This window comes from Diadema antillarum, unplaced genomic scaffold (genome assembly GCF_040938485.1).
Source record: "Diadema antillarum isolate AM-2024a unplaced genomic scaffold, OU_Dant_1.0 scf00000147, whole genome shotgun sequence".
NCBI lineage: Eukaryota > Metazoa > Echinodermata > Echinoidea > Diadematoida > Diadematidae > Diadema > Diadema antillarum.
This window is the reverse complement of record NW_027271036.1, coordinates 129370-243841: the sequence shown is the minus strand read 5'-3', so window position 1 is coordinate 243841 and position 114472 is coordinate 129370. Positions and strand designations below refer to the sequence as shown.

Below are 114472 nucleotides of genomic sequence, written 5' to 3'. Positions count from 1 at the left end.
CGTTTAATGGCTTGGGTAGTCTTTGTATGCTGCTGTGATGATTATCAATGTGTATTGAATTAAGAAATGGTTGAAAATAAGGACAGAGGAGAAAAGGATTACAATATGGAAGTGCAACATCCGTATTGCCCAATTCCCAAAGAGGAATATCTTTGGTCAGACAGTGAGCCTTCCCCCTCTGTGCCCCGCCCATTGAATGGGGAGTGTAATGTGTTTGGTTGATCAAGAGCAGACAGCCTATAAAGCCATGAATGCCATCTCCTACTTTGCTGTCTGTTCAAAATTGCATGAAATGCCACGAGTGTTTTTCCCCGCACACACTCTATTGTTGGTCTTGGGTCAGAACATCTCAACCTAGAAATAGATGCTTTTCTGCTTTAAATTTTAGTCTCTGAGGCAATTTGTGTTACTAAGATGAAAAGGATTGGATGGGGGGGGGGGGGGGGGGGGGGGTCGGTCAACACATGGTGTAGCGAATTCTTGTTTTATACAAAAAGGAGAATTTACCTGAATGTGCAGTGACCTGTGTGTATGATGAATTTATCGTTAAATTGGTTTAGCTACCGGTACTCATTTCCAGTAGGGAATATTTACATTCTGTTTTGTACAAATTATTGTGCATGCACTGTATTTTGAGTGAAACTTTGACATTGTGACGCATTATTTGCCATTAACATTTCGATAAGAGGCAACAGTAACAAGGACTCTTGGTTGCTAAATTTGTGATGTGATATTCTCCTTTAAAAAAAAAAAGCTGAAATACCAAAGAAAGTGAGTTGCAAAAAAATAATAAAACAAACAAAAACTTGTGATTTTGGGTATTGTTGATGTGAACTTATGCAACCTTTTGAAGGTTTCCAAACTAGTTTGAGATGGCTTATATTGTTTCAATTAGTGCGAAAATTTAGCTGAACATTAGGCTGCTGGTGTAGGTAAGACAAATGCATGTACATTCAATCAAAGCAATTTTAAAGGCGTATTATCTGAAATTGATGACATCCTTTTGCAGATAGATTTGTATAATTTGTGTATACTGTGATGACCATGACATGGGCTGGTACTCTTGTTTCATGCCGAAGATGAAAAGTGCGTCTGTAATCTGAAATTTTATGCATAGGGAAAGAAAAAATGAACAGAAAGAGAGATTTGAAGAAACTGAAAATGTTATTTTTTAAATATGTGATCATTGTCGTACAATTGGATGAAATCAGTGAAAGTCTTCTTGGCCTCAAAGCCAGTTCAAACCAGCTGTAATTAAGAATGAGTCCAGTGTAGAATGATGGCGGTGGTCTATAGGGTATGTAAGAAAAATGCAGAAATAAAGTTGTAATTCTCATCAGTGAATCATATGAATTTTACAAATTTTATCATGCCGCATTTTATTTGAATGTGTACAATTCTGTTTCATTCTTTCCTGAATGATTGAGTGTACTATTGATGATTGAAAAAAAAAATCACAGGATATGATGCTTACAATTACAATTGATTGTATATTATTGAAATATGTATTCCTTTGTATCGCAACCACCGACGACTGTTCAGAGTGTGTACTGGGATGAGAAGTTACAAGAGTTGTTTTGTTCTAGTGATGAATATATCAGATAGAGGTATATATCATTTATTTTTATTCATAGTACTGATCTGTTGATGGATAGGTGTATATCAATGACATATGCAAGCTTTGGCATGGGAAGGTGAAATGATCGGAGGCGTACAACATGTGGATTGATTGGAAAAAGTCTTATGTTTTACAGACTTTCTGTGTCTTTTTGGTTTTTTGTTTTGTTTTGTTTTGTTTTGTTTTGTTTGCTTTGTTTCAAACAGGTGAAACCCTGTAAAAAGTACTGAAGGTTCCAGAAACAGAGAAATGAGATACCAGGAGTTAAGATGGAGGCGATTTGTCACTTTCTCTCTCACTCTCTCTCTCTCTCTCTTCTCCCTCTATCTCTCTCTCTTTCTATATGCGGTGTATTCTTCTTCTCTTTTTTTGCGTAAACCTACGCTATATGAACTGTCACAATTCTTGTCCATTTTCGTGAATGTGTTCTGTGGAAATATTTTTTTACGATACGCGATGCAGAGAGGTTGGAATGCCAATCGTGGGGCTGTCGTCGCACCTGAAGCATTCGGGAGTCACCGTATTCAAGACCGAGTTGGGAAAGAGTAAATTAAAATGTAGAGAGTTTGTGCTAGAGATGTACATTGTTTATCTTTTACAATGCGTAGAAATAGCTTTCTTTGTAAAGCGTGGTGCAATTTATATCCCAAAGGGTGGTGGCTTGTCCTGTGTAATCCTCTGCTTTTAATTGGATGAATTTTGTCTTACTTTTGATGAAATTGTATATGTAGTCCCAAGATTTTTATTTTTACAAAGTAACACTGCCCTATAAATATCTCACCCTGTTTTAGATTTGTGATTTTGTCGATTGGAGGCAAGTATATGCATTTTTGCTTCTTTTTTTTTTTAGTTGTGAATTGTGGTTAAACCGATTACCAAGTAGTCATTTGGTCACATGTTGTATGTACTTTACTGAAATGACGGAGTTTCTGTCTACGAGATGTATTTATTGTAAAATTCTTGATCTGAATGAATTGTAATTATTGTCAACTGACAACGAATATTTGAAAATGAAGATTAAGTTTCAATGAAATTTTTGAATGTAAAATCTTGGTGCAGTCACTAAAAGTGTTTGCGTACAAAAGTCCTTGAACCTAAATGAAAACATTTGCAGCTGGATTCTTCTTTTTTTTCTTCTTCTTCTTTTTTTTTTTTAATTGACCCAAACTGTACTCATTTGAGATTTAATGTAATACAAGAATAAGAATGAAATGAGTCAAATCCAGGTACTACTATTCATGTAAATGTACAGAAATGATGACTGAATATCCATTGTTTCCATCTTGTCAAAAGCCATTCTGGAGTTCAGCACAATGTGCTATTAAAATTAATTCCAAATAGGCCACTTTCGAAGCGGCCTGGGTCATACTGTACAGAGTTTGCCAGATTTGGAGTCTACTTTTCTCCCCCTTGTCACTTTAAGATATATTTTGGGGTTCCTTTGAATGAAATGGTAGTTTAATGTAAATATTCTGTGTGAGAACTGAAATTCAACTTGTCCAGATTTGTTTTATGTTTTTTTGTTGTTGATGTTGTTGCTTATCATATATATCATGTAAGAGTAAAAAGAAAAAAAAAGAGAGATAGCATTGACAAGACCAAGAGATTATTCTATTAATCTGTTTGTGTACAAATAAAAACACTGACACAGATCAGAATGCAGGTGTCTTCGCTTTTTGGTCTTTCTTCAAAGTTTTGTCATGAAAAATGCGAGTTGTGATTAATTTGTGACCGTGCATCACATAAACAACAAAAAGTTGCACGCCCCGAATTTAAGGGAGGACTCAAAGGTAAAATAGGTGAAATGGGTCAACACAGTCAATCTTGCATTTCTCATATTTTGTGTTTCTACATTACTCTATAAGTTTGGGATCATAAAACGAATGGAAAATTGCCTTTTCAGCAGTTCTTCTTGAACACTTTTTTTTTCAGTAGTATGATTAGGTAGGTCTTAAACGCCCTTTTTTTATTCTTAAAAATCCTTTACACACTCTTCACTTTCAATTCTAATAACTTTGGAAAAGACGATGCTATTGCTTTATACGTTAGTATTAGTAATGTATAGATTGTTCTACTATAGCATGCCCAATTTAAGCTTGTTCTGATAATCCTGATATTGTTATGGTGTTTTACATCTTGTTTTTCGTCCTATTCATTGCACAGCTAGCACAGACCCTGTATTTCGGAGCCTCTTTTCTCAGGACACACTTTTCCAGAGTGTGCGTTTTCTTTCCCGTATTTAGATAGGTTAAGAGAGTCCATTTCAAGTGAGTTTTGCATCATTTTAAATCTTAAAGACTGCTGTTTTGAGATCTGCTAAAAATCCATGTCTGGCAACTTTTTGTTGGTTTTGTGAAGCAGGGTCACATTGGTGTTCCCTACTTTTATTCCAAGTGGTTCTTGACAGGAATGTGAGAGAAAATGATGACTAGTCCATCCAGTTTCCAGATTCAAAAGGGGAGGGGTGGAGGGATTTCCGTCAGTTGTGGTATGTTTGACTACAGTCAAAAGATTCATGTGTTTGTTAGGTGCTATAATTGGTAATATAGCAACTGCTGCTATAAATTTGTCGCTGATTAGAAATGAAATGTATGTAATGTATATAATTATCATTGTCAGTAGTAGTATAGGTAGTGGTACTAATAATATGCGTTTCAAGCTTTTCCAAGTTAGTCTGATTAGAAGGTATAAAATCTTAAGTGTATAACAGAAATCAGATAGAGATTTATAGGGAAGTTATGAAATTGTGCAGTTTTGCTATTTTCTGCAGAACAGTTCTTGTACAGTTGATATGAATATGTAAATGAGTGAGCAGATGATGTCATTACCTCACCTCAATTTTCCCTTGATTGTGTTTTTTAAAAAAAGGACAAAAATTCTGTGTTTTATGTTATTAAAGTGTAAAACGATGTTATTTTTGGTAGAATAACTTCAGAATAATGGTCAATTAGATATAGCACGATTTGAGACAGGGATGTGATTATGTTTGAATGAAAAGCTGGAAATGAAAACATTTTATGCACAAACTATTTGGCAAGTTGTAAGGGGATGATGTCATCACTTCACTATTTGCATATTCATATGACTGTTCAAGAACTGTTTCTTGAAAAATTAGCAAAATTTTAAAATGTCATAACTTCCTTATTTTTTCATCTGATTTTGATCAAATCTTTATTATATAATTGTGCTAAGAAAATTTAATTCCTTTTCAGACCAACTTTCAACTGCACTGGAATTTCCTTTTAATATCTTGTACGCTTTTAAGGTTTGGTGAAGCCACCTTTTGAAGCATGCAATTTAGACACAATAGACTCCCAACTCCAAAGACCAGACCGTGTTAGTTTTGATGTCAGATTTGCCCACTGGGGCTGGGAGCCTTTGATATTGACTTTGATATCTTTCCCTTTCACCCACTACTGTAAAAGTGGAAATTTTCACACATTTGTTGCAACAAGAAACCGGTCCAAATTTTTTTTTTGCTTTTTACATTTTACGCTACTTTAGGTTTTGATTCTGTGGAATTAAAAACACCCAAAATTCACCTCACTCACACAAAAATTTCCACTTTTACAATACTTTTGGCTGCATGTACATCGTATCCTGACATGGGGTGTCTTGTATTCTAGTCACACGCATCGATACCATCTCAAGGTACGATGTGTTCAACTCATGGCAAAATAATACACAAGAAATGTCCTCCACTGACCGGTCCTTCTAATACCACAGACCCAGTAGCGTGGGGGATTCATACAGTGGGAAGGCTGGCCTGGTTTGGATATATTTGAGAATCTCCGTATAGAATTGTGTACAGCTTTGTCAATGATAACTATGTATTAGAGCACAGACACTGCTGCAAAATCTCGAATGGAGTCAACTGCTACTGATACTATGCTCAATGCATGTATTCGCTGACCGGTTGCTATCCATGTTTTTTAAATGTACCCCGGTGGGCAGCGAATGAATTGGGCCACCCATGAATCCCGACGCTACTAGGTCTTTTAAGGCCATTGCACACTATATGACTTTCGGTCGCACGACTGACCGACTTTGGATCTGAAATAAAACAAGTGTGATTATTCGGAGGCTATTGTGATTTACTTCGGATCCAAAGTCGGTCAGTCGTGTGATCAGAAGTCGTATAGTTTGCAGTGGCTTTAAGACATTCTCAGGTTATCCTTTCACTGAATGGCATCAAGAAAAGTGGACTTTCACAAGGATGGGTATCAAAGAGACATGGTTGTTGTAATGTTTTCATTTTTGTCTAGTTTATTTGCAACACCCATGGAATAGTGATCTTGACACATACTTTGTGTGTGGTGCACAGATAATATATGCAATACTCATTTTTTTTTTCCATCTAAAAACTTTTTCAAAGTTGGTTTGGTTTCGTAGAAACAACTTCACAAGCCACTTTTTCGTTCACAATAACAAAATAGTTCATCTCTTGGAGACTTAAAGCATTTATAATTTACACTTCTTGTTTAACACTTTGTGTTTTTTCTATTTTTTCTTCTGCTGTGTATCCACATATACACTTTGTACTGAATATACATTTTTTTAACAACGAAATACACATCCTCAACATCTGCATAAATACTTTGGCTCAACAGGGAAAAAAATAGATGAGATATCAAATCATAATCCACAATTAATTCATAAGGCAAAATAAATAAATTCAAACACCTCCATCTTTGCCAGGTATTCATAACCTCCATCTGATACTACATGAAGTGGACAAATTAAACTCCACAAAGCAAGAATGAAGAAAGCAAATGCTCCATATCAACATCAAATGCAAAGCATCTATCTATGGAAGCAGCCTGTTAAACATATTTTGATACTCTCCCAACACTGGTTATATAATGACTCCACAATTTGTTCGCCACATTCACATTTGCTCTGTCTTTACCACATGATGGCATGCCCTTGCCAATTTGGCTGCCACTACCGTAAAAAACAAAAACAAACAAACAAACAAACAAACAAACAAATGATAGAAAAAGAAGACTACTGGTCTATGAAGAAGGAAAAAAGGCAGACACTGTTACACCCCCTCCCCCTCCCCCCCAAAAAAAAAAAATGTATGTTGAATACGATGCACAAAGTTGTGCCTCAAAATTAACATTGAAAATATTTGTTCGCTCATTTATGCTAATTTACCCTTCCTGTTTGAACTGTCAATTTGTTTGTTGTAGTCTTTTATTTACTCTCATTTTCTGCACAAGTTACGGCAATATTAAGCACTTAGGTTGGCATATGGACGGGATATGACACTAGTATTATATGCCATCATCACGCAGCAGCTTTACACTGTGACACTCCTATCACACTTCCCAGGTATCTGGTACACGTTTTCCCTCCTTTTCTGTCAACAAATCATATCAATAATTGATACCAATACAACAAAGAACCAAAGTAAACTCTTGATTGAAAAGAAAATAATGTAGGAAGGATTTCAATAATATAGATGTAATCAAGTTATTGATCTGACTGCTATTAACTCTTTCTGTGCCAGGTATTTCACACAGTGTGTGCAATGCTGTGGGGTCTTCTGCACCAAATGGTACTCAAAGCACCCCAAAGGGTTTGTTCAAAGGGAACCAGACATTCCAGCATAAGACTGCATGAAATTGTGTAACAAAATTAAAACATCATTTGTTCATGAAAAGTCATAGAATAGTTGTAAATAGTAGTCGTCAGATAAAGACAGCCTCTTTGGGGCCCTGTGGTATCGAACTTGGAAAGCTGGTTGCTACCTGAGAGCAGAGAACCAAACTGAAAGTATTAGGTCACCAGACTCCCTTGTAGGGTTCTTCTGCATAAAGCCATGTAATCATATTCAAAGAATTTTCAAGATGCTGAAATGTCAATCTTGCAATGTTGAAGGAAAATATCAGAAATCTTTACGGCAGTATCATGCAGTGAACCAAACCAAAGCTACAATCAAAAAACTGATGATGGGATATAATGCAGACATTCCTAACTCTCGCAAAAAAAGGGGGGAGGGTCGCAGGGCAATGCACCTTCTGGCCACTCACAACACCTGTGCACAGAGCACATCCCCTAACACCTCTTTTGTTGAACGAAAAGTGTATAAAACTTGTAAATGTAAATGATATAGATTTCAGACCAGTTCAAACAATTTGAAGCAGAGTGCAAGTTCCTTCATTGCCAGAGCAGTGTGCAGGCAGTACCACAGTTTTGAGTGTCAGCGTTGGCGCAAAGTTAGAGGCGCGTATGTACAGTAGCAGGTTCCTCATCGAGCGAGACTTTGCAGATAGAAGAAGCCTGCCTAGTCTACCACTGCATTGGAAAATATTTACATCAGGAAAAGTCTGCCCAAAGTCATGCATTGCATTGCCCTAAATCACCGAGTCCATGCCAACAAGATGAATATTTGATTAGCCTAAAAACCTCCAAATTTGCAAGGTCATCCATACTGCACCAGTAACACAAAGGCACGTTCACACATACATTGCGAGGAAAAAAAACAAACAAAGATATCCATTTCTCCTCCAGTAAAAAGGAATTTAAAAAAAAAAATATGGTACACCTCACATGTCAGTATATCTCACAGGTTAAATGAGAAATATGATTTGGAAGAGCTGACCACATTCTTAGAGAGCTAACAATGAGTTGTTTGGTTTCAGTACACTCTTGCGTCCAATTCATACCGTCTGCTTTTCAGACTTCTGCATCGGCAGGAATACATAATATATGTACGTAGCCATGAGTAATAGCTTGACGATCGATTCTTTCCCACAAATTAGAGCAAAAACAAATATCATCTGTTTTGAAGAGAAAAACTCCATAGTCTTTGCTAGAACACTGACATAACTTCAGTCCAAAAAAAAAAGTCAAAAGAAATCAAATTGATATCAACGGGACATCCAGATTGAAACATATACTGTAAAATGAGACATATTCACTTTAACATCGTTTTTGTACTCATACTTGCTCATCATGCATACGCCTGGAATAGGATCATACTTCCTAGTATGTCTCTGCACAGATCTTGTGCACAAAGAACCGAGTTCTTTTATGGTGTCTGCAAGTCCTCGATCATGACAATGCATCGTACACAGAAAAAGCTTGTTTCATGTTTCAAGTACAGCTTCAGAACCATCATCCCAGCCACTCTAAGCTGTGGGACTGCATTGCATTTTAAACTCTGTACAAATGTGAGGGGAGCATTTTTTTTTTTTTTTTTTTGTATATTAAGGAAGTGCCATATGAAACATACAAAATCTATAAATTATTTTGACATACATAATAAGACCAGTTTCACCTCACATAGGGCTTTAGTATCTTATCGCTTGTTCAGTACTCACACACATGTCCAATATAAATTTTATAAACCTTTAAACCTCTCATAGATATAATTTCTCACACAATGCACCAATGAAAAACACATATAGGAATATTAACGTGACCAAATCATCCCAGTAGAAATTAAAGCATGTTTTTAAACATTTTTGCATGGGTTCTCATCAGGTCAACCCTAAATGTAAATTTTAAAAATAAAACAAAACATTGAGACACATGAATGTGGATATGTCATTACTTAAGAAATCTATTACATGTAAAATCAATGTCACTCATAAACTTCAAAAAGCCAGGTGCTACACATTCTGCTTCAAATAAACCAAAGATTTCAGCAATTGTAAAAAAAACAAAAACAAAGAACACAGAGAAATCACTTCTTTCCCCATATATCTTATTGAAAGATCTGAGCACATATTATCAGATATGAGATAATCACAAACAGGACAGTGTCTCGTGTTTGGGAGATGATAGCCATTCTTTCAAATTATCAAAAGGGCGACTTCATGTAATTTAATTACCTGTATGCTGTTGATCCCCCATCGATTTGTGGTAGATAGATTTAACCCTATCAGTCCTTTTGAGAGAATTGATTGTGAGAGAGTAAACTCCCTCCTTCTAAAAGTGAAAAAAAGAATTCAGAGTATTACTATTGCAGAGAGAGAAAAAAACAAAAACAACGGCAGGAGGCAGAGGGGACACTGGCCTTAATTCAAGACTGACATGACTTTGAATGTTTTCACACAGGTCAAGAAATGTGATTGCAATGCTGAATTACACTCACCATTCCAATTACAATTAGAATTATTATCTGTACACACGACCGACGAAGGCTCGCCCATTCTGCAGTTTTGTTTTGTTTTATTTTAGAGCAAGGAGAGGAGGTGCGGCTTCTTTCAGAGTTCCCATCATAATCACTCTTGGGTGGTAAGGAGCACGGTTTTTCTGCAGAAGTGGTTGAAAGGTCACTGTAAGCTCTGCCCCCCAAGAATATGATTTTAAGGTCAATTCGTACACACGACTGTTCCACATTTCTGGAGAATTGTCTCTGGAAAACACCTCTGGACCGTCATTTACGTAGCGATTTGAATTATGTTTCAAATCACCTTCCACGATTCCAGTTTGCATACACATGGCCAAAATGCGTCGTTTGAATTATGATTCGAGTAATGCATCACTAGAATCATGATTCAAATTACGCACTCTCGGTATGTGCGAAAACAACCTTAATCACACAAATGTGAACACAAACAAAAACCAACACTTTGGACATCTCCCTGACAGCAGTTAGAGAATTGTCAAGTACCACAGTATACTAGCTTAGAGCATTGTATGGAGTTTATTCCACAGCAGTTTTCTTGACCTCTTCACAAACATCCACACAAATGACTTTTCTTGCCTTCCACAATGAACAAGCTACCACTGTACTGCTATCAACAGCTTGCTATTCGTTACACACAGAACACCCATTTGCTTTTTCCGGACGCATAAAAATGCCTACAACTGTTTTCTCCACGCCTAATATGAACCATTGAACTATTCAAGTTTAGTGTTCTGTATACTTTCGGCACAATGACTTCCTGTAAAGATCTACTGCAGTGACATAGAAGCGATAGTGCATGAGAAATTTTGAGGAAAAAAACAGGAAAGTATGGACAAATGTATGACCATTCAATTTTTGTTTTGGCATTTTTTTTTTTGCACAATTATCAAAAATGTAAATTTCTTCACAACAAATAGATGTCCAAAATGTTTCATAGGCCACAATTTCATAACACAGACAAAATTATCACTCATGAAATTGCAATCATCTCAGAGATACTAAATGAACATGTAGAACATGCGTCTGCTTGACTTTTGAATCTAAACTACCAGTATGTATTCAACAAATTTTGATCACAGCTTCACCGAGCCGCACATTTTTCACTGTATTTCATTTGATTTTTCTGTCGGAGATTTCTATTTCTGGTGGTCATACCATCCAGGAGGAACTTGGTCCAGCTTTCTACCTCAAGAAGTCGCCAAGCTGTGTGTTACACAATTCAAATTCCACACTTGACACAATCATTTGCAAAAGCCTATTGGTGATTGGTGGACTATGAAGACCTCTCTGAAGGAAAGGGCCACAGGGCAAGGCCTGAATGCAACACCCCAAATCAATCATCAGATCTTGACCTCCCTTTCAAAGACAAGCATTCCCTCTATGGTACTGTCGTCGTTCTGTTTTTTCATGAGACCTACAAAGCATTCAGGGAGACAACAAGGCACATTGTATCCACACAAGGTAGAGATACTGAAGATCGAGACAACTATATTCCTTTCACAATCCAGTACGAACAGCTCCAACTAGTGGAATGGAATCCCACGATGCCACGCACTCGAGACACCATGGACAAACTCCCACAAGACTAACATTCAGAGAAACAACATTTGAATGCAGAATCAATTCTGCACACGGCGAGATGTAACAAACAACAGCTGCACATCAAACTATATCCGCAGTCTTTGCTGGAATATGTCATTCATCCATATCTACAGTGCCGCTAATACCATCCTTTAAGAAGTGAACATTTCATCATTGAGGGTTCCATTCTTCACACAATCATTTACTGAAAGACTAAAAAGAATCTTTGTCTTCTTCTTTCATTAACCTTGTCGTCACTTTTGGTGTTTGCAAATCCATGTTACTTTGAGGGACAGAATTATATAACTGGAAAATCACAGTTTCCACAGGATTGCCTCCATGAAATTACTGAGCTCTGTGTAAAGAATTTCCATTTTCATCAATTTTGTTTTAATACGCACTGTTGCTTTCTTCTTTGGGCATACTTGTAAAAGTCTTTCATAGCAATAGTCCATTTCTAAGACACCACACATGGTGGTTTGGTATTGCATTCTTTTTAGCACAATTTGCACTTACTTCATATCGGCAACACAAATAATGGGGCCCTTACTGCTATGTTTCCCTCTCAAATTGGTGAATTTTGGTACCAGCATTTATTTAATAATATCATATTGATATCCTTGCCTCCATAACAAACAAACAAATGACCAAACAAAACACACAAGCATACTCTTAAAAATAAATAGACGTATGAATGCATGTACACTTTTTACTTTAGTAACAAAGTAAATACAGTGAATGTGACGGGCCGAGTAGTGAAGCAAAGATGAAATGTACACTCGTGTAGAACTCATTCTAACTTGAAGAAAGGGGACACTCTGCCGCCAGTCACAGTCTTCCTTGTGTTACCACGGGCTTGCCACTGTCAGTGAGCATTTCATCTGAGCAGAGGACATCTTACATATCATGCTAACACCTACTGGTTGCTCATTGGTGTCTTTACGTTGCTCCGGATGAGGACCAACACGTCGTGATGCCCCCCTGGCTGCGCCCCCGTGCCCCAGGAAAAAACAGTCACGTTGGAAGGGATGGAGTGGAGGGTGGGGTGGGGCTCTTCAAAGAGATGGGGAGGTCCATCTTCACAGGATGTAGTGGGAGTAGGAGGCTCTGGAGCTGGGACTTGATGTGGTTCTGCCCGCAGCCCGGCATCGCCATGACGACATGGATGCTCTCGTGTTCCTGTTTCCATCTCTTCCACACCACACAGTGGTATCGTAGCGACATCTGGGAAAGAAGCAAAAGATAAAAATAAGACAAAGTTCTTCTTTATTATCCGACAAATGATTATCAATATTGGGAAGGTTGATAATAACATGTTAACTCCAGGAAGGATGCTGTTTGTAGAAAAGCTTTACTCATCTGGCTTCAGGGATCTAAATGATATGAAAATATAAATACATCACACATTTTAATCTTAAAAACTTGGATATTTGAAAAAAAAAAGTTATAAAACAAAGTTGGAAGTAAAAAGAAAATGATGAGCCACTTTTCTTACATTTCTTGCAAAACAATTAAGAAAATGTTTGGAACTGAGCATTATGATTTCGCATAACACATAAAATGTACAAATCTAACTCTTGACTACTTCCACATGCAGTTATTGGTGTTATTAGAACTTCATCAGTCTTGATATGCTGATGCTCACTAGGCATTTTCACATCAGCCCGATAAAACTCCATGCTCGAGATATTTTTGCGATTGCGAATTAGCGCACTATTTCATTTCTTATTCACATCAGCCCAAAGAGAATTAGCCCGAATTTTTTTCGAGCTAATTCGACAGCTGAGTATGTGCAAACAGCATCAGTAATGTGTGTGCCCTCTCAAAAATTCCTCATGATTTGTGTGCAGTTTGCCTCGATCGATTGGGTCACACACGCTAGGCATGATGGGATGCATCGCGCTGATTTCTTGAGTCGTTTTCACATTATCAAATAGCGCGCTACTATCCCGCTATTTCAGAAATTTCCCGAGTTGGACTCGAGAAATTTTCTCGATCAGAGCGATACAATTAGCGCGCTAATTTGTGTTCACATTATCAAATAGCGCGCTATTTCGTAATCGGGTTAATTTCCCAAGTCAGAAAATAGCGCGCTATTTCGAAACATCGGGCTGATGTGAAAACGCCTACTGTCTACTTCATTCTTAGAAACTGAGAGCATACCATAAATGTCAGACATGCTTAAGTTTAATATATTACTCATTAAAAACAGATGTCTGCACCCATGTAATGTTGTGAAGTCTTGTCGTCTGGCTATCACGAGACTATCTAAGAGTTCTGACCATATGAGATTGGGTCCACTGATTGATGGAGTTCTTGCCATTCTCTGGCAGTGATGCTAAAATTTGCCCATCAAACCCACACACGGTTTTGGCTTCACTGTAATGCTCAAGACTATAGATGGCGCTTTAGCACATTATGTCTTTTTTTGCAAGCTCAAGTCTTGAGATTTTGTATTGCAGTACAAAAATCACCACTGTGCAGTCCACAATGACAAACTGCTGTATGTGTGTTATGTGTGTGTGTCGGGGGGGGGGGGGGGGGGGGGGAGACACAGTCAGGATTTTTGAAAAACAATGAACAACACTATTTTCTACTATCATGAACAACACTATTTTCTACTATCATTCAAAAGGCATTTCATACGGAAAAAAATATTTCAAGTAATATTTGTAAATGATTTCATACAACAATACAATGCTTTAAATAATGCCTCCGGCGCGACACTTCGTGACGGGCATAAAAAGAGGGAAAATAAAATCTACATAAGATAAGGTGCAAATGTTCATTGCAAAAACTGATGTTAATATAGAAAACTTGACATGAGGAACAAAGTTTTATATCTATTTCATGCTTTGTCCGGTATCATCACCAAACTATTAACATTAAGTCACACTGATAATCTTAATGAAACATTTCCTGAGACGCCAATCAAATTGATTTGCTGCTCATCAAGAATACAACTCACCTTTCCTAGACTACTAAGAAATGCCCTACTACAGGTTATCAAATTACATTTCGGGACAGAAACTTGCGCCTAATTTCCATAGACCATGTGAAACAAACCAAGACATCTGTGTATATCCTGTTGGAACGGGCAGAACTGCTTGTCTGCTAGACGTACAAAAAAAAATAAATGCTTGTTGTTCCTGATTCTCGCTTTCTTTGCAAATAACGGATGCGACAATCTCCTAGATGCTGCAAATCATATTTCGCAAGCAGTAATCCCTTGATTATGGTGAATGCATGGAAGATAGGGGAAAATGACATACTTATTCCAGAATCGAGATCAATTCATTCGGGTGACCACTGAATGAAATCATATTCTTCAGTTCTAATTTATTGACGGCTGAATGCATGCGCGTTGACTCATTTGCTGAGGAAGTGGGGCAGCAAATCAAATGTCTTTTGTTAAAACATCTGTCCAATTGAAATGGAAAGAGGCATCTACAAACCGCAGCCCCTTGGTTAGTGTGCTGGTGTCGGTAACACAGATGCGATTTTCCCATCCCCCACCCCTTCCCGATCTCCACCGACCTCCTTCCCCGGCTCTGCCCGTCTTCCATTATTAGATTCTCTCCCTCCTTTCTCCCCGGCGCAGGCAATTACCATACAATGGGCCGAATGTGACGCACAGACGACTTTTCATGAGATATGGAAATATGTCTCGATCCCTCTCTCCACGTTTATGAGCTGCCTCATTTCGTGGCCTAGATCCTGGCAAGTGATGTTGTTCTACCCACGCATTAAGTCTGATTCCCCTCGCTGTATTCACATTGGCAGCTCTCCGCCAGGTTTAGATGCTTGTCTTGACAAAGAGAGCATCGATAGCTGAGATTTTGTGCCTCTTTAGAGACGAGACACTACAACTGTCCATCCCAATATGAAATAAATCTCCCCAGGTTTAAGGTAGAAATGGCCTTCTGTTTCTTTACAGTAACAAAAACTTCATGATGATTAGACAAACAAACAAAAATTATGGCGCTGCTGCAGGTGCAGTCATGCTCCATTCCTTAAAAATAAAACATATACCGTTATGTGAAAAAAGAATTAAAAGGAAAATGCTCAGATGCTATAGGTGGGACTTATGATCACGACCAGTTTGCACACTGCATCCTGACAAATAAAATGATGACAATGATTAAAAAATGCATATTCTTACCAAAATTGAACCTACATAGACAAAACTTTGATGCAATACACTCATTAAAATCTACAAATTAGAAGAATTCTGTGCAAACCAAGTGCAGTTAGCTACTCTTTGTGCAGTTAAAACTACTCTCCTGTTTCTATAAAGTCTCAACGGAGTGAGACAGCCAAGCCTGTGCTCGCTTTTATCCGTATGCTAAACCCTCAGCTGCAGGGCCGATGATACATTGTCAGTGTGAACACGCCCCGCCAAGACATGGAGTGAATAACCTGGAAGAGTAGAGCAGCCAGTGCAGAGAGGGCACATGTCATGTATCTATCAGAGTAATGCTATGCCTCTTTCTATCTATATCCACGCATAGAAAATGAGGCATGCAAGAACCCAGCTATCTATCTAGCCACGGTACAACAAAGACGAGGTATGGCTCTATACTGTATACTGCACAGATAGGAAGTAACCTTTTCAGAGTGACAATCTTTAGCCCTTCATCGATTAAGAAATAAAACAAAAGAGAAGAATGCTTGTGAGATAAATATAATTGACTTCCAAGAAGCCCTGTTGTCTGCAGGAGGGAAAACGAGATCTCTTGATATTACTGCACTCGGTCAATGTCAAAAAAAAGACAAACTTGAACATAGAATGACCACACCTTTATCAAGACAACAGTTGCATGCAAAGTAGAGGACTGAGAGATACACACTTCTCCAGGAAAGACAGATATGTTGTAGATGGACAGATAGATAGATAGGCAGACAGATAAACAGATTTAACAAATGAAAAATGCACACCCACACATGAACTTTATAGTAACTCCTATGCATTTTTAAATGCAGTCATAGGAAGTGGCATTTACAAAGTTGAATACAGCCATAAATATGTACATACATAGGACATGATTATTATTATACAGTCACATATTTATGGGTGAAAAGTAAGAGACAAAAAAAAAAAAAAAAAAAAACAATTACACACTGAACAACACCTGGCCTGGTTTTAGATGTTGAACTATTGGAAAGAACACAACAGGTGTGTAATTGGTAAAGGGAAGAAGAGAGCATGGACGTATCAAATGTCAAACAGTGGAGTGTACACACACACCGGCACTTGAAAATGAGGCCAGCTTTGCTTCCTATTGTCTGCCACACGAACGCGATGCAGAATACGACATCGGCGCTCATCTTCTTCTTTTTTTTCCCCCATCGCAGGAAAGAAACAAAATTTGTCCAGGAAAACTAAACAGTTGCACCTTCTTGCACAGGAGAATCTGCTTCATAAATCAAAAAAGGACAGCCCAGAATACTTTAACCTTAAAAAGAAATAAAAAAAAAAAAAAACTAGCACAAAACCTAATGATAACTAAACTGAGAGGCCAACCACAACAGCAAAACACTCTGCTTCTTAAATCTCATCTGTAGCTGTTAATGTAAATGTTAGACTGAAAAGAAAGAGTAGAATTTTACAAGCACAACAGTGAAAATTTGATCAAAATTGGATTAAAAAGAGAAAAATTAAAAATAGTGAAGTTTCACACATTTTCTAAAAACAGTTCTTGAACAGTCAATATGAATAACGTCACAGGAGCGACAAGACCTCCTATTGCTACAAAATGTCAAATGTTCAGGAGAGCAAAAAACAAAAACAAAAACAAAAACAAAAACATGGCAGCCAAAGCACTATATCAAATGGGATAGACTTTCTTTTGACATGCCGTGGTCGCTTCTTTTTTGGGGTAAGACAACTAGGATTTGGACAGGACATAAATTAACTGATCATCTGACCATTAATTTAAAAAAGTCAGTTTTACCAAAATCTGAGATACAAGGCCTTGTCACCCCAGCAATGATATGTAAATGAGTGAGCTGCTGACACCATCACCTCACAATTTTCTATTAATTGTTACACTGACAAAATTCAATTCTTCTGCGACAAAAATGTAAAACATAATGTTACTCCTGGCTGAATAAAGTTCTACAAAATACTGATCAGTCAGATATGATAGGATTAGAGACTGGAGTATAATTGAGTTTGAACAAAAAGGCTAGAAATGTCAAGATTTCATATACAAACTATGTGTATATGGCAAGTTGTGAGGCAACGACATCAACTCACTTATTTCCATATTCATAATGACTGTTCAAGAACTGATTTGTAAAAATTGGCAATTTCACACCTTCCCTAATTTTCATTTAATCTGGAAAAAATTTTCACTGTTGTGCATGAAAAATTTTACTCTTTCTTTTCAGACTAACTTTTAACTTGTTCAGAATTCCCATTACAATGACATGCTTAGTTCTGAACATGCACAAAACTTAAATGATATGTGCAACAGGTATGCTAAGGTAAACTTATTGCAATAAATTTTGGGATGTTGGTGCTCTGGTCTTGCAAAAGCCAGTGCAAGAGCCTAATTTGCTAAAATTTTGTCCAATATGATATTAACAGAGTAATTCCAGTGTTTTGAACTTTTGCTGAACCCTATGGACAGAGAGGAAAGATCATGGTGGATATGGGTTTGTGAATAATGTTAAAATACTTGGTATCAAAACAAAAGTGCAGTCTACTCTTTACTTCAACAGGTATCACCTGATTTCCTTTTTGACAAAATTGTGGCATAGCAGGAATGTACAGTCATTTTCATTTCAGTAGCTGAACAAAAACGATATAAAAACTGATCCAGTTCAATCTATTTTCCTTTCCACACATCTTCCACATCATGTGCTACCTTTTTCTGGAAAATTAAAGGGCAAAGGAGGCATGATGCAAAATTCTTTCCAGTATTTAAACAAAAAAAAATCCATTTTATAACTTCACTCAGGTATGCACAAAGGAAATTGAAACACTGTGAAGACATTAAGTGTTCCTTTATGAATGTGTTTGTTTTGTTTGTAATACTGTAAAACGAGGAATATTTGCGTGCATTTTAATTTTGTGAATTTCGCGAGCGCCAAAATTTGCGAAATTAAAATGCACGCGAAAGTTCTTTGCCTACACAATATGCACTGGATGCCAGTGGCAATTCGCGAAAAATTCATGCTGCAAAAAAGGCCGTCAGCTCCAATTCGCGAAATTTTCATGCCGCGAATATATCATGTTTTACAGTATTACTTCTGATGAGTCACTCTCTTTCCCAATATACACGTCATACACTGAAAGAAGAAAGAAATAGGAATTCTTTCCAGGTATTAGAGGCATGGAAGAAATCCACATGGGCAAAACTGACTATACGACCACTTCCATTCTCCTGTAAGACTGAACAAACTTGTAGATATAATGCTACACACTGAACTACCCTTTGGGGAGAAGCAAAGCAGCTCTCAGCTAACTGATATGAAATTCTTCTCACATGACTATATAGTCACATGACTAGTCACATGAATAGTGACACATACAGACATTTCCTAGAATTGCTCTTTAATAAAAGTATGTTGCTGGCAGTATCAGTGCGAATCACCCAAATTATGTGTCATACTTGTCCTATAAGTGGTCACCGTGTCCTGTCCCCTACACGTATCTGCCCTGATGATGACGTACTCCTGTCTGGATTAGCAGTGCCCACGGGTACACTGCATCACCAATCATTGGCAAAGATTATCAGCTGAAGGCTCCAGCTCAATGTGGTCTGACCCCAGAATGATGGGGAATAAGCTACCAGCGTTAAAGAGAACTTTAGGAAAGTGGAGAGCATTGTGAAAATGGATTTGTTGTCATGGAGATGGACGACGACGACAACGACAGTGATGATGATGATGATGATGACGACGATGATGATGATGATGATGATGATGATGATGATAATCAGGTCTGTGATAATGATGAAGGTAAGGTGGCTAAGAATAAACCGAGTAAAAGTTAACTCTTCAAAAAATACCCTTTGTTTGTTTGTTTGGGGTTTTTTTTTAACTCTTTTAAATCTTCTTTAGAAATTGGTCATTCATACGGTATTAAACAAAAGGTGCATGATTAAACTTTTACATAAACTGAATCTCACAGCATATTAATTTGATGATGTGGTTTGCAGAGAAAAAGAGAAAGACATATCTCTTCCATGAAATATACAAGAGCTTCTACAAAGTTGTTTGTACACACACAAACACATGAATGTATAGCTATATGCTTAGGAGAGATCCCTTTATGCAACTTGAAATGATGAAATCCTGGCAGTTTGTACAATACATATCAACATGCAATATAAACCATCACATGTCCTTGGAAATGTATAGGTAAACACTATTACTTTATAGTTTGATTTTCTTCAACTGAACTCCAACTTATTTATCATTTCATGTCCTTGATCTACATGTAATTGACTTGTCATTCTTATGAAACATTTATAAACCTAAACACAAGTTTCTTTTTATATTTGCGCACGACACGTTCATGCACATGTTCGCTAAAATTCCAGCAATTAACCGATGTACTACTGTACCTAGTATTCAAATTCTATTCTGTTTCAAAGCTGTCTATGGAGACTCCTTGGAGCTCACCAAAGGTTTACCTCAGGCTTGCCTGACCTTCTGATGACTGATAGTTTTGGGAGACCTACTTCAACGACAGACGTGGTCTGGAAGGGACCATGTGAAATCGACACCCTGCTTTGCATTCAGACATTTGGGTAAAAAAAACAAGACAGTTTCGATTAACGATGAAATTGTCTTTGTCTAACCTTTTGCACATATCTCCATCTTCCTGTATGTCCACTCACCATTTAAGGAAATAGTCATTCATCAAGAACTCTTATGTTCACACTTGTGTCCCTGCTGTGTTATCACACATGCAAAAAATGGGTGGTATCGCAATACTGGGTAAAGATTACACAGTGTGTCTAAAATATGAAGAGATGCACGCATATCCCCCCCCCCCCAACACACACACACACACACAAACACTATAACGATAATCAATCAGCACCTCTCTTTCTCTTTTTTTTGCCATTTGTGTAGTGAGAGGAATTTTTATGCTGAATAATACAAAAAAGTATGTTTTTATGATTTTCTGTTAGTTTACCATGTAGCTGTATATTTGAAATTACTAGGAGCAATTAGTGTTTTTTCTTTTGTAAACTACATGTTTATCTTACCATTTTTTTATACAATAAACTGTCTGTACGATTTGTCAAAATGTGAGGCTTGCTGCAAATCATAATGGTTAAATGATCCATTAATCCATTCATGGCAAATGTTCACTACTGGTGCATCAATGCTGAAATCAACTTGTTAAATGCTGACTTCTGCTTATCGCGATCACTCTGTTGGTTTCATCATTTAACCATTTCAGCGCCAATGAGTAAAATGTGCAGACATTTCACACACATACGTATGGACAGGAAATCAATATAATGGCATGCCGAGTAGTGAAGGAGAAGGAAACCAAATGTGGACTAAGTAATGCAGGATTCTTTAATAGTAGAGCACATCAATGAGGTGAGAGGAAAATCACAGTCTGATCTACAGTTATAAGTTTTTGGAAGATTCAGTGCTGCCATCACTAGATGATAACACTACAACAGTTTGTGATGTCACCACAGGACATCCAGATAATTTAGAAAATATAAAGAGAACTTTATTTTTCATGAAAAGTACACATTCCCTGGACTGTTTATTGTCATACATTACCCCATGCTTTCTAAAAGAGGTACAATGTATTACTAAAATCAAGTGCTCTTTCATTATGCCTGCAGAGTGAAAATATGTTGAGTTCTCTTTATAGTTTCCTCACATTGTTGTCCAGTAGTGGTATGAGGTCAGTAACAATTGTAGTCTTTTCATCCAGCAATGGCAGCATTGAAATTTTAAAAAATTGAAGCTTTTAACTCTCCTATTGTACAATCTCCCCAACTGATGAGCTTTCTGCAGCTTTTAAATGGATAGTCTAATTTTCCTCAAATTCCACTGGTGTGTTCTACTAATACTGTATTGCTGCATTCACTCAAGCCACAAATTACACTTGGGTCAAGGAGGTTTTATACATGCGAGTTCCAACTGGCTGTAATTATTCAAACAGTTGTCAGATTTCTATTGATGTACAAAAGAATTCCACAGGTGCACTTGTGCCTTTGATGATCGATGTTCCAAGCCGCCGTCTTGCTGAGCAATCTGAAGATTCATTTTGAACGTAATTATCATAACGTTGGCCATATTTTGCTTATTTATTAAATGAAATAAAATTTAACTTAATAATAAAGCATGTAAAACATAAGTCAATTCCATTCAGAAATTTGCGCAAAAGTGTAAATCAGAGCTGTATTATGTGAAAATGTTTAAAACTGTACCATCCTGGAAAGCTGGTTTTATCACTTTTCGACTTAATTTCCATAGTGAAACTAACATGTAATAATCTTCAAGTATAATTCTTTATTGATAGATATATCAGATTAGTGCCCGCGTATGCCCAGTCGAGTAATTTTCATCTTCATTTCAGCATTTTTTCCTCAATTTCTGTTAACGCATCCTCGTGTCTGTTCCACCTAGCTTTTATAAGAAGGGATAGCGAAAAGTAATTACCATCACAAAGACATCACTTCCTTTGAAAGTGGCTGGTGATTATGCAATGAGACATGAGTCAATTGTCTTCGTATTGGCGCGGCAGATCCTGTTTGGCACATGCTTCGAATATTTTTGAGCGGCGGCTTCGAACATAGATCAAAGGGAATAACTCTGTTGTTTATACTCCATCTCTTCAACCTCCTTGCTTGGGTTTGGGCTGACAGTAGCCTTGTGAACGACATTTTAGATCAGCATTTTGGATCACCATTTCAAAATGCTAATTCTGCCTTATTCGTAAATTGAGCATAAATGCACCCGGCAACACTTGCTTCTGGAAAAAAGAAAAAAAGGGTGATCTATTGAGAATGCATGCATCATGTCATTCCATCATTGGAACATGCAACAGCTGTTGCGTTTGCGGTGCACACTAAAGGCTGTTTGCACACACAGTGCAAATAACAAGATTGAGAAATCCAGGCATCAGCAGGGTGTGAAAGAAATATTACCACTTGACACAAGGGCTCAATGAACAAGTGTCCAATACATTTGAGCAAGAAACAGCCTACAATTTTGTGTTCCTGAAAGAAAGATTTACTTGGCTTGTAATACGGAGGTTTATGGCTTAACGGTATCTGCATCAAGAATGTATTTATGTATTTTTTTTTTTTTTTTGTAGAAAAAACAGGCATGACTTTAAAGACGAGAATGTGGATCTATTTTGGGAAGTGGGCATTGTCACACATGATGTTTACTGTCCCTGCAACGGAAAACAAAAGTTTCTACTGTGTGGTATCAACCATGGCGCTTTCCTATGACTGTCGGATTAGCTGTTTACCTTGTCAGTTGTGCTGAAGTATTATGTATACACATACAGATATTCATATATACAAACAAGCACATTATATTCATTTGATTCAGGCCATCTTGTCAAATACAGTTTGATGAAGAAAGCATGGAGGCCTATATATTGATCCTTAACAAATCAAATGGAGAAGAACCGTTTTTAGGGATATAAATTCAAAGCTAGGATTCTATTAAGAAGTTTGGCCAATTTCCAGACAAGTCAAAACAAATATAAGATGGACATTCAGTTACAATCCACTTATGAATACATGTAGGTCTACCAGTGACTCTCGGCCACTCTCTCTTTATCAGCTCAACATTTGTATTACGTTCATCTGTTTGGTTGGGGTTTTTTTTATTTACTTTAAAGAAAATATAAATGCTACATATTGAACAGTCATATCTCTAAATGAAACCAAAGCTACACATGGTCACACATAAAACGGGTTTCCCTATGAATGCCATCAGTGCACTATCACCATTACTCATGGACAGTTAACCATAGTCTAGGAGACTTTCACAATTACTGTATGTGTCAACACCTTTCAGACATAAGATTCATTTCACAATGTTATCACTTAAAATTGGACTGACCAAGAATATATTGCACATGGATCTATCATGCACCAGACGAGAATGACAGGTCTACAATATTTAAAAACAAGAAGGTACTGCACTGTGTTGAAAAGAGCGAGGTGCTTTACTCATGACGTTGAATGTCTGATTCCCTTTTCGTTCTTCTGATAGCAATGCAAATGTGATCACTTCATCCTCCATGAATTCCATCACTCATGCCTGTCTGTTACCATGGTTACACATCATCGTCTGCTGCCGATCCAGGCCCCTCTCAAAACTATTGTTCACGGTGTGCTGATGGGAGTGTAGACACCGCACGCGATAGATAAAAAGGGGGGTAATTGACACCATAGCTTTAAGCCTTCACCCACACGCCAGGGTCCGACCACGCTCTCGCAGACACAATCAGCCAGCATGCAGGCGCCAGGCTGCGACATGTATAGCGTTGTGAAACTGGTTTTTAAAGTGTTACCTTGTCTGCACATAATTGCCAACTTGTTTCCAGACATTAAGAGTGCCTCCACCAGTTCTCATTATGCCTGACAAGACACTAAGACCCCCTGAAGGAACTAGACGTATACATTTCAGCGTCATGAAAGTATACCTTTCTGTCAAAACAGTAGCACCACCAACAGGAGACCCCCCTAGAACACCTACACCAGTGTGGGGAAAAACAGAGCCGTCACAACAAACGTCCATCTTACACACAGTAGGACCGGAAATGAGATACAACAGACAGGCAGGGGAGAGAGAGAATAAGAAAGTGTGTGCATATTTTAATGATAGCAATGACTGCATCATTCTGGAGTGATTCTACACCCCAAAATAATTCTCTGCCGTAGGGTCAAAACTTTATAATCGACTAACAGGTAGCAGCCATTCTGGGAGGTACTCTATCCTCTTAAACTCACTAATTTCGCATGATGCAACGATCAGACACAAAAACAGAAGTTTCTCTTCAGTAATCGAACTTATTCACACAAGCCTCACACGTGAGCCAACTTTCAACATCAGAGTTGTGCAGCATAAAGATTGGCTTATATACCCTTAATTGCATTTTCCAATCTACTGCCATCTCTCCAGCATATTTGCCTAATCAAGTTTCAATTTGTGCTGATCTGTAGTTGCAGAAAAGAAAATTTCTTCCCACTTTCCCTTTCAAAAGTAAGCATTACAAGATCAAATTCAATTTTTATAAGCCTGGAGGACAGCTATTGAACATTTACCACAGGAGCAATCATTTTATTTACAACTGATTCTAGAAAGTACCACGATCACAGTAGCCATCCTCACCACTGCTTACAGAGATAAATGCATAATACTTCATTGATCTTGCAACAACTTAAAAACAAAAATGGGAAAATTATGGAAAAGAAAGAATGCTTTGCCAATGAAGATAAAACCCACAGTTGGGGGATACGAAGTGCTGGAAGGAAAAATGTATTACTGGTATATGTAAATTCTGGCTTATATATTTATATATAAAATATGAAAGAGTCAAAGATATTGTTACATCGTTGTGAAAAAGCAATTCTGCTTTGTGTCTCCTGTTCATCCAGGGTCTGCTTGATCTGTTTCAACTGAACCATCCCCCCTCCCCCCCCCCCCCCCGACCCAAATACACATTATTCATGCGGTCTATTAGAGACGTTACCGTGGGAACCAGACAATCAGGGCTCATAATCATCATTGCTATCCAATTCCATAAATATGTTTCCCCCATGAGCGCCACGCATTCCACATTATGTGTGTGTGTGTGTGTGTGTGTGTATGTGTGAGTATGGCTCTTGTGCATGCAGAGAACATGTACTGTGCACATAACATTAAAAGGGCTCACGACGCGGCAGACGAACAGACAGGCGGGCCAAGGCAGGTAGACAACACCGACAAGACACATGGAACATGACATACAGACAGGGGATAGACAGTGACGCAGTCAACAGATGGATGACAGAGGCTGATAGAACAAACTGACAGACAGAGAGACACGCGCACAGACAAGACGAACCAACATACCATGCAAACCGGGTAAAAAGGAGAAGGCAGAGACAGACAGGCACCACAGACAGACAATACACACAGTGGACAGACAGATATAAACATTTCCAGATGAGCCTCTCAGAAATATAGATTACCCATCAACTATTGAAAGCACTATCACCCCTCAATGCATGGGGGAGCACGCAATGCCAGGGATTGTAAAGCAGCCAGCATCATTAACGTCATCAACTGTTATCGCCTCCAATATCATCGAGGCGATATCTAGCTGCCTAATAAGGCAGGTAATTATTTTGTGGATCCATTAATCACACAGTCTGATGAGCATATGATCAGGTCGAGAGGTTTCCTGACACAGCGTCTGCTGAGGGCGTCTCAAAAGTGATAGAGGTGACCTTGATTGCCGGCGCGTGTTTTATCATTCAAAGGGCCCATTGTCACGACTACTCTGAAACTTTCGGTTTGATTTTGGGTGGATGTGCGACATTAAGACGCATTCAGTACACAACATTGAACAGCAAACAAAGAGAACAATATAGCAATAAAGTGTTTCTCAGTCAAAGGACACATGCCATAAATCTGTCTGTAACGTCTGACCTAATGTTCTGTAATTAATGCCACCCCACCATGTGACACCAGGAGGGACAACTGCAACAACATGGTGATGGGTTATCTCGATACGTAATGTTTGCTTTTTCAGAAATATTTTAAAAACTTTTTGTTGAGAGAGCATGCACTGACACTTTCCAAAATGTATGCATCATTGCTCAGAGACATTACGTGCCACACCCCTTCCTGAACGTTGTGATTTGAAGCGACTAAATTTCAAAACAATATGCTGAATCTCCATTTAGGGACGTGTTGCACAGCAAAGTGGATTAATTGGTGCAGGTAAATCATTTGCTGCTTCCAACAATCTGATCTGTAAAGCATTTCCACTTTCTGCATGTCATTATTATGGCACCATTAACCCGTTGAGGATGAACTGATTTTGCTACAGCACGCATTTCCCGTAGACACGTGCCCATGTATACTTGGGACTTATAGTATGATGCCCTAAGAGAAGCTATGCTCTGACAGAGTATGCTGCGATGACAACGATGAGTGATAGTAAATTGGGATTTATACCTAATTGAGTAAAAGAAAAAAAAAATCACTTAAAGCAGGGGGGAAAAAAAATCTCTGACACCAAACAGATCAAAATGACACTTTTTCAAAGGTATCCTGGTCCCTTCATTATTCAAACTCACTTCACTTCCATGAGCGTTTTCAGTATTCTACTTTAGCATTGCAGACACTACATTTCAGGTTCAGCTATCGTAAAGTTTGACAGGACTAACATATTTTTCACTTTCTACTTCAATGTGCGTAGAACTCTGCTTCGAGCCACCTGCAAGAAGTTCATCGCCAAGGCAGCACGTCAGACTTTCTTGGGAAGATGTCCTGCAGTCGTAACCATGCCATACTGTTCATCGATCCCAAAAGAAATCCTGATGACGTACCTTACTACCACGCTAAACCCCCAGGATCACGGATGACAATGGCAGGACCACTGTGGCATAGCAACAAGTGACGCCACGCACCCATTCTGAATATGAGAGGGTACTGTAAAACCAGAAACACTCGTGGCACGAAACTTTTGCGAATGAGAGCCGATGGCCTTTGTCATGATGGCATGAAACTTTTGCAAACTGCCACTGGCATTCAATGCTTTGTGCAGACAAACATTGTTCACATGTATTTTACTTTCGCGAATCTCGGCTCCTTGTGAAAGTTTCATGCATGCTAAGATTTCTGGTTTTACAGTAGTTGGACGTGATACTGCACCTGACACATACTCATTTGGAATCCACAGTCAGTGGCTACCGATCAAGTCTTATGAACACATCACATGTCTACTTTCTTTTCACGTGGATGATTCTCCAGTCTCTTACCAGGCTCCAGAAGAGATAGATGAGGATGAGGATGGTTGCCAGGACAACCAGGCCCAGGCCCTCCAGGCCACGCCCTTGGTAGACGTTCAAGTAGTGGTAGGCTCCATTCAAACACAGCCAGGCGGAGATGCACACCAGTGGAGTGAGGAGAGCGAAGCATCCACAATCTGTCAGGATGTTCCTCCGGTCTCTGGTCCTCTCGGGCTGGGTTATCCACTGCAGGACAAGAGATGAGGATAAACAGTGTGAGAGAGAGAGAGATAAAGTGAAATTGAAGGTGAAAGAGACGGATGGAAGAGATTATATAACCAAAAAAAAAACAAACCAAACAAATCAACAAACCCAGAAACAAAGACCAAAAGCGAAGTCAGTTATACAGTCAGGAAGAGAAAGAGGGATAGAGTTGAAAGTGAAAGATAGAGGCAAGCAGACTCTTAAAGACAGACTGACATGCAGGTAAACATTTATATTGATACTTCAGATAAACAGGAAAAGAGAAGCAACAAAAACAAAAATGAAAGCGAAAGAGAGATAGGAGTGAGGAAAAAGATATTGAAAAAGAGAGACAAAGACCCCAAAATGGAAACAGATGGACAGACACATGCATAAAGAGAGTACCAATAAAACATAAAAAACTAGAAAAGCACTCAGAGAGCGCAGACCTCTGCCAAGCAGCTCATTTCCACCCATGCACCCATGTGGAAATCACCAAATTTTCCAATGATAAAAAAAAAGTTAAGAGGTGTTTACCTCATCAGCTTCCTGCTGCGCGGTTCCTCGAGCAGAGTGTGCGCTTTAGTATGCGTATGCAAACCTCAAATATGCGCAGCTTAAACTCCGAAGTTCATCGATGACCCTATTTGCCAAAAGCAGCGCTGCACAGTTACTGGCTCTGGTCCAATGGTCCCTGACCAGCAAAAATCACTGTCGGACCAGTAACTTTTTCAGGAATGTTGAACAGTAAAAAAAGGAAAAATTGGGTACCTACTGGTCCGACAGGCAGGTCAGATCAGTAGAAAATATGGGTTAGTGTGCACCCTGCCAAAATATACAAAATCCTTCAAAATTTCACCCAAAAAAAAATTCCTGGATCACCACCAACACTTCATCATCTGTTTGTGTCATTATTAACTTTTCCTGCAAGTTTCATCTCAATGCGTTCACATCTTTTTGAGTTATTTCGCACACAGACAAACTAACCAACACCACGAAAAACATACCCTCCTTGATGGAGGTAAAAAGGTACAATAAAACATGGACAGACAAAAGAGGGAAAGAGAGAGACACACACACACATCTATGATGAGTAAAAGAAAAAAAAAACAGTTCTTCAGACTTTAAGGGTGTTACAGTATTACAAGAGTCTGACAAGATTTCAAGTAATGACTAGTTGAACCTTAACAATCACACATTACTATCACATGATAAACTGTGCATGACACCAATTGCGCAAGATAAAGATGAAACATGTACCAGCAAGAATCTACAAATTGATTCCTTCCTATGTCATCGACTGAATGTTCATGTGACTGTACTGGAAAAGTGAACATTTCATGAGCATGGTTTCCCACTAAAGTTTCATTGCAGAAGTAAGTGACTTCACACAGGATCTTGCTTCAGGTCTTTTACACAAGTCTGTAGCATTCTTCTTTGTCTGTTGACACTAAACTTTAATAAATGTTAAAAGGAAAGCCCAAAAAAACTAGAAATGTCGCTACAGCGACTGGTTATACCCCCGCCAAACAACATTTCATAAGCTTTGGTCAAAACAACATTTCATAAGCTTTGGTCAAAAAACTGAGGAAGTAGTTAAATCCGCAAGATCTTTCCTTGATCTTCTGCCATTAATATGCCGTTACCATGGCAACGTACTTTCGGGTACTGTCGAAGAATGCGTCTTGCACATCTACAACCAAAGGCACACATCTGTACCAAGTTTCATGGAAATTGGGCAAAAACTGAGGAAGTAGTTTGCAACACAAAATTTTCCATCATTTTGGTTCATAATATGTGAGCTGTTACCATGGCAACATACTTTTTGTCACTGTCAAGAAATGTGTCATGCTGACCTATATCCTAAGACCAACATTCAATATGAATTCCATGAGAATTGGAAGAACACTGATGAAGCAGTTTTGCCATGAAGCATTTTGCCCTATATTTTACCAATAACATGCCGTTACCATGGCAACGCACTTTTTGCCACTGCGGAAATATGTGTCTTGCACATTAACATATTCAGATGAACATCTGTACCTAATTTCATAAAAATTGATCAAAAACTGTGGGAGGAGTTCGCGACGCAAGATTTGTACCCATTTTTGCCCATAATATGCCGTTACCATGGCAACGTACTTTTGGGTACTGTCAAAAAATACGTCTTGCACATCTACAACCCAAGGCACACATCTGTGCCAAGTTTTATGGGAATCGGTTGAAAACTGAGGAAGTAGTTCGCGACGCAAGATTTGCAACGGACCGACCGCCCGACCGACCGCCCGACCGCCCGACCGCCCGACCGCCCGACGATTCCTATATACCCCCTTCAAACTTCGTTTGGCGGGGGTATAAAAAGGAAACATAATCTGTTTTATCTAGCTCAATTCCTCATGCTCAAATGCACTAACTTGATTATGCATTCAATGTTAAAGCTGACTTTATTAAACAGAGTTTTAACACGCATAAAACAGACAGACAGAAGTTTCAATGAAATTGGACCCTAGGAAAGCAATGTGATTTTAAAGTTTTTGTGTTTTCATAAACAGTCACATCACTCATAACACCATAAATGCAACCAAGGCACTGCAGCACTGTCATCCTCCAAAAGACTACCTGGCTGATTGGTTCCCATTCCACCCTCTCCCCTCCAAAAAAAAAAAAAGAGCAAAAAATAAAAAAAATAAAAGAGAAGGTGACTGGTGGTTTTGGTCATTGTCTTTGCAATTACTACCTCTTCCCTATTAGAAGTCATCATTGCAAAATTTACTACATTTCCACAATAGCATAATATAAGGGATGCGATTATTTCTTTCTCATTACATTTCACAAGGATATCTATCATAAATGCAGGCATACATAAGAGAAGAAACATAATAATCTGTGATGTGCATTTCAATGCTGCCACCCACCATGATGTGGTAAAGACTGCTTTAAAATAAAACTCCCACTTTGCCAATGATTTTGAAGGTTTCAGAATGAAACAAGAATAAAAAATCCCTTTTCAAGGTAAAAATCCCTTTTCACGGTCACAAATCCCCTTTCTGACTTGTCAGAAGGTATTAACAGAGGTGGACCAGCAAGTCATGAAATCTGCAGTGGTCAAGAAGTGGTCAGCCCAGATACCATACCTCCGAGAAGGCCTGCCCTTTGCGCTCGGTGGCGAATTGGAAGTGGCACAGCTCACAAGCACTTCTGCCCGTAGTCTGCAACCATTGCTCCAGACACTTGCGGTGTTGGTAGCTGAGGCTCCCTGCACACCGGCATGGCGCTATGAGGTCATTGCCTGGGAGGGGGCCCTCATGACATATCCTGCACATGGGAGCGTCGTTGACCATGGAGTTAAAACTGAGGAGAAAATGTACAATGTATGAAACATGGGCAGTGAAAAAAAAAAAATCCTAAAATGATAACATTATTGAATAGATGATCTGCTTTTTGTTCTAATTACAATCTAAGCAGTTTTTCTGTACTTCCAATTGTATTTTCACAATTTTCGATCTTTAAGCACGTCAAATATCTTAACAATAATCCTGATGACCATCTGTATGAGGTCTGACGTTTCAGCTTTACACTATCAACTCACTCTCTACAGCATGTCCTCCTACATGGATATGTGCACAATTTGTTTGACCCTCTGGGAAGGAGATGCTTGGGTCAGAAGAAAGACCAGGAAGTAATTGCTTTAGTTTTCTATTAATGTTAATCTGAATTCCAGTAGAGAGCAAAATAAAGATGCATTCTTGCCCTCTTTTATCCACTTCATTCACTGATTTTCCCATCTGCAAATGTCTGATAACCACCAATACGCTGATACACCACAAGGTGGCCTGTACTTTATTGAAAGAAGAAGAAGAAGTCCTCTGAAGGTTAGATTCAATGATTTCTTTTTTTTAATGGAATCCATACTACTACATGTAAGTCCCCATTTAACAGCTATCATAAAGGCAAGATATCATAAAGGCAAGATGCTCTCTTTATCCCATTAGTAACTGAATTGCCCAAAACCACCGGTCCACTCTTTTTTTAATAGTTCTATGCTTTACCATTTTGATTGTTTTCATATAGAATATATCATGTAATTTGAAAGAGGTCAAAGGTCAAGAAAAGCATGCTAGAATTACTTAAACTATAACACACCTGTCTCTTTGTAAAGTCTTACTAGGCTTTCAAATAAACATAACTTATAATAGACAAGCAGTGAGATATTTTGCATAATTTAGAAAGTTGTCGAAATGAGAGTAATATTGCTTTACCCTCAAGGGAACAACGGGCCATTATGTACAGAATCTTCATTTGCTAAAAGGGTTAAAACGTATACCCCATCTGAGCTTCCCAATCAAGGCTCACACAATACAATCTTTATGAATGTAATTTTTCTGTCTCCACATCGAGCAACTGGTAGAGGGGGAAGTGTGTGTCCTTGAATGTCTGTCCCTCAAGGTCACAGCAAAAAAGATGGGCCTGATGGAAGCCTCCCATCGCAGAGCAGTAACTGCAACTGTGCTCTCTCAAATTTCAAATTGGCCATGATAGTGTATTACGCAAAGTGAGATAATGCCATTATGACATCAGAAAGTCAACCTTTCAAAACGGAAATCATCTATTATGAGTGTTCAATGAGGGCACAATAATGGACGAGAAATCAATCAGGTTATAATGATGTTTGATTATCTGAATCTGGATCAGATGTGAGTCTATTTTCATGATGTGACCTTGTACAAATACTACCCAGCCAGGAGTGTATCAAACCAACGTACAAAGGTGTTATCTTTATTATATTGTGTGCATTGTGATTTGGTAGCCATGCCTGCTCCACAAGTCAGCAATTTTTGAAAATGCACATAATTATTCCTTGTCTTGACTATGTCTTGGTCATGCCTACATTCATTTTTTTTTTTCATCACAATTGCGATGCACTCCCCGGTACAAGTGTATGTTTAAAAAAAGAAATGATGGAAGAATCGTTTCATCCACCTGGAATACAATAGTATTTATCCATATCATGATCAGCTGCATGTGCACCTTGGCTTACTGCTATAAAGAATTCAGTCGACTCATTTTGCAAGTTGTTCAACATCCACCTCTGAGGGAGGGGATTGTCCCCTAGACAACTTTAATCAAACATTTGTAATAACAGTTTAGCCAGACCCCTTGGTCCTGATGGAGATGTATAATATGGATAAGCTTGGCACAAAATTCATTTCTTTGGTCCTATTTGTTTCAAAGCATTCTGGCAGTAATTATGAAATAGGCTGAGAATATAAGAGTTTGATCTAAAGAGGGGATACATGCCATTTCCAAACTTTTTAAAGTTAGTCCATCAGATAGAGCAAAATATTAAAACCTTTCCAATGATACTTACTTGATGACAAGGAGTATTCTGGAAGTTATGTTAAAAAATGTTCAATATGTCTTATTTTCTTTGTTTTTAGCAGGTTCAATAGCAATTATCTAAATCAGACAAGAGTGGAGTTAGCTCATTTTGCACTCAAACTCTTCACATCTGGTTGCTAGGCTGCGTTTATCTAACTTGAGAGAGAGAATCACGTTTCAAAACGCGTTTGGTACGGTGTTTGCAAACGTGGTTTGAAATGCGATTCTCAGGGTGCTGCGTTTATTTAGCCATCATACAATTCGAGTGGTGTCACTACGCAGCTGCTTTGCGCCGTTTGACCCGGGAAGTAAAGGTCAACTGCATACCACCGCACATGCCTCATCAGTCACACACATATAACGGGTAGAGAGCACAACCGGAAACAGCTGGGTTTGACCTTGAGATATAAACACGTTTCAAAACGGCAATGCGTTCATCTACTCATAGAATGGCGATCGTGGTCTCAAACGTGTTTCAAAATGCCCTTTGAAAGGTGTTTCAAAATGCCCTTTGAAAGGCGTTTCAAAACGGCATTTCTAAACGCGTTTGAAAACACGGTTGCGTTTATCTAACCCCTGAAAATGCCTCAAATGCGTTTAGGATCGTGATTCTGCCTCAGAATTTTTTTAGATAAACGCAGCCTTAGTTTCTGAGGAAGGTTTTCTATGTAGAGAGGGGCACATCACTGCACAGTCTGAAGAACACACTAATACCTAAATTAGGAGATTAATGTATGACAAAATTATCAGGGTTTCATGGTCAGACAAATATAGTCTACAGTTTAACGAGGGAGAAGATAAGCATGAAGAGGAAGGGAAAGAAAACAGTATGGAAACTGCACACTGGTTGCATATAAGTGCCATTACAAAATGGCAAACGGCCGATTACAGCTCGCTATGCATAAGCATCGACCTTTAATGTGAGACAGACCAGGTTGAAACATCCAAGTTGTGGCTGTAACAACTTCCACTGACTACACTGTAAACTATTGCAATTTGGGAGGGGGGCAGTAAAAGCAAAAGAGCATGATAGTAGGGGCGCTTACATTGCCAACGAAAAGCCATAATGTTTTACACACTTTTTTTGTGTGTTTTCTACACATTTTCTTTTCAGTGGAAGTTGCTGGGCAACTACCTGTAGGCCTATGTGAGTGAAAACTGGAATTCAAAAACCTTCCTCAAAAGTGATTTTTTTTTTTTTTTAACTCTGCAGTTTAATCCCCCCCCCCCTTTTTTTTTGCCAGTATACATGCTCATTCCTTGCATCACCTGTCTAATTCCATTTTTTGGTCAAGTTAATACATCACCACCCCCCCCCCCCCTTCATGGAAAACTCCAGCCCACCTGTTTACATTCAAAGACAGTGAACGGCAAGTTGCGCATCAAAGTGCGCTATTTCCCCAAAATCTGAATATTCCTCTTTTTCTTGCACGTGTGCATTTCCTGCCAAAACACGGTTAATTTTCTGGTTTTTCTAGCAGTGTGAATGGTACGTACATTGAAACATTCAGGTTTTCTACCATTCCATTTTCCCATATTTTTTTTTTTTTTTTTTGCAATGTAAATGCCCAGAAGTGTGAGCCTGCTAACAGAATTCTGAAAAAGGAAACAAAAACAAAATCACAAACAGAAGATTTAAAAATCATGTCTACATTTTTTTTTGGTGTCTGTCTTATTTGTCCACATAATAATGTCATAGTTTGATATATATATTCTATCATAGTTTGATAGTTATTCTACTCCTGTGATGATTTCATCAGAGTCACCAATCATGGCACATGTTTGAGCACATGAACATGCGGGCATCTCCACGTGATACTTGTCAGACCATGTAAAACATTTTTTTTTAATTTCAGTAAAGCGTATTGGTCTGAATGGAGACTATACAGCTGACACCTTGGGCTACAACCTGCCAGACAAGACAATACACTAAAGCCAGGCGAAGCCCTCCCCATTTGGAGGGCAGGAGCTTAATCCACCAGGCTCTTGCGCCAATCAATGGAGATGGCCTCCTTAGTCAGACACAATAGCACCTGACCTCAGACAACCGCCCAATCAACGTGGACTCGCTCTGTCCAAACATCCTGCTGGACTGCATGTGTGTATTTATGCACAAGTTGTAGGCATATAGGCAAGTGGGAATTGTCTGCAAGCTGCTGTAATTACACTCACCGAGATAGACATAATTAAAAACTGTATGCCTTCTTTTCTATCAGACAAGCATAGTATACTATCTTAATTTCCTGACACACAAATCATACTGGATTGGACCATATTTGTACATAACATATTCATATTTAAAATACAAATGTTGCACTTGATCTACACTGATCCTTCCTTTGCTGATGACATTGGACACAATGAGAATCAGAGAATCACAGCCTCTTGTGTTCAAAGATGGTTTGGGCACTGCACAGTGTCAACAAACTTTTCATCGACTATTTTGTCTGCAGTTGAGTGAAGGTAAACCCGTAACAACAGGCACACCCAGGATTTGTAAAGAGCTTGTACAAGACAAGTAGGGCTTCTGGTATATGGTGTATCCCGTCTGTTGCCTCACACTATCTTCTTGTCTGGATACTACATCATCATCTTCTATAGATTTCAAGACAGGAGACGGGATGTGTTTGAAGATTGGTTCCACAATACAAAAAGCAGGTGATACACTTTCTCTTGAAACTACCTCTGCCACATATTATACACCGCCAAGATGTATTAGAACATCGGCATGTGTTGATGAAAATATTGTTGAGAAAGTTACACACCTTTACTTGACACAAAATTCAAATCACTCTAAAGCTTTGTGAAAGCATTCGGTGTAGAACTAATTTCCTTCCATAAGTTTTGAAGTTAAGATATATAGACATTGATGTACAAATGTGGCAAAAGAAGCAAAGATATACATGTATACTACAAGGATGATTTATCGATAACATTTTCATTACAGAAAAATTCATTAGATCTATTTATGATTATGAATATTTCAGTCAAAAGCAATTTTTTAAAGCAATTCTTACGTTTGTAAGAATCATTAAAGACATCAAATATAATATGAGTTTGACAAACTTCCTTTTTGGGGGCATTTCTTAGGAATGCCATGTGACAGACTTATTAACTGACATATCTTTTGTTCTATATTTATATGCATCATGTCTTAACATATATATTTTTGAAACCTGCTTGTTTTATTGCATATTTATCCTAAAATGCTCTCTTCATCAAAATGATGCTTTCGCTGTTATGCACTCTTTAATTACAATGCAGCTCACTCCAAGTTAAAAACACTGCTCACACAACAGTGTAGATTATTAGTGGGGAGAATGAGCTGGACTGAAAAAGGCATCTGTAATTGATTCTACAACACTTGCAATGAATGAATGACCTACGAGGTATTGATCCACCCCCCCCCCCCCATCCCTACCAGACAGACCCTGGACAAACAAGGCCTGTATCTTATCACGTGTGGACGAGATCTATTTTTATTTTTTTTGTGTGAGCTTTGGATTTTCATGTCCAATTAAGCTCTGATGAATGGCTGTGGCGTGACAGATTCAGACTCCTTGCAGCGGTGCCGCACAGAATCGGTTTCTGAACACAGAGTAATTTGTTTGTTTAGGCCTCTTTCAAGTATTTTCCCCCCATCCAAGTCACACTTTCACTCTCGAGCCAAAAATTTTGTCATTAAGTTTGCATTAGATCATATTGTTTTACTTGGGCTTCCTGCTATTGTGCCACATGTTGTGTAATCATCCTGTTTAAATGCAATTAGAACAATTCATAAATTGCTACAGAGCCCTAGCATAAGAGACTACCATGACACAAAATAGCACTATATGGGTATACTGTACGAGCGGCCATTTTTGCATACAGATGTTTCAGTGAATTGCTACTTGTCAGACATTTTTGAGTGTCTGTTATTTCATTGCCGCGACGGTCTAGTAATCATTCCTTCAACTTTCACGAAATAAACAAGAGTGAGTAAGAAGCAACAATACTAGCACTAAATGTTTTTGTTTTTTTCGTGGTGATTCTCTGTACATAAACAAGTAGGTCTAGTGTGTTCTGCATTCAAAGCACGTACTAGCAGCATGTCCTTATGCCCCAGACATCATGGCCCATGCAGAATGCTAGACCTACAGCACCGGTAATTATTAGTTGCGCATAATCCAGAGCTGGCATGGCTTGATTATTTTTTTTTATATCTATTTATTTGTTGTTGTTGTTTTTTTTTGGAAGGGGGGAGAAATTACATTTGCATGTACTGTCTTTGTGTGTTTGGTTCAAAGTCGATTCCTAAAATTAAAAAAAAAAACTAGAAATATCACTGAAGGTGATTAATACCCCCGCCCCGTGACGACAGTCTTACCCAAGGAATGATCTTTCCTTGATCTTCTGCCATTTAAATGCCGTTACCATGGCAACGCAGCTTCCGACACGTCCGAAAAATATGTCTTGCACATCTTCCCACCAAGACTATTGTGTGTGCCACATTTCATAAGCTTTTGTCAAAAACTGAGGAAGTAGTTCAATCCACAAGATCTTTCCTTGATCTTCCGCCATTAATATGCCGTTACCATGGCAACGCAGCTTCCGACACGTCCAAAAAATATGTCTTGCACATCTTCCCACCAAGACCAATGTGTGTGCCACATTTCATGAGCTTCAGTCGAATACAGAGGAAGTAGTTCAATCCGCAAGATCTTTCCTTGAGCTTCTGCCATTTATATGCCGTTACCATGGCAACGCAGCTTCCGACACGTCCGAAAAATATGTCTTGCACATCTTCCCACCAAGATCAAGGTGTGCGCTACATTTCATAAGCTTTGGTCAAAAGACTGAGGAAGTAGTTAAATCCGCAAGATCTTTCCTTGATCTTCTGCTATTAATATGCCGTTACCATGGCAACGTACTTTCGGGTACTGTCAAAAAATGCGTCTTGCACATCTACAACCAAAGGCACACATCTGTACCAAGTTTCAAGGAAATTGGGCAAAAACTGAGGAAGTAGTTTGCAACACAAAATTTTTCATCATTTTGGCTCATAATATGTGAGCTGTTACCATGGCAACATACTTTTTGTCACTGTCAAGAAATGTGTCATGCTGACCTATATCCTAAGACAAACATTCAATATGAATTCCATGAGAATTGGAAGAACACTGATGTAGCAGTTTTGCCATGAAGCATTTTGCCCTACATTTTACCAATAACATGCCGTTACCATGGCAACGCACTTTTTGCCACTGCGGAAATATGTGTCTTGCACATAAACATATTCAGATGAACATCTGTACCTAATTTCATAAAAATTGATCAAAAACTGTGGGAGGAGTTCGCGACGCAAGATTTGTACCCATTTTTGCCCATAATATGCCGTTACCATGGTAACGTACTTTTGGGTACTGTCAAAAAATACGTCTTGCACATCTACAACCCAAGGCACACATCTGTGCCAAGTTTTATGGGAATCGGTTGAAAACTGAGGAAGTAGTTCGCGACGCAAGATTTGCAACGGACCGACCGCCCGACCGCCCGACCGACCGCCCGACCGACCGCCCGACCGCCCGACCGTCCGCTGATTCCTATATACCCCCTTCAAACTTCGTTTGGCGGGGGTATAACAAATCTGTTGCGAACAAATTTCGGCTCGTACAGTACTTTAATCTCTTTTATAAAACAAGGGTTGAAATACAGTATCCAGTCAATTACCCCCCCCCCCCCCCCCCCCCCGGCTAAATACTGGCTAGTGGTAAGATTAGAGTTAGGGTTAAGTTAAGGGGTTAGGAGTTTGGGTGTTAGGATTAGGATTAGAGCCAGGGGAAGGGCCCGGGGGTAATTGCCCTAGACCCCTGAAATACCAATATGAACATAGAGGTAAAAAACAAATATGATCCATCACTTGAATGTTAGCAATTGATCACTATCAGTTGCATGTCTGGTTATGGCATCACATTGGAAATGTAATTTCCTTTGAACATTCATATTCCTGTAATTACAGTTCTAGACCATTACACAGTGGCTGGTCATAAACTGCAGGTTTTTTTTTTTTTGTAAAATGTTGATCTTTCTCTCCAAAAATTTACCAACCACATTCATTCTCTTTATCTCATCTAGAATAGGAACACTTGGTTAAAGATGTACCTATAGGCAAAAAAAAGTTTTTGCATGCAAAAATGTTTTGATTTTTGATGGCCATTTGCACAGTATGTTCATACAGTTGCAGTAAAGATAGCTGTAGCAGGGTGAACATTTCAAGACTTTCTACAAAGTATTCACAACAGAATGGGCACTGATGCATGAATGCTATCAAAGATTTGGCCAAAAAGCCCTTTGTAATAAAACTAGACAGAGAGAAAGAGAGATCATGCATGAATTGATACTGGCAAAAAGAAAGAAGGAATAAAGAAATGCAACACAACAAAAGAACAAACAAGCTTCTCCTACGCATTCGCATCCGGAGCTATCTTTTCTTGCAAAACATCTTGTCCTTGAGACAGATTCGTGCATGAAGCTAGCGAATGAGATCATGCTTCTATCAACATGATTCTCACTGAAGATCTAGATCACCACATGCAGATTACAGCAGCAGTAATTAACAACAGTCTATTTCTTTCTTAATTTTTTTTCTTCTTCTTTTTCAAATATTGAATAAAACCTGAGACACTGACTTGGAATGAAGAGTGTCATAAGACTGCACTTATACTAAACAATGAGTTTAGAGGGGCACACATTGTCACAACAGGAAAATTGATAACTAATTTCTGCCGACTTTCATGGAGCAAAATTTCACGAATGCAATTAAAAAGAAAATCCTTTATTGTAACCAAATTTTAGCTTTCTCTTGACATAGAATATACGTGAGAGTTCAGAACCTAATTTTGATATGATTGTTCATACTTTGAGCAATTGAGGCAGAGTATACTTTACTAGCATGCTTTATTTGCCTTCGTGCTTTGCTGATATGTATGTATGTGTGAATGTGAATGTGCATGCACATTGATGTTTTGGGTTTTTTCTGTTTTCTTTTTTCCAACCTAGCAAACATTGGTCATGCCAGTGTCAAGACACAGTCTAGGCTATTCTGTTATTGCAGTGGCAAAGGTCAATGTGGCTACCTACGTGCATATGAAGTAGACTAATTAATAATAGATAACTAAACTCCACTCAACGATTGCAAAGTTTAATGGCTAGCAAAATTGTTGGGGATTCCCGATTCAACTTTCTAAATCAGACTCACTAAATATAAGGTGTATACAGTATTTCATGGTGAAAAAAAAAAATATCACTGACAAATAATGAATTTAGCTTTCATAAAAAAGAAAAAAAAATCAAGAACAAAAAAGAAACAAAAACAATTGCACACATGGGCAACTGTTGTTAAGAAATTCTTTGAGTTCCCCTGTTGATATCTATTTTCTCCATCTTCACTATACTAGTAATCATCAAGGATGACAGAAGGCTAATACAAACTTTGCATTCATCAACATCTAAAAGTTATAGAAAATCCATTGCAACCCTATGGAGAAATCAATTACTTGCTTTTGGTATTGTCACATTTTGAAATCACCTAAGATAACATATGTTTTCACCACAGCAGGAGGAAAATAGTACAAGGGGCTGACTGACCCACAGAACAAACCCAGAGAGAAAAATAAGATTTCTTGATTGTGGAAGTTAGGAAAGAAATCACTAAATGCTTACCTGTTCAGACTTATGCATGCCACTCCGTCCATGCCAGGCTTTCCATAATGCTGGGGTAACTGTGCAAGCTTTAACGAATCTGTCCCAGCAGGAAATGTGTTGGTTTCATTCACTATCAGGAATCGCTCCTTGAGCTCACCATGGCAGCAAGGCACTGGACCAACACAGGTCCTCACCAAAGGGTTGTCTGCATGGCACGGACCTGCCGTGTCTTGGAGAGAAGGGAATGCAGTTGTGGAATGGTAGGGTGGGGATTCCAGTCTGGCCATTTCAGGGCTGCGGTGTCCACTTGTGGGCAGCAAAGAGGGTTGTGAGTGGTGAGGAGGGGAAGGCAAGATGAGGCTGCCAGGTTGAATTGCACATCGAGGCTGGGAGCCAGAGAGGTCTTCGCCATCTTGACAAACACTACGTTGTCCAGGAGTGTCTTTAGAAACTTCTCGAACGTGGTACAGGTCTGTCCTAGAAGATACTGATAAAGATCGTCCCTTGGAGACAGACGCCACTTGAGGATCAGCATTACCATGGCAGGGATCGCTCAATCTTCGCAAGGGTTGTGCTACGTGGTGGTCACAGACTCCACCATCATCTAGCTCACGGGGAAAGTCCCGGAGGAGAAGGGCCATCTCTTCGTCCACGCTGTGAGGAACTCCGTGGCTACTTTCACTTGGCTCTTCAAGATGCGACCTATCTTCCTGAGAAGGAGAGTCTGAATGACCAGAAAGCAATGGTTGACTACTGGTCTGCACATAGGCATTTGAACTGCAGCCATCGCTCCCCACTGCAGTCGCCTTGTGCAGACTTGGCAAGTGGGAACACGAGATCTGTTCAGCCTCCTTCCTGCTCAACGACACTTTGCTTATCTCCATCTCCTGGCCTTGTGTCCAGTTAGGGTTATCCTGTGTGTCAGAAGGAGAGGATATCATAAATAAAGTGGATTCATTAAAGGCTTGACCACCAACTGACATACATGTCCTATGCAGTGTTAACAAAAACATTGACCATGTTTCTTTTATAGTCAGGAAAGTTCAAAGGAAAATTTTTCACTTTGTTTAAAGCATGCAGACCTCGACAGTACTTCACTCCAGAGAAGTTTTGATATATCCATAAGATCAGTCTAAAAGAATCATACGTGTACATCTATTGGCATAACGCATCACAAATTCATAGCGTGAGATGACTAAGATGTTACATTTAGTAGTGTATATTATATGTGTGTGTGTGTCTGTCTGTCTATCTGGTAGTCTGTCTGTCTGTGTGTATGATATCTTACACTCCTATATCTTTACATTACAGCCATAAAAAAATGAAGTATATTATGGAAGCACAAATTTAATGACTGCGCTGCACACATGGAAAGGCATTTATGCTGTTCACAAAGCAAAAGGTATTGCTGCAGTTGAAAGACTTCTCAATCTTTCAGATTGCTATAAAGAAGGAAAGTTGTTTCTAAAAAAAAAAAAAAAAAAAAAAAACAGTCTCAGCAACCACTTCTTCATGATGACTAAGTTGGGATGGTCCTTGCTGATGATATTACAGTACGACTATTAAAGCTGACAGGGAAGACTAACACCAAGTTGGACACACATTGTCGAGGCATTATCATTTAAGTCAGCACGACATTCATTCTCACATGATCATGCTTTCGTAATCTTACAAATGTCCCAAATCTGAGGGCTAAAGGGAAAAGATTTACGAAAAAGTGACATTCAACATTGGTAACTACCACTGTTAATTTCCAGACACCCTGAAAGTTTTGCAAAAATGCTATCACAGCTGCTATTGTGCTATCAAACTAATAAAACTATTCCACTAAATCTTTTCTGCAACAAAGCCATTAGAAAACTTTGCAGTTCTTATCATCCATTGCTGGTTTTGAAATATTAAGACCACCCTAGTACATATTGTATGTCTCTCTCTCTCGAGAAAGGCAAATAAACAACAAATGACATACAGTAAGAGTTGGTGAGTACTTTTATTTCTCATTTCTACTATAAGAGGCAAGTTGACTTCAAGTTGGTATTAAGGAATGCAATGCCCAACACATTCTTCACGATTATTTTTATGAATTCAACAGGTTTGCCAACAAAAATAGCACCTGGCTCTCATCAGCATTCGATGATTTCAAGCAACTTCTGTTGTAGTGCATCATAAACTCTATGATTAAATTTTGTGGTGGCGCACACTTCCCCAACATCAGTATCTCTCCTCAGTTATCAATACTTATTAGATGTAGAGCCAGAACTTAAACAAGCATTCCCTATACATGTCTTCATAATCATACAATCACAAAGTGCCTTTAACAAATTCAAACTCTAAATTGAGTTCTGACAGTTTTCCTGTTGTACTCTGTGGCGAAATGACTCGGCGATTTGCAGGGTAAATCAAATTTGGATGTTTTTCGAGAGCTGCGGCCACGCAGACACCTCGAAATGGGTCAAGCATTCTGCTTGGTTGTCAACTTCAATTCGCAAGAAACGTGGTTGAGGTCGTACACTTCGAGCATGAAATCTCCTCAGCCAATGGCTACATCCTCTTCAGCTCTCTCACATTCATTTGCAGAAACAGGCCAACTCACAAATCAACACCTCGAAAACATGTGTTCTCTCCAAATTCAACTATTTTTGGATTGAATTACAAACCGCTCTTTCTGTCTCTTTCCCTCTCATCTCTCCCTCACACACACACACAAACACTCACTCTTTTCAAAGGCTTGCATTATAAATGACCTGAAATCTCTTGAAAGCAGACACTATGACATTGGAACCATTCCAGCCTATTCCAAATTGCTCAAGAATGCATCACCTGTTGTTCATTAGTCTACTTTCACAGTAATGAGTCAACAAGATGAGACTTAATAATCATTAAATGCGATGTCTGTCTACTCAAATTTCTGTTGGCTTGAAATAAGGGGGTTGTTACAATTGGACAAGACATTGCATCAGATTTGCATTTATGGAATCACATTGTAGTCCTAGTTCTAGCCAGCAGTAGTAACCCCAGCGAAACGTTCCATTTTAGTTGACATCAATACAATTCACAAACAAAGCAAATTGGGCTAGAAAGTTGTCGTGTGCGAATATTAAAACTACAATGTATAGACTGATTCAGTTTGGGTGCTGGTTTTTAATAATGTCTATATCAGCCGTAACTGAGGGGCTTCAGTATGCGTAACAATAGTTAATTTATGCACTGAGACAGCAATGCACCTGACTCATTGCATGACCAATTGAATCACCTTTTAGTCTTATGTCGGAAACCTAAAAGCATAAATGCATAAAAGCCATCATTTTCTTATGTCTAAGCTTGAAAGTGGCAAATTAGGAGCTCAATATTGTAACAGATTTTTTTTTTTTTTTTTTAAATGTAGAATTCAAGTAACATAGTAGTGGATTTAAATAATCCATCTTTCACTTTAGTTTCATGTACAGCTACTGCTAGCTATTATTGGTACTCACTTGTGCTAGGCTGGCCCACTGTTGGGACAACGAAAAGGAAAAAGCACTTTTATGTCAAACTACCGGATAGAATCATCAGTGATGCACAGGGCATTGACATCAGGTCACAAGGGACTACTAGTTATTGCATCAGGCAGGTTCATATGGCAAAATGCAATGTTGAATTATTATTGTTGGCATCATCCAGTACATAATAGTCTTGCTTCTAGACACTTTCACAATTCTATTTGTATGCCTTTACTCTACAGAGTGCAGGACACATTATATTGTCCATTCACCCTTCTCACAGCTCATTGTCACCATTGAAGAAGAAGAAGAAGAAAAAAAAAAAAAACACTTATGAATTATCTTGGTACCTGGGCCAAATATGCAAAATGAAGTGGAGATGCACTCAAAATAGTCCTGTCACGTCAAAGGTCATTGAAGTTTGGCTAAAATTTGCATGGTTTAAGCTATAACTTCAGGGTCGCATTAGCTATTTGTATGAAAAAATAAGGTTGAAGGGTTACTGTACTTCTGCAATAATCCGTCATTTCCAGGTATTACCTCAGCTAGGACTGTCCAGTCCAGTAGTGATGGCAGTTGGTGTATATAGTAGAAATTGGCAGTTATTTATACTGGTAAAAGATCAAAGTTCAAGCTCAAAAGTCAATGTTAATATTATTTCCAGCAGTAACTTTATAGAATTTACCCATTTTTTTTTTCACATTGAAAAATGAATGCAGGCAAACAGAATTTTATTTGCTAATCTTGATTCTACAAAGAACAAGTTTCTTCAACTCACAGTACAGACCGATTCAAATTTCTGTAAAGCTCTGGTATCAACCCCCACATTTACCCTCTCCCTTGACCTGTGTGTGTGTGTCTGTCTGTCTGTCTGTCTTTATCTCTCTCTGTCTCAGTATCAGCCAACTTTGACTTCTTGACAAATATAATGATAAAAAGGTTCTGCAGTTCAGGATAATCTATTGTCTTTATAATAAAGTTGCTTTCATTTGAAGGAGTGCACACAAATGGAAAATATCTATTGGATCTTGGGAGGAAGAAAGCAGGACTGAATATTTTGATTAAAATGTCTCACCATGTGAAGCATTTGATACTTGTGACTATTTATTGTGTACACTGATTCATCTCCTTCATGATCATGAGAATTCCTACCCACATATATTGCAATGGTCACCTATTATTCCTGTCCATACACTTTCAAAAAGAGTTTTAGATGTGTTTTGAAAATATTCCCAATAATATTTTAATGATAAAAAATAGAAAAAACTTTTGCTTTTGCATTTCCTTGATACTCAAGTTCACTGGTATTGACAGTGAACAATAAACAACTTTGATACGCCTTTTGGTAACCAAACACATCAAAACTCTACTTTTTTAATGTAACTCACAAATCAAACAACAATATCATTGTGACACACCTCAGCATGATGCCGGGCATTTTGTAACACTTTGCCCTAGAACTCGACATTAATTTGCGAAATGTGGCACCGCGCCAGCAGGCAATGGGTTTTGGGCACCGATGCTCCTACCTGAAATTCATCTTGGCAGAGACAAAAGGAGGGTGGTTTGTTTTCCAACCCATACAATGTAAGTAATGCTTGCTCCCTTGAGCCCCCAATACTAGAGTGGTTGACATCTTGGGGCTTGTCTTCTTGCACCTTCAAACCGCATTGTAGAAACTGAACTCTTGAGCGCAGTGTACAAGATTGAACTCACATCTACAGTTCCCAGTTACAGAAAAAAAAAAGGGTAGATCAATCTAACTTCATATGCATTATTGTCACACTTCCTTTCTATCAGGATGTATAAGTAAATTTGAATGTGAAATATGACTACCTATGAGCAAGCAGGCAGAAATGTTTCTATGGCCTTAAAATCTAACTTGGTAGCATTGCCACAAATTGACTATGCGGCTACAACTGTAGGGCTGCGAGTTCCTGCATTATGTGTTCCCTATGATATCAGACACAAACAAATTGCAGTTTTTCTGAGGAATTTCCTACGTTGCTGAAAATGATATGGACAGACACATCTCACATTCATAATAAGCAGAAGAAAATGTTCAAGTAAATGAAAAAGTGGCAATAGCCATAGCTATTAACATTAAGTGGTTGAGCTATAAAATGATCTTTGATGCACTGCAGCATATATGAGTATTACATATACAGTGTATATGTCCCCTTCTTTCTCAGAGGTTCCAGAGTATGTTGTCACTGATAATGTCAGCTGTAAGAAGCACACAGCATGTCCACACTGACTTTACAGTGAAATGCCACAATGGTTAATGAGTGCCAAAGAAATCACGGTTACATTCACACGAGATTCGAGTGATCTAGTGTAAATAAAGGATGTAGTATGACAGATGACCTCCATACAAGGCATAACTGTAAATTTCATCACATTTCTGGTCCATTTGAAAAGTTTTTTTTTTTTCAAATTTGTGCTAAATTCTAAGTTCCACTATATATGACTGCTGGCTACCATTCATCTGCCTTCATACATGAGTAATTCAGAACTCTCCCTGTTATGTTCACATTTATTAATTCCTATCTTTGATTGACGATGGCGCACATCCCGGTGAGAAACCTACACATCAACTCTGACCCAAGTCTCGCGGAGGGAACACCGTGAATAAAAAATGACTCAGATCACTTGACGCAGCACCCACGAATCCCGCAGTCCAGACAAACAAATGATTTGCCAGCCTGCTAGGCTGTCTGGAATTCAAGAAGTCGGAGACGTCTGGCGTATCACCTAAAGTTCTTCAGACAATCTGACGATCTTTGCACCAGCATCACAGCAGGCATGCAAACAAACTCCTTCTACATAGATACTCAAAGGTATTCTAACCACTGCCCCCGTCAATCAAGTAAACATTGTCTCGACAAATGGAAGAAGAATACGAGACAAAATGATGTATAGCTCTTTTTGTGTTTGCCCGAACTAACATGGCAAATACAATGTGACAATGTGTCTGCTTCACCCTTCCATAGTGTGTGACTTTGGAGCCCGTTGTGCCAACCATAAAAGAATATATTTTCCGCACTCCAGACACAATTAACATTACTCGTTCAATATTTCTGTGACACACATTCACCTCACGTACACATTTACAGCATCACCTTTTTGACGTCTGAATACTGCATCATCTTTAGGAGATGCAGACGTGCATGGGGAAATCAAACAACTTGTAAATCAGATGCACTCTTTTAATTGTATTTCTTGTCTGCTGTTCAAAGATTTATGTCATAGCAGGAACCACACTAAGTGCACATTTGGATTTTGAATTTTAATAATATGTAGATTGAATGGGGAGGGGGGATCGCAGAAGACACTTACACATGCAGCAGCAAGCCAGGTTTGTACACTGATGACTGCTAGAGCCCAGACTGTTTATTCAACACATGATGTTTATACTAATGTGACTGACTGAAGGAGACTCCAGTAATAAGGTTGCATACAGGATTCACAGGGAGCCGTACAGATAGGGCCTCCTATAAGGTCATCAGTATGGTCTGTTGCCACTTTTTGCACTAGCAAGAAATGAAGTACAGACAGGAGAATGTGCATCTATTTTGCCCTGTTTGGCATCAAACATGTTTGTAATCTGATAATCATCGATAATGAAGAAAGAGAGATTTGGAATTTCATGCAAAAGGCAAATGGAAGGTGAGCTCACATGCCACATCACAGAGTTACCAATTTGATCACGATTAAAACAACAACAAAAAATCATAACTTTCTCAGTTTTGATCAAAATTTGCTCAAATTCTCACCAGTAGTGTTGTTCCTCTGTTTCTCCTGCTTATTCACAGAAAACTAATTTTCAGATTAAAATTAATCTAGTATTCATTCTGCTGCATATTTTTGTTATGACAACTTTTTTCTATTCTCTCCTAACATGAATCCACTGATCTTCATTTCATATAACACCTCACACGCACAGACTTTATCTGATTGATCAATGAAACACAATACAACTAACTATATACTCAATCAGCTGGACAGAGCAATCTTTGTCCAGGCCCTTCACATTTAGCTGATAGATATCTTTTCAGTTCCTGTCTGTAATTCACATTTTTAAAAGTCAATTTCAAAGCAAATAGCAAATTTGCTCTGAACCTTTACCATGTAATCAAATGACATCATGGCAAAATTAAGCTACATCTTAGGAGAAATTCATTGACACTAGTTACGTTCAAACACAGTTGCCAAACTTGAAGTTTAGCTTGAAAACTTAACTGTCGACGATTAGCTACACTCATGCATTCATGACGCAGGTTCACACGTACACCTTAACTGTAAGTTACAACTTATGAGCGAATTCCACTTGATGATTACACCGGAAGTGCAGAGTCTTCGCTAGATGACCTTATGCCCATACAAATAGCGCAGCTGGAGGTTGACCTGGATGCGAACGAGAAGCAAGGGTCACACTTACTCACTGGCTTGTTGATTATAGTGTCCACACAGAGCAAAACTACGAGTGGGGAACACCCGTGACTTGTTGAGAGAGCGTAAACCCTAAGATGTCTCATGGTTCTAATCATCGACTAAACTTAAGATTGCTAACTTTCGAGTGCATCCACATGGTGCTAAACTACAAGCTAATCATAAAGAGTTAAGTTTTCGACAGGAACAGCGTGTGAACCTACCTCCTGTTAAAGACCCGATAGCATGGGGGAGACTTTGTGATGAGAAGGTTGACGCGATTGCATCAATCTTCACTCGCTGCCCAATGGGATACATTCCAAATCTGCCATTAGCATAGGCCTGCTAGAACAGAATTGCTTGTCAGCAAATATGGGCACTGAAGCATACGCTCATCACTAATATCTCAAGTTGAGATTCTTTGGCTGTGTTTGTGCTGCATATCAAGCTATACAAAATTCGTTACAAGAATTCCCGAATATATTTGGGTAAGACCAATTTCACAATAGCCTCGCCACGCTAACGTACCCTGTAGTAGTTTATGGGTTAAACTACACATTAGTGTCTGAGGTGTTTAAATATGGAGGCTTTTATACAAAGCAGAATACCAAATTCAGATCCATAGAATTTTAGATGAAATTTCAAACATCAAAGGAAGAGTAGTTTTTTAGAAACATCATGTTTGATGTCTTGGCTTCACAGTACTTTCATAGTGATATCATGTATGAATTAGGCCTACTATGTGTGTCAATTAAGTAATTACGAACAAGGATATTGCAGTAAATCAATAAAAGAAAAAAGTTTTTTTTTTATTATCTAGGTTCACATTTCATAACGGAGTAAAAGGATCGCTTAGCTCATCAATTTCTTTATTCCCTTTACCCTCCCAAAGGTGATAGATATTGTCACAAATGTACACACTAGTAGTTATGTACATATGTATGATGTACTGTATGCATGGCTGTTTTAATGTGTATGTACACAGGTTGACCAGATTAATGGAGAACATTCTATGTGGTATAGATATAGTACATACAGGCTGACCAGATCAGTGGAGAATTTTCTAGGTGGTATACAATGTAACTACACAGTACATGCATGTAAGAGGAAATACATTATAACTCACTCAATCTAGAATGATTTCACCCATTCCAGAAAGTTCTGGGAAGTGCTAACATATTTGGCTGAGTGAGGCACTGTCCCTGTAGCCCAATGTGATTGGTAGTTATTCTTGGTAATGATGTTTTGTACATAGTTAGGCAGTGAGTCATCCAGGTTTCCTGGAACTTAGACTGGCTAGTAGGTTGGAGAGAGTTATAGAATGTGCTAGAAGGGGTAAATAGATAGTATATAAGCTAGAGAAATTCTGCAGTAGGCAGAGTACCCAACACCTCTGCTCTGAGAGTTACGTCACTTCTGGCTCTGAAGCGACTTGTTATAGTCAGTCCTGTGTTACCTGCTGACCTGTTATGTTTGTGGAGATACTTGGCCTGGGAGACATTTTGCCTGCAGATAATTAATTTGCCTTCATTGGGGATAGACACCATTTTTGTGTCAATGGACATTGCTACGGAAAAGCTGTGACGGGCTGGATTCCTAGCTGGACAATATAAAGTGAATCATCATTCAACGCATCGACTGGACGTGGTCGTTGGATTCTGCACATTTTGCTGTGAACATTATACCGTGGATCTATTGTGGACATATACCCTGGATTTATAACGCGGACTATTGTAACCTGTGCCTCTGGATTTACGTCGGAGGTGTCATTCATCGGTGCATCACGGATCATTCATTTGTGCATCGAGCATCGTATTTGGACATTTCCAGGGATATTGCGTGTAATGCGTACGTAAGTGATTCCATTACTGACTATATTTGTTTCTATTGATCATTATTGTACTGATGTGAAACCGATTACCAGTCTGTACCCACAATATTACTGTTAATAAACCGCCTGAACATTAGTTGATTGTTTCTTTTGTGCGATCATTCTCAGTGTGATTTTGGTCGTAACAAAATTGGGGGCTTGTCCGGGAATTGAATTTAAAGCCAAAATATAGAATTTGGAACGTTCCGGAATCCAGAACATTGGTACAGACAAAATACGAGTTGAGTTGATTGTTCAATTGTATATTGTGTATAATACAGTGTGACAATGTCAATCAGTACAATGGATGTTCAGGCATTTGTTCAGAGGACAGATTTGTCCCTCAAAGATTTGCAAAGGTTACGCAAATGTGATTTGACTGCTATTGCACAGCATTTGAATGTAGATGTTCCACAAGGTGCAAGAAAGGCAGAGATTCTTGACTTAGTAGCTGGTCACATGGAGCTCAAAGAAGAAATTGACACTCCAGATCAAGCTCAAATTTCTGATCAAACACGGCTTGAACTTGCTAGATTGGAAATGGAGAAAGAGAAGATGAGATTAGAAATGAAGGAAAGAATAGAAATGAAGAGAATTGAAAAGGAAATGGAGCAACAACTGAAATTGCGTGAGATGGAATTGACTCATGCACAGACTGTTGGAAATCATGAAAGGGCTCCCTCTGAATTTGATTTGGCCAAGAACATTCGATTGGTGCCAAAGTTTGAAGAAAACAGAGTCGATGCATATTTTGTGTCATTTGAGAAGGTGGCTGACAGTTTGAACTGGCCACAGGAATTTTGGCCCATGCTCCTTCAAAGTGTGTTTGTCGGCAAAGCAGCCGATGTGTACTCATCTCTCTCAAAAGAGCAATCACGTGACTATGCTACAGTCAAGAAGGCAGTGTTGAATGCTTATGAGTTGGTGCCAGAGGCGTACAGACACAAGTTCAGAAATTCGTACCGCAAACCAGGCCAGACACATGTTGAGTTTGCTCGTGAAAAAGAAATGATGTTTGATAGGTGGTACAGATCCCTGAAAGTGGATCAGGACTTTGATAACCTACGTGAGGTTGTTCTCTTGGAAGAATTCAAAAAGAGTGTTGCTTTCAGTGTGAGGTCACATTTGGATGATCACAAAGTGACAAGTTTCCATAAAGCAGCCTTGATGGCTGATGAGTATGAGCTGACCCACAGAAATGACAACAGACCACCTTTCAGGAATTTCTCTGGAAATAAGAGAGACAAAATTCAGTCGAGCAATCCAAAGAATGCTGGTCCTGAAAAAGGCACGAGTTCTGACACTTCATCGGCACCAAAGCCTCAAACTGACAAAGGGTCCAGTACAAGTGCAAATGTCATCAAATGTTTTCACTGTAACAAGACAGGGCATGTAAAGTCACAGTGTTGGAAGTTGCAAAACAAAACAAAGAAGGACTTGGGATTTGTCATGTCAAAAAGTGTCCTACCCGAAAACAGTGTCCCGTTCAGTGAAACACAGGCCATTGAAAGTCAATCTCCCAAATTCAAAGATAGGCTGAAGCAGGTGGATGAGAGCTATCGTAGCTTTTTGTTTGATGGTGAGGTGACCCCATGTACTTCTGGTGAGGCAGGTAAGCCAGTAGTCATCCTGCGGGATACGGGGGCCTCTCAGTCGTTGATGGTGGATGGTGGTATGACTTTTCCACCAGATAGTGCAGTAAATGCAAAAGTCTTGATTCAGACTGTTGATGGCAGTTATATGTCAGTGCCACTGTATAGAGTGGATTTGAAGTGTGACCTAGTTTCTGGTCCTGTTACTGTTGGAGTTGTTCCTGAGTTGCCCATGGCAGGCATTGACTTCTTGTTGGGGAATGACTTGGCTGGGGACAAGGTGGTTGCGTCTCCAGTTGTTTCGGATAAACCGGTGGTGGTTGCTGAAACTGAGCAGTTGCAGGAGGAATTTCCTGGGATTTTCCCAGATTGTGTTGTGACTAGGTCTCAGGCTCGTAGAGCTGTTCAAGATGATGCGGATTCTGTTGATGTGGAGGAGAATTCCGGTGTTTGGTTGGCAGAAACCTTTTTCAAGGATTTGAATGATGGGGTTGTTGTATTAGGCTCCGAGGCTAACAGTGATGGGCTGTTTAGCAAGTCTTCCTTGGTTGAAGCACAGCAGGCAGACTCTGAGTTGAAAGGCTTGTCTCAGACGGCGTGTTCTGAGGCTGAGGCTGAAAAGGTCCCTGAGTGCTATTATGTCAAAGATGGCATTTTGATGAGGAAGTGGAGACCTCCCCATAGGCCAGCTGATGAGGATTGGACGGTGGTCCGTCAAGTTGTTGTCCCTCCTAGTTACCGCGGTGAGATCTTGAGGATTGCTCACGAGTTACCTGTTGGCGGCCATTTAGGCGTCAGAAAGACAAAGGATCGGATCATGAGGCATTTCTATTGGCCAGGGTTGAATGTGGATGTGGCTGAGTTTTGCAAGACTTGTCACACATGTCAGGTGGCTGGTAAACCACAGCATTCAGTGAAGCCGGCGCCATTGATTCCGATACCTGCGTTTGAAGAACCATTCAGTCGGGTTCTAGTTGACTGTGTTGGACCTTTGCCTAGGACTAGGTCGGGTCACAAGTACCTCTTGACAATCATGGATGTGTCTACACGGTTTCCAGAGGCTATCCCATTGCGAAATATCACTGCTAAGACTGTGGTAGATGCTCTAGTGCAGTTTTTCACTAGGTATGGGTTGCCCAAGGAAGTGCAGTCTGACCAAGGGTCAAATTTCATGTCAGGCATATTTCAAGAGGTGATGTATCGTTTGGGTGTGAAGCAGCTGAAGTCGTCAGCTTATCATCCCCAATCCCAAGGTGCGTTGGAGCGCTACCACCAAACCCTAAAGACAATGATTAGGGCATTCTGTGAGGAGTATCCCGAGGATTGGGATAAAGGCATCCCTTTCCTGCTGTTTGCAACGAGGGACTCCCCAAACGAGTCGACGGGTTTCAGCCCATTTGAGTTGGTGTACGGTCATGAAGTCAGGGGCCCACTGAAGCTCATCAAAGAGAAATTCATGACGGAGGATGATGAGGTCCACCTACTTGACTACGTGTCAAAGTTTCGTGAAAGGCTTTCAAAGGCTTGTGAGGTAGCTAAGGAACACTTGAAAGTGTCACAAGACTCTATGAAGAGAAAGGCAGACAAAAATGCCAAAGCCCGAACTTTCAACCCAGGTGACAAAGTTCTTGTACTGCTGCCCATACAAGGTGAACCACTGAAAGCCAAGTTCAGTGGCCCGTACTATGTCAAAAAGAAACTCAATGATGTGAACTATGTGATCAGTACGCCAGACAGACGAAAAGATCAGAGGGTGTGTCATGTAAACATGCTGAAAGAGTACTATGAGAGAAAGGCTAGTCAGCCGGTAGGTGTAACCCAGGTGGTAGAAGAAGAAGTAGATGAAGAGGAAGAAGCTCAAGATGAGAATGGAAGTGAGCCCTCTAGTGCCAGGTTGTCTAATTCAGAGATGTTAGGGAAAGTAGATGAGGCACTGAACTACCTACCTGAAAATCAGAGGAAAGATGTGACTAGTCTGTTACATGAGTACGAAGAATTGTGTAAGGACAAACCAGGCTGCACCCCTCTTGCTGTACATGATGTTGATGTAGGAGATGCTGACCCTATCAAGCAAAACCCTTACAGGTTAAACCCGAGCAAACTGCAAAAAGTTAGGGAAGAGGTTCAGTACATGCTAGACAATGACATAATAGAACCGAGTAAAAGCAGTTGGAGCTCCCCAATCGTCATGGTGCCCAAACCGGATGGGTCTCAAAGATTCTGTATAGATTACAGAAAGGTGAATGCCGTGACGAAAACAGACTCTTTCCCCATTCCCAGACTAGAAGATTGCATTGACAGGGTCGGAAATTCTGCATATGTCAGTAAGATAGACCTTCTAAAGGGATACTGGCAAGTGCCCTTGACCGACAAAGCCAGAGAGATTTCTGCCTTTGCTACACCAGATGGCTTGTTCCAATGCAAAGTAATGCCATTCGGCATGAAAAATGCTCCGGCCACCTTCCAACGGCTGACAAACCAAATCATTGCCGGACTTGACAACTGTGTAGTATACATTGATGACATCCTAGTGTATAGTGACACGTGGGAGGAGCACATTACACACTTGCGGCAACTTTTTGATCGACTCAGGGAGGCCGGATTGGTGATTAATCTGGCAAAGAGTGAATTTGCAAAGGCCAAAGTGGTGTATCTCGGGCATGTAGTCGGTCAGGGACAAGTATTGCCAAGAGAAGCCAAGGTAGAGGCTATACTAGGCTTTCCCATCCCCCAATCCAAGAAGGAGTTGCTCAGATTTCTGGGCATGGCTGGTTTCTACAGGAAATTTGTACCAAATTTCAGCACAGTAGTCACCCCCCTAACAAACCTGCTGAAGGGCAAGGCAAAGTACACCTGGACTGATGAGTGTCAAAGAGCCTTCGAGAAACTAAAGGCAGTCCTTGCTAATGAGCCTGTTTTGGCAGCTCCTGACTTCGCAAAGCCATTCAAGGTGGCAATAGATGCTAGCGATGTAGGAGTGGGAGCGGTTTTGCTCCAAGAAGATGAAGAAGGCACTGAACGACCAGTTAGCTACTTCTCCAAAAAATTGAACACATACCAGAAGAAGTACTCCACAATTGAGAAGGAGGCTCTCAGTCTCATCCTTGCCCTCCAGCAATACGAAGTGTACTTGACAAATAGCAAAGGGGAGATCACGGTCTATACTGACCACAACCCCTTGGTCTTTTTAGACCGGTTCAAAATGAAGAACAACAGGTTGTTCAGATGGAGCATGATGACGCAGCCATATGCACTCAAAATCAAACATGTGGCAGGCAAAAACAATGTAATTGCCGACGCTCTGTCAAGAGTGTAACATGAAGAGAGTATCAAAGGTGAAAAGTTTTCACCGCATATTATTTCCAGTGTATGTGTTTAGCATATTCATTAATGTGTGCAAAACAGCTTGATATGATTATATAAGCTCCGAGAATCCAAGCAATATCATTGTAAATAGTATCCATGGAAAGAGAACATGGAATTAATACAGCTATCCAAAAGGCATGTGATAGTATGTGATTATTGTTGCTTGACTTGGACTTTACCTCACATTCGTTGCAAATAACAATGAGAAATTGTGAAGGTAAAAGAAACCCTTGCTACAGCAAGGCTTTCTTTTTCCCATGGGGGATGGTGTCACAAATGTACACACTAGTAGTTATGTACATATGTATGATGTACTGTATGCATGGCTGTTTTAATGTGTATGTACACAGGTTGACCAGATTAATGGAGAACATTCTATGTGGTATAGATATAGTACATACAGGCTGACCAGATCAGTGGAGAATTTTCTAGGTGGTATACAATGTAACTACACAGTACATGCATGTAAGAGGAAATACATTATAACTCACTCAATCTAGAATGATTTCACCCATTCCAGAAAGTTCTGGGAAGTGCTAACATATTTGGCTGAGTGAGGCACTGTCCCTGTAGCCCAATGTGATTGGTAGTTATTCTTGGTAATGATGTTTTGTACATAGTTAGGCAGTGAGTCATCCAGGTTTCCTGGAACTTAGACTGGCTAGTAGGTTGGAGAGAGTTATAGAATGTGCTAGAAGGGGTAAATAGATAGTATATAAGCTAGAGAAATTCTGCAGTAGGCAGAGTACCCAACACCTCTGCTCTGAGAGTTACGTCACTTCTGGCTCTGAAGCGACTTGTTATAGTCAGTCCTGTGTTACCTGCTGACCTGTTATGTTTGTGGAGATACTTGGCCTGGGAGACATTTTGCCTGCAGATAATTAATTTGCCTTCATTGGGGATAGACACCATTTTTGTGTCAATGGACATTGCTACGGAAAAGCTGTGACGGGCTGGATTCCTAGCTGGACAATATAAAGTGAATCATCATTCAACGCATCGACTGGACGTGGTCGTTGGATTCTGCACATTTTGCTGTGAACATTATACCGTGGATCTATTGTGGACATATACCCTGGATTTATAACGCGGACTATTGTAACCTGTGCCTCTGGATTTACGTCGGAGGTGTCATTCATCGGTGCATCACGGATCATTCATTTGTGCATCGAGCATCGTATTTGGACATTTCCAGGGATATTGCGTGTAATGCGTACGTAAGTGATTCCATTACTGACTATATTTGTTTCTATTGATCATTATTGTACTGATGTGAAACCGATTACCAGTCTGTACCCACAATATTACTGTTAATAAACCGCCTGAACATTAGTTGATTGTTTCTTTTGTGCGATCATTCTCAGTGTGATTTTGGTCGTAACAATATCTATGCATCCAGTTTTATACACATTACATTCAAGAAGGACATCAACAAGGTCACACATTTATTCACATTCTCCAATGTAGCTTTGTGGAAACTGATTACAGAGGAGAGCCCATGGCTGACAAAACCTCATCTAACCACAGAGCATACAATTTTACTCTCATTTTGGGCAGGCTGCCCCCCCCCCCCCCCCCCCCCCACCCTTGGCAGCCGTTCTGGATGAATACCAGAATTCCTTGTCCCCCGGGAGTGCCACATTTTGACATTTACAAGGCATGCTTCATGCAAAATATATGTACATATTGTATATCAAATGTACCTTGATGTATAAACAAGTTGACGACTATTTCACAGTATTCTTATGTGCCATTCATGCTGAGTGAATAAACTTCAAGGAAAATTATGGACCAGTTAAAAGATGTCTAAAAAGAAAAAGAGTAAAATTGTACAAGTACAACAGTCAGAATTTGATCAAGATCAGATAAAGATTACCAAAGTTATGAAATTGTGATGTTTTGCTAAATTTTCCAAAACAGTTCTTGAACAATTAATATGAATATGTAAGGAGTTGATGTGACTGTCATCGCCTCACAACTTGCAATAAACGTTGTATAAAAATTTGGAAATTTCTAGTTTTTTGTCCAAACAAAATTATGCTTAAGTCTCAAATCCTACTACAACTGACTGATCATTATTTTGAAATTTAGCCAGGAATAACAATGTTTTACACTTTTACAGCAAAGACTTCAATTTTGTCATTTTTTTTTTGCACACAATTAATGGAAAATTGTGAGACAGTGCATCAGCAAAGTCATATCAACTGTTAGAGAACTGTTTTGCAAAAATTAGCATACATTCAAATTTTCATAACTTCCTTGCTTTTAATCAGATTTTGGTCAATTTTTCACTTTTGTGGTTGTAGAATTTTACTCTTTCTTCTCAGACTAAATCATAACTGGTCTGGAATTCCCCTGTAAATCCTGAAAAGAAATTCATATGACATGGACATGAGGAAAGAAGATCTGCAGATCAATGCAACTTTGAATAGAAAGGAGTTGGAAAAATCATAAAAAGTCACAGGGGGAGTGTGACAATGTATAGGCCTACAAATATACATTATACCTTGTTCATAGCACATTCTAGTTTGCCTGAACTCTGCATGATTGCTTTGATTTTGCAAATTCAATTCATGGTACATTTTCACCTGATTAGCCTCCCTTCCCCCTTATACCTCCTCCCTCCCCTCCCCCCCCCCCCTCCCCCCATATACCATGCCACCACTGAATCTTGTTCCCTAGGCTTTTAATACACAAATCTTAATAGAGACTACCCTGGTAATATACCTGATTATAACAGAAAGTCATGAGCAGACATCGAGATCTTAAGAGGAAGAGCCTCTCCTCAAGACTGATATAGAGATCAAGACGGAAAGAAGAGCAACAACACGAAAATGTGAGTTTCGGAGAAGAAGATACCAAACGGATATCATGACTGGAAGCAAGGCTAAGTCACTGTACACATAATGGGTCTACCAGTGGGAGAAGAATGAGCCCACCTGAGACAAGGTATCGGCCACAACCTGATAATGTAATTGACCCACATACAATTTATGCATCTCCGGAAGAAGATAGCTGTGCCGAGAAGAGGTGGGATCTGAGAACTGGTTTTACTATGTGCCCTTTACACGTCCCCCGCTTCTTTTTATTTATTTTTTCCCTTCTGTTTTTCTCTTCTCTCTCTTTCTCTCTGCGTCTCTCTCCTCGCTGAAGTCATTACTCTAATTTCTCTGCATGGTCGGAAGCACCCAGCCCTACAGAAGCGCCCCAAGTATAGTGCGATGCCCCGGTTACTAACGGCCAGCATACATTCATGTCTGGCAAAATTTCCACATGCAAAGCGAGTCGGCGTTCCACATTGTAAACATGCTTGACCAATTTGCGATTTCCGCATAGACTGTGCAAGACTCCATCGACATCTCTCCCTCTCTTTTCCTTATTCATTTTCCCCCCGATAGCAATCTGTAACCATGTAAAATGTATGAAAGATGCCAGCTAGTAAGGATCTACGACTATATGCTACGTTTTGTAGGTTCACTGGTTTTGCACTGAGCAACACTATATAAACCTGTACTTCTGACCAAAGCATGAGTGTGCAATAGTAGAGAATCACACATACATACACACATACAGAGCCTAGAATAGATTTTTATATTTCTTTGTAACCTCTATGGTGCTAATGAAAGTTTTTGTTGCTTTTTTTGTTTGTTTTTTCTTTTATCTCCTTGTGTTACCTTCATTTGTATCGCTTTCCTACACTCACTTCTGTCACCTCATACTTTCTCTTTCTGCACGAGATTATATTCGACTATCGTAAAACTGACTCTTGCACAACTTTTATTTGTACTGATCACTTCAGCTCATTTTCATTGATGTCTAACTACAAAATTTACCATGAAAATAATATTAGCATGATACTGTCAGCCTTCACTTTGATATGTAATCACACGTTTAATTCTCAGCCTTAATATACAATGTCTTTTTTGTTTCACCTTCATATTGATTCATAGTATTACCTAGTGTATCTATTCACCATTGTGTAATTTACTTTTTTTTTTTACCTTTGAATGGGTAATACTACCACAGTCTCAATACATTAAAGGATATAAAAAACATCACTGTAAATTCAAGTTGTTGTTTTTTCCAGTTGAATGTGAAAAGCAAATAACAGTTCACATAAATTTATTCAAAGTATAAGCATAGACCAAATCTTCCCAGATGATTTAACAAAAAGTTAACAGATGAATGTGAAATCCGCAGGCTGTAGCGAAATGAAATTGATGACTTTTCTTGTAAATCAAAGCAATTCATAAAGTGTGAAAAATGTGAAGACCCACTATTTAAAACACCTTAAATTTCAGTAATTTAGTGAAAAGACATGCCAAGTATCAGTTTTAAGAGAAAGTATGCAAATCTATGATTTTTTTGTGCATTAAAATCACATATATCATTGATAGCTGCAAATGATTCAGCACGCGGTAACCCGAGGTACGGCATTGTGTAGCGCCATCTCATGTCCACTATCATACAGTTATGCAATGCTGTCATGGTGACATTTTTCTCATCATCAGCGCCAGCATAAATCAGCATGGCGATGACGATCCCAATGCCAATTTCCCTTCCATGTGAACTTGTGTAATCTAATTAGTTATTATTTGCATGCATTAATTGTTGCATAATCACAAACAAGAAAACATTTTTGTGCATAATGATCCCAAAAATTATTATTACACATTTTTGGGTAACCAAGGGTACAGCACTGGGAAAAAAAAAAGCAATTCAACAAAATGACCAATTTTCATTTGGTACCCCTGGGTACCAAATATTGCATCAAATTTCATTGTCTCTACAGGAAATTAGCAATCACATGACCTTATCACAACCAATAGAAATGGCCAGTTTACTGATGGATGCATTCAAAGTTATGGTTCTATTTTTTTTCTCTCTCTCTCCCCTAGGACCTGCTAATGAGCTGGTCCATTCACCTATAACTCTATCTGGTTGTTAAATACAACCTTTTTCTCAAAGGTAAATATGCATAGAATTTGAATGTTGCATGTGTGTGTGTGTGTGTGTGTGTGTGTGACAAGCCAGTCAATAGCAACTCTGCAGGAATTAAGAGGACCTTATGTCAAGGGATCTTATCCCTTGTTTCAGACTTTGGGGAAAATCATGGCATCAGCATGTTCATTGCCATGGCAACACATAGCTGTGGAAGCATGCTTTATATCTGTGGATGACAAGTCACATGGTATACTGTGTATAACTTTGTCAGTCCTCCAAATTCACAACAATATTTCGACATATGAATAACATTTACTGAAAATCCACTAGAATTTTACAATGAATAGGTGTGCTGGAGTAATAGGCCTAACAACTAATATTTGAAGTTTATGCATACCTTTATACAAAGAGTTGTTCATGACAAGTAAAAAACTTGCAAGATGCTTGCTTGATATAGACCTGTTCAATTGGGTGCAGTTTCTTCTATGCTGATCTTGATATTAGCCACAACTGGGCACTTCAGTATTTCTAAAAAATAGTTCAGTTAAGCACTGACATAGCAATGCACCTGGGCAATTCCGCAGTTAGGTGGACATGACATGGATAAAAGAAATGTGCCTCTTTATCTTACTCTTTAATGTAGGTATCAACTAATGCCATGGATGTTCTCCAATCATTAAGGTCTTTCAAATTCAGTAGATTTTATCTTTCATATTGATTGATTTCGCGAGATCTAAAACCATCATTTAAAATGTACATGTGGGACTGGGGATGCTGAAATTCACTTAAATGCAAATTACAGTGGGTTCCTTTGAAATTTTTTCCTCAAAGTTTTGCTAAAGGGTAAAAGATAAATACATTTAAATACTCCAGAAGTCATGTGACATTTTGTCAATTACAAAAGGGTGAATTGACCTGCGGAATTACTCCGGACAAATGTAACGTTACTAACCGTAACGTTACTAACCATGCTTTTGGGGGTCTAGCTAAGAAATTATTGGTCGAACTGCTAAAAAACATTGTGTGAACATTTGTCATGATGCAATAATTGAAATTAATGCAACACTTTGTTTGAAGTAACTTGAATTTTTGCATACTTTTTGTTACAAGACATTGATTTTTTTGTCATGTCCTTTTTTCGTAACGTTACTAACCAGCCCTTTAAGTTGCCATAAAAATTGTAATATTTCTTGGATTGTATACATTCTTTTCTGTATCATAAACCTGGGAATGATGAACATGTTTTTGACATAATTTTGGCTTGAAATGAATAAATGGTAATTTAGTAGTAAAAACAAATATCTAAATTTGTTCAAATGTAACGTTACTAACCGCGGAATTGCCCATCTGACTCATTCCATAACCCAAAGAATCATCTTATCATCTTCTTTTGGAAACCAGGCTGTTTCTCTGTGTATTTCTGCAAATGGTATAAGGAATTTAAAAAGAAGCAACCTTTACATGCTGTGGACTCATTATTCAAAGCATTTTAACAGTTAGATTAGTCAAGGCATGGGAGGAAAATCCTTACCATTTTATTTGAAATACAGTAGGGTCCTCTATCAACTTAACATAAAATGTCTGTACACTCAGACATAATGGCCAGAATTCATGTAGGACTTTAAAATGAATCTATAAGAAGTAAAACGATCATGCAAATTTTGATTGTTGCTATATGCATTACACATCACATACACTAAACAGGCATCAAACAATGAGGACTTGCTTTATACGGGCATGTATAAGGTCCACCCAAAATGCGCAAGTTTTTTGGTTAAGTCCATACAAAATTCGAGTCAAAGCCTCTTACATAGCTCCTCACAAAATATAATCTCATAAGCATTCAGCAAAATGAATAGTGATACAAAATTGACGGAATAACCTATGAGGAAATATAACCAGTAATGTCATCAATATCACACCACTGAGATCTTATAACCAACAGATCACATGACTACCTTCTGATCCAGTTGCAGATACAGGGGAAATGGAGGAAAAATTGGAAAATGGAGCCACATTTGATTTGACCTAGATATACAATATGTGAAGTTTCATAGTTAAAGAGTGAAGAGTAAGTAAATATTATGTCAACAGATCCTTGCTTCACTAAATATAAACATATAGAATACTAATGAATGGGTTAACGCATTTCTCTTCTTTTTTTACTTCCGCCAAGGGAGGAGGTTATGGTTTCGTTACCATTGGTTTGTTTGTTTTTTTGTTTGTTAGTTAGTTTGTCCGTGTGCAAAATAACTCAAAAAGTAGTTAACGGATTTGGATGAAACTTGCAGGAAAGGTTTAGAATGATACAAGTAACAGATGATAAATTTTGGTAGTGATCCGAGAATTTTTGGGGAATTTATGAAAGATTTTTGATATTTTGGCAGGTAGGGTCAACGAACTTGGGAGTTCAGGCTGCGCATATGTGAGGTTTGCATGCGCGCACTTAAGTGCGTGCTCTAGTTTCTGCTAGGGCGAGGCGCACCGTGCAGCTGAGGGTTTATGACGTAACAAAGGCTTCTATATTGGGAAATCGGGCGACTTTCAGCACACAATGCTATAAGTACGTATGGGTGGAAATCACTGATATCTCTATGGAAGAACAAGATCAGTGGTGGAAATGAGCTGCATGCTTGGCGGAGGTCTGCGCTCTCAGAGTGCTTCTCTACTTTTCTATTATATTTTTACTTTTCATATCCATATGTCAATACAGGATTACAGGTAGATATGGAGCTACTTGGATGTTCATGTGTCTCCAAGTCGTCTAATCTTTGAGGCTCTGGCAAGTCTATCTCCGATCCTAGAACAAAAACAAAACCAAAAACCTTGTTTCAGGCGATTAAACATGTTTGTTACTCTAACTACAGCTTAACTCAAGTATACTTTTCATGCATTAGCTATTGCTATGCCAAGCAAGGCTCAAGTACATGTAGCCTTCTGGTTGTCAGGAAATAATCTTCATTCATAAAAGTGCATAAAAACTTGAATGTGATTGTGTAATGGTGCATTCAATTAATTTTACCTGATCTTGGGAGACTCTCCATGACAAGTCTAGTGGACTTACAACCTCTGTAAATGTTTGAGGGAAAAGTCATAACAGATGGGGCATTTTTGCAAAAGAGGCTGCCATCAACCTAGGAGCTTCAGTAAAGAGCATTAAAGGGGGGGGGGTGAGAGAGAGTCTGAAATGAGCAGGGTAGGGGAAGGAGGGGAGGTGGTATCAAACAGGAAATGTTCTGAGGCTAGAGGTAATACCATTTCAGGCATTCATGTAAGAGAGGCTGCCCAGATCTTAAGAGCTTGGGGAGGGGACAAATGAGAAGGGAGAGGGAAGGGGGAGGGGACATCGCAGAAGGGAGGGGGTTGGTGGTGTCAAACAGGAGCATGTTCGTGAATGTTCTCTCTCCAACAGTCATGTGATACACAAATGAAACCAGAGCGCCGGGAGACAGACCTCTTTTTTTTTCCCCCATCTTGCACCATACACACCTCTGTATTATTCGTGCAAAAATTCTCCTGTCACCCTGGTGAACTAACACGCAAACATGAGGTGGGCTGCAGCAGTCTACGTGCCTCTGTGGCATGGGGATAGTTGTAGGCATGGTAAAACATGCACCATCTGTCAGTGACATCTTAAAACATGGCATACAACCCATTACACTCAGATACACACACACAGTGCACACACACATCCTATCATCAACAAATACATGTACACACTCACACATACATAAATGATAGTGTTCAACGTAAATTTCTGTTTTAAGTATACATTGCGACTCACCCTCATATTAATAAATTGATTTTTCATGGTGACATATAGTACTCAAGTTCCATTTCTCTGACAAAAGATATCTAAATTATGTCTCCAACCCTGTTAATATGGAGGAATTAACAATTAGTGTTTAAATCCTCTCACTGACAGGGTAAAAATGTACCTTAAATGCATTTCTATAGAGAACAAAAATTACCATATCTTACATCCCGTGAAACATTTTCAGTCCCTCCCCTTACACAGTTGAAATAAATATCCTGTAAAAAATTATCATACTGTTTGAATGAAATGAGTGAATGAATGCACAGTGGTACAAATAAATGAGCGGCAGCACTGTACATTACTGAATTAATTGATGTGGTATCAAAAGGCTACAAATATTTCATACACTTAGATAAAAGAAAATGACTCATCAAATGACTGGCCGAATATGTTACAGCTGCATGGAAAATGAAGTCGAGAAAATGTTTGCAAAGCAGGTAGAATCATTTAATGTTTTGCCAGAAATGAAGAGTCATTGACCATTGAATTCTCCATGAAATCATTCCTGATGAAAATGTCCAATATTGTGGGTGGAATTATACAGCATTTGACCTTCACATAATTGAGAAGGGCGTTTCCAGTCACCCTGTATCTTTCTCAAACTGAATGTCACCAGTGCTAGTTGCTGCATCGCAATCACAGATGTAAGACACAGGGTGCTATGCATTTTTATGTATGCGGCATATATTTTGCAAGTACAACACAAATATCTTCATGAATGAGGACTTGTAAGGCAATTTTGCAAGTGATTGAATTTGTGATCAAGTACTACAGTGGCGGAATGAGAAAGAAAAATCGCCCCTTTTCAACAATAAAGTTAGCAATATCCCACCTTGGAAATAAAAGCAGTGGTGTTAAAGGAGGCAATAGTTTCACTGGATGATTTCTTTTTTTAAAATAATATTGTCGCCAAATGTGGGAAATATACCTTGTATACAGTTTTCTTTTCCAAGAGTAAATACTCAAATGTTTTAGCCCTCCTTTTAATCTTTCTCAGTATCAATGAACATGGAAACTATGAAAAACAAAAGGTTCAAAAACACCTCAATGCTGACTGAATGCAATCAGTGGCTGCTATGAGAAGAGTATGTTAAGTGCTCTGATAGTGAAGAGGGAGTTCACATAAGCCAGCGTCCATTATCATCAGCACAAAGCTCTCATGTTTGGTTTATATACCACATGGGAACAAAGCAGGAAACTTGGGGTTTATTTTTAGAAAAATTGTGAGAGAAACCCACATTTCATGGGTTTGAAACGAAAACACCCCATGAATGAGGAAGCAGACTGAACAGGGAATATGTCTTTGGGTCAAGGTAAATTTATTTTATTTTTGTCCTTGTTGTTTTAATCACAAATGAGAAGACTGGGGAGGAAGTTGGGCTGGTATATGAGTAAACAAACATACTGTTTTAACATGGAGGTTCTCACTGTGGTGGCTTTGTACACATTAACCCTTGTGCCCAGGCACTTAACTATAACACTAATAATGTTTTGTCATGACCATTTACTTGAACCCCAAAACTTGGCCTTATTCAATTCTCCCCATCACAGATAAATGAAAACATTTCGTCGCTAGCAGTCGGGTCCTCATACGTGTGCTGTACACTACCTACAAATGAATGAGGTGATCTTATGCACCCACGTACCACACAAGGAAGTCAAGCAGGGTTACACTTTCATTGTTCACTCGTGCTCATCCCGTAATGTGGAGTTACTTTGCATCCAGGAACGGGCAGAGAATATATGCAGTAATCGCATCTAATTTTCTCTTTTATGACTGAAAACATTGCAAATGCTATTTTCAGATTTTATCACTTGATACTTCTTTTATAATCATGTAACAAATGCTGAGAAAATCTACAAAACTATGGTAGTTTGGAGATAGAGATAGTGCTCCATGCTTTTCGCGTATGATCAAATAGAGCTTGCATCGGCACAGTGTTGTAAACACATTGTTATGGAAATTAAATAACACTGCTACCACTTGAGTTCTTAGATATGCCACAGCTTAAAGAGACTTGTGACAAAAATCCTGTTTACACCACAGCTTGGGCCGTGCTAATGCACCCGGCTCGGCTCAAGCTTGGTATGAATGGTAATGCGAGGCGTTGTTCTCTAACGCAACTAGTAACAGAAACTGGTATGTGTGACACTGTCCATGTAAAATTTCATGCTTCCCTTAATTCTAGGATGAATGATATAATATGATATCAGGATAACTGGTCTGGTAGTGGACGCAGTGACGTTCACATCATGAAGCAAGAATCAAAATGGGCTCAAACTATGTGGACAGGCAAGCGGACAGCATCAAAGGCATCAAAGCAATGCGTGGGCAGGTCCACATTTACAGGAACAATTTCCCCTATCATCGCTGGGAGGATAACCATCAACAACAAAACGACTGTGTGTAAATAGCTATTATGATGCAGGCGAAATGTGATCCAGAACATCTTTCCATAAGAGATGAAATGACGGCTCACCAACCAGCCACATAATATATGCAAGTTAACCTTGCGATTCTAGAGGTACAAACACTCAATTCCACTTTTCATGTCGTTAATACACCGTGCAATCCATTCTTTATATAACTCTCCACAAAGAAGAGATGATCAGCGAGAAATACAAGAATGGCCAAACTGCACTCTAAGCTACTGAATTTTGGTATTTGTTATGCTAAAATGTAAGAAATGCACAGTTTGATGTTTGCAGTAATGAATGTCTGTCAATGATAAGAAACCCAGGGGTCTCGAACTCACCTGAGTATTGCCTTCCACGCATTCTTCCAGACTATTACTGAAGAACAAAGCAAACTTAGAGGTGGGGACAGCTTTAAGGCTTCCCCAGGGGGGCTTGGGGTCCATTTGAACAAATTGAGATCCTGTCCCCCTTGGGATACTACCTGCCAAGTTCAGTGAAAATCCGTCATGGGGTTTTCAAGAAGAAGATAAAAATGTAAAAAAGTTTATGCATGATGGACGACACACGACGGACACCGGACGATGAGTGATCGCAATAGCTCACTTGAGCCTTTGCTCAGGGTGAGCTAAAAAATGGATATTGTACAGAAACACTCGTAGCATGAAACCTTTTTTGCCGCATGAAACTTTTGCAAATCGCCAACTATGAAAAAATTACTAGTAGGCCTATACTACGTGTACCAGATTTTGCAGACAAAAACTTTCGCATGCATACTTTCACGAATTGGCTCCTTGCAAAATTCATGAAAGTTTCACGCACACAAAATTTCTGGCTTTATAGTATCTCCTACAAACCTTTCAAGGCCAAGTCAACAATATGTACGTACTATGACAACTAAGACATTGGGAACACGACACGTTGGGTCTAATAACAAGATAATCATTTCAATGGCACATAGATGTCAATGCAGTGCATTTCCCAAATATAACATAGACCCTTCAAGTACATGCAAAGTTTGATGATAGTGTTCAACAGTATGGATTTGACACATAAGTCTATGAATTTTACAGGTACGAATTTCATTACAATAATGACAATTAATGAAATCAAAAGCCTAATCACAAAATATAGATAAGTGCAGTCTGGAAAGGAACTACAGCAAGTTTGACTGAAGTTTAGGCCTACAATGTAGACCTACAGATATAGGCCTATATTGTCAGATTTCTACACAAAAATGTTTAAAACCACAGAAATGACATTTGGTTCTGCAGTACAGTATGTCCCAAAAAAAAATTACAACGGGGCCCTCCGCAATGATATCTTTAAAAATAGTGAATCAATCTAAATACAAATTCAGGGTATGAAACTATAACTCATTGCCCACATCTTACAGAAAACCCCATTCGATTTGCTTCAGTGGTCAAAGAGAAATACGGAATTTTGTAGAGGATGTCGGGAATCTCTTCTGCCCAAGTTCTGCCTATTGTTCACACACAAGATCATCGAAATGCTTCAGTGGTCAAAGAGAAATACGGAATTTTGTAGAGGATGTCGGGAATCTCTTCTGTCCAAGTTCTGCCTATTGTTCACACACAAGATCATCGAAATGCTAAACTCGGAAGAATCTGATTCATGACATGCTTTACAACAATCCACATTTCTCTGTGACCGCTTAACCAAATCGAATGGGGATTTCTGCAAAATAGAGCTAAAATGTTATATTTCAAGACCCTGAAGTAGCATTTGAAAAATTTAATCATATTGGGCATTATCAATGCGAAAATCTTATTGTAATTTTTTGGGGGACATACTGCAGTAAGTTGCCCCAAAAATTACAATCAGATTTTCGAATTGATAACACCTATTATGATCAACCTGTGTACGTGCTACTTCAGAGTCTTAAGGTATAACATCTTAGCTCTATTTTGCAGAAAACCCCATTCAATTTGGTTAAGCGGTCACAGAGAAATGTGAATTGTTGTAAAGCATGTCATGAATCGGATTCCTCCGAGTTTAGCATTTCGATGATCTTGTGTGTGAACAATAGACAGAACTTGGACAGAAGAGATTCCCGATATCCTCTACAAAATTCCGTATTTCTCTTTGACCACTGAAGCAAATCGAATGGGGTTTTCTGTAAGATGTGGGCAATGAGTTATAGTCTCATACCCTGAATTTTCATTAAGATTCATTCACTATTTTTAAAGATATCATTGCGGAAGGCCGCGTTGTAATTTTTCTCGGGACATACTGTATAGTAGCATCCATACATTTATACCAAAGCATGACAGCTATGATGGAACCCCGCAGCTTAGGATTTAACCCTCTGTACGCTATGGGTGTTGACTGGTGCAGAAAACCCCACAGCCTTGGACATACTGTCCACCCTCCTTTGCACAGGGAGGGGTTAGTAGAGTGGAGTTACACTGCACCATGCTCTTCTACTCAGATAAACCCTCTTTAAAATGAGACATACTGCCTTTCTGGTTAGAGCATGAACCAGGCAAGCCTCTGGTTCATTACAGCTCAAAGCCATGAGTCATCACATCATTCTTCTGCATTCACAAACACCATGATAAAATGTGGAATATAATGCATGAATTATAATGCTCTTACCATGATAACCTAATGATGTACTAAAGATAAAGACATTCTAGAAAAATGCCCCCCCCCCCCCCCCCCCATGTATAGGCCCTATACGGTTGTCTTTGAAGGAAACATTGTCCGGGTACTAGATCGTATTCCTTAAAATTGGAGTCAAACCATACTCTAAACAGGTCTACTTACTGCAAAGAGAGTCATTCCAGTGACATTTTAATGACATAATTTTGATAGAACTTTCATGTATAGCTTGTAACTTATGGTCTACTATTTTTGTTGGGAATGGCAACTTTTACTTCAGAATTTCTTCTCCAAAATTTGTCTGCAACCTCTATGAAATCTCCCTTCATAGGTTTTTAAAAGGCTCTGTTCAGCACAAATATTTGACGGAGTTGGCATTGACAGCAGGATGGTAACGATGGCAGGATCTGAGGAACACCACACACCATCTTGAATGAGCGCAGGTGATGTCAGAAGGCAAAGTCCATTTCACTTGTTTTGAATCATCCCTGACTACAATGTTTCTCACCCGTCCATAACCTTTCACACAATTGTGCACGTACACAGATGTGTATCATCTACTGAAGAAAGTATATTTATAAATATAATACAAAAACCTAGACACAACAAGGTTTGGTAAATGCACTAATATATGTGCATTGACTGGCCTCCTCTAGGTCTAAACATTTATTCTCTTCTTTTGATTCATATTCTATCTCTCTCACTTCATCCATAACTTGAGCAATCTCACAGATAAGTACAAATCTATGGAGACAATCTTATCCTCCACTAATGATAATTCCTCTCTTGTGATGCTGATGAAATAGATTTATCCTCTGCTAATCCTCCACTAATGATGACTGAGGGGAAAACATTTGTGACCCGCTACAACAAGAGGATCCGAAAGTTGGGGGAGGTCAATTTCCTGAAAATGACACAACATTATTCCCTCACTCTTCCGCTTTTAATTTCATCCATAACACGACTCATAAAAGTACTTGGTTGCGGAGATATCGATGATTTAACGAGAGCATACCGAGTGGTCTAGGAAATCAGCATTTTTGAGAAAACTGCCTTCAAAGTTTTCCTTCCGTCACAATCGTGCTCAAAGGGTGGTAACACAGTTTTCACCTCCTACCAATAGAAGGCACGCTCTTAGCAACCTCCACGATGTTCATTCAAGCTTAGTGCCAGTGGTCTATGCATGACCAATCAGTAACCAGGATGCCACGCACTGACCAATAAGATAACTCCCTCGTTGCTAGGGGTAGAGTCTATCCGCAGCGCTAAATCCAAATCGTCGGACACATAATTCTGTTCCGTTGGAAATCAGAAAATCATGGCCCAGAATAACGCTAATTCTTGCCTTTCCTTTGATCATTTAGCTTCAAAATTTCGGCAGATGATAGACGAAACAGTTAGACTACAAAATTATACCAAAAACAGAAATTTGATGGTTTTGACCGATTTTCATGATCTGACTTCAAACTCGATATTCTCGGTTCAGCCGTCCCCAACTGTCGGATCCTTTTGATGTGGCAGGTCACATATTTACTCTAGATGGGAGTGATACAAATTTAATCCATGTTCACATGAAAGGTGAGGGAGTAAAAAAAGAAGCCAACAGCCTGGATATGAGGCCACATAGAACTGACTAAAATTATGAGGTATAGATAACCTTGTCTAATCGAGCAGACTCTACTAAAACATGTGTAAATTGCACCTTGTCTTCCCGTCTTGCCTTGTATCAACATAAACGTGATAGCTTCCATGTATCTGAACATAAATGTTGATGGTCCCGTTTATCACGCACAGACTCCCACCATCAAGCAGCGTTTGGGGGGAAGAAAAAAAAGTTTCAGAAATGAAAACAAAGTCCTTTCTCTTCTTTTTCCTCTCAATGCTGTCACGTCTACAGTATGTGACGGGTCAGATTAGGTTGCCTGTCTCTCTCAATTTCCCCACACAGCAACTAAGCCCGGAACTCAACATGCCTACACAGTGACTCAGAAATTTTAGGTTATGATCATTTCTCTGCAAGAACAAAACGTAGGTTACAGATAAGGTTTGTTTGGCCTTTTGTGTTTCTACAAGCATGTCTCAACTTCACCTCATGTACATGTAGAAGTAACTAATATGCCACCTATTTACTAACCTAGATCTATATCACATACCAATGTCCAGTAAATATGTTTATCTGTGTGTGTACATTCCATGCAGCACATAGGTCCTATATCATAATATGCATTATGTATGCATGTAAATAGAATTATATGTCTTTGTGTACACAGTATTTATGTATTCATGTATGAATGGGTAGGCCCACATATATGCATGTGTGACATAGGCCTATCAATAGCCAAAAATAAAGCACTGAATAAGAAATATCCAGCCAAACTTGTCATGCTTTGTCTATAAAAAGAAAGTTGAAAAAGAAAAAATAACGCCACTTTCACTTGCTAAATATGCTGCAATGATTCATTTTGACACACTTTCATTACACTACCCCTTACTGGCCTCTGACACAGTTTACAGGAATGTGTTTTGTGTTGGTAACTTGTAATATGCAGCAGAGAGCTCCATGCCTTTTCTCAGTGAAACAAATGCCCATATCTCACTCTCGACCCCTCCCCCCTTGACCCTCCTCACCTCCCCCCCCCCAAAAAAAAAAAATCAGGATGTTCTGCTGCCTCTTGTCTCTCTCATCACTTGCTTGTCAGCTAAACTCCATTGATAATCAAAACTATCTACAAACCACGGCTCAGTAAATTCCTATCCCTCAAGGATGAGTCCTACGTCATTTGGTTACATGGTTCAAATCTATAGTAATAATAACATAATACTAGCAATAATAGTACATCCTATCCCCCCCCCCCCCCCCAACCAAAAGAAAGAAAAAACATATGATGACATATGAGGCGAAAATAAACAATGGCAACTGATTGTGTTGTGTCTCCAGAGCAGGTAGGGTGGAAATCTTGGTGGGTAGGACATATTCCCAGAAACTAGCACAAATTTCTGCATGTGGTACAGTACTATGCACTTTTATTTTACTTTCACTTTTACTTTTTGCCAGTACTTGATTTATAGATTATGATAATGACAATAATAATCTTTAAGGACTGTCAGGTCATTAGGTGACTTGTCCTCTTTACCATCACAGAAGACATATCTGTCTTCAGTGTAATAAGTTTGAAATAAAGCAGGAAAACACAATATTCTGCTAAATTTTGAAATTGACTCAAGTATCTATATATAAAGTAGGCCTAATTGTTGCCAAGTCATCACAAAGTTATATCACTTCAAGCAAAGGATACATGATCATATCGTATTGCTTCACTCTCTTAAAGGACAAGTTCACCTTCATAAACATAATGATTGAGAGAATGCAACAATATTAGTAGAACACATCAGTGAAAGTTTGAGGAAAATAGGACAATCGATGCAAAAATTATGAATTTTAAAATTTTTTGTTTTGGAACCGCTGGATGAGGAGGCTACTACAGCTTGTGAGTCATATGCGTACAACAGTATAAAGAAAATATAAAGAAAATTCAACATATTTTCACTTTTTTCGCATAATAAAAGAGCACTTGACTTGCCTCTTTCTAAAGGCAGGGGGAATAATATTACCCATAACATTTGTCGGTAACAAGTCGGGGGAATGTGCACTTTTTTCATAAGATGAAATTTTGTGAAATTCTCTTTATATTTTCCTTATATTGTTGTACGCATGTGACATCTAAGTTTTTCACACACTGCAGTAGTCTTCTCATCCAGCGGTTACTGCACAAAAACTTCAAAAATTCATAACTTTTGAACGGATTGTCCGATTTTCCTCAAACTTTCAATGATGTGTTCTACTAATATTGCTACATTCTCTCAATCCTTATGTTTATGAAGGTGAACTTGTCCTTTAAAGGAAATCCATTGAAGATTTGTGTGAAGGCTAATGGTTTCAATCAACTGGCCTATATATGGTTGAGACTCATACCTCTATCAAGTGAAATATATGTAAAAATTTCATAGGTACATTTCCTACTCCATTTCTTCATGATGAAATTCCAATCATTCCGTTCATCTGATTGCACACTTTTTACAACAATCAACTTGATCTTGGCATGGAATTGCCCTCGAATATCGTTTTAGAGAATGGCCTGAAACTACCGCATATATGCTTTAAAGGGATGGTATGGTTTTGGTTTAGACAGGGATTCAGATTTATAAGATAATTTGAAACCATTTACGTGAAGTTCATATTAAAGAGCATACAATTTTCAGAAGAACTAAAAATTTATTTGATGAAAATGAAATGGCTGAGATATCTACGAACAAAGAGGTTCTAATAAAAGGTGGGGCCCACCTTTTATTAGGACCAATTCGTTTTGCTTTGTTTTTTAATATCTCAGCCATTTCAAAACAAATTTTCATGAAATAAACTTTTGTTCTATATTTCAAATAAGTGGTTTCTAATTATCTAGCAAAAAGTTAAAACCTGAATCCCCATCTCAACCAAAACTATACCATTCCTTTAACTACAAAAACAATTTATATCTAGCATTTGTATCCAAGCTGATGCCAGACAGAAACTAACTGGACATGTGTGATCAAACGATCTTCTTTCCATTAGACAATGAATGAATGAATGAATGAATGAATGAATGAATGAATGAATGAATGAATGCATGCATGCATGAATAGGCAATCCATGTCAGCACCATACAAGTTTTAACAGAAAACAGAAACATGCTGGACGTGTGTGACCAAACTATCTTCTTTGCATTGAACAGTGCATGAATGCTTGCATGAATGAAAGAATGACATGAAGAGCCAATCAATTTATTAGAGAATGCATGAGTAGATAACACATGAATAATGAATGCGTGAATGATGAATGAATTACTTAGTCAATGAATGAATGAATGCATGCATGAATGAATGACTAAGAAAATGACAAATGAGTGAATGAATAATGAATGAGTTGATGCGTGAATGAGTGATGAATGACAGATTGACTGTCGGATGAATGAATGAATGAATGACCATATGAACAAATACAGAGTGCCCATAGATCAAGAAGTAAAAGAGTTGGACAGAGCATTCTAAAACTACAAATGGATACTTCATAGGACCCTACCTGAATTTTGTGTGTGCTCTGGGCTGTCTTCATGAATGTTTGTGTGTGAACTTGGTGCAAATGTTTAATTGTGAAATCTTGGCAGAATATGCAAAATGGCTCTCTCATTGTTGATGGGAGCACAGCATTTGAATACAATCCACTGAATTTAATCAGTCCAAGAGTTTCATAATGCCTTCAAATATGCCCATGTTTGTTTTAAAAAAATTCCTCTTACCCCCTAATACAATGATTTCATACCTGTTACATGCATTGGAAGTTCTCTTGACAAAATTCACCTGAATGCACATTAGCTGCTGCTCGGCAAGGCATATCACTGGCAAGCCCAGCAGTTTTCATGGGTGAACTTATCACAAAAATATGCGTAAGATTTGAATGCATCGTGAGACTGGTCCATTCTTGACCTGGCACATGGGGTAATGTGACGTCTATCACTGGCACTGGCCAACACGACGACTTATAGTTCAAAATATCAGTGAATCATCATGGTCTATCTGCTCTGCGCATGCTACATGTCCTTGCTACTCGATCAATGCATGCACTTGCAGCTATCACAAATCAATGAGGACACATGCAGTGGATGTTTGTGCAAGCATGTCATGACACAGTGATGGAATAACCACATCTTCCAATAATTCAGTTAAATGTGAATGTATATGATGATGATGGCGATGTTGAGGAAGAGAATGATGTTGTTGTTTTCAGATTACCTTTGCAAAACCAAGGAGTTATTGACTCCTTGGCAAAACTAACCAAGTGCCTGTATGGGTATGTAACTTAAAACTCATTTTGTGTTTTATCCTGCCCAGACCAATCAGCTCGTAGGTTTGTTAAACCATGTAATGCAGCTATGTTTACACTTGTACCAAAGGAGCAAGGGCTCATAAGTCTCCACTTCGTCCCAACTGGAGCCTATAGATGTGCCTTACATTAACTCCAAGGGGGAAGACTGCCTTCGCTTGAAGACATAAAGGTAAGAGGATTCTAGTGAATTGAGATAGTGGAGACAATATTGTGAGGCTGTCCTTTGATCAGGTAATCATTTAAAGGCACTATACCTGTGAGCCAGTAATGTCAAGACAACAAGAACACTTATGTCTACAAAGCTCTCCTGGGAGTACAACTAATACCTGTCGCTTAAGCCTATCATCTAATCTTTGGGAGAACTTGTTCTGTGAAAACCCATTGAAGACAACTAACACATACATGTATCTCCCATAGATGGTCTGTCTGAGTATACTAGTACTTGGGTCTAGTCTTCAACAGGTTAACATTTAGAAGATTTGTCATCTACCTGTTCTGAGCACAAGTTTTAAACTCTATGAAAGCCTGTAAAATTTTTGTCATTCGTGAAATTTTTGTCATATTAAAGGACAAGTTCACCTTCATAAACATAAGGATTGAGAAAATGCAACAATATTAGTAGAACACATCAGTGAAAGTTTGAGGAAAATTGGACAATCGATGCAAAAGTTATGAATTTTTTAAATTTTTGTGTTGGAACCGCTGGATGAGGAGACTACTACAGCTTGTGAGTCATATGCGTACAACAGTATAAAGAAAATATAAAAGAAAATTCAACATATTTTCACTTTTTTCGCATAATAAAAGAGCAATTGACTTGCCTCTTTCTAAAGGCAGGGGGAATAATATTACCCATAACATTTATCGGTAACGAGTCAGGGGAATGTGTACTTTTTTCAAAAGATGGAATTTTGTGAAATTCTCTTTATATTTTCCTTATATTGTTGTACGCATGTGACATCTAAGTTATTCATACACTGCAGTAGTCTTCTCATCCAGCGGGTACTGCACAAAAACTTCAAAAATTCATAACTTTTGAACGGATTGTCTGATTTTCCTCAAACTTTCAATGATGTGTTCTACTAATATTGCTACATTCTCTCAATCCTTATGTTTATGAAGGTGAACTTGTCCTTTAAGGCCTTAATGTAAGCCGACCCATTTGGTGTTTTTTTTTTTTTTCATTAAAAACAAAAATGAGGGAGGCTGCAAGTGGCACTGTTTTACTCTTGGCTGAGCTAAAGTACTGTTCAATGTAAAGCTATTTCTTTATTAAGATATGTTTAAATACCTACAAAATCAGACAGAGGCAGCTATTCCAGAGACTTTTGTCTCATATGTCAATCTAATTGAATGTATGGAAACATACTGCGTACACCTCAAGGAAGATGGAGAAATGTAAGGCTAAGATAGTCTCCGTAAATTCTTATCTGCATCAGTGTTTGTCTATCCAGATCTCCTCCCCCCCCCCCCCCCATCTCACTCCCTCTCTCTATTTCCATCATAATCAATTATATAGGTTTTACTTCTCTTTGAAATAACCTCTTGAGAGATGAAGGTTCTCCATAGAAATGGTGAAAAAGAGGCCACACGGTGTGAGGAAAATCTTTGTACCAAGCTCACAAATGCATGTGATTTACATGCCTGACGAAGCTGCCAAGCATCAATTTCATATTGGCATTTGAAAGTCACTAGACTCTGGGCTTTTCAGAAGTACATAATTTTGTTCTACTTCAAATCCAAAACTCTGCAATAGTACAAGAGAAGCAGCAATTTAAATTTGATTAAAAATTTCTCCATGACTCGAAGGGTTCATTGCACTCGATATTCCTTGTAAGTTTGTAGTTTTTATCTATTCCACAGCCCCCCTCCCCACCTGCTCTATCAAGTTTTCAAAAAAAGAATAGTGACATCATGCATTATTTAATACTGCAAACACAAACTCTGGGTGGAAATGGGGGGAGTTGAGATGGATGGCCTGAACATACAGACACTAGGGTATCGTGGTATTTTCATTAATATTTGAGGTATATCACAGAGTGATTTCGTCACTCGCCATGAGCGTACTGTCTGCCCCGATCGCATCTACTGATAAGCAACACAGATTCTCCGATTGACTTTCACATCAACTTGTTACGCACAGTCTGCAGCAACTGTTGCACTTATAGTACAAGAAATACGAAATTGGAAATAGATGAACGCAATGAGCAATTAACCTGAATCCATGGGAAGTTCTAGTTGTGCCAGTCACGCTAATTCATACACACACACACACAAACAAACAGAGACAAAAGACTCAAAGGTAAGGTACGAGAATCCAGCAAATTTGGGCAAGTTAAATTTAAGCATACCGTCAAGTGCAGTGTATTTCAGTGCATTCACCCATGGAAACACCTCTGCTACAAGCTGCACCGTATCTGAACTATAATCTACTGAGGTCAATACTATTATATTACCTCCATGCAGCTATGTGTAGTCACACATGCTGATAAAGTGATATTATGTTGGCCCCATATGCTAAAATTCTTATATTTTCCTATAACAATGGCACATAATTGAAAGCATGCAAATATTTTTCCCTAGATTTTTATCCACTTCCATGTAAAACAGCACCAGCAACGAGTTGCCAATCAGCAAAATCCAAAATGTGCAAAATTAATTTCATTGACTGATTGTGAAAACCCACTTTAAATTTAAAAAAAAAATCCACATTTACAGAACCAAAAAACCCACAGACAATACAAATTTCTTGTAGATCTTTATAGACTGTTTTCCCTGGCGCTCACCTGAAATCACACTAGTGATTTCCCCTGTCATGGTTTATGATTGCAACAAGTTTGACCGAACTTCATCAAACAAGTCCTGAATCACGACACTTGAGAAAAATTGCAGCATGCTAGCAATTTTACTTTGACCTTCAAACCCCACATCTATCCTCAAGTTAGAGGCAAATCGTTCTTGACAGCTTACCTTGGGATACAGCATGCTTACTGGCAAGCTGACCTGACCCAAAGTCTAATCAAGGAGATATCATACCTCCTTGGTCTAATCCACTCATTTGTGTTTGGTCCATTCATACCAAATTTCATGACGACATTGACAAAAGTTGTTACGATATCCTATTGAAAAACAACAAAGTAATAAGGCATGCATCTGAAGTCTGGCATGTGGACAAAACAGATACACTGTAGACTCACGCTCCCTCTGGCGGCAGAAGCATTACGTATGAGAAGATGAAAAACCTTTGAACACTTTTCACAAAGTGAAATGCCAAAATGTGGATTAATACTATCACATAGAGGATTGATGGAAGATTGAACCAACGTGGGAAATACACTTGTATGCCAAGCCAGTATCTACTAGTATTAAAGGACAAGTTCACCTTCATAGACATGTGGGCTGAGTGAATGCAGCAATATTAGTAGAACACATCAGTGAGAGTTTGAGCAAAATCGGACAATCCGTTAAAGAGTTATGAATTTTTGAAGTTTCTGCTCAGTCACGGCTGGATCAGAAGACTACTATAGCTTGTGATGTCACATGAGTACAACGATATAAAGAAAGAATAAAGAAAATTCAACATATTTCCATTTTTCTCGCATAACAAAAGAACACCCGACTTCTCTCTTTCAGAAGGTTGGGCGAAATAATATTTCCCTTCCCATACGTCAGTAGCAAGTCAAAGAACTGTGCACTTTATTAAAAAAGTAAAGTTTTGTGAAATTCTCTTTTTATTTTCTTTATGTAGTTGTACGCATGTGACATCATACACTGTAGTAGTCTTCTCTTCCAGCAGTGACTGCGCAGATACTTAAAATATTCATAACTTTTGAACGGATTGTTCAATTTTCCTCAAACTTTCACTGATGTGTTCTACTAATATTGCTGCATTCTCTCAATCCTTATGTATATGAAGGTGGACTTGTTCTTTAAGTTCATCTACTTTTATCAAAATATTTTGCAGATGAAACAAAAGCCCAGCATCAGTGCCTCAAAATAGTTCTTAAATGTGAGTTAGGGAGAGAAACAACCAATGTAACAATTTGAACCAGTATAATCGATGTAAAGTATTGTTAAATACAAAATGTGAACAATAGTTATAATGAAAAAGTTTTCAGACTAAACCTTCTATAGTTATGGTTTAATGAGAAAAATAGTGATATCTCCTTACATTTTAGGCTTTATGGCAAAAATTTTATATGGTAGGATGTTTTGTGATACAACTAACCCACATATTATGCATCAAATGTGATATCTTGAACATCTTTAAATCCCTGCTCCAAAAGGTAAACATGACCTTTAAGAAACCAGAGTCTACTTTTGCTATTTTATTATTATTTGTTGTTTTTTTTTCATTATATGCATAGAACATTTTTCTCCCCAACCTCCTTTATCAGGTCAATTTGTATAAAACACAGCAATATACAATGCACAGTATTACAGTATTCTTGTAGAACAGTAAACAGTTTAGTTTTTCAGACTAAAGGAGAAATAAGTAAAGGGACGTTAACACAGATGTAAATTGGATGGCAGATCCACCAACATTTTTTGCATAATGTTTAGTCTACCACAGCATGTACACTGTGATACACAGATAACAGATTGTCACTGCTATAGATGTGATTACAAAGATCTAATTTGTTCTAACTACACATTAGCATGGATGATGCCTTTGGCAAGCAGTTTGCGGGCATATGCTTGGAGCAGTCGGGCCAGACAAAGTCTGAAAGAGTAGACTATCACAAACCACCATATTCTTGGCCGTCTGTCCTCTGGTCTCCCAGCAGGCTTTTTAGCAGTTGGGCAGCTGACCAATTACAGAGTGACCTGACCCTGCAGGGCAGTGGACAAAGCCATCATACCAATGTCCAGGGCACATTGTCCAGGCCGTGTCCAGGCCACTACTGACCTCAGCTGAGGTCAGTTTCAGCTGCCAAATTACCTCTTGCGCTTGGGTAGGGGCAGGCTCGTTATGGGGCACACTCACTTTGTGAGCTTGTCTGGCAAATTTAGCTCACCCTTTCATTTTCTCCCCAATTGATTGAGCAAAGAAAAATCTCAAGCACAGTTCTGGCAATAGCATTATACCACTGGGTTGGTTAAGGTCAGAACAAAGCCATGGATGCAAATAGGAGATTATCATTGCATACATATGCTGACCACAGGAATGGTTTTTAGCTGATCATTGTGAATGCTGTATGGATACATTCAACATTACTGTGAAAGTGGCATTTTTTTGTCAGCATCCCCTCAGCCATGGAATAATCTACCTGAATGTACATAAAACAAACTGACTCAACAGAAAACTTCAAATCAATGTTAAAAACTTGTCAGTTCACTTAATAATAGTCTCATGCCTCAACATGTGCAGCTGGTAATTGTTATCTCTGAACATTCTGAAACTGTTTCTTCTTCTTTCCTTTTTCTCTTTCTTCTTCTTTCCTTTTTCTCTTTCTTCTGAGCACTTACAAACATTTTAATGTGATAGGCCTACGTGCTTTCCAAATATTGTAAATCATCATTATTACTATTAATATTATTGTTTTAAATTGGGCAATCAATGCTTTATTAAAGAAGAAAAGATAAAGCACATTTTACATGATAAAAAGATCATAATGAAATAAAATGTCCTCGGACATACACATTTGAGGGGAAATTTTGAGCTTAGCTTTTTATCAACAGCATGTCGTTACACAAGAAATTGTGTCTTTCAATTCACTTTACTCAATGTCACAACTTCTTGATAAGGCCATTAAAACATAGGACCTACTGTACATCAAAATTTGGATATGATTAGGCCTACCTTCATAAAATGTAAAATTCCAACTTGGGTGAATTAACTCATATCATCATAATGTTTGTAGCATTAACTAACAGACAGAGCGCAAGCTCTCCAGAAACCTTGGATGAATGCAGGAAGCGTTCAACAATGCTCACAGAAAATAATGACATATTTAGCAAGAGGTCTCCTGATTAATAACTTTAATATTTGAGTTCATATGAAGGTTGCTTGATTAAGCTTTGCAGTTCCCCACTTAGTTTCACACCTTTGAGTATCAACCTCAATCATATTTCCCGCATACTGAAAGGATGTGCTGTAGTTTGCAAAGCATGCCTCAATGAACAAAGAATACCAGTAAGCAGTACAGACATAAACTTAATAGAGTGCAATATTGTGAAAAGGGCCAGACCTTTACTTGAAAAGTCTACACTGAATGCAAAATATGACCATATGTTACACTATTTTCATTTTCATTTTTCCCCCTAAAAGAAAAGAAGCACACAAAAACCCATGTCTGTGTTGCCATGTTCTAACCCACAAAATGTTGAGTGTGTTCATAGTATTATGGTCTCTCGTTCACTTGCTTCAGGAGTCCTTGTGATTATTCAAGGGTGTCGAGAATTTGTATATCAAACATTTTAGCATAAGTCCCCCCCAAAAAAAAAACCAACCAAACAAACAAACAAACAAACAAAACAGCAACTTCATCATTGAAACTGCTGTATGCTCCATTTATTTCATCGTCATTATATTTTAACGAATTTCACAAGTCTGCTGATATATGTGTAATGAACATCACTCCAACATATTCCCTTTCATCAAACAAGTCCAATGTGTACCATCACAAGGGTGGGTAACCACTAACATTTTACGATGAAAAAAAGGACAATATGTACTTGCTTCTTATTCCAGAGCTGTGGTTTTCAATCATAAATTCAACCACTCGTGAAATTGTTTTAATATTCCTGATTCATGAGATATGATTGGGGGGGGGGGGGAATACCTCTACTGTATGCTCGGGAATACTGCTGTATAACACAAAGAGTAGAACATCTCACCTGAAAAATACTGCCACCTAAATGATATACGGTTGTAGACAGATAGCTTTACCAAGCCATACCTTTACATCAAAAAATTCAACAAACTAACAAAGGAAAGGAAATTAGCAAAAATAAAAGAAAAAGACGAAAAGTCTGTGAATTTCATATCTAGAACTCTTTCTCTGGGTCATGGCTACAATGAAACAGAGATTTTCAAACTTTGCTCTTTGGTAGTTCCATCTAAGTTAAAGAGTCCATACTTAACACCTATGCATTCATCAGGAGAGTTGCCTAGCAACATAAGACCTAATTTGCCAGGGGGATTTACTAGTACGCCATGACATCAAACCAAACGATTCTCATTGACAGAAGGGAAATAGATGTAATATCATGAATTGCGTGACCATGAAATTGTATACGCTGTCTCTTTTAGCAAATAAAGCAAATTAGGGTATCGGGGGGGGGGGGGGGGGGTGTGTGTGCATCCCATTATTCTCGTCTTGTCACTTGCATATTGGAAAGTTTATGAATGTCATGTAACTGCACGCCAGAGAGCCATGGGTGGGGAAAACACTTGAAGTGTATCTAGATTGTAACTAGATTGATTACTTGATTACTTCTCCACTCCCCCCCCCCCCCCCCCCCCAACCTGGTCAGAGGCATGGCTGTAGACGTGGGAACCAAATTTACTGTTTGATACTGCATTTGTCCATGCCACCCCTGCAGAATTTAGTTCAAGACAATGAAATAATAATAGTAGCAAATAGTAATATCAAAGAAGAGAGTAATATTACTAGTAGTATCTGTGATGATTGTATATACTAGAAGTATACATTTGAAAGCTTACACCATAGTTACATTGTATTCTCTTTTTCTCTCATTTTTTTTTTTTTTTTTGGGGGGGGGGCAGGGTGGGGATAGGATCAATTACAGTTGAAGTGAACTGAAAGGATACAGGTGGCTAAAATGACATGGAGTTTGACTACTACTTGCTTTTTCTTTATTGCCACTGTCTAGGCCTATATGACTTCATTCATGAGCAATTAAGAAATACTAGAAGCACTCACAGAAACCACTCCCACTGTCTTGGGGACTTTTTTCATGAGCAATGATTGAAGGAAAAACTAGAAGCACCATGAGAGATACATACCATAGAGTCACTAATGCCCCAGAACTGTACAAGCATTCCTTAACAAAAAAATAAACAGATAAATAACAGTAAAAATCTGGATTCGGATTAACACCAAACACTAATCACCTGTCTCTTAATAACCAACCTATCCTGAAAATTTCATAAAACATTTGTTCAGGCTTTTTGAGTGGTAATGCTTACAGACAGACAAGCAAACATTGGCAAAAGCATAGCCTACTTGGCAAAATAAGCTACCACACAAGTAGGCTGTATGGTATGGGATAACAAAATAGCAGTTAGGAAGGGTTGAATATTTTCAGAGACTATGAAATTATTGGTGCCATAGGATGTCTTGTGATCGTCTAACCAAAGTATGGTTCTGGTAATGCTCTGACAACTTGGTGTGTGAACCTTACACTGCAGCATGCAAACATGCCGACTGCCAAAGACCAGAATTAATGCGGCTTTTAACATAGTTTTCCTGCCCTCTTCCATGCATTTATAGCAAGCTGAGTAATCATTTCTGTGGTGGATGGCAGCTGTTGCTACATTGTAAATGAGCATGCACTCATCACCATACAATTAATCAACAAAGGCACAATTCTAATACATGCTATCATTTCTAAAGAAAACAAAAATTATAATCGGTATGCTGTTCGCCTGACATGAGATGACAAGTTATATCAGCTAAAAATATGTAAAGATGAATCGATCAAAATTTTGATCACCCTCGTTGGAAGTATAGGAAGACACTGCACAAAGTTTGCACGATCATAACTGGATAGACTAGCCCACAAGATGATCTCCTTTCACCTTCTTCAGCTACGCATTATTTGTCCTATTTTGTGGTTTCCATAGTGATTACAACATTTGGCTGCTTCATGGGAAATATCAGTGAGCTTGTTATTAATGTGCAGACACAGAAAACCATACAGTGACTTCAAAAGACCAGGGACAATGCATGCTCGCAAAGCTCATTACATCTGGTATCTGGCAAAGTGACTGCTTTCTTTGGCAACGGGTAACAGACATTGGCACACATACATTTTAACTTGACATAGGGTACTGGTACATTTATTTTCACTGTCTGCATGAGATTAACTGAGACATTCATGTAGCAATTTAACATATTAACTTATGCTTCTCATAGTCTACCACTTTTGTAGTCTACAGGAACAAAAACTAGAGAGCATGATATGCTCATAGAGCAAAACTACTTGACACTATTTACAGTCTTAAGTGGACGTACAGAAGTGATGAATGATAAACGAGCTTTTCCAATGCAACCACAGCCTGAGCCTCAAACAACATGCATGGGAACCTCAAGGGAAATACATGTCGAGTGATTGTAATGTGTATAGTTCAGCACCATCTGGGGTCACTTAAGGTCATGCATAACCCTGGTGCTTTATAGCTAGCCGGCTAGCTAGCTACGGGAGGGTATACAGGGAAGAAGAAAGAGCTAACATCTTTCGAGTAATATGTTCACACACTCTGGAAACTAAAGGATTTTTTTTCTAATCATCTCGTGTCTAATTACCAGTCCAAGATCTACTGTATTACAGTTGTACATGTAAGGCTAGTGTCTGGAAGTCAATCAAATCATCTGATCCATAATTGCCAAAAATCATGATGCTAATATAAGGTGCAGTAGAAAATTTACAACTTACTGCCAATGTAATGTCATGACCTCTAAACAGTGTTGGTTGTCCAACTTCACACAAATCTTCAGTTGCCCTTGTGTTCCCCTATTTTGACATAAATTACAAGCTAACTATTAGGGCTACCATATGGAATGATTTTTTTACTTCAGTTTAATCCTTTTTATCATCATGAATCAAAAAAAATGTAAATAAATGAATAGCTAAATAACTATAACAAATTCTTACCTACCAGTCTTTAATGAGAAAGGAATATATAGCAAGCTGCTTTATGAAAGAAATATTTTGGGAAACGCTGCCCGTTGCATCTTCAGAAAAGCAGCACAAAAACAATACAGCATACGGATCCACATGGGCAGAAGAAAAATAAAACAAAAACAAAACACATTCATACAAAAATTAAGTTAAGACAGGTGTGGGAGGGATATAATCTTTAAAAATCTTTGGTAATGCATTGGACTTTAGGTAGTTTTAAAAACCAAAGCTCAAACCACAGGGACATCACATAGATTCCTGGTCAACATACATGTATCTCAAGTACACTCTGCTTTAATGAGCATGAAAAAAAAAACAAACAGCAGCATTTCATGATGTATTCCTCAAAGAAACATTCTATTATGACAATAACTATACCGAATAAGTTATTCATATGAAGGAAGTCTATATTGGTGTTAACTTTATCAGACAATAAATAACAAAAAAAAAAAAAAAAACTGCACACTCATACTCATCTACATAAACTGTAAATGTGATAGATCTATATAATATTCTCTCGGTCTTTTTTTTTTTTCTTCTTCTTTTTTCTTTTTTCGGTATATACATCACAGCCATTGGCTGCTATGTTTAAAAATAAACTAATACCAAAAGTAGATCTTTGACTTGCGTAAGGATGCCTTTTCTGATGACAAGAGTGGTAAAAATTGTATGAGGGTGAGCATTCTGGAAAAATAAAGAAGAACAAGCACTATTGTGAAAGTGGTACATGTACTTTACACACATCATTTTTTCGAGTTGGGCTGGGAAAGATAAATTTTGCATGTTTTTCAATCCGCAGAACCAAAATCTATATAAAATAGTGATATAACAAGCAAAAAATTTCATGTTGCACGAAATGTGCAAAATATCTACTTTTGCTCTATCATATCATGCCCAACCCACATAATGGTCATTGGATAAACAGAGAAGACATAAACCATTCAAGTAAGCAGCTTTCAGTACCCCTTTCCATACAACAGATTTTGGACAGTGTTTGCAACCCTATGGGGTTTTCTGGGTGTACTGTTGGCTGTGACGATGCATTATACATTAAAATTGTAGGCCTATCTGTCGCAAAAAAAGAAAAAAAAAAGTGTTGCTGTGATAACCTAGCATTGATGACTTTTACAGGGCACAGGAATGTAGCTGCTACATTATCTCCTAAGTGCTAAGAATTTTATTATGGTATTTTCTATGCAAACCGATGAGAGAATTGTGAGCAGATGACATCATTTCAGTTGATTTGCAAATATCATGCATTTCGCTAATATACCTTTTTAGTAAAAACTTAATGCAAGACTTTACATGTCTATTAATTTCCATTTTTTCTGATGGGGGGGGGGGGGTAATACGTGTAATACGGGTAATACGTGTAATACATTACACATTGATTCTGAAGTTCATCTTGACTCTAACTTTCACTGGCATGCTCATGGTTCTACAATCAACATAATCATGAGCGCACACGTGGAATTGGGATCTATACCAAAGCAGGGGTTGTCTTGTGACAGCCACTATGAATGGATATTCAGCAAATCATGAATATCTTTTTGCAAAGTGAAGAAGTCCTACATTTCTAGTATGGTACCATTTCTGCTAATTCTTCTCTCTTTATTTTTTTTTTTTTCAGGCCAAATGTAGGCCTACTCTTTAAAGTTCCTCCGTATTATCAGGGAGGTGGGAAGAGATCCCACCTCCCTGGTATTATGCAACCATAAGATATGTTCATGGCAAGTAAGAGCTGCTACATGTTGGTTTCATCATTTATTCATGTGAAATATGCTTCAGCTCACAGCAAAAATCCAGGCATGTTTTACAAACAAGACTTTTCTTACATATAGCTTGTCTTAAGCCCCGCCCCAGAAAAATATGAATTCATGGTATGCTACTTGGAAAACAAGCAGCTTGTTCTGTTCATTGTTTACTAACTGTTGCTGAACGCAAAGATGTTTGCACCATTCACTACTTACAACACATGTGCTATTTTCCCTGCAACTAATGTCTCCTAGTTCTCTATTTTGCATGTACATTTTTACCAGACACAGAAATTACTTAACACTCTGTGACCTTTGAACGGTCTTCAGACAAAGGGATTTTTCTGCATTAAAAGCTTCACTCTGAATTCACTGCCCCACTGACTGAGACATCATCAAAGAAATAGGCACCTGATTCAGGAAGAATATTCTTTGTAACTTGTTCATTCAGTGCCAAGTCCAATCAAATCATAGTCAACTATTTGTGTTTTCAGACCATGGCAAGTGTGTTTATTGCTGTAATAGCTGCTGGTCTACTACATTTACCCCATTACTAAATTAAAAATGTATTTAACACGAGACCTAATATCATCAGCATCAATCTACGACAAATCAAATCCAACCAGTATATAATCATTATGTACTTAAACAACATTGCCATTGGCAGATAATGTAACATGGGGTTTCATGAGTTTTTCCGCTAGGCTAATGAAAGTCTTTGGTGGTTTTTTTTTGTGTGTGTGTTTTTTTGCAGTCATGTCATGGCTGGGCACAAAAATACATAGAACCCTACATTCTGAGAAAAAACAAAAACAAAACAAAACTTGTTTTGTATCAGATGGTCATGTAATGTTTGTTCTCTAAGTCAGGAAGAAATTTGTGAAAAGTTAAAGGCAATATCAAGAATAAACTGATCACACTCCTGGGGGGCGTTTCATGAAGGAACTTGTTGGATAAAATATCTGACAAGTCTCTTTTATCCGACAAGTCTTGAAAAATTCTTTAGTCTGATTGGCTGATTTCTCTGAACTTGTCAGATATAATTTACTTGTCGGACATTTTATCCGTCAAGTTCCTTCATGAAATGCCCCCCAGATACCTCAATGAGTACAAATTGGGCCTTCAACTTCTACATAGTCAATCATCTTGATCAAAGTCAGAGATTCAAGATATTCATGTTTTCAACATTACAACTAGTTTGTACAGCATTTTTTCTGTTCCCAAAAAGAAAAAAAAAAAAAGGTTTGACCATCTTCCCTCTCTTCAGAACACATTTCTAAAAGGCCAAAAGAATTAGGTAAAAGACAACATATCATGTTAGCATCAAATACAAAAGCAAACACAGACAAGCTGAAATTACCCACCTTTTCAGATGTCTTTGCTGTATGAAGCAAACCTAGTATGAAGCGCATCGTGCTCGACTGACAATATCCAAGATTTAATGAGAGAACACGCCCAAACAGATGCTCAAATTCCAAAGTCTACTGTGTCTGCGTAGAGAAAGGGTTAATAAGACTACACGTGGGCAGAAGCAGTGAAAGGTTGGGGAGTTTTTCGCTCAGATTTCTGCTCATCAAAACTCACGGCAGACAGGAAACAAGAGAACTCAGTATAGAATCTGCTGGTCGACAAGTTTCTGCAAAGAGGAACGGCAACAAAAGACCGGGTGCCAAGATTGGTGAGGGTTGACTGGTCAACTTGTAAGCAGGATCAATAACATTTGATTGGACTGAATGCACACTGTGCCATAGTAGTGTCTAATCAATAATCAATAAATTATCCCTCTCCTGCTCACAGAATCAGCTGATCACGGATCACGGAGCAGCGCACAACTGCAGGAATGGAATGAGAGCCGAAAGCTGCTTTCCCAGGGAGACTTGAGGATGAGAGGGTGATAATCAGCTGACTTGGGGTCTGTCGAGCCGCTCTCGTCAACAGGACGGAGTAGCAGGCGGTGTCGAGAGGTAACAGCCAGCAAACAGCAGACGAACCGACAGACAGACTGTGATGTCGCCGCCTCGAGCCCACAATATCAGGACTTGATGATCCACAATCGCTGGCCATGTACTTCATCCCCTGCGAAGAGGGAGGCCAGACGCACGAATGTCACACAGTACACACTAATGTTCCCCGCACAGAGAGGGCGCAGCTATTTAGTGCAGCAGTGCAGTGCATTGGCTGGGCTTGACATCTCGGGGGCGGGCTCGCAAAGCACATTCATTCCCCATCCAGACACTTCGTCTGCTAGGCAGCACCGTCTGCTAGCTGACTGCACACATATACAGGTGACCTTGCACAGATGGCAACACGAATGCATGGCTGCCTTCGGGATCCCTGCCTACCCTCCTGTCCATGCATACACACTGTGCACACACAGCCCTCACCATTGCTGTGTGTGTGTATTATAATGCCCCACTGCTAAAAATACAGGTTTAGGAGGGGAAAAAAAAGGATAATAATATATCAGACATAAGACACGCTTGAGTGAATGCAGGCCAGACAGTGTTGGTCACTGGGCTTAGTGGAGGAGAAAGAGATGTCTGGATACAGGTCAGGACAACCTTGTGTTAGTCTTACCTCAAGACAACATCGACAAAATCACAGCAGACATTGAATAGATATAAACACCATACAGCACATCAGAATAGCTACTGTAATACTGAAGGAACAAATGGTCGGTACAAATTAAGAAGCTGGGTGCAAAAATGAAGAAAGCATTCATTTCCAGCTACTGTGGGTAGGCTATGCCACTATTCTGAGCAAATTCATATTTGGCAATTAATCAAAACAATGACTATTCCAGATCAACAAATTTCTCATCCTGGGGGTTTGTTTGCAATGGTGCCTCTATATTACCGAGGCATGGCATGTTTAATAAAGAAATTACATGTAGCTTTGCGATAAGAATGTCAGCAGGGCAAGGGCAGCGGAAGCAGTTGCTCCCACATCTCTTTCCTCCAATACTTTCAGAGTATTCTGCAGAATGAAAGAGAAATGAGACAAAAAGGACATCTTCGATGATTAAGTAAATCACCTTATATAAAGATACAAGCAACTGAAAAACAAAATGGGCCAATGGGAACATAAGGGGAAATTACCTACATATGGTTTCCAGATAAAAATGACAGGGAAAAAGAAGCTAAAATCATGTATCAACTCTAAACAACAGTCCCATTGTAATGTTGTTCATCTTCTTCTTTTTTTTAAGTGATTGGCCAGTCATTGGCCAGTCTGATGAAATTAGCCAAATCACAATTATCAATGATAAAGAAATAACATCAACATTTGATGAAACATTGCCATAGAATTATATAGGGCCTAATTTTACTGCAAATCATCCAGTCTATTTTTTTTTCCAACAAAAAAAAAAAAATGACTACCAGTAGCTCAGGTACATCTCTCCTTCTCTTTCTTCTCTCTTTTCTCCATCCTCCATCTCCCCCATCCCCCCCCCCCCCCCATCTTTCTCTCTCCCTCTCCCTCTCTCTCTTGGAAAAGGATTTTCTTTCTGATAGTGATATCATAATCTTATATGATAATAATGGGGTCTAGTTGAATAGACTACTCTTTGACCAACTGTCCAGACAGTCAATAACACATGCCCCAGGATGATGATTATGCAATCACCTTCTCAAGGTCAGTAGTACAGCTTCTTTAGGTCAGGCTTGGGCTGTGATAGTCTATGTTTACAGACTCTCTTATTTTAGCAGTCATTTGTAAATTAAGTAGGGAAATTCCAGATCATTTGATAGTTGTCTGGAAATAATTGAGTAAGATATGACAAGCACAACAGTGAAAATTGGGTCTAAATCTGATTAAGAGTAACAAAGAACTATGAAATATCAAAAATTTGCTAATTTTTGCAAAACAGTTCTTGAACAGTTGATATGATAGCCCTATGTAAATGAGTGAGCTAATGATCTCATCACCTCACAATTTTACATTGATTGTGTGAAAAAAATATCTATTTTTCTGATATAAACGTGTAAAACAAAGTGTTATTTCTGGTTGAATAGCTTCAAAATAATGATCAGTCAGATTTATCAGGATTTAAGAGAATAATGATAATAAAAGACATTTATATTGCGTAGCTAGTATAATAATATACTCTACTGCGCATCACAAAGTAATAATCACAACATATATAATTCAAACATGAAATGCATTGTTCAAATGATGAGTTGGGGAAAAGTTGCATTTGAACAAAAGAAAGGAAAAATGTTATGTACAAATTTTAGTGCAAGTTTTGAGAAGATGACATCACCAATTTACTGATTGCATATTCATATTGACTGTTCAAGAACTGTTTCGCAAATTAAAGCAAAACTTCACAATTTCATAACTTTCTTAATTTTCATCTTATACTTTGTCAATAGATTTCTTATTTGTTATTTCTTCAGAATGACTCGTCGTGCGCATGGCAGTTGGTTGTTAACGCACTTTCCTGCGCATGGCAGATTGTCGCTAGGCTGTGGGAGTGCGCATAGGGTTAACAACATTCTGCTATGCACAAGGAAGCGTGTTAACAACATTCTGCCACACGCACAACAGACTCGCCTTTTTTCATTTTCAGATTAACAAGCCGTTGGAATAATGAACCTTGCTTTGTTTTCAGATTAACAAGGTACGAAACCTTAGGAATAGGAAAACAGAAAAATGAGCTGTAACCACAATATCCACATTATACATTGTAAATAACAAGAGACTTATAAGTCGAGCACTCACTTGAGCATTGCACTTAACCTTGATGGTACTCCACCTGAGGCAAACTATTTCAAAAAGCTTGACATTCAGAGATTGCTGAAGGCCCTCTTTGGGCAATACCTTTCTAATTGTAAGTATGTATTTGGGACCCTGCCTATAGGAAGCCCCATGGGGCACATGGAGCTAAATCCATGGGAGCACCATCACCACTTCTACAAACTATGATCCACTCTCCCCACTGATGATTCCTGCTAAGTTTGGTCAAAATCCAACCACGAGTTTTCAATTAGAGGATAACAAAAGTGAAAAATTAACGGAGGACAGACAAGGCAAAATGGACATCGGACACTATGCAATATCAACAGCTCACTTAAGCCATTCAGCTCAGGTGAATAACTAGATTTTTTTTTTTTTTTTTTTTTAAGATTGTCTATCTTAGGCTGGGGTGGGGGAAGGGATGGGGTGCCCACCTTGGGTCATGGTGCTCATTTGTGTAAATAGTAATTCCATATTCCTCACAATAATAATTGAGGACTTTGAGAAATATTTGATGATGTATTTTCAAGAAGGAGATGAAAATGTTATATACAGCCCCCATTTTTTGCCCCCCCCCCCCCCCTCAATACAGCCCCCAGATCTGCTGTAAACAAACTTAAAACTACATCCACCAATTTATTTACTCATGCATTAACTTAGCCTATCACTTCTGGAAATAAACACTTTTTTTTTTAATATTGCCAATTTTGGGGCCGGGGTGGCCAAGGGGGTCATGGTGCACATTTGCACAAATTTTACACCATTGCGATAATGGTTACAGTTCGTATTCCAAAGGTTCACCATTCCAAGGGTTCGTCTCTCAGGAGATTCGTTATTCCGAAGGTTTGTTATTCTGAAGGTTCATGATTGCAAAAATGTAATAAGGTTCATAATTCTTAAGGTCTGTCAATCTGAAAAAGATATAAAGTTTGTTATTCAAAAACTTTGCTAATCCAAATATGATAAAAACCTTGTCATTCTGAAGGTTTGTTTAATCCGAAAACATCATCAGGTTTGTAATACTGAAGGTTCTTTACTATGCACCTTCTTTACATTTTCGTATTGATAAATTTTTGAAATAACAAACCTTATATTATTTGTGGATTAACAAAATAAATGGAGTAATGAATTTATTCTATTTTTGGAATAACAAACTCTATTGCATTTTTAGAATTACGAACCTTTGGAATAATGCCACAAATATTTGGATTACTGAACACTTTTTTTTCATTTTTCGATTTATCAACAAACATCTAGCATTTTTATGTGTTTAAAAATAATGACCTTCGGAATAACAAACCTTATTTCTTTTTCAGATTAACGAACCTTTGGAATAACAAACTTCATGTGTGATAATAACTGCCAAGTGTAGTGAAAATTTGACAATGTTTTCTCAAAGACAACATGCAAATGTGAAAATTGGCCCCAATTTTAGTACACGTGTCAAAATCTCACCCTAAGTGGATCCCCCCCCCCCCCCTCAATCTGCCATGAACAAACTTTAAACTACACTTGCTAATATACTTAACCACAGCAACAACAGATCTCAGTCACTTCTAGTTCCACAGAAGATTTTGGACAAACTGAGATCTTATCACCCTATAAAGGACACTACCTGTCAAGTTTGGTTTACAAATCTTGAGATTTGCATTGTGATCCAAATGTTAAGATGTTTGCCTGTGTGGACATAAAAATCCCACTAAATAGCGCAATTAGCACCATGATCCATATCCCAAGTATTCTTGAGATTATTTCAGAATGATTGTTATAACTTGAGATACAGTGTGATAATTTGCACCTTGGCAAGTGTGTGAAAGCTGATTTTCTTCTCTGTTTTTTCTGAAGTCATTCTAAACACACATCACAATAGTGCACAAACACAAGGGCACGGATCACCATTCACGGCAGATCACGGTAGATTTCAGGCATGTGCAGTTTGGTCGCCGAACTATCACAACCAGCAATAAGCCAGTTCGGGGTTCCACTTTGCGCATGAGCAGAAAAAGGTTATTTGTACCAACAGGGCAAGTTGGTTTTGAAATTCACTGAGATAAGCATCTATGACGTAATTATTCAAGTATCCTTCTAAATGGTGCCATCACATCCACCTGACAGCAAATGAGGTATTTGGCAATAACAATACGAAAAGATTGTTAATAACTTCAATGCCAAATAATGCTATGGATGCTTTCACATGACTGCGTTAATCATGGACATTTCTGACCACCTGGTCTACGCAAGTTCAGCCTTTGTTAGAACATGATTGAAGAATTCCACGTATTGTTATTCCGGGCAAGCTACAAGTAGCTGCATTTTTTTTTTTCGCTTTGAAAACAAGTGAAGTGCCTAACCAACTGAGAAAAAGGAAAGGTCATTTGTACCCATGCGCACATGAGCTAACTCCGAACTGGCTTATTAGTTCCCTCTGTCTGTCTGAATGGGCTAAAAAAAATATCTCGTATTTGGATCATGATTGCTATCCCACTATTTTGTTTGTGTGAATGCGACTCTGACATCCCTATTCACATAGCACAAACAGTAATTAATGGGAGCTCCCTTTACTTTGGGTTCATTCCCCAGGTGGACAGTGCAAAAATGGTAGTAGTACACCACTGTGTTATCTCATGTTACAAGTCTCAAGGTCAAAGCTGTCATTAATACATAAAGGTGTACAGCTGCAGATTATTGATGTCTTCCACAACATTTTACCATTAAGTCTCAGTCAGTTTTCAGACTGCAAAACTTGTTTATAATAACATCTAATTGAAAACATAAAGTACACAGCTGCAGATTATTGATGTCTTCCACAACATTTTACCAGTACTGGTAATCTCAGTCAGTTTTTTGACTGAAAAAAAAAAATCTTGTTTGTAATAAAGTCTAATTGAAAACATGTTTCTAATAGACTGTTTCTATAATGTTTCTTTTCCTACAACCTGGCAATATAGCATTTCATTGACCAGCTCCTTACAATTAAGCTTCCCAAGACAGGAATTCACCTAAATCACATTATACTTGTTGCTAGGTAGGGCAAGCCTACAGCAAGCTTTGTGGTTGTTAAGGACTACTTTTTTATGAACTAATCATGCACAGAATTTCAATTTATCACCAGAACAGTCTATTCCATTCTGTAGTTCAGCCACTAAAAGGAGTTTCCCTGCCCACTGCAGAACTACAAGCAGTATTCCACTGGACAGCTGTGATGCAAAGTCCATGGCCTGTCCATCAGACATACAGTTCCAAGGACACATGCATGCAAAAGTATGTCAATGAAGGTCAAGTCCAGCTAAGCTCTGCCTACTCAAACATGTTTTGGATGCCAAACCATTCAAATTGAAGATACACACCTAGAACAGAGCAAAACTCAATTGGCAGACACACAGTCAGATCAACCAGCAAAAAGTGATTTGAGAATGTGTTTGGGAGACAAACATGTTTTAAGTTTGCCTACAGGCCTGCAAAACTGAATTACGGTATTAAATTTTATGTGAAACTTTAAACACATCAATTCTCAATAATGAACTTTTTGGTGCTCCAAAAGGACTCTTTGTTCTGGCTTGAACAGTCGAACGTATTGTCAAGAAAGTCAATGGTAGGTCAAGCCAGGGTTAATATACATGATGATAACATATTGGTTATAATGCAGTCAATACTACGATTTGTAAATATGAAGTTGTTAAGTGTTTTACAAGGACTGACACTGTAAGAATTAAGAAAAGGAACACAGAGTTAGTGTAATTTGATTAATCATAAGTGATTTCCTGCAATGGCCCTCTCTATCTTTGAGGTTTTGTGGTTTTTGGTTTGTTCCTATTATGGGCCAAATTGTTCAACATCTGATTTCCTTTCTCTTCTCATCTCTTTAACCTTATTTTATTACTTATTTTCATCTGTACGTCACATTAAAGCATTTATTAAAGTACATGGCATAGTTTGCATGAACTCTATATATAAAAGGTTTGTTAAGAGTTAAACTCCTAAAGGTTTGTGCAAAAAAAAAAAAAAAAAAAAAGATTATAAAGTCACGACTTCAGTTAATTATTAAGCACCCGCAGCCCCAAAACCTTTACTCTATACTGTAAAGCAAGATATTTTCGCGCCATGATATTTTTGTGAATTACCTCTGGCATTCAATGCATTATAGTGTAGACCAGAACTTTTGCATGCCGTTTAATTTCGCAAATCTTGGCTCTCACAACATTTGCAAAATTAAATGCGAGTGAACATTCCTTATTTTACAGTATGTGAACCTCCATAACCAACTCTGAAAAAAAAAAAAATTAAATGCCAGACAAGATTTAGTTGGTTACAGTGAAGTGCAGAGAGAGTAGATTCTCAGCTGTAAAAATGTATAACTCATCAAGCTACTATATGTCCCTAAGCCACAAAAATGATAAAAATAATGATGGTAATATTGACCTGTAGAAATGCTACATTTGAGAAAAGGCGCTTCAAGTTGGGGGTCTATTAACATGAAATTAGTGTCAGTGCTATGGATAGGTAGTATTATTTAAGTCTTCATGTCATGAACCATACATCAGGTCATCCTTATTGTTTTCCTGTCTGATAAAATCATGAGAATTTCACACTTTAGGAAGTTGCTCATTCTATGTGAATGCCATGAGATGGTGTAGGCAGGTAGTGCTGAGTCTCTGGTGCTATTACAGCAACTTGTCATGTGTTATTTAGTAATCACCGAGTAAAGTTTTTCTTCAATTTGCGTCTTTGAAAATTGTGAAGAGTGTGTGATTTGCACGTTACAGTGCATAGGGACTGTGTAGAAGTGGAAGTCGTATGCGAAGTATTCGTTAACTTGCTTGGCTGCGATCTTGGGGAGGAAGCATGGTATCAGATGTACTGGCGTGTTGAGCAAGTTATGTTCTCATTGATAAAAGTGTAGGGTATGTACACCTGGATGCAGAGATTGGTAGTGTTAGTTGTGTTGTGATGATACACACATCCAATAGTCATTTGATTTTGTATTGTTATTTGACAGATATGGTTGATAGAAGGTTTTTATCACTAGAAAACAAGTTCATAAATAAAGAACATTCAATAGAGACAATCAGTTCATAATTACAGAACTATACAGGTGGATTCAAGTGACATTTAAAAGGAAATATTAGCCTTTGGCTACTGGCAATAATAACATGTCTTGAGTTTACAGAGATGGGGGGGGGGGGGGGGGGGGGGGGAAAGGCATTTGAACCTGACCTCTTGCATACCCCGCCCTTCATAGGCACCCTTAATATCAAAGTGATAGGTACATTGTAACACGTTGAGGTCAGATGTCCCTCACCCACAAAAACAATGAAAATGATGATGAAAACATAGATGAACACATTTGTAACATAAAGAGGCAATCTTTTAGAATGTTGTTGATTTAACAAATATCAGTCAACATCCAACTAAGAAATAATCACCGTATAGTACGGCATACACACAACAGTAGTGTGAAAGATGAGAAAAGATAGCTATTACCTGGTATGTGTGCTGAAAAGGATACAGATTTTCTATCTCCTTGATCATGTGGGTTTTTACTACAAGTACACTTTGTAAAGGGGATATCATTCAAGTATACTCAATATTTTGTGGGCTGGAACATGCCAGTAACACTGATATGACTGTTTTTGTCATTATATGCATTTCAGGTCAAAGAAATTGATATAAATTCTCAGCAACATGATGATGAAAACTCATGTCTCAACCCAACCTTCAAAAGTTATTATTTTTTTTCTACACACAAATAATGCGAATAACATTTGTCTATCATTGCAAGAGAAATGTTCCATGTACATCTGTAAGGATAATCTGTTTTTTCTGCTGGTTTTCTGATATCATGCTTTTTGCTACATCTGCTAAACTTTTGACTTTACATCATGACTCCAGGGATCCTCTGCCTTTTACCCGCATCTTTACTACTCACTTGCTCCATTGCTGATCTTGCTTCTTTCCTTTCTGGCTGCAATTATTCTTGATGACTTGAGTTCTTTCTCCCATATTCTAACAACAACAAAAAAAGTAACAAACAGAACAAAACTGATTATGTAGTGCAAGATCTCGTAAAGGAGCAAAACAGACATGTGAGAGCCAGATGAAACAAACTAATAAAACAGTGAAGTGTAACTGCTCAGCAATTTCTAATATATCCAAATGCATTTTGTTTGTTTGTTTGTTTGTTTGTTTGTGTCTGTGTGTGTGTGTATGTGTGTGTACAAGACTACTATGCACAAGTTGTCATAGTCACACCACCACAGCAACCATTGTCTACAGCTCATGGGACACTCTGGTGATCAAGGAACCATAAAATGGTGCCAACAATTTTTTTCTTACTCATTTTAATGAGCTGATAAAAGGATAATGATTGCTTTACCAGCACCTCAATTGAAACACTTCTGAAGGCACTTTCAAACAATTTTCCTGTAGTTTGAATAGTCTGAGCTGCAATGATCCTACGTGCAACCAACACCTCTGATTTCATGAGAATGAAGCTATGCTTCAAAGTAGTGAAATTCTGCAAGTAACTTAATTTGCAATTGCCATTTTTTCTCATAGATGGCTGTGCCAACAGAGTAAACCTTTCGTAACAGTTTATTTCCATGCTGATATTTGTTTTCAAATATCTTGACAGTCAGAGCATATTTCTTCTCTTTTCTTTTTTTTCTTATTTAGGTAGGCTTGAGTCTTTCTTCAGCCATTTGAACATAATTGTATAGTCAAGAAAGTGTGACAATTTCTATAATTAGACTGCCAAATACTGAATATTGCTTTTGAAGGAAAAACTGCACCCTTACCTTCCAAATGAGAAAAGAGTAAACAAGTATATGGACAAGAAATACAAATTACATTAGGGCATTATGAGAGGTGATGTACATGTAATTTGTAATATGACTGACACATTTAAATGAACCACCACGATATGATAATCTACAGAAATTTTATAAGGTCCTAGCTATTTATATTCTTCATCAAATTGCCTCAGAGTTTCACCACTATCTTTCTCCTGCTTTCTTAGCTTGCATTCGAGACAATTAGCTCTTCAATATGAATTTCACTAAAAGCCAATGGGACATGTCAACCAGATGCTATTACAGATGTGCTTATGATACCAATATGACTGCTGCACATTATATGCTACATCAGCCACCGTTAACCGTGGGCACCAGCCGGAACGTTATAGTGAGGTTAAAAAGCAGAGTGACTAATCACATCGATCCTTGATAGCAGCTCACTCTGAGAACGGCACTAATTACTGCACGATGTAATGACAGATTACAGAAGGGCAATGGCCTTTCTGAGCAGCTGCCAAGTGGGGGCCTGCTCAGACTTTCCAGGTTTCAAACACATTTAGCCTACCAAGTCCTGGGGAAATTTTGCCGCAAATCCTATCATACTGCCCTCACTAAATTGGCAACTCTGAATTCTACTGCCTATCCTATATCACAGAAACATCATATGGAACTGGGTAAAATTTATGAAATCTACACAAAATCAAAAGGAAATTCATAACATTTTGCCATTATTGGGAGAGCAACAAATTTTCTAACATTTTTTAAATGTGATGCCAATTTAGCAATCAGTTGTAGATATACATTTGTACATGCCTATTATGAGGATTTTAAAACTTATGCAACCAAAACAATTTATGTAAATAACAAACGGCTTACGTAAAATATAATTTTGTACTCGATCTTTGTTTGTTTGTTTGTTTGTTTGCTTTTATTTCTGCATTCAATCAGATGCAATTTGAATGCAAACTTCAAAAAGTACAAAGACAAAGAATAACAAGTGCAATGAAATAAATCGATAACAGTACATAAATAGATTCACATAGGTGATTGCATTGAGCAATGTAGATACACAGAAACATAAAATAAAATATACAGTATTTTTCAGTAAACAACAGAGATAATTGAATGCAGGAGACCACCATCATAAGCGATTAAGCTTGAAATGGATGGAGGCCTCATAAAATGACTATCCAACGACATAACTCTCTTGGAGGAAGGTGATCAGGTGAGTGCAGTGCAGTTGCAGGTGAGAGTGCAAGATGCAGTTGTAGGAAGAAAATTGAGATTGACAATAAGATGACAATCTATACTATAAATATTTGTTAGCTCAATTGGTTTGGAGAATATAATTGTATCAAATATCGTTTAAGTGAAGCTTTCAAAGAATAAATACTTGAACAAGACTTTATATTATCCGGGAGATTATTCCAAATATCCGGACCCGAATGTCTTATAGATTTGTGAGTCACTAATAATTTGGGATTCAAAAGGTGGAAATTTCTACATATACGAGTAGGGTACGAATGGACAGAAGTATTGAACCTAAACATGTTATCAAACGATGATGGAAGTTGATGATGTATATATTTGAACATAATTACTGCTACTTGAATAATATTCAAATCAAAAACCTTCAATGTTTTAAGCTCATGAAATAAAGAATCAGTATGAGCCAGAAAATGCGATCCTGTACAAATACGTATAACTTTCTTTTGTAATTTAAATATAGAATTTATTTTGGTAGAGCCGCAAGTACCCCATACAACATTGCAATAACTTATATATGGGAGAATTAAGGAATTATATAATAGAAATAAAGTTGAACGAGGAAGAAAGAACTTCAGCTTGGAAATTATCCCTATATTTCTAGAAATACACGTTGTAACATAATGTAAATGCTCATTCCAAGTCAAACTTTCATCTATATATACTCCTAGAAATTTTGAATTCATTTTCTTTTCTAATGGGATATCATCAATGTTAATATGTATCAACGTATCCTCATTATGTGAATGAAGTTTGAAATGAATAAAATGAGTCTTTTTTATATTCAAAGAAAGTTTATTAGACTTAAACCAATTTGATACTTTACTAATTTCAATATTCAAAGTGTCATTTAAAATCTTAAGATCTTTATGAGAATAAAATATATTCGTATCATCAGCAAATAGAACAAAAGAGAGAAGAGAGGATGTATTTATGATATCATTAACATAAAGAAGGAATAATAATGGGCCTAGAATTGAGCCTTGAGGAACACCACATTTAATTAAAAGGGGGTCAGATTCACAACCATTAAAAATAACATATTGTCTTCTATTAGTTAGATAATCTTTAAGCCATAAAAGTGCTTGTCCTCGAATACCGTAATGACTAAGTTTGGTGAGTAAAATAGAATGATCAAGAGTATCGAATGCTTTACTCAAATCGCAAAATATACCTGCAACATGTTCTTTGTTTGCAAAAGCACTCGTAATTTTGTCATAAATTTGTATTAGTGCTAAATCAGTTGAATAATTTTTTCTGAAACCATATTGATTGGGAATAAATAAATCATACTTATTAATAAATTTAAGAAGTCTATTATAAACAATTTTTTCTAAGATTTTGGATATACTAGGCAATAAAGAAATAGGACGATAATTGCTAATTTCATGAGGATCATCTTTTTTATGTACAGGATTAACTTTCGCTATTTTCAGCAGGTCAGGGAAAATACCTTGTGATAAAGAAAGATTAAATATATAACTTAACGGTTCTGCGAGTGGATAAACTATTTCTTTCAATAACATCATACTTATTTTATCAGAACCACAAGATTTAGAGCTATTTAAAGATTTAGTGATACTAATGATTTCACTGGGACTTGTTGGGTTAAAATAAATAGACTCTTGATTTTGGTCAAAAAGATAATCTGTAAAATGAGCAGAAGTATTGCTAATTTTAGTAGCAAGTTCCGGACCGATATTAACGAAAAATGAGTTAAATGAATTAGCATACATATTAGGATCATTTATTTTAATACCGTTTAATGTGATATCATCCGTTGGCGGAGAATCAGGCTTCTTACCTAGGACCTCTTTAATAATTTTCCATGTTGCATTAATATTCGAAGAAACCTTTTTCATTCTATCAGAAAAATATAATCTGCGGGATAAACGAATCAATTTTGTCAATTTATTTCGATAAACTTTATACATATTCAAATTAGATTCAGTTGGGTTACGAATATGTAACTTATACAAAAAATTACGAGTGTTTATGGATTTCAAAATACCTTTTGTAATCCAAGGATTTCTTGGTTTATTTCGGTTACTTTTTATTCTGCATAAAGGAATATTATTTTCATAATAAAACAACAATTTATCATTAAAACATTTATACACCAAATTAACATTGTTAATACTATAAATATCTGTCCATTCCTCTAAAAATAAATTCTGTTTCAATAATTCCACATTACGTTTTGACTCTTTATAGTACCATATTTTATCATGTAATTTATTACGACCCACTTTACATTCACAAATTGAAAATATTGGTAAATGATCAGAAACTTCAGAACATAATATACCCCCCATAATTGTATTATTATACACATTCGAAAATATATTATCAATCTGAGTTGACGAGTGTGGATTTATCCTGGTGGGTCTATTGATAATCGACATAAAACCATATGAATACATTAAATGCATAAAATTAAGGGAATTATTGTTATCGGATATGGGGGAAAAGTTAATGTTGAAATCACCAAAAATAAAAACATGTTTGCTTTCATTACCTATCTTATGGAGATATAAATCCAATTCATCACAAAATAATTCACAATTCAGATCAGGAGGTCGATAAATTAAACCTATAATAACGTTTTTAGAGATTGGGTTCTCAATTTCAATAAATAACGTTTCTGCATATCTTAACGTGATTTCAGAACGGATTTTGAACTGTAAATTTTGCGCAATATAAAACGCAACACCGCCACCCCTTTTTCCTTGACGATCAGCCCTAACTAATTTATGATTGGGTAAATTAAAGATATCTGGGGAGTTTTGATGTAACCAAGTTTCACTTATTCCAATAACAGAAAATTCAAAATTGTTTAAAGAGTGCAAAAGATTTTCCAAATATTCAAAATTTTTATTCAAACTCCTAGAGTTTATATGAAGAAGTGAAATATTATCTGAACTATACGATACAATATCATTGAATTCAAGGGGTGTGTAATATTTACTGTCGCGCATAGGCATAATGTCAGCAGGAATATCGGGGGTATTCACATGTGACGATGCCATTCCGTAATACAGAGATGTAAATTACCGGAGATTTGAGAGACAACAACTGCATAGGTGCTAATGTGCATTTTGCAAGTGCATACTACTGTGCAGGTGTGTGTGCAAAGTGCAAATGTGTGTGGGGTTTCAATATACAATACAAAATTTGGTACAATTAGACCCATCTTGGTCACACTTACAATAATTACTAGTACGCAATTACAACAGATCACCAGGGGATAGCCGGACCACTCAGTATAAAGGTGTTGTGTTTTAAAACACGTACAGACAGAGAATTCAAGGACCGTGACACTTGCCCAGTTAAAGTTCAGGGAGACTTTCCCGTATACGGGGGGGGGGGGGGGGGGGGGGGGGGGGGGAGTAAAGGGGAGTAAACAGTAAAGGTACATTTCTTGCAACATCTGTATTGGCTATTGAATGTGGGACTTTTAACCATGCACCCATTAACACACGTATCAGAGAAAAAAAAAACAGTACAAATACTGAATGGAAATCAGGGTGTTAATAGCAACCCGTTTAACATGCGTCAAACGCAGGTGCTACTTGCAGTGGCTTAATTACCATTGGAGATCAGTCGGCCGTGGCGCGAAAAAGCAGCCACGCCTCGTGTCGACACACAACATGTGAACGATTATACATTCATGGAAACTGCTTACTGTACATGTATAATACGGACGTCTTATCAATGGGTTCGGAGTTTCAACAGGTGATTCGTAGAACAAAGGGATTTTTTTTTTTTCCGGACAGTTCACAGGAGGATAAATATCTGCCAAAGCAGCGAGGGATGTGCTGTACTAAAAATAATAATAATAATAAAAAAAATCGGAGTTCAATACCAAAAAATGTGGGAGGTTTAAAAGAACCATCTACCAGTTATAAATTAAAAGAGATTAGTGACTTTCTTTAAAAATTTAAAGTTATGGGTTCAAAAACATTTTGAAACTATGAAGTGAAATATGTGGGTAGAAATGTCTGGCTTCAATCTATACGTGAAAAAATGAGGTACTATAAACTGTCACCATACTGTGGAGAATGACCAGGTGGTGGATGAGCATAACCTTGCAAAATTGAACCGTGTATCCCTAAAATGATGACCGAAAAAGGTTTTCTTTTTTTCCCGTTAAACTTTTTTGATAACCGCCATCAAAAAAAAAAAAAATATATATATATATATATATATATATATATGTACATATGAATGTATATAATAGGAAATAAAAATGGTTGAAACAAACCATGGTTCTATCATTCAATACACACAGCGTTGGGAGTCACAGTGGATCAACAAGGAGGACAGATAGCGGAGGCGTGGAGGGGAAACCTCGCCCTGACATTGGTTTACGCACAAGACACGTAATTAACGACACATATATTTGTAGTGATGTTACAAGGTACAATTGAGTTCTACGGTTAAATATCGAAAAAGGAAAAATGTATGGAAGCTTAGTTGACAATTTTTTGACTTTAGATGTTCTTGCTCAATAACAATAAGTTGTAAGAAAAAGGAAAACTGTCAACCAAAGAGCTCCGGATGGGAATGTGCTTTGACATTCCCATTCCCAGTAATGGTGGACTTGGCAATTGAAGGCAACCATTTTCAATCAAAGATTACGTAACTTTTTTATGAGTCAAAGGGCGATGCCCGTCAATAAATCCAACAGGGCAAATAAAATCTTCCTGTATGGTAGCTTTTTAATGGTTCCTGGAAGGTAGTGACAAACATACATTCTTTTCGTGGCTAATGTGTTAAACTATTATTTTTTCTTTATTTGTTATTTTTTTTTAACTCAACCAACGCCATTGTGCCTTACATGATCCTTAGCCACAATAAAACCAATACAAGTTGATCATGAGAGTCAAAGTGTCGAAGTATTTGACCCCTCCATACGAACAGGAAAAATGGCTCAAAAGACCGATATAAAATATTAGATATAATTTTTGCCGTGGTGAGGAAGGGGAGCCACGCCCTGTGTCTATATTTTAGACGTGTGTGGACAACTATAAAGACTACACATTTGTTTGTTTTTTTTATATATAATTATGGTTACGTTGCAGAAATAACTGAATAAAATCATTGGTTAACACAAATTCATTATACAAATTCATTACAAACTTTAGAGTTCCTTTATATGAAAACCAAAGGACCGTGGCCCTTGTCCAGTTAGGGAGGGGAGGGGGGGGGGGGGAGTAAAGGGGGAGTGAAGGTACATTTCTTGCAATCTCTGTATTGACTATCAAATACGAGACTTTTAACCATGTACTCAGTACCCATTAAAAGACACGTCGAAGAAAAAAAATACTGTACAAATATTGAATGGAAATCAGGGTGTACAAACAGGAACCCGTTCAACATGCGTCAAACACAGGTGCCACTTGCAGTGGCTTGATTAACATACAGAGATATAAGTAGGTCGTGGTGTGAAAGAGTAGCCACGCTCAGTATCTACACTAAACATGTGAACGATTACACATTCTTGCAAAATTCTGATAGTACACATGCATAGAATAAGAACGTTACGTCAGTGGGAACACCTCTGACTTTCACAAAGATGATTTGAACATACAAGTGAAAACACCCACACCCACACCCACACACACAACCGTGTACAAAGAAGTACACTGCATTCACTATGCAAACAAAACTGAAACATACATATTCCCACATACTCCCAAGACAGTATCAAAATGAAAATGGAAAAAATACATAAGAACCGTGGGCACATGTACAGGTACCATGCGGAATTTGTTGGAGACTACGGGGTTTTTGCACTTGCAACACTTCAATCTCTTCTTATGCTACTTAGTGGATCTCAAACTCCATTAAAACACTACATAATACAGCGTAGACAATCTATACTACATGGGACACCAGAAAGATGGAAGCATATTTAATTCAACCAAACGCAAATACAGAATAATAAAGTAGTCTATACAAGTAAAATAATTCAATAGATGAAATAATAAAATTCAACTATATGCACCCATAACTGTTTCCATTGCTAAGTGAAAAACCGAGGTAATATTAATGTCTGTTCCCTGAAAACGAAAAATAAAATGTCAGACTTAACTGTCATTTTGTAATGTTTCCATGTACCCCCTAATATAAGAAAGAGCAACACACTCTATATAGGGCGGTGAGTTGGCTCAGTCGGTAGCGCGTCTGCCTCACGATCACGCGGCCCGGGTTCAAACCCGAGTCTGGACTGAGCAATGTCGTGTGTAAACATACCGTCCCCTCTAGCAAGAGGCAAAAACACTCTGTCCCTCGGATAGGACATAAAATGGAGGTCCCGTGTATGAGAGAGTCACAGCTCATGCACGTAAAAAGATCCCGCTTCATTCATTCATTCATTCATCGCAAAGATGCAGGGTGTCTAACCCGGTGAAGTGGTCCCACCCCACATCCAACTGGACCCCATGGAAGACCAGCTTAGTGTAGCTGAATATGGGCTATCCAGCCATCTTCACAGATGGAAAAAATGAACAACAACAACAACTCTATATAAGAAAAAAGTTCCAGTGATTCTCATGTGTAAAATTTTATATGAGACTTCTGTTGGTTTCCACCTTTCCTATACCCTGATGAACTCACAGTATTCACATTACATTAGTACATGTTAGTTATCATTATATCCCTTTTTCTGATACTACACACAGAAAAACTGAAGAAGAAACATTGACATTGTACTACAACTTACTACTGGATATATGCTTAACAAGCTGAACACAAATAGCCCGAATTCCCATGCATCGCCTAGATTAAGTCCATGGATCATTTGCGCCACAAATGACATCATTTCTTAAATCAAGGTCCGAATTATTTAGTTAGTGGATTATTTAGTCTGCCGTTTAGGAAATGATCAGTCGTTTGGAATTAGCTAGACCAGATAGTCCATAGTTTCAAGAACCAATGGACTGAACCAATGGACTTTATAATAGGCGACGTTGGGAATTCCCATTTTCCCATTGGGAATCAGCTGGACTATAAAGGCAAGGAAATCCTCTAATACGAATATGCTTTATTTTCTCAAGCATTTTTGACATAACTATGTTAAGATAAGCTTGTCAAAATCAATATAAGTGCATTGTTACGCCTGAGTAAGAAGATGCACGCCGCAACATAAGACGCATCTGCTATCAGAATTCAATGATTATAATGATGCATCCCTATATACGTACGAGGTACATTTGTATAAAACAATTGCAGCGTTCAGTTTAATGACACAAGGACAGATATCTTCTTGCTTTCCTTACTTTGCATCCTATGCATAGAATGAATATTCACATTGCAATGATGCCAAGACAGAAAGTATAGAGTATTATTATCCATACAGAGGATTTTTAGAGCCCAAATAGAAGTGTTATTTTGTCGACGCACCTCATAACCTCCGACCCACTTAGAAAGGTTGTTGAACTCGACCAATATTTTTTTTTTTTGCCGAGGCGACCAATATTCAAAATATTGGACGGCAAGAGGGGGATTCCCCAAAGTTTTTATAAACTTCACCGTGATTGGTTGAGATATACAAGATGACCCAAAATATGAAGTAAAAAGCGTATGTGATTGGTCAATCATAACTAATGATGTCGTTTTTTCTAAGATTCTATATTTATACGAGCAAATTTCATATATTAATTAGTTAAAATTGTACATCAAAATACTTAGATCACTGTTTTATCTGGGAATGAAGTAGATTAACTTGTACTGGAGAGTGTACCATACCCCATGTCAGGATCAAGTACAGTAGGAGACCATACAGCACTCAGAGACAGAAAGGGTAAGTGAAAATATTTTTTGCTAAAATCCTCTGTAGGATAATAATGATAATATTGGATGTCCTATTTTCGGTTATGACAAGGAAATATTGGACTCGCTAAGCAAAATATTTGTGTATAGCTCGTCCAATATTTCCTTGTATCAACCTCAAGGCCATCCAATATCATATAAATAATCGATTATGTGTGGAACACTTAATTTCTGAGTAATACATGTATTTCTTTAATAAATGTTCTAACGACCACCTTGTTCATAATGGCCACCTGCCTCATGCGACCACATGGTTATTATCCGCAAAGAAATACAACAATGACATTGGAGATGACCTGAGAAGAGACGTTTGCTATTTCAGATGTATATGATTTTCTGTTATAAAGTCTACCAACTTTACACCCTGTTTAAACAAGGTGGTGGCTCATTTCAACCATCACATTTCGAGCATTTGCTCAAGTACACAAACGCACGCAAACGGATTGATAACATCATCGCGATATCATACAAAGAGTTTTGTCATAAAGTTTTCACCATAGTGAAGCTTTCAATTTTCTCTAGAATTATATATATAATGTACGGTGTTATATATAGCATAAAGTCTTCTGCAAAAAGCTGCATGACTGAAAGGGAAAAAAAGTTTTCCAAAACTGCTTCATGTTTTTTATTTTAAATCTCAGAATGATATGGCACGCAAGGGGGGGGGGGACCCATTATGACACAAACAAAAAGAGTTTTGAAAAATCTGCAAACATTTTGTTAATTGGATTATTAAAGTGATACATAACGTCAAAGTATCAAATCAACTGATATGCAGAAAAACTAGACATGAACTTCAAGTAAATCATCCTGAACAGACTTATTCGTAAATACTCATAAAAATCTTACAAATATAGCTGAAATGGTATTAAATAATGTAGTATCATCCGGACTCTTGATTGTGCCAGTGACAAAGTACTTTCGTCCTTCCACCCTGTCCAGCTTCGTCTCAATGATGACAGTGGAGCCATTAGGAATGGGTCTGTATAAGTAAAGAAATCAAGAAGATTTATACCTTCTTAATTGAAGGTGGGCTAAAATCATCACAGATTCTACAGCATTTGTAATGGCGCCACTAGGGTGCGGACAAGACATGGAATACAAATTTAGGAAATCCGCATTGTAGATGTGTTTGGCTGTCCTGCTATATTCACCATTTTCAATGGCAGTTTATGCCCTTCCCAGTCGTTTCCTATAGGACTGTCTGAGGTATGTCTGCAATCAATCCACAAGGATTCCTAGTATTTTCCCATTAAAGACAAGCCTACTTGCATACTTTTTCTGATGTAGGGTAAAGGAAATGCCGCAATGACATAATTTGCTTCGGCAACCCTCCCTTCTGTCGGGGCTCTAGTGGACGTATTAAAAGGAAACCAAAATCCAACGAGAGATGTGGATTGAGTGAAGGCAGCAACATTAGTAGAACACATCAGTGAAATTTGAGGAAAATAGGACAATCGATGCAAAAGTTATGGTGTTGGAACCGGTGGATGAGGAGACTACTAGAGGTTATGACATGTGTGGACAACAATATAAAGAAAATATAAAGGGAATCCCACAAAAAATTCACTTTTCTATTATAATGAAAAAGCACTTGACTAAATGCTTTCAGAAAGCAGCGGGAATAAACGCTACCCTTAACATATGTCAGTATCAAGTTGATGGAATGTGTACTTTTCATGATTTTTTTTTTCTCTTCGGGTTTGGTTTCCTTTAAAGGACAAGTTCACCTTCATAAACATAAGGATTGAGAGAATGTAGCAATATTAGTAGAACACATCATTGAATGTTTGAGGAAAATCGGACAATCCGTTCAAAAGTTATGAATTTTTGAAGTTTTTGTGCAGTAACCACTGGGTGAGAAGACTATTGCAGTGTGTGAATAACTTAGATGTCACATGCGTACAACAATATAAGGAAAATATAAAGAGAATTTCACAAAATTTCATCTTTTGAAAAAAGTACACATTCCCCAGACTCGTTACCGACAAATGTTATGGGTAATATTATTCCCCCTGCCTTTAGAAAGTGGCAAGTCAAGTGCTCTTTTATTATGCGAAAAAAAAAAGTGAAAATATGTTGAATTTTCTTTACATTTTCTTTATACTGTTGTACGCATATGACTCACAAGCTGTAGTAGTCTCCTCATCCAGCGGTTCCAACACAAAAGTTTTAAAAATTCATAACTTTTGCATCGATTGTCCAATTTTCCTCAAACTTTCACTGATGTGTTCTACTAATATTGTTGCATTCTCTCAATCCTTATGTTTATGAAGGTGAACTTGTCCTTTAAGCACTAAAATCATTCAAAAGCACAGAGTCTTCCAAGGGAGTTAGTAAGTGAATGTTAAGCAAGAAATGTCTTTCATGCAAGTTGAACGTTGCCTTGTTTCATATTGTTCACAACTGGGTCTTCTTTACCGTTTTTTATCATGTATGAGTTTGTGCTGTTTCAAAAGCAAAATATCAAACAAATCTCATCAAAAGGATATTTTTTTTCTCTAGCGTCACATCTTGGATTTAATTCATTGTGGGAGGTCAATTAATGGATCTGATTTCAAACAGATATTCAAAAAAGAATTTATTTTTCATGAAAAAAGAATTATTTTTCACGAAAATTGCACATTCCATCAACTTGATACTGACATATGTTAAGGGTAGCAATTATTCCCCCTGCACACACACACACATTCATATAAATAATCATCTTAAGAAAATATAAAGGTACTGCATTACCAACGAAAAAAATGAAATCATTTACTACAGCATGTCAGAGCTTCCGGAAAAACTTACCGTTTGTAATTTACAGTAAGGCTAGCTGTCAAAGAGGGAACTTGCGCACCTTCATTCAGCAAAATACCCGCACAGATATCAGCAGATGTACCTATGGCTCCCCCGTGAACAAAACTGCATGGTTAAATCGAAATTTTTCAAACAAAATTTATCCCTTGGTCAAGCAATTCACAAATATTTCTCGGTCTCATTTCGACTAAAGCCACAAATCCAATTTAAGGCATTTGTTATGAATCATAACCAGAATTAACATCTCAAGAATAATGTTTAGTATACTAATCTTACATTAAAGGAACAATAAGTCACTTAAGTATATGTTGTGACGGTAACAAACTAGGACTTTTCTTTTATACTTCTCTATAAAAATCAAGATTCTTCTTTCTTAACTTTACTATCGATCCCTCATTTTTCTTTATTCTTTTATACCCTAGAAGTGAACATGGAAATCATATATTTGCTCACTCTAATTTACATAAACTTTGATTTTAGTTTGTGACCTTGAGTAACACCACAGCATTAACATTTCTTCGATGCATCCCTGACCAATGTATGATTGAAGGGGGAGTACTAGAGACACTCTTGAACATAAATGTGGATACTTGGGACAGAAGATATGTAGACCAAATAAAGACAGGTAGTAAACATATGGCCCTCCAGAGGATGGGGTAATAGACCACTAAAAAGCTGGAGGATGGGGTAATAGACAACTAAAAAGCTGGAACGTTTTGACTGGTTAAGTATTGGCCATAACTCAAAAAGACAATGACTGGGTTGCATGCTTAATACTCTTGTCTAAACCATTTCGGGTGCTGTTCGTTATTCCGAAGGTTCGCTATTCCGAAGGTTCGTTATTCCAAAGGGTCGTTAATCCGAAACACGCAAATTCCCTATACCTAGAGGTTCGTTAATCCGAAAATGACAAAGGGTTCGTTAATCCGAAAATTTGTGGCGTTATTCCGAAGGTTCGTTATTCCGAAGATTGGTTAATCCGAAAATGAAATTCGGAACAATGAACCTTCGGAATAACGAATCTTAGGAATAAAGAGCCTTCGGAATAACGAACCTTCGGAATAACGAGCAGTAACCGTTATTTCATATCGAGTATATCATGAGTATATCATTGTATGTTCATTCCTTTGATCCAAATTAAGCACACACAAGCTGTGATATTCTTTTCTCTCTGTTATTTGATTTGATTTGATTTGATTTGGTTTATTGTCCAATACGGAAATTATGAAGCAAAACAATGCACCCACCACATGGGAGTACAACTCAAAGATCACAAGTTTGCACATCAAAGTCGAGTACCATAATCATCATCCAAATCTCACCCTGAAGGCCCCTCTGTTTTTGGTCCAAACTGTACGATGGCAACCATTTTCTTCTCCTCTTCACCGAAAAATGCGGCATACTCGAAGAGTTCGCCGACTTTGGGGTGACTCAGATTGAACAAACCAGTATTCCGCTCCCTGCCCACGGTGGTGTATACGAGTTTCCACCCCTCCTCCCCCACCAGCTTGGCAGTGTACTGATTGTACAAGTCTCTTGAAGCTTCGGTCCAGCCTGGCAGGTCTTCCTCTGAGAAACTTTGAACCTTGGACATTTCAGCGCTGAAAGAGCTCTGCATAAACACATTCAATCAAGGGAGATGAAAAATGAACAATACGTGAAGTTTGTATTTTTACCAATGAATATTGAGTAGGTTCAGTTACCAATATAATTGAAGAAAGAGGGAAAGGAGTTGGTGGTGGGACGTGGTGTTGTTTCCATTGTTTACCAGCTAGAAACGGAAGCTGTACATGATCAACCATTAATGGTAAGATACTGTACTTTAAAGGCTCGGTCACACAGCCAGAACTCTGCTGGAGCGTTCTTGGAGCCGTGAAAAAAAAAATCATCACCGCTCGTAACCGTTCACCACCGTTTAACAGAAGTTGACCTCCGTTAAGGCAACGCCGTATACGCCCGGCCTCCGCTGATGGTCCCTCCTACCGCTCCGAAAGTTTTGAGCTGCACAAAATATTGCGAGCGGTGAGGAGCGGACAAAATAATTTCCGCTCCGGCAAAGTTCACCACCGCTCCAACAACGCCCAGTCAAAGTTTGGCACCGCTAGACGCAAGTTCGTGGACGCTTGGGTCCGCTAGGCCAACGCAGAAATCTTGAATGCTGGACCACCGCTGCTTCGCCAGCTTCGCAAACTTTGGTGGAGCGGTTGTAAGCGTTTTACGAGCGGACACGGGATTGCTCGAGTGAAAAGTAGAACGTCCTATATGTCCTTCCGCCAAAATGAAAACCTCTGTCTAGGCATCAGGAGAAGCTTTCACGTGTTCCAATGTGTTGGAATCCGGTACATTAGACACACATAATGCACAGAATGTGACAACGACAAAACAGGAATAAGAAAACATATTATGTCCTTCGCCCAAAGTGAAAAATCTCGGTACGTGTGGGCGGGAAGAATGAATTTTATTTCTTAAAGCCACTCCTCCCGGAGCATCGAAGAAATACATTTAGTGTAACAAAAACACATTGAAAAAAAAAAGAAACGATAAATCTTTGGAAGTCAAAACACATAAATAATCGGCAAGATTTAACAATAGGTTTAACACGTTGTATCAACACTTCACAGTTTGCAGCACTACCACTAGTTACTGTGGAGACATAAACAACTATAAGTTTCTAGACAAATTCTGACATATAACATAATAACCTTACAAAATCTAGACTCATATTTTGACTGTTTAATACAGTTTGATATTGTGCCTACGTGTTTCACCAAAGAATAGACAATATATGACAATGGAATTCACCCCCCCCCCCCCCCCCTCTGAACCTGCATATTACACATAATAGGTTATAGGGCCTACAAAATTTCTGTGCTCGACCATGTGAATATCAACAATTTGATACCGGTATATTGTGAAACCCACAACATTTAAAAAGAGTTATCCTATCCCCTAAATCCACCAAACAATTTTCCAAGCAACTTCCTGTGTAAAGATCCTGTAATTAAAACATATTATAAACTGTTTCTGTTAGCATTCCAATTGGGTTTATCCATATCGTCCAACCTAAGATTCGAAAGACAATTTTACCCATTTTAAATTCAATGGTTTATCTTCCAACAATAGATTTGACATACCACACTTGTATAAAACAGGTTTAACTTTCTTGAAGTGCCAGTTTTTCTTTGGTATAATTTCGTTTCAGGGCTTAAGATAGTTCCACCTGACTCAAAATCACCACAGTCATGCATAGGTAGTGTAGCAATCTAGAAATAATGTAAGAGAGCTTAGATTTTTTTTTTACCTCGACTAATCCCGACTGCCCCCAAAACGCTTCTCCACTGTTAGTCCATGGGCCAGGTCAGATATTGGTACCACCAAAAGGGACAACACCTTTGTGGTGCCGTTTTGTTTGTCAGGGATATATAAGTGTATCAAACCATGATAGCAATTCCAAATGAGTAGCTTAGTCATGAAAAATGTAGTCTTTAATCAATGCATTCTGGGCTTTAATAATCAGCCCGCGCGTCTGAACCGAGACTATACACAGAACGATAAAGCACGGTCTCTACGGAGCGCGCTGTTTTGAACACGGTGTATCTCTCTCTGGAGTGATAGTCTACGTTCAAGGCATCCGCGGCCATATCCAAATGCTGTTCTACATGGTACCTCTCTTTATGTAGGAAAAAAATGTATGGAATGGGAGACGTTACCGCAAAACGGTATTTTCTTATCATTCATTGCCATTCATTTTCTCACTAAAATACCCATGGAAATTTATTTCTACGATAAATTGCTACATTCCACTGTGCATATTTTCATATCTTTTGCCGAGCAAGAACTAACAATACTTAAGGTTGTTTTCATACAGTTTTATAGCCAATTCAAGGGCTACATCTGGATGAGTGACTATTGAATCAATGAATAATTTTAAGACATAGCTTAATCAAGGCTTACATATTATTATAATAAGATAAGTGATAATAAATTTCCTGTTTGGAAGAACAATGAAAATTGGAATTATGGAGTAATCACAATAAAGATGGCAGTTCAAAATGATGAGATTATACAGAGCGGAAGAGCGGAGTACTTATGTAAATTCCATTATATATAAAGTTAGATAACAGCCTCAAACAAGGTATTTGCAGATCTTGATACCAGCAAATGACCGCGGTCGTACCCCATATGGGTTGTATACAGCAAGGGAATTGGAGGGTTTTGTCCTTTCCCATTCCTAGACTTTTACCCCCAAACCAGACTTTTTTTTAAACATGTACATCACATTTTCAAATGATTTATCAGATATTGAGTAAGTCATTCAACAATTGAAGAAATTATCCTCTTTTTTTGGGGG

General features: G+C 38.2%; 2 protein-coding genes across 2 annotated transcripts; both read right to left on the bottom strand.

Annotated features, from left to right (window-relative positions):
* Nucleotides 1-11262: 11262 nt before the first annotated feature.
* On the bottom strand, nucleotides 11263-88787 carry LOC139721692 (uncharacterized). The gene is made up of 5 exons (XM_071633022.1): nucleotides 88051-88787; nucleotides 40622-41517; nucleotides 30676-30892; nucleotides 27329-27544; nucleotides 11263-12569 (listed from the first exon to the last, which is right to left on the bottom strand). The coding sequence occupies exons 1-5, from the start codon at nucleotides 88096-88098 to the stop codon at nucleotides 12360-12362; spliced, it is 1587 nt and encodes a 528-aa protein (XP_071489123.1). The 5' UTR covers nucleotides 88099-88787; the 3' UTR covers nucleotides 11263-12359.
* LOC139721676 (acyl-coenzyme A thioesterase THEM4-like) lies at nucleotides 88478-111715 on the bottom strand. The gene is made up of 4 exons (XM_071633006.1): nucleotides 111444-111715; nucleotides 110113-110226; nucleotides 108169-108301; nucleotides 88478-88762 (listed from the first exon to the last, which is right to left on the bottom strand). The coding sequence occupies exons 1-4, from the start codon at nucleotides 111713-111715 to the stop codon at nucleotides 88478-88480; spliced, it is 804 nt and encodes a 267-aa protein (XP_071489107.1).
* Between the last annotated feature and the right edge of the window lie 2757 nt (nucleotides 111716-114472).

Excerpts from the sequence above, each read along its gene's own strand:
- LOC139721692 (XM_071633022.1), bottom strand. The coding sequence starts at position 88,098 with ATGCGCTTCATACTAGGTTTGCTTCATACAGCAAAGACATCTGAAAAG. Across the intron at positions 30,893-40,621 it reads GCATGCATAAGTCTGAACAG|TTTTAACTCCATGGTCAACG; the intron begins GTAAGCATTTAG and ends TTTTCTCCTCAG. Across the intron at positions 27,545-30,675 it reads AAGGGCAGGCCTTCTCGGAG|TGGATAACCCAGCCCGAGAG; the intron begins GTATGGTATCTG and ends CTTGTCCTGCAG.
- LOC139721676 (XM_071633006.1), bottom strand. The coding sequence starts at position 111,715 with ATGTCCAAGGTTCAAAGTTTCTCAGAGGAAGACCTGCCAGGCTGGACC. Across the intron at positions 108,302-110,112 it reads CTTACTGTAAATTACAAACG|ACCCATTCCTAATGGCTCCA; the intron begins GTAAGTTTTTCC and ends TTACTTATACAG. Across the intron at positions 88,763-108,168 it reads ATACCATTTCAGCTATATTT|GGGATGAAGTACATGGCCAG; the intron begins GTAAGATTTTTA and ends CCCTCTTCGCAG.